This window comes from Melozone crissalis, unplaced genomic scaffold (genome assembly GCF_028551555.1).
Source record: "Melozone crissalis strain CALT ecotype California unplaced genomic scaffold, PUWL_Pcris_2 ptg000079l_1, whole genome shotgun sequence".
Taxonomy (NCBI): domain Eukaryota; kingdom Metazoa; phylum Chordata; class Aves; order Passeriformes; family Passerellidae; genus Melozone; species Melozone crissalis.
In genome coordinates, this window is record NW_026535856.1 from 4382824 (window position 1) to 4524767 (window position 141944).

Sequence of the window (141944 nt, forward strand, 5' to 3'; positions counted from 1 at the left end):
CCATCCCAAAATTCCCAAAATCGAACCCAGACCCTCGGCAGAGGAGGCGCAGGGCCCCCCCGGGGGGCTGGAGTTCCCCCCCACACTCCAGCAGGGTCACGGCTGCCGGGAGCCCTGCGGGACAAAAGGGAGATGGGGATGGGAAACCTGATTGGTTGAGGACCTCAAAGTGGATTTTGCCAGTTGGAAAAGAGTCGGGACCCACTTTGGAGAAGGTTGAGAAGATCCACGGATCAGAATTTGGGGCCAATAATCAGAATTTTGGTCAAGGATTGAGCTTTGTCCATCCCATCTCCCCTTTGTCCCGCAGAGCTCCGGGCGGCCGTGACCCTGCTGGAGTGCAGGGGTAACCTCCAGCCCCCCGGGGGGTCCCTGCGCCTCCTCTGCCGAGGGTCCAGGTTCAGTTTTGGACAATTTGGGGTGGGCTGGATCCACCAGAGACCGGGGAAGGGTTTGGAGTTTGTGGCGAGTGTCACCGGTGATGGCGCCCCTCCCAGATACGCGCCGTCAGTTCAGGGCCGGGTCATGATCTCCAGGGACAACGGGCAGAGCTCGGTGACGCTGATCATGAACAACCTCAAGGACGAGGATTCTGGACCCTATTTCTGCGGGAAACCTGCTTATAACAATTGGGGTACTGGTGCTGGTGTGGATGGTTTTGGTCCGGACCCTGTGGCCGTGTCCCGACCGGTCCACAAATACCAGACCCTTCCCTGAAACCCAAACACTTTTGCCCATTCCTGACTCTGTCCCAACCCTAGAGCGGTTCTTCCCCTAATTCCCCATACCTTGCAAGAAAGTTGACCCAAGTCTTAACCTTGGCCTTAAATCTCCACTTTTAATTCAAAGTTTGGGGCACAAAGATGAGATTTGGGCTCAGGAGTTGTGGTTTGGGGTCAGCGGTTGAGAATTTGGGCGGAGGCAGAGCAAGGTTGGGATCAATGGTCAAGGGCTGGGTGTGGGCTGGGGTTTTGGGGGAAGGGTCTGAGCAACGGGGACGGGGGGGGACACGGGGATGGGGGGCACAGTCAAATCTATAAACAACACCAGCAGGATCATACCAAACATTAACAGATTTGGCACAGAAATAGGATCCGGAATCCTCGTCCTTGAGGTTGTTCATGGTCAGCGTCACCGAGTTCTGCCCATTGTCCCTGGAGATCGTGAACGGGCCCTTGACTGAGGGTGCGTAGCCGGTGCTGGAACCATCGCTCTTAATCCCCCCGAGCCACTCCGTCACCTGCCTGGCTGTCTGGTGGACCCACTGCATCCCAAAATTCCCAAAACTGAACCCGGACCCTCGGCAGAGGAGGCGCAGGGACCCCCCGGGGGGCTGGAGGTCCCCCCCGCACTCCAGCAGGGTCACGGCATCTGACTCCATAAGTCAGAATGCTGAACAATTGCTCTATTAAATCTCTACTATCTTACATTAATAATATATTTTATTACATTAATACAATATTATACCTCATTATTACTATATTACATCTCATTAATAATATATTATATCTCATTAATATTATATTTTATCTGATTAGTTCTATATTATAACTCATTAATACTATATTATATCTCGTTAATACTGTATTACATCTCTTTAATACTATATTACATCTCGTTAATGGTATATTACATCTCATTAATACTATATTATATCTCATTAATTCTATATTATATCCCATTAATACTATATTACATCTCATTAATGCTATATTATATCTCATTATTCTATATAACATCTCATCAATACTATATCTCATTAATACTATATTATATCTCATTAATGCTATATTACATCTATACTAAAGAGATACTAAAGAATTCCGTACAAAAGACACGAAAAAATCCTAAAGAATCCCCGTGAGAGTCTGACAGATCCAGGTCATGGCTTCGAGCCCATTGGCCAAGGAAACAAAACAATCTCCAGCAGAACCCAAATGACGAATCCCTGGAGGGGAACAATCCCCCGACACTTTCCACACGCGCAGAAACAGCAGGAGCAGAGAGGAGAGATGGGAATTGTTTCATCTTCATCTTCTCTCTGTGCTGCTCCAGGAAAAATCCTGTGACAGAAAGAGAGAGACAGAGAGAGAGAGGGAGAGAGAGAGAGACAGAGAGAAAGAGGGAATGGTGTCTGACTCTGTGCTGGGAATGAGAATGGCACAGCTGGTCCTGGTGCCCATCTCCCCTTTGTCCCGCAGGGCTCCGGGCGGCCGTGACCCTGCTGGAGTGCGGGGGGGACCTCCAGCCCCCCATGGGGTCCCTGCGCCTCCTCTGCCGAGGGTCCGGGTTCAGTTTTGGGAATTTTGGGATGCAGTGGGTCCACCAGAGACCCGGGCAGGGGCTGGAGTGGCTCGGGGGGATAAAGAAAGATGGTTCCAGCACCGGCTACGCACCCTCAGTCAAGGGCCGGTTCAGGATCTCCAGGGACAATGGGCAGAGCTCAATGACGCTGACCATGAACAACCTCAAGGACGAGGATTCTGCCACCTATTTCTGTGCCAAATCTGTTAATGTTTGGTATGATCCTGCTGGTGTTGTTTATAGATTTGACTGTGCCCCCCATCCCCGTGTTCTCCCCTGTCCCCATTACCCAGACCCTTCCCCCAAACCCCCAGCCCACACCCAGCCCTTGACCATTGATCTCCACCTTGCTCTGCCTCAGGCCAATTCTCACCCGCTGACCCCAAACCACAACTCCTGACCCCAAATCTCCTCTTTGTGCCCCAAAACGTTGAATTAAAAGTGGAGATTTAAGGCCAAGGTTAAGACTTGGGTCAACTTTCATGCCAGGTACGGAGAATTTGGGGAAGAACCGCTCTAGGGTTGGGACAGAGTCAGGAATGGGCAAAAGTGTTTGGGTTTTAGGGAAGGGTCTTGGATTTGGGAGCGAGTCGGGACATGGCCACGGGGTCCGGACCAAAACCATCCACACCAGCACCAGTACCCCAATTGTTATAAGCCGATTTCCCACAGAAATAGGATCTGGAATCCTCGTCCTTGAGGTTGGTCATGGTCAGCGTCACCGAGCTCTGCCCGTTGTCCCGGGACATCATGACCCGGCCCTTGACCGATGGCGAGTCCCAGGCGCTGCCACCAGTGTTGATCCCTGCGAGCTACTCCAGCCCCTGCCCGGGTCTCTGGCGCATGCAGTACATGTTGTAGCTCCTGAAACTGAACCCGGACCCTCGGCAGAGGAGGCACAGGGATCCCCTGGGGGGCTGCAGGTACCCCCTGCACTCCAGCAGGGTCACGGCCACCCGGAACTCTGCGGGACAAAGGGGAGATGGGGATGAGGCCAAAGCTAAACCCTTGAAGAAAATCCTGACTCTTGGCCCCAAATTCTGACCCCTGGACCTTCTCATCCTTCTACAAAGTGGGTCCCGACTCTTTTCAAACTGGCCACACCAACTCCATGTCCACAGCCAATCATGTTTCTCATCCCCATCTCCCCTTTGTCCCGCAGGACTCCGGGTGGCCGGTGACCCTGCTAGAGTGCGGGGGGCACCTCCAGCCCCCAGGGGGGTCCCTGCGCCTCCTCTGCCAAGGGTCCGGGTTCGATTTTGGGAGTTTTTCCATGCAATGGGCCCAACAGAGACCCGGGCAGGGGCTGCAGTGGGTCGCGGGGATCAGGAATGATGGTGGGGACACCGCCTACGCGGATTCAGTCAAGGGCCGGTTCACGATCTCCAGGGACAACGGGCAGAGCTCGGTGGTGCTGACCATGAACAACCTCAAGGACAAGGAATCCAGATCCTATTTCTGTGCCAAATCTGCTGCTGCTGGCAATTGGGGCGATGCTGCTGCATATGCTGAAGACACCAGTTGTGGATCCACCCCCGTCCCCATGTCCCCCCCGTCTCGGGTCCCCAGACCCTTCCCCCAAACCTCACCCATTGACCCTTGGTCCCAAATCTCCTCCATTTGCACCAATGGTCAGCACTGACCCCAAACCCTCCCCTGCTCCTGCCCCAAAACTCAACCATGGGCCCCAAATCTTAACCCCTGGCCTCCAGTTCAGGCCTGCTCCAACCAGGTCCAGGGAGCTGGCGGAGAATTGGGTGGAATTGGCAAAACTGGAGGAAAGTTGGAAATTGGGGCAAAGGTGGTGGACACTGGGGGAGAAGGTCAAGAATGGGGTCAAGGGTTGGGATTTTGGACAGGATTTGGGGATTTTGGGAGATTTGGGGAGACAGGGATGGGGGTTTGGGGCCACCACCAGCGTCGTCGCCATGTCCAGAGCTCCCAGAGAGGATTCCAGCCGAGCCCCAAGGAGCAGCCCCAGACACCAAGGCCGCTGAGGGAGAAGTGAAGCCCCAGGTGGGAGCGTTGGGGGGAGGGAGGGACGAGAAGACGCCGCGATTTTGGGGCTCCGCAGCCTCCCCCCACTTCCTCGCTGGCAGCTGCCGGGGCCCGGCCGGGGCAGGAAAGGAAAGAGAAAGTTCCTGGTTTTGGTCTTTGTGAACATCTGTGTTTGGCAGAGGGTAGCTCAGCCTCGGGGCGCTGCGGCAGAGCGCCGGCTGCACAAAAAGCTTTGTGTGCAAAGGGCCCTGGAGCGATTCCCGTTCCGCACTGGGATGGAGGGGAAGGGCCAGACTGGGGAGAAATGGGCAAAATTGGGGGAAAACAGGGAGTTGGGTCTGCAGGGGCAGAGTGTGGGGGAAAATGGTGAAGTTTTTAGGAGAAGGGCGGGGATTTGCAGGAAGGATCTCTGGGATGGGAGACGTTTGATGACCGTCATGGTCACTGCCATGATTGATGCCGAAACCAGCTTCAAAAGCATTGCCAGCATAACCATTGCAAAGTTTAACGCGGAAATAAACTGCGGAATCCTCGTCCTTGAGGTTGCTCATGGTCAGTGTCAGCAAGCTCTGACCGTTGTCCCTGGAGATCCTGAACAGACCCTGCATCGACGGCACGTATCTGGGAGTGGCAGCATCACTGGTGATACTCGCCAAAAACTCCAGCCCCTGCCCGGGTCTCTGCTTCATCCAGCCCATCCCAAAACTCCCGAAACTGAACCCGGACCCTCGGCAGAGGATGCGCAGGGACCCCCTGGGGGGCTGGAGGTGCCCCCTGGACTCCAGCAGGGTCACGGCCGCCCGGAGCCCATCCCCAAACCTTCACCAATTTCTCTCATAACTCCCCTTGTTTGGTCCAAAAACCCTACCAGAGTTTTCCATATCTCAACATGCCTTAAAACTGCAATTAACACCAATCCATTCTTTAATTACTTAGACACCTCATCCTGAGCATTCTGCATTGATTACACAGTTAATACACTGTTAACGACCCCCAATTTGCCCCGGGACCCAAACTCGGGCACATCCTGGCCACACCCACGAGCTACCTCCGGCTCCTGGCCCTGCTGATCCTGCTGCCCCTCCCAGGTGAGCCCCACACCTTTTTTCCAAAAACCACGCCGCTTCTCCCCTGCTTGCTCAATCAGGCTCCTCATCCCCATCTCCCCTTTGTCCTGCAGCGCTCCAGGCAGCCGTGACCATTCTGGAGTGCGGGGGGGAACCTCCAGCCCCCCGGGGGGTCCCTGCGCCTCCTCTGCCGAGGGTCCGGGTTCAGTTTTGGCAGTTTTGGGATGGGCTGGTATCGACAGAGACCCGGGCAGGGGCTGGAATTCATTGCACAGATCAGCCAAGGTGGCAGTACCGACTACGCGGATTCGGTGCAGGGCCGGTTCACGATCTCCAGGGACAACGGGCAGAGCTCGGTGACGCTAGCCATGAACAACCTCAAGGACGAGGATTCCGCTGTTTATTTCTGTGCCAGACGTTTCGATGGTGATGCTGGTAACACTGCTGATGGTTTTGGCAACAGTTCCTGCAGTGGCACCCCCCATGATGGTCACCAAAAGTCTGCATTCCCCAGTGATCCTTCCCCAAAATCCCAGTCCTGTTCCTCAAATCTCAGCCATTTCCCCCCAAAACTCTGCCCCTGCTGCCCCAACTCTGGACTTTCCCCCAATTTTGCCCATTTCACCCAAATCTTTGCCATCTCAACAGGCCCTGATTGGCTGAGCTGGCACAGGCAGGAATGCGAATTCTTGGACAGCAAGGCCTGACCTGGATCCCAGGCTTGAAGGTTTAGGGCCAATGGTTGACATGTGGGGCAGGAGCAGGGGAGGGTTTGGGGTAAGTGCTGACCATTGGGGCAAATGGGGGAGATTTGGGACAAAGGGACAAGGGCTGAGGTTTGGGGGGGAACAGTCTGGGATTGCGAACAGTGGGGCTCAGACAGGGGTGGTGCCACCACCGACACGGTCAATATAAGCAGCAGCAGGGCTACCCGCACCACTCAAACACACCGCATTTGCACAGAAATACGATCCGGAATCCTCGTCCTTGAGGTTGTTCACGGTCAGCGTCACCGAGCTCTGCCCGTTGTCCCTGGATATCCTCAACCGGCCCTTGACTGACGGCGCGTAGTCGGTGTAGGAAACAGCACTGCTGCTGATTCCCGCGTGCATTCCAGCCCCTGCCCGGGTCTCTGGCAGATCCAGTGCATGGCATAACCACCAAAACTTTACCCGGACCCTCGGCAGAGGAGACGCAGGGACCCCCCGGGGGGCTGGAGGTCCTCCCCGCATTCCAGCAGGGTCATGGCTGCCCTGAGCCCTGTGGGACAAAGGGGAGATGGGGATGAGGCCAAAGCTCAACTCCTGACCCAAATCCTGATTCTGGGCCCCAAATTGGGACCCTTGGCGTTCATCATACTCCTCCGAGGTGGGTCCCGTCTCTTTTTCCAGCTGACACTGCAACCCATTCATGCCCACAGCCAATCAGGTTCCTCATCCCCATCTCCCTTCTGTCCCACAGGACTCCGGGCGGCCGTGACCCTGCTGGAGTGCGGGGGGCACCTCCAGACACCCGGGGGGTCCCTGAACTTGCTGTGCCGCGCCTCTGGCTTCAATTTCAAAAAATCTGCAATGTTCTGGATGCGCCAGAGACCCGGGCTGCGGCTGGAGTACGTTGCGGCGATCAACGGTGATGATTCCACCCCCAGATACGTGCCGTCGGTCAAGGGCCGGGTCAGGATCTCCAGGGACAATGGGCAGAGCTCGGTGACGCTGACCATGAACAACCTCAAGGACAAGGATTCCGGATCCTATTGCTGTGCCAAAAACGCCTATGATGGTTGGGGTTGAGAGGCTCATGCTGCTGGTTCTAATTTTGGTCCTGTCTCCATCCCCGTTCACCAGGTCCTTCCCTCCTGCCCTTCACCCCATTGTTGATGCCCACAGACCCAAATCTGGACCATTTTTCCTAAATCTTGACCATTTGCACTGAGGGTTGAGAGCCTTGGTTGAGCCTTGGAGCCAAGAGCTGAGGTGTGGCGCCAATAGCTGAGATTTGGGGTAGAGCCAGCTGAGTTTGGAGCCAATAGTCACAAGTGAACCCCGCTGAAATCTGGGGCACACAGGGTAGGGTTTTGGGGATGAACCTTTGAGAATTATTTCAAATTCATAAAGCCCCATGGAAATGTGTGAGGTGAGACAATGATTGGGGAGATTGGGAAAAACGGTCAAGATTTGTGGCCAACACTAAAGATTTGGAGGTAGAATGTGGGGTTTTGGGGTGTTTGTGGGCACAGTATCGAGGAGGGGCCACCACTGGCATCGTCATCATAACCAGCATCAAAATTAGGACCACAACCACTGCTGTAACATTTGGCGCAAAAATAGGATCCGGAATCCTCTTCCTTGAGGTTGTTCATGGTCAGCGTCACCGAGCTCTGCCCGTTGTCCCTGGAGATCGTGACTCGGCCCTTGACTGAATCCGCGTAGCCAGAGTTGCCACCATCGTTCCTGATCCACGCGAGCCACTCCAGCCCCTGCCCGGGTCTCTGGCGCATCCAGAACATGTCGTAGCTCCCGAAACTGAACCCGGACCCTCAGCAGAGGAGGTGCAGGGACCCCCCGGGGGGCTGGGGGTGGCCCCCCCTGCACTCCAGCAGGGTCATGGCCGCCCAGAGCCCTGCTGGACAAAGGGGAGAGGATGGAAATCAAAAGTCTGATTGGTCAAGGGCCTCCAAGTGGGTGTGGCCAGCTGGACAAAGGGGTAGAATTCACCTGGGAGGAGGATGATGAACTCCAGAGGTCCCAATTTTGGGCCAAGAGTCAGGATTTGGGTCAAGGGTTGAGCTTTCGCCTCATCCCCATCTCTCCTTTGTCCCGCAGGGCTCCGGGCAGCCATGACCTTGCTGGAGTGCGGGTGGACTTCCAGCCCCCCGGGTGGTCCCTGCGCCTCCTCTGCCGAGGGTCTGGGTTCAGTTTTGGCAGTTTTGGGATGGGCTGGGTGCGCCAGAGACCCGGGCAGACACTGGAATACATTGCAGCTATCAGCAACAGTGGCACCACATGGTACGCGCCATCGGTGCAGAGTTGGTTCAGGATCTCCAGGGACAACGGGCAGAGCTCGGTGACGCTGACCATGAACAACCTCAAGGACGAGGATTCCGGATCCTATTTCTGTACCAAATGTTACAGCACTGGCTGTGGTAATGCTGCTTATGCCTATGGTTTTGATGCTGGTTGTGGCCTCTAGCCCTTTCTTCTGTGTTCTCACAAATCACAGTGTTCTCTGATCCTTCCCCAAAGTCCCGGCTCTTTTTCTCACATCTCAGCCATTTTCCCCCAAACTCCACCATCACTTTCCCAATTTCAGATTTCCCCAAATTTTGCCCATTTCTCCCCAGTCTGGCCCTTCCCCTCCGTCCCAGTGTGGCACGGGGATCGCTCCAGGGCCCTTTGCACACAAAGATTTTTATGCAGCCGGCGCTCTGCCGCAGCGCCCCGAGGCTGAGCTGCCCTCTGCCAAACACAGATGTTCACCATGACCAAAACCTAGGAACTTTCTGTTTCCTTTCGTGCCCCGGCCGGGCCCCGGCAGCTGCCGGGGAGGAAGTGGGGGGAGGCTGCGGAGCCCCAAAATCGCGGCGTCTTCTCCTCCCTCCCTCCCTTTGTCCCACCTGGGGCTTCACTTCTCCCTCAGCGGCCTCGGTGTCTGGTGCTGCTCCTTGGGGCTGGGCTGGAATCCTCTCTGGGAGCTATGGAGAAAAAACCCTTTTTTTTTCCCAAATACGCCTGAAATTTTGGAGAGATGAAATTGCTGAAATTGATCTCGAGCCAAGGGCTCCTTGCTGAGAGAAGCAGATGGGTGCAAGGGTGGAGTCACCTGGAACGTTCCATCGGTCAAGGGCCAGGTCAGCACGGCCAAGGACAGCGGGCTGAGCTCGGTGACACTGGCCATGTGTGACCACAGGGGAAAGGTCTGGGGACAGCTGAGGACACGGTGATGGGGGCATGGCCAAAAGCACTGGCAATATCAGCATTGCCACCAGAAATACGCTTGTCACAGAAATTGGATCCGGAATCCTCGTCCTTGAGGCTGGTCATGGTCAGCGTCACCGAGCACTGCCCATTGTCCCTGGAGATCGTGACCCGGCCCTTGACCGACAGCGTGTACAAGGTGTTGACACCATCAGCATTGATCCCAGCAACGAATTCCAGCGCCTGCCTGGGTCTCTGGCGGACCCAGAACATTCCAAAACTCCCAAAATTGAACCCAGAGACGCGGCACAGCAACGTCATGGACCCCCCCGCGGCTGGAGGTCCCTCCCGCACTCCAGCAGGGTCACAGCTGCCCGGAGCCTTGCGGGACAAAGGGGAAATTGGGATGAGGCGATGCAAAACTCAGGCAGAACTGCCCAAATCATTAATGGGTGGATTGGGGCTAATTGCAGTGTTTAAGGCACTTCTCCATACAGGAAACCTCTGTTAGATATTTAAAGCCAGACAAATGGAGTTTGGGGCAAAAGCGGTGAAGGTTTGGGCATGTGGGAATGGCCGTGACCCTGCTGGAGTGCGGGGGGGACCTCCAGCCCCCTGGGGAGTCCCTGCGCCTCTTCTGCCGTGGGTCAGGGTTCAGTTTTGGCAGTTTTGCCATGCACTGGTTCTGCCAGAGACCCGGGCAGGGGCTGGAGTGGGTCGCTGGGATCAGGAACAATGGTTCGAGCACCGTGTACGCGGATTCAGTCCAGGGTCGGTTCAGGATCTCCAGGGACAACGGGCAGAGCTCGGTGACGCTGACCATGAACAACATCAAGGACGAGGATTCCAGGTCCTATTTCTGTGCCAAGCGTGCTTATGCTGATAATTGGGGCCCTCCTGCTATTTGTAAATGCATCATTGGTGGATCGATCGCCATCTCAGTGTCCCCACCTGTCCCCAAAGCCCCTGACCCTTCCCCCACACCCCAGCCCCAGGGCTTGCCCCCTTGTCCCAGATCTGCCCCATTTCCACCCATGGTGACCAAAGACGCCAAACCCCGTCTGGTGTTGTCCCAAAACCATCTGAGTTGGTGACAGAATTTGCCAAATTTCACCCAAAATCTCAGCCTTTTGGGCACTTTTGGGGGCCAGGGTGAGATTTGGGGCCGAGAGTTGAGTTTGGAGCCAGACCCCGCGGGAGGGTTGGGGGCCGATTGGCAATGCTGGGGCAAAGGGGGCGGGGTTGGGACAAAGGGTCAGGGGTGGGTCAGGGGGTTTGGGGAAGGGTCTGGGGACAGCTGGGGACAGGGACGGGGCTGAAACCCCAAACACCAACACTAACACCAATAACAGCACCAAGAGCAGCACCAGCATCAGAAGATTAGGCACAGAAATAGGTGGCGGAATCCTCATCCTTGAGGTTGTTCATGGTCAGCGTCACCGAGCACTGCCCGTTGTCCCTGGAGATTGTGTACCGGCCCTTGACTGATGGCGCGTAGTAGGTGCTGGAAGCAGTTTTCTAGATTCCAGCGAGCCATTCCAGCCCCTGCCCGGGTCTCTGTCGGATCCAGTTCATGGCAAAATTGCTGTAAAAATCGAACCCAGTCACTTGGCAGAGGGGGCGCAGGGACCCCCCGGGGGGCTGGAGGTCCTGCCCGCACTCCAGCATGGTCACAGCCGCCTGGAGCCCTGCGGGACAAAGGGGAGATGGGCATGAGGCCAAAGCTCAACCCTTGACAAAAATTCTGATTATTGGCCCAAAATTCTGACCCCTAGACATTCTCAACCTTCCCCAAAATGGGTGCCGACTCTTTTCCAGCAGGCCACACCCACTTTGAGTCCCTTGACGAATAGGGTTCCTCATCCCCATCTCCCCTTTGTCCCGCAGGGCTCCGGGCGGCCGTGACCCTGCTGGAGTGCAGGGGTAACCTCCAGCCCCCCGGGGGGTCCCTGCGCCTCCTCTGCCGAGGGTCCAGGTTCAATTTTGGCAATTTTGGGATGGCCTGGATCCGCCAGCGACCCGGGCAGGGGCTGCAGTTGCTTGAAACCGTCACCAGCAGTGGTAGCGTTACCAGGAACGCGGATTCCTTCAAGGGCCGGTTCAGGATCTCCAGGGACAACGGGCAGAGCTCGGTGATGCTGACCATGAACAACCTCAAGGATGAGGATTCCGGATCCTATTTCTGCGCCAAGGACACCGATGGTCACGATGCTTATGCTGATGCTGGTTGGGGAAGATGGAACAGCAAAGCCTTATCAATAGGATTGCCTGGCAAAAGATCTTGAGAATATGGAAACCATCAGCGAGATTGAAATGCGAGAAAGCTTTGAGATCCCTCAGTTACTGAACAACTGGAAAACAACGGCGTGGCCGGCTGAATGTGATCCCCTTTTGATGGAAAAGCACCCTCTGCCTGCAGACAGCTCCAAGGGTCAGAGCAGACCCCACAGCTTGGCAGAAGGGGCCAAAGAGTTGTTTTTTGGGTTTAAAGTTACCCCAGAGAGCAGTTTTTAGGGTTCAAGCTTACTCCAAAAATGAATTTTTAGGGTTTCCAAAGAGTAGGTTTTAGTCTTAGCAGAAGGGTCCCAAAGAACAATTTTTAGTGTTTAAAATGTAACACAGTACGGTAATGAAACGATTCTTATAGGCTGTGTGTAAATGCTGTAGGGTTTGTATATTGGACCAGATTGGTCACTGAGAATTAGAATATTCTACAGAGAAGAAGATTTATTTTATTGTGGTGGGAACCTCACTCTCTTACCCTTTTATGCTCTTAGTGTTTTATGTTCTTACCCTTTTACACTCCTACCATTTTATTCACTGACTCTTTCACTCTCTTACCCTTTTTATTCTCTCACCCTTTCACTCATTTACCTTTTTTACTCTCTTACTCTCTCACCCTCTCATCCTCTCTCCCCTCTCTTCTCTCAGCCCTGCTCCAGCTGTGCCTGGCAGCTCCCAGCAGGGCCCTGCAGTTCGTCCTTTGCAATAAACCCCAAATTCCAGACCTGGGTGCAGAGATCTCTCGTGTCCGTCTGTCTGTCTTGACCGTTCTTCGCCCGGATGCTCCTGCAATGCTGGTTGGGGAATGGGGCCAAGCCCGGCACATCAATAGCACCAGCATCAGAACTGCGAGCACCAGTATAAGCACATTTCCCACAGAAATAGGATCCAGAATCCTCGTCCTTGAGGTTGTTCATGGTCATCGTCACCGAGCTCTGCCCGTTGTCCCTGGAGATCCTGACCTGGCCCTTGACCGATGGCGCATACTCGGTGTAGCCACCAGTGTTGCTGATATCTGCAACGTATTCCAGCCCCTGCCCGGGCCTCTGGCAGAACCAGAACACTTTTTAACTCCCGAAATTGAACCCGGACCCTCGGCATAGGAGGCACAGGGAACCACCGGGGGGCTGGAGGTCCCCCCCGCACCCCAGCAGGGTCACGGCCGCCCGGAGCCCTGCGGCACAAAGGGGAGATGGGGATGAGGGGTTGCAAAAGTCAGGCAGAGCTGTCCAATTAATTAATGAGTGGACTGGGGCTCATTGCAGGGCTTAAAGCACTTTACAATACTGGAAATCTCTGTTGGAGATTTGGGGCGAGACAAAGGGAATTTGAGGCAAACCAGTGAAGGTTTGGTGATGAGGGAGCAGCCGTGACCCTGCTGGAGTGCGGGGGGGAACTCCAGCCACCTGGAGGGTCCCTGCGCCTCCTCTGCCGTGGGTCCGGGTTCGATTTTGGACAATTTGGGATGGGCTGGATGCGCCAGAGACCCGGGCAGGGGCTTGAAGACATTGGAGGGATCCAAAGTGATGGCAGCACCTACTACGATCCATCGTTCAGGGGCCGGGTCACGATCTCCAGGGACAATGGGCAGAGCTCGGTGATGCTGACCATGAAAAACCTCAAGGACGAGGATTCCGGATGCTATTTCTGTGCCAGATGCAGTGATAGTGGTTGGAATGGTGCTGCTGTTGCTTATGGTGACAATCCTCAGCATCGCCCCAAGGCCGCAGCCCGAGTTCCCAAAATTTCCCAAATTACTTCTCCCAAATCCCAACCCTTGACCCCTTTCTTGACCTTACTCCCCAGTTTCCACTATTGCTGTCCGAATTCCTGATGTTTTCCCAGATTTGCCCATTTCACCCAAATCACCCCCAGTTCCACAGACCCTGATTGGCTGAGCTGGCACAGGCAGAAATGGGAACTCTTGGAGAGCAAGGCCTGAACTGGAGCCCAGGGGTGAAGGTTTGGGGTCAATGGTTGAGTTTGGGGGCAGGAGCAGGGGAGGGTTTGGGGTCAGTGCTGACCATTGTTGCAAATGGGGGAGATTTGGAACAAAGGGTCAAGGGCTGAGGTGTGGGGGACAATTTGAAGGAAGGGTCTGGGTTTGGGGACAGGTGAGGACACAGAGATGGGGATGGATCCGCCACGGCCACTGTCACTATAAGCAGCAGCACCACCACCATAACCACTATCAGCATGTTTGGCACAGAAACAGGATCCGGAATCCTCTTCCTTGAGGTTGTTCATGGTCAGCGTCACCGAGCTCTGCCCGTTGTCCCTTGAGATCATGACCCGGCCCTTGACCGACGGCGCGTATTTGGTGCTGCCAGCGCTGCTGCTGATACTGGCGATGTATTCCAGCCCCTGCCAGGGTGTCTGGCGGATCCAGAACATTCCATAAGTCCAAAAACTGAACCCAGAGGCACGGCACAGCAAGTTCAGGGACCCCTCGGGGGGCTGGAGGTGCCCGCGCACTCCAGCAGGGTCACAGCCGCCCGGAGCCCTGCGGGACAAAGGGGAGATGGTGAGGAATAAAAAAAACTACCCAAATTTAAATTCTTGCAAGCAGATCCTGATGTTGGCCCCACATTGGGACCCTTGGACCGCCCCATCCTCCTCCTGCAGAACCTGCTGGCCCTCCCAGGTGTATCCCACACACTTTTTCTGGCATGGCGACGCCCACTTTGGGTCCAAAACCAATCCAACTCCCCAACCCCATCTCCCCTTTTTCCCGCAGGGCTCCGGGCAGCCGTGACCCTGCTGGAGTGCAGGGGGGACCTCCAGCCCCCCGGGGGGTCCCTGACGTTGCTGTGCCACACCACTGGCTTCAATTTCACAAAATCTGCAATGTTCTGGATCCGCCAGAGACCCAGGCTGGAGCTGGAATTCGTCGCTGGGATCAACGGTGCTGGTTCCACCCCCAGATATGTGCCATCGTTCAAGGGCTGGGTCAGGATCTCCAGGGACAACGGGCAGAGCTCGTTGATGCTGACCATGAACAACCTCAAGGACGAGGATTCCTGATCCTATTGCTGTGTCAAAAACGCCTATGATGGTTAGGGTTGGGAGGCTCATGCTGCTGGTTCTAATTTTGGTCCTGGCTACATCCCGGTGTCCCCAGCTGTCCCCGTTCCCCAGGTCCTTCCCCCCTACCCTTGACCCCATTGTTGACCCCCACAGACCCAAATCTGGACCATTTTTCCTAAATCTTGACCATTTGCACCCAGGTTTGGGGGACCTTGGTTGAGCCTTGGAGGCAAGAGCTGAGGGTAGGGGCCAAGAGCTGAGATTTGGGGCACAACCAGCAGAGTTTGGAGCCAATAGTAACAAGTGAACCCCGCTGTGATCTGGGGCACACAGGGCAGGGTTTTGGGGATGAACCTTTGAGAATCATTTAAAAATTCTGAAAGCCCCATTGAAATGTGTGAGGTGAGACAATGATTGGGGAGATTGGGGAAAACGGTCAAGATTTGTGGCCAACACTAAAGATTTGGAGGTAGAATGTGGGGTTTTGGGATGTTTGTGGGCACAGTATCGAGGAGGGGCCACCACTGGCATCGTCATCATAACCAGCATCAATATTAGGACCACAACCACTGCTGTAACATTTGGCGCAAAAATAGGACCCGGAATCCTCGTCCTTGAGGTTGTTCATGGTCAGCGTCACCGAGCTCTGCCCGTTGTCCCTGGAGATCGTGAACCAGCCCTTGACTGAATCCGCATAGCCGGAGTTGCCACCATCGTTCCTGATCCACGCGAGCCATTCCAGCCCCTGCCCGGGTCTCTGGCGCACCCAGAACATGTCGTAGCTCCCGAAACTGAACCCGGACCCTCGGCAGAGGAGGCGCAGGGACCGCCTGAGGGGCAGGAGGTCCCCCCCGCACTCCAGCAGGGTCACAGCCGCCTGGAGCCCAGCAGGAAAAAGGGGAGAGGATGGAAATCTAAAGTCTGATAGGTAAAGGGCCTCCAAGGGGGTGTGGCCAGCTGGACAAAGGGGTAGAATCCTCCTGGGGGGAGGGTGATAAACTCCAAGGGTCCCAATTTTGGGCCAAGAGTCAGGATTGGGGTCAAGGGTTGAGCTTTGGCCCAATCCCCATCTCCCCTTTGTCCCGCAGGGCTCCGGGCGGCCGTGACCCTGCTGGAGTGCGGGCGGGACCTCCAGCCCCCCGGGGGATCCTTCCGCCTCCTCTGCCGAGGCTCCGGGTTCGATTTTGGCAGTTTTGGCATGGGCTGGTATCGACAGAGGCCTGGACAAGGCCTGGAGTACGTTGCACGGATCAGTGACAGTGGAGGTTACACCGAGTACGCGCCATCGGTCAAGGGCCGGGTCTCGATCTCCAGGGACAACGGGCAGAGCTCGGTGACGCTGACCATGAACAACATCAAGGACGAGGATTCCGGATCCTATTTCTGTGCCAACGCTTTTTGTGCTGGTTGTTGGGCTCCTGTTAGTCATGGTGATGGTGCCTGTGATGGTGTGAAGCTCCTGGTATTTGCTCTGGTCTCATCATTTTATTCCCAAAGCTCTGATTTTCATCCCAAACCTCACCCATTGACTCAGCTCTTCATCCTTTGTGCCCGTTTACACCAATGGTCAGCACTGACCCCAAACCCTGCCCTGCTCCTGCCCCAAATCTGAAGCATTGGCCCCTAACCTTCACCCCTGGCCTCCAATTCAGGCCTCCTCCAATCAGGGCCCGGGAGCCTGAGGAGATTTGAAGACATCGGGGAGATTTGGGGTGAATTTTGCTGCCAACTTTCTTGGTTTGGGGCAGAACCTGTCGGGGCTTTTTGGCTCCATGGTTGGCGTTGCTGGAAATGGGGGAGGTCCCTGGGAAAGGCTCAGGAATGGGGTTAAGAGTTGTGATTTGGGGAAGGGTCTGGGGACTGGGGACAGGAAGGGCTCACAAATGGTGGTGTGACCACCGGCAGGGTCAATATTAGCAGCAGCATCAGCACCACCACCATAAGCAGATTTGGCACAGAAATAGGTGGCGGAATCCTCGTCCTTGAGGTTGTTCATGGTCAGCGTCACCCAGCTCTGCCCGTTGTATATGGAGATCCTGAACCGGCCCTTGACTGAAGGTGCGTAGCCGGTGCTGCCACCACTGCTGCTGATACTGGCGATGTATTCCAGTGTCTGCCGGGGTCTCTGGCAGATCCAGAACATTCCATAACTCCCAAAATCGAACCCGGCCCCTCGGCAGAGGAGGCGCAGGGAACCCCTGGGGGGCTGGAGGTCACCCCCGCACTCCAGCAGGGTCATGGCCGCCCTGGAGCCCATCCCCAAATCTTCACCAATTTCACTCATAACTCTCCTGCTTTGGTCCCAAATCTCCACCAGATTTTTCTGGTATCCTAAGGTTTCTCAAACCCTGCAATTGTATTCAATATTCTCATTAATTAATTGGACACCTGCTCCTCAGTTTTCCACATTGACTTCAAAAGTAATATCTCATAAACGACCCCCAAAACCTTCCAAGACCCCAACCCGGCACATCCAAGCCACGGCCTTGAGCTCCCTCCGGCTCCTGGCCCTGCTGATCCTGCTGCCCTTCCCAGGTGGGTCCTGCCCCGTTTTCCCACTGGCCACGCCCACTTTGAAGCCCGCGACCAATCAGATTACTCATTTTTAATCACCCGTTCTTCCCGCAGGGCTCCAGGCGGCCGTGACCCTTCTGGAGTGCGGGGGGGAACTCCAGCCCCCAGGGGGGTCCCTGCGCCTCCTCTGCCGAGGGTCCGGGTTCAGTTTAGGGAATTTTGACATGTACTGGATCCGCCAGAGACCCGGGCAGGGGCTGGAATATGTCACAGGGATCACCAGCAATGGTGGCAGCACCTGGTACGCGCCGTCGGTCATGGGTCGGTTCAGGATCTCCAGGGACAATGGGCAGAGCTCGGTGACACTGACCATGAACAACCTCAAGGACGAGGTTTGTGCCAAATATGGAGGCACTGGTTGGGCTGTTGCTGCGAATCCTTTTGTCCGCATCGACATTGGTGTTTCCCTACTTGTCCCCATTTTCCAAATTCTTTCCCCAAACCCCAGCCCCTGACCCCATTCCTGTCCCCATGTCCCAGCTCTGCCCTGCTCTGGCCCCAAATCTCAGCTCCTGGACCCAAATCAGGGCCAGTTTCACTCTGAGCTCGGCCTCGTCCCTCCTATCCCAACCACTGGGCCCAGACTTGTCCAATTTTACCCCAAATCTCCCCTGCGGGCACCGAGTCACAGCCACCCACCCAAATCTGCCCGTTGGCCTCACATCAGGAATTTTGGGTCAAATTTGAATTCTTGATCCCTGATCCTAACTTTGGGCCCAAATCCAGGCATTTCAGTGACATTTGGAGATCGAGGGCACTGAGAGTGGCCCAAAGGGGACATTTAGGGCAGAGCCAGAGCAGGGCTGGGACACAGGGTGAGGAATGGGATTTGGGGGAAGGGTCTGGGGTGCGGGGATGCAGACAGGGACCCAGTGATTGGATCAGTTGTATCAAGAGCAGCAGCACCTCTACAACAAATATCACCACTACTTTTTGCACAGAAATAGGAACCGGAATCCTCGTCCATGAGGTTGTTCATGGTCAGCGTCAGCGAGCTCTGCCCGTTGTCACTCGCCATACTGAACCGGCCCTTGACCGAGTCCGCATAGTAGATGCTTCCACTTTTTCTGCTGATCCCCGCCACACATTCCAGCCTATGCCCGGGTCTCTGGCAGATCCACAGCATAGCAAATTTTTCGATATCAAACCCAGAGGTGCGGCAGAGGAGGCGCAGGGACCCCCCGGGGGGCTGGAGGTCCCCTCCGCACTCCAGCAGGGTCACGGCCACCCGGAGGGCTGTGGGGGACAGAGGGGAGATGGGGATGAGAAACCTGATTGGTCCAGGGACTCAGGATGGGTTTGGCCAGTTCGAAACAGTGGCGGGACCCTCCTGGGGAAGGATGATGAAAACCAAAGATCCGATTTTGGGGCCAAGGGTCAGGATTTTGGTCAAGGGTTGAGCTTTGTCCTCATCCCCATCTCCCATTTGTCCCACAGGGCTCAGGGCGGCCGTGACCCTGCTGAAGTGCGGGGGGGGCCTTCAGCCCCCCGGGGCTCCCTGCACCTCCGCTGCCAAGGGTCCGGGTTCTATTTTGGCAGTTTTGGAATGAACTGGGTCCGTGAGGGACCCGGGCAGGGGCTGCAGTGACTCGCAGTGATCAGCTGCAATTGTGCTTACACCGAGTACGCGCCATCGGTCAAGGGCCAGTTCAGAACCTCCAGGGACAACGGGCAGAGACTGGTGACACTGACCATGAACTACCTCAAGGACGAGGATTCCGGATCCTATTTCTGTGCCAAGGGTGCTGGTGCTACTGCTGGTGACAATGATGCCTATGGTAATGGCCCCACCCCATAGCTGTGTCACCACTTGCCCTCACCTGTCCCAGACCCTTCCCCAATCCCCAGGCCCTGACCCCATTCCTGTCCCCGTGCCCCAATCCTGCCCTGACTCTGCCCCACATTCTCAGCTCCTGGCCCCACACCTCAGCTCGGGGCCCACTCAGGGCCATTTTGGCTCCTGAGCTCTCCTTGGCCATTCTGACCCTGCCCTTGACCGATGGAACGTTCCAGGTGACTCCACCCTTGCACCCATCTGCTTCTCTCAGCAAGGAGCCCTTGCCTCAAGATCAATTTCAACAATTTCATCTCCCCTAACTTTCATGTGTTTTTGGGAAAAAAAAAGGGTTTTTTCTCCATAGATCCCTGAGAGGATTCCAGTCCAGCCCCAGGGAGCAGTCTCAGACACCGCGGCTGCTGAGGGAGAAGTGAAGCCCCAGGTGGGAGCGAGGGAGGGAGGGAGGAGAAGACGCCACGATTTTGGGGCTCCGCAGCCTCCCCCCACTTCCTCCCCGGCAACTGCTACGGCACGGCTGGGGTGGGAAAGGAAACAGAGAGTTCCTGGTTTTGGTCATTGTGAACATCTGTGTTTGGCAGAGGGCAGCTCAGTCTCGGGGTGCTGCGGCAGAGCACCGGCTGCACAAAAAGCTTTGTGTGCAAAGGGCCCTGGAGTGATCCCCGTTCCACACTGGGACGGAGGGGAAGGGCCAGACTGGGGAGAAATGGGGAAAATTGGGGGGAAATTGGGAATTGGGGAAGTGATGGTGGAGTGTGGGGGAAAATATCTGAGATGTGAGAAAAAGAGCCGGGATTTTGGGGAAGGATATGAGAATGCTGTGATTTGTGGAAACACAGAAGAAAGGGCTTAAGGCCACAACCACCATCAACACCATAAGCATAAGCAGCATTACCACAACTACTGGTGTAACATTTGGCACAGAAATAGGTGGCGGAATCCTCGTCCTTGAGGTTATTCATGGTCAGCGTCACCGAGCTCTGCCCGTTGTCCCTGGAGATCGTGAACCGGCCCTGCACCGATGGCGCGTGCCAGGTGCTGTCACTGTTGCTGATAGCTGCGATGTATTCCAGTGTCTTCCTGGGTCTCTGGCGCATCCAGCCCATCCCAAAACTGCCAAAATCGAACCCGGACCCTCGGCAGAGAAGGCACAGGGACCCCCTGGGGGCCTGGAGTTCCCCCCCCGCACTCCAGCAGGGTCACGGCCGCCCGGAGCCCTGCGGGACAAAGGGGAGATGGGGATGGGAAACCTGATTGGTCCAGAAGGGGAAAAGGGGAGTCACTTCCAGGAAAAAGAGGCAGGGCCACCTGGGAGGGGCAGCAGGAGCAGCAGGGCCAGGAGCCAGAGGGAGCTTGAGGCCAAGGCCGGGATGTGCCCGGGTTGGGATCCCAGGGGGAATTGGGTGTCGTTCACAGTGTATTAACTGTGCAATCAATGCAGAATGCTCAGGATGAGGTGTCTAAGTAATTAAAGAATGGATTGGGGTAAATTGCAGGTTTTGAGGCATGTTGAGGTATGGAAAACTCTGGTGGGGTTTTGGGACCAAACAAGGGGAGTTATGGGAGAAATTGGTGAAGGTTTGGGGATGGGCTCCGGGCGGCGGTGACCCTGCTGGAGTGCGGGGGGGGCCTCCAGCCCCCCGGGGGTCCCTGCGCCTCCTCTGCCGAGGGTCCGGGTTCGATTTTGGCAGTTTTGGGATGGGCTGGATGCGCCAGAGACCCAGGCAGGGCTGGAATGGATCGCAGCGATCTGGAGCAATGGTGCCACCTACTACGCGCTGTCGGTGCAGGGACGGTTCAGGATCTCCAGGTACAACAGGCAGAGCTCGGTGACGCAGACCATGAACAACCTCAAGGACGAGGATTCTAGATCCTATTTCTGTGCCAAGGATGCTGATGGTTATGGTGCTGCTCCTAATGCTGGTTGGGGATGGGGTGACCTTCACCGTCAGTATAACCAGCACCATAATTATAGTAACCAGGAGCAGATCTGGCGCAGAAATAGGATCCGGTATCCTCGTCCTTGAGGTTGGTCATGGTCAGGGACATGGAGCTCTGCCCATTGTCCCGGGAGATTGTGAACCGGCCTTGCACCGACGGCGCGTAGAAGGTGTAACCCCCACTGCCGTAGTAGATGCTGGCGATGAATTCCAGCCCCTGCCCAGGTCTCTGATGCATCCAGAACAGGTCAAATTTGTCAAAATCGAACTCAGACCCCAGGCAGAGGAGGATCAGGGACCCCCCGGGGGGCTGGAGTTCCCCCCCGAACTCCAGCAGGGTCACGGCCGCCCGGAGCCCTGCGGGAAAGAGTGGAGATGGGGATGGGGCCAAAGCTCAACCCTTGACCCAAATCCTGACAGTTGGCCCTAAACTGGGACCCTTGAATTTCATCATCCTCCTCCCAGGTGGGTCCTGCCCCTTCTTCCAGCTGGCCTAGCCCACTAGGAGGCCTTCGACCAATCAGGTTTCTCATCCCCATCTCCCCTTTGTCCCGCAGGGCTCCGGGCGGCCATGACCCTGCTGGAGTGTGGGGGGGACCTCCAGACCCCCAGGGGGTCCCTGCACCTCCTCTGCCGAGGCTCCGGGTTCGATTTCGGGAGTTTCTCCATGTTCTGGATCCGCCAGAGACCCGGACAGGCTTTGGAATACTTCGCAAGCATCTACTACAATGGTGCCAACACCTACTACGCGCCATCGGTCAAGGGCCGGTTCAGGATCTCCAGGGACAACGGGCAGAGCTCGGTGGCGCTGACCATGAACAACCTCAAGGACGAGGATTCCGCCGCTTATTTCTGCGCCAAACGTAGCAGTAATGGTTATAGTTTTGCTGGTCCTGCTAGTATTGACAATTCCTGCCGTGGCCCCAGCCCCATTGCAGTCCCAAGTGCCCACAAATCCCCAGAGATCCTGCCCCGACTCCCAGCTCTGTTCATCAAATCTTCACCAGTTCCTTCCAAACTCCTCCCCTGCTGCCCCAACTCTCGGCTTTCCCCCAGTTTTGCCCATTTCACCCAAATCTCCCCCAGCTCCCTGGGCCCTGATTGAAGGAGGCCTGAACTGGAGGCCAGGGGTGAAGGTTTGGGGCCAATGGTTGAGTTTTGGGGCAGGAGCAGGGGAGGGTTTGGGGTCAATGCTGACCATTGGTGGAAATGGGGGAGATTTGGGACAAAGGGCCAAGGGCTGAGGTTTGGGGGGAGGGTCTGAGGACTCGGGGCATTTGGGAACCCATCAAGAAAGGCAGGGCTGAAACCAACATCAATACAATAAGCTTCGTAATTTGAACCAGCATAAGGAGACTTTGCACAGAAATAGGATCCGGAATCCTCGTCCTTGAGGTTGTTCATGGTCAGCGTCACTGACCTCTGCCCGTTGTCCCTGGAGATTGTGAACCGGCCCTTTACAGATGGCGCGTATGCGGTGTAGGAACCACTGCTGATCCCTGCGACCCATTCCTGAGCCTGTCCCTGTCTCTGGTGGATCCACATCATTCCAGACTGTCTGAAATCGAACCTGGCCCCTCGGCAGGGGAGGCGCAGCGACCCCCCGGGGGGCTGGAGCTTCGCCCCGCACTCCAGCAGGGTCACGGCCGCCCAGAGCCCTGTTGGACAAAGGGGAGATAGGGATGGGAAACCTGATTGGTCGAGGGGTGCAAACTGGGAGGATCAAGCTTGATAAAGTATCGAGACCCACATGGGGGGAGGATGAGGAACTCCAAGGGTCCAAGTTTGGGGCCAAGAGTCAGGATTTGGGTCAATGTTGAGGTTTGGCCTCATCCCTATCTCCCTGGGGGGTCCCTGCGCCTCCTCTGCCTTGGGGCCGGTTTCCGTTTCAGTCATTCTGATCTGCACTGGATCCGCCAGAGCCCCGGGAAGGGGCTGCAGTTGGTGGCCGCCATCGACAGCCACGGTGGCACTGACTACGCGCCGTCACTGCGGGGCCGGGTCGCGATCTCCAGGGACAACGGGCAGAGCTCCATGTCCCTGACCGTCAACAACCTCAAAGACGAGGATTCCGGATCCTATCCTATTTCTGCGCCAAGGAGTCCAGCACTAACATTGATGCTGGTGCCCCCGAATCCATTGACTTGTGCCTATCCCTGTGTCCCCACCTGTCCCCATTCCCCAGACCATTCCCTCCAGCCCTTGACCCCATCCCTGACCCCCACCGACCCAAATCTGGCCAATTTTCCCCAAAATCTCAACCATTTGCACCGAGATTTGGGGACCTTGGCTGAGGTTTGGGGCCCAGAGTTGATGTTTGGGTCCAGGAGCTGAGATTTGGGGCAGAACCAGCTGAGTTTGGGGCCAATGGTCACAAGTGAACCCCTCTGAGATCTGGGGTGCAAAGGGCACTGTTTTAGGCATGAAGAGGTGAGATTTGGGTCAAATGCCTAAAGCTGCAAGAGAAATGTGAGAGGTGAGGCAATGATGGTGGAGATTGGGGGAAAAATGTCAAGGTTTGTTGAAAAGGGCAAAGATTTGATGTTAAAAGTAGGAATTTTGGGATGTCTGTGAGCCCAGTGTCAGGTGATGGGGCCATCACCGGCATTCTAAATATAATTGGCACCAGCACCACCAGTACCAGGAGATTTGGCACAGAAATAGGTGCGGAATCCTCGTCCTTGAGGTTGTTCATGGTCAGCGTCACCAAGCTCTGCCCGTTGTCCCTGGAGATCGTGACCCGGCCCTCGACCGACGGCGTATAATCAGTGCTGCCACCACCATTACTGATATCTGCAACGTACTCCAGCCCCTGCCCGGGTCTCTGGCGGATCCAGTTCATGGCAACACTGCCAAAACTGAACCTGGCCCCTCGGCAGAGGAGGTGCGGGGACCCCCCGGGGGGCTGGAGGTCCCCCCCGCACTCCAGCAGGGTCACGGCCGCCCCGAGCCCTGCGGGACAAAGGGGAGATGGGGATGGGGCCAAAGCTCAACCCTTGACCCAAATCCTGACCCTTGGCCCCAAACTGGAACCCTTGGAGTTCATCATCCTCCTCCTACAGGGGTCCCACCCCTATTTTAGTCATGCAATGCCAACTTGGGCACTCTTCACCAATCAGGTTTCCCATCCCCATCTCCCCTTTGTCCCGCAGGGCGGGACCGGGCAGCCGTGACCCTGCTGGAGTGCGGGGGGAAACCTCCAGCCCCCCAGGGGGTCCCTGCGCCTCCTCTGCCAAGGGTCCGGGTTCAGTTTTGGCAGTGTCACCATGTACTGGGTGCGCCAGAGACCCAGGCTGGGGCTGGAATGCCTCGCAGGGATCTACAGCAGTGGCAGCGCCTACTATGCGGATTCAGTCAAGGGCCGGTTCACAATCTCCAGGGACAACGGGCAGAGCTCGGTGACGCTGACCTTTAACAACCTCAAGGACGAGGATTCCGGATCCTATTTCTGTGCCAAAAATATTGATAAAAATTTTTGCAGTGCTGGTGCTCCTCTTGATCCATCTGATCCCATCGTCGGGTCCCCATCTGTCCCCATTCCCAAGACTCTTCCTCCATTCCAGTCCCCTGTCCCTGCTCTGAGCTGGTTCTGCCCCAAATCTCAGCTCTTGGCCCCAATCTCAGCTGCTAGCTCCAAGCCTCAACCAAGGTCCCCAAACCTGGGTGCAAATGATTGAGATTTGGGGAAAATGGGCCAGATTGGGTCCGTGGCTATGACACAGTTCCACCACTGAAATTCTGGGGCAGAATGGGTCCAGTTGGGCAAAAATGGTTGGGATTGGTGGGACGAGGGTGAGCTCAGGGTGAAACCGGCCCTGATTTGGGGCCAGGAGCTGAGATTTGGGGTCAGAGCAGGGCAAGGATGGGACAAAGGGTCAAAAGTAGGATTAGGGGTTTGAGGGAAGGGTCTGGGGAATGGGGACAGGTGGGGACACAGACATGGGAACAGGACCAACACCAGCCCTGTCACCATAACCAGCAGCAGGAGTAGCAGTATTAAAAGATTTCACACGGAAATAGGACCCGGAATCCTCGTCCTTGAGGTTGTTCATGGTCAGCATTACCGAGCTCTGCCCGTTGTTCCTGGAAATCGTGAACCGGCCCTTGACCGATGGACTGTAGTAGGTGTAAGCGCCACTGCTCCAGATCCCCGCAATGTATTCCAGCCCCTGCCCGGGTCTCTGGCGGATCCATTGTGTGGGAAAACTGCTGAAACTGAACCCGGACCCTCAGCAGAGGAGGCGCAGGGACTCCCCGGGGGGCTGGAGATCCCCCCGGACCCCAGCAGGGTCACGGCTGCCCGGAGCCCTGCGGGACAAAGGGGAGATGGGGATGAGGCCTAAGCTCAACCCTTGAACACACAATCCTGACCCCTGGCCCCAAATTGGGACCCTTGGTCATCATCATCCTCCTCCCAGGTGGGTCACATCCCTTTTTTCAAGTGTGCTATGCCTAAATGGGCACTCTTGACCTATCAGGTTTCTCATCCCCATCTCCTCTTTGTCCCGCAGGGCTCTGGGGGGCCGTGACCCTGCTGGAGTGCGGGGGGCACCTCAAGCCCCCCGGGGGGTCCCTGACGTTGCTGTGCCGAGAGTCCGGGTTTGATGTCGGTGGCATCACCATGTTCTGGGTCCGCCAGAGACCCGGGCAGGGGCTGGAGTGGGTTGGGAACATCAGGAAGGAGGGCTGGAGCTCCATGTACGCACCGTCAGTGCAGGGCTGGGTCACGATCTCCAGGGACAACGGGCTGAGCTCGGTGATGCTGACCATGAACAACCTCAGAGTCGAGGATTCCGGATCCTATTTCTGTGCCAAAGCTGCTGGTGCTGGTTGGGCTGCTGATGCTACTTACATTGACCATGCCGGTCGTGGCAGCGCCCTTGCCTGAGCCCCTCTTGTCCCCAAATCTCAGAACCTTTACCCAAATCTCAGCCCTTGACCCCATTCTTGACCCATTTGCCCAGATCTGCCCCATTTCCCCCAAAGACCCCAAACCCCCAAACTGGTTCTGCCCAAAACCATCCTGCTTTCGCCCAAAACTCGCCCGATTCTGCCCCAAATCCCGACTCTGGGCTCCCAGCCACAGCTGCTGATCCAAACCTCACCCGCTGCCCCAAATCTCTGCCCTTGGGGCACTTTTGGGGCACAAGGGGGAGATTTGGAGCCGAGAGTTGGCTTTGGGGCCAGACCCAGGGCAGGGTTTGGGGTCAATGGGCAGCGTTGGGGCAAACGGGGCAGGGGTGGGACAAAGGGTCAGGGGTGGGTCAGGGGGGTTTGAGGAAGGGTCTGGGGACAGCTGGGGACAGGAACGGGGCTGAAACCCCAAACACCAACCCAAACACCGGGAATGAAACCAATGGAATGGGCGACATTCCAGCCACCATAGGAATCCTTGGCACAGAAATAGGATCCGGAATCCTCATCCGTGAGGTTGGTCATGGTCAGTGTCACCGAGCTCTGCCCATTATCCCTGGAGATCGTGACCCGGCCCTGGACTGAATCTCCATAGTGGGTGGTGCCAGCAGTGTTGATGTGTGCTATGAACTCCAGCGCCTGCCCGGGTCTCTGGCGGACCCCGCCCATTCCAAAACTGCCGAAATAAAACCCGGACCCTCAGCAGAGGAGGCGCAGGGACCCCCCGGGGGGCTGGAGGTCCCCCCCACACTCCAGAAGGGTCACGGCCACCCGGAGACCCGCAAGACAAAGGGGATGGAAAAGCTCAACCGTTGATCCAAATCCTGACTCTTGGCCCCACATTGGGTCCCTTGGAGTTCATCATCCTCCTCCCAAGTGGGTCCTGCCCCTTTTTCAAGCTGGCCATACCTGCTTTGAGGCCCTCGGCCAATCAGGTTTCCCATCCCCATCTCCCCTTTTTCCTAGAGGGCTCCGGGCGGCCGTGACCCTGCTGGAGTGCGGGGAGGAGTTCCAGCTCCCCGGGGGGTCCCTGCGCCTCCCTTGCCAAGGGTCCGGGTTCAGTTTCAGGAGTGTTGCCCTGCAATGGTTCCGACAGAGACCCGGGCAGGGGCTGGACAGGGTCGGAAGCATCAGGAGCAATGGCTCCGGCACCAACCTCGCGCCATCGTTCAAGGATCGCGTCAGGATCTCCAGGGACAACGGGCAGAGCTCGGTGACGCTGACCATGAACAACCTCAAGGACGAGGATTCTGCCGTTTATTTCTGTGCCAAAGAACCACGCACTGGTGGTTCGAATGCTGCTGCTGGTTGTCCTTTCAGCCTCGTCCCTGTCCCCATTCCCCAGACCCTTCCCTCCAACCCCTGACAATATTCCTGACCCTTTGTGCCAACCCTGCCCTTCTGTGGCCCCAAATCTCAGCTCTGGCCCCAAATCAAGGCCGTTTTCACGCTGAGCTCACCCTCGTCCCAGAAATCCCAACCATTTTTGCCAACTGGACCCGTTCTGCCCCAAAATCTCAGCGGTGGAACTGAGTCGCAGGCACAGACCCAAATCTGGCCCATTTTCCCCAAATCTTGATCATTTGCACCCAGGTTTGTGGACCTTGGTTGAGACTCGGTGCCCAGAGCTGAGGTTTGGGGACAAGAGCTGAGATTGGGGCACAACCAGCTCAGAGCTGGGACAGGGGGACAGGAATGGAGGAAGTGTCGGGGAAATGGGGACAGGGGGACCCAATGATGGGATCAGATTGACCAAGAGGAGCACCTGCACCGCAACAACTATTATCAATATATTTGGCACAGAAATAGGATCCGGAATCCTCGTCCTTGAGGTTGTTCATGGTCAGCGTCACCGAGCTCTGCCCATTGTCCCTGGAGATAGTGAACCGGCCCTTGACTGAAGCTGCATAGTAGGCTCTGCCACTGCTGTAGATCCCTGTGAGACATTCCAGCCGCTGCCTGGGCCTCTGGCGCACCCAGCACATGGTGACACTGCCGAAACTGAACCTGGACCCTCGGCAGAGGAGGCGCAGGGACCCCCCGGGGGGCTGGAGGTGCCCCCCGCACTCCAGCAGGGTCACGGCCGCCCGGAGCCCTGCGGGACAAAGGGGAGATGGGGATGAGACCAAAGCTCAACCCTTGACCCAAATCCTGACTCGTGGCCCTAAATTAGGACCCTTGGAGTTCATCATCCGCATCCCAGGTGAGTCACATCCCATTTTCCAGCAGACCACACCCGCTTTGAACCCACAGCCAATGACGTTTCTCATCCCCTTTGTCCCGCAGGGCTCCGGGCAGCCGTGACCCTGCTGGAGTCTGGGGGGAACATCCAGCCCCCCGGGGGCCCCTGACTTTGCTGTGCCGAGGGTCCGGGTTCAGTTTTGGGGATTATGGAATTTACTGGATCCGCCAGAGACCCGGGCAGGCTTTGGAATATGTTGCAGGGATCTACAGCAGTGGTGGCACCATCTACTATGCACCATCGGTCAAGGGCCGGTTCAGGATCTCCAGGGACAACGGGCAGAGCTCGGTGACGCTGACCATGAACAACCTCAAGGATGAGGATTCCGGATCCTATTTCTGTGGGAAAGCTTCATGCTCTGTTTGTGTTCCTAGTGCTGGTTATGTTGATGTTGCACGTTATGGCGTCCAGCTCCTGGTTCTGGCACCGCTCCCATCATTGAGTCCCAAGAGTTGTGATTTTAGTCCCAAATGTCACCCATTGAGCCAGCCCTTGACTCTTTGTCCCCATTTGCACCAATGGTCAGCACTGACCACAAACCCTGCCCTGCTCCTGCCCAAAAACTCAACCATTGGCCCCAAACCTTCACCCCTGAGCTCCAGGTCTGATCTTGCTCTCCAAGAGTTCCCATTTTTGCCTGTTCCAGCTCAGCCAATCAGGGCTCGAGGAGCAGGGGGCAATTTGAGGACAACGTGGACAATTGGGGCGAATTTTGGTGCCAACTTACTTTGGTTTGGGGCAGAACAATTAAGGGCTTTGTGGCTTCGTGGTTGGCGTTGCTGGAAATGGGGGAGATCTGGGGGAAAGGGTCAGGAATGGGGTCAAGGGCTGAGATTTGGGAAAGGGTCTGGGGAGTGGGGACAGGAAGGGCTCAGAAATGGTGGTTCCACCACCGGCAGGGTCAATATCAGCAGCAGCATAAGCACCACCACCATAAGCAGATTTGGCACAGAAATAGGATCCGGAATCCTCGTCCTTGAGGTTGTTCATGGTCAGCGTCACCGAGCTCTGCCTGTTGTCCCTGGAGATCGTTACCTGGCCCTTGACCGATGGCGCGTACCAGGTGCTGCCACTTTTGCTGATATTGGCGACTGGCTCCAGCCCCTGCCCGGGTCTCCGCCGATGCCAGCCCATCCCAAAACTGCCAAAATCGAATCCGGACCCTCGGCAGAGGAGGCGCAGGGATCCCCGTGGGGGCTGGAGGTCCCCCCCGCACTGCAGCAGGGTCACGGCCGTTTCACCATCCCGAAACCTTCACCAGTTTGCCCCAAATTCCCTTTATCTGACCCCAATTCTCCAACAGAGGACTCCAGTATTGTAAAGTGCCTTCAACACAGAAATTAACCCAGATCCACCCATTAATTAATTTGACAGCTCCACCCGACTTTTGCATCGCCACGTGCCCATTTCCCCTTTGTCCCGCAGCGCTCCGGGCGGCCGTGACCCTTCTGGTGCCCGGGGGGGAACTCCAGCCCCCCGGGGGGTCCCTGCGCCTTCTCTGCCAAGGGTCCGGGTTCGATTTTGGCAGTTTTGGGATGGGCTGGCATCGCCAGAGACCTGGGCAGGGGCTGGAGCCAGTCGCCACTATCAGCAGCAGTGGCAGCACCTACTATGCAAATTCGGTCACGGGCCGGTTTACGATCTCCAGGGAAAACGGGCAGAGCTCGGTGACGCTGACCTTTAACAACCTCAAGGACGAGGATTCCGGATCCTATTTCTGTGCCAAATCTTACAGCACTGGTAGCGCTGCTGCTACTTATACTGACTGTGCCGGTGGTGGCATCGCCATTTCTGAGCCCCTCCTGTTCCCAAATCTCAGACCCTTCCTCCAAATCTCAGCCATTGACCCCATTCCTGACCCTTTGTGCCAGATCTCCCCCATTTCCAACACCACCAACCAAGGAGCCGAAACCCACGAACCGCTTCTGCCCCAAACAAAACTAATTTGGCACCAGAAATCGCCCAAATCTGCCCCAAATCCCCACTTGGGCTCCCTGAAGGAGGCGCCGCTGACCGAATTCTCAACCTTTGCCTCCAAATCGGGACCCTGGGCCTCAAACCCTGACCTTCAGAGCAAAGTTTGGGGCACAAAGTGGAGATTTGGGGTCAGGAGTTGTGGTTTGGGGTCAGCGGGTAAGAATTGGGGCCGAGGTAGAGCAAGGTTGGGATCAATGGTCAAGGGCTGGGTGTGGGCTGGGGGTTTGGGGGAAGGGTCTGGGGAACGGGCACAGGGGGGGGATAAGGTGATGGGGATGGGGACACCATGGACATCGTCAATACGAGCAGCATGTTCAGGGTAATTATTAGCAGCACACTTGGCGCAGAACAAAACAGTGGAATCCTTGTCCTTGAGGTTGTTCATGGTCAGCGTCACCGAGCTCTGCCCGTTGTCCCTGGAGATCCTGAACTGGCCCTTGACCGACGGCGCGTAGAAGGTGTTGGCACTATTTAAGTAGATTCCTGCGATGTATTCCAAAGCCTGCCCGGGTCTCTGGCGGATCCAGTACATTCCATAATCCCCAAAACTGAACCCGGACCCTCGGCAGAGAAGGCGCAGGGACCCCCCGGGGGGCTGGAGGTCCCCTCCGCACTCCAGCAGGGTCACGGCCACCTGGAGACCTGCGGGACAAAGGGGAGATGGGGATGGGAAACCTGAGTGGTCAAGAGTGCCCAAGTTGGCATGGCACGCTTGAAAAAGTGGTGGGACACATGTGAGAGGAGGGTGATGAACTCCAAGGGTTAGAATTTGGGGCCAATAGGCAGGATATGGTTTGAGCTTTGGTCACATCCCCATCTTCCCTTTGTCCCGCAGAGCTCCAGGTGGCCATGACCCTGCTGGAGTGCAGGGGGGACCTCCAGCCCCCCGGGGGGTCCCTGCGCCTCCTCTGCTGAGGGTCCGGGTTTTATTTCGGCAACTCTGACATGCTCTGGATCCGCCAGAGACTCAGGCATGGGCTGGAATGGGTTGGAAGTATCAGCAGTAGTGGTGGCAGCACCTACTACGCGCCGTCCGTCAAGGGCCGGTTCACGATCTCCAGGGACAACGGGCAGAGCTCGGTGACGCTGACCATGAACAACCTCAAGGACGAGGGTTCCGGATCCTATTTCTGTGCCAAAGCTGCCTATAATAACTGGGGTGCTGCTGCTGGTGTGGATGGTGTTCACCTCATCCCCATCCCTGTGTCCCCACCTGTCCCCATTCCCCAGCCCCTTCCCCACACCCTAGCCCACGACCCCATTCCTGTCCCCGTGACCCAGCTCTGAACTGACTCTGTCCCACATTCTCAGGTCTTGGCCCCAAACCTCAGCTCTGGGCTCCAATCTCAGCCTAGGTCTCCAAACCAGGGTGCAAATGGTCAAGATTTGGGGAAAATGGGCCATATTTGGTGTGTGTCTGTGACTCAGGTCCACCACTGAAATTCTGGGCCAGAACAGAGATGGGGATGAGGACAAAGCTCAACCCTTGACCCAAACCCCGACTTTTGGCCCCAAATTTTGACACTTCTGCCGCCATATCCTCCTCCTAGCTGCCCTCTCAAGTGGGTCCTGCCCCTTTTTTCTGCAAGCCATGCCCCTTTTCCCCTTCTGGACCAATCAGATTCCTTGTTTCCATCATCTCCCCTTTGTCCCGCAGGGCTCCGGGCAGCTGTGACCCTGCTGGAGTGCAGGGGGGACCTCTAGCCCCCCGGGGGGTCCCTGCGCCTCCTCTGCCGAGGGTCCGGGTTCAATTTTGGAATTTTTGCCATGAACTGGGTCTGCCAGAGACCCGGGCAGGGGCTAGAATGAGTGGCATGGATCACCAGCAGAGGTGGCACCAGCTACGCGCTGTCGGTCAAGGGCCGGTTCACGATCTCCCAGGTCAACGGGCAGAGCTCGGTGACGCTGACCATGAACAACCTCAAGGTCGTGGATTCCGGATCCTATTTCTGTGCCAGAGAGGCTGGTTCCAGTTCTGGTGCTGGTTCTGATGGTTTTGACCCTGTCCCATCACCGCATCCCCACCTCTCCCCATTCCCCAGGTCCTTCTCTCCCGCCCTTGACCCCATTGTTGAGCCCCACGGACCAAAATATTGCCCATTTTCCCCAAATCTCAACCATGTGCACCCAGGTTTGGGGACCTTGGTTGAGCCTCAGAGCCAAGAGCTGAGATCTGGGACAGAACCAGCTCAGAGCTGGGACACCGGGGACAGGAATGGGGTCAGGGGCTGGGGATTGGTGGAAGGGTCTGGGGAATGGGGACAGGTGGGGACACAGGCATGGGAAAGGGGTCAAAACCATAAACAGCTGCTTGATCATATTTTCCTTCTGGAGCTTTCCCACAGAAATAGGCGGCGGAATCCTCATCCTTGAGGTTGTTCATGGTCAGCGTCACCGAGCTCTGCCCGTTGTCCCTGGAGATCCTGAACCGACCCTTAAACGTATCCCAGTAGTAGGTGTCTCCATCGTAGTCAATGCGCGCAACCCCTTCTAGCCCCGTGCCCAGGCTGTTGGCGAACCCAAATAAAACAGGTTTGTCCAAAACTGAATCCGGACCCTCGGCAGAGGAGGCGCAGGGATCCCTCGGGGGGCTGGAGTTCGCCCCCACACTCCAGCAGGGTCACGGCCGCCCGGAGCCCTGTGGGACAAAGGGGAGATGGGGGTGAGTAGATGCAAAAGTCAGGCAGAGCTGTCAGAAAAATTAATGGGAGGATTGGGGCTAATTGCAGGGGTGAAGGCACTTTACCATTCAGGATACCTCTGTTGGATGTCTGGGGACAAGCAAAGGGAATTGGTGGCGAAACCACCGAAGGTTTGGGGATGGGGGAGCGGCCGTGACCCAGCTTGAGTGCGGGGGGAAACTCCACTCCCCCTCTGCCGAGGGTCCGGGTTCAGTTTTGGCAGTTCCACCATGTGCTGGATCCATCAGAGACCACGACAGGCGCTGGAGTTGCTGGCGGGGATCACCAGTGGTGGCACCACCGCCTACGCGCCGTCTGTCAAGGGCCGGATCACGATCTCCAGGGGCAACGGGCAGAGCTCGCTGACGCTGACCATGAACAACGTCAAGGACGAGGATTCCGGATCCTATTTCTGCGCCAAATCAGTTAAGGATGGCACTGGCTGGGAGACTGTTGCCTATCGTGTTGACCTCATGTCCTTTAGCAGAGTCCACAGAGATTGCGAGAGCTCCATGCAGGATTGAGACGTAACAGCTGAACTGCTTAGCCATGATGGGACAGTAAAATGATCTCCTGTCTTCTACCTCTCACACCAGAGCTTATCTCTGTAACCCTATTGGTGACTTCTCCCTGACCCTCACTGTTGCACACGTTTGGATCCCCCTGTACCCTATAAAAAGGGGCTGGTTTAGCCCATCTGACCAGAGAAGAGCTGTCGCTGGAACCCCTCACAGATCCCTCAATGAACCATGGCTGTGGAACCACCAGGACCTCTCCTGCTCCTCTCTGTCCGTCTGTTTCTGACCCAGCCAAAGGCGCCCCAGCGAGTGAGCAAAGAGGCTGAATCCTGAGAGCTGAGAATCACGAAAGAGCTGAAATCCTGAGAGAGTTGATAATCACGAAAGAGCTGAAATCACTAAATAGCTGAAATCCTGAGGGAGCTGAGAATCCCTAAAGAGCTGAAATCACTGAGCTTGCTGAGATGGTGGCATCTCTTAGCTGATTGGGTGTTGGGGCACTCTGTCTCCAAGAATTATCCAGATTGGCCTGCATGGCTCGGGGATCAGCCCAAATCAGATATCTGGGTCTTATCAGGGTTGGGACACGGGGACAAGAACGGAGTCAGGGCTTGGGATTTGGGGGAAGGGCCAGGGGAATGGGGACAGGAGGGGAGCAAGGGCACAGGGACGGGGACAAAATGATAAGCATCAGCTTAAGCCCAATTATCACCATAAGCACGTTTGGCACAGAAATAAACGGCGGAATCCTCATCCTTGAGGTTGTTCATGGTCAGCGTCACCGAGCTCTGCCCGTTGTCCCTGGAGATCCTGAACCGGCCCTTGAATGATGGCGCATAGTAGGTGTAAGCACCGTCGTACCTGATCCCCACGACCCATTCCAGCCCCTGCCTTGGCCTCTGTCATTCCCATTCCATTTCAAAACTCCCGAAACTGAACCCGGACCCTGGGCAGAGGAGGCGCAGGGAATCCCCAGGGGGCTGGAGGTCCCCCCCGCACTCCAGCAGGGTCACGGCCGCCCGGAGCCCTGCGGGAAAATGGGGAGATGATGGAAATGAGAAACCTGATTGGTCAAGGGCCCCTAAGTTGGTGTGGCCAGCTGGACAAAGGGGTGGAATCCACCTGGGAGGAGGATGATGAACTCTAAAGATCCCAGTTTGGGGCCAAGGGTCAGGATTTGTGTCAAAGGTTGAGCTTTGGTCTCATCCCCATCTCCCCTTTGTCCCGCAGGGCTCTGGGCGGCCGTGACCCTGCTGGAGTGCGGGGGGGACCTCCAGCCCCCGGGGTGGTCCCTGCGCCTCCTCTGCCGAGGGTCCGGGTTCAGTTTCGGGAGTGTTGCCATGCAATGGGCGCGCCAGAGACCTGGGCAGGGGCTGGAGTGGCTCGCACTGATCCACAGCGGTGGCAACACCGAGTACACGCCATCAGTCCAAGGCCGGTTGTGGATCTCCAGGGACACCGGGCTGAGCTCGGTGACGCTGACCATGAAAAACCTCAAGGTCGAGGATTCCGGATCCTATTTCTGCGCCAAATCTGCTGATGATAATTGCAATCCTGGTGCTAATTATGAAGATGCCTGAGGTGGATCCACCCCCATCTCAGTGACCCCTCCTGTCCTAAAGCCCCAAGTCCTTCTCCCAAATCGCCACCCTTGACCGTTTGTCCAACGTCTGCCCCATTTCCACCCATGGTGCCCAAAGACCCCAAACTCCGACTGGTTCTGCATCAAACCCAACTGAGTTGGTGCCAAAATTTGCCCCCTTTCACCCATATCTCGACCCTTTGGGCACTTTTAGGGGATGAGGGGGAGATTTCGGGCTAAGAGTTAAGTTTGGGGCCAGACACAGGGGAGGGTTTGGGGCCAATGGGCAGCGTTGGGGCAAAGGGGACAGGGTTGGGACAAAGGGTCAGGGTGAAGGTTTGGGGCCAATGGTTGAGTCTTGGGGCAGAAACAGGCGAGGGTTTGGGGTCAGTGGTGACCATTGATGCAAATACGGACCAAGGGTCAAGATCTGAGACAAGAGGTGAGGTTTGGGATGAAAATCGAAAATTTGGAGATACAATGATGGGAAAGGAGCAAAATCTAGAAGTTTGACGCTATCAACAGCATTGTCACCATGATTAGCAACAGCCCAACAACCAGCACAAAAAGCCCTGGCACAGAAATAGGATCCGGAATCCTCGTCCCTTCGGTTGTTCATGGTCAGCGTCACCGAGCTCTGCCCGTTGTCCCTGGAGATTGTGAACCGGCCCTTGACCAATGGCGCGTAGCCGATATTTCCACCCGTGTTGGTGATCCCCGTGACCCACTGCAGCCCCTGCCCGGGTCTCTGTCGATACCAGCCCATCCCAAAACTGCCAAAACTGAACCCAGACCCTCGGCAGAGGAGGCGCAGGGACCCCCCGGGGGGCTGGAGGTCTCCCCCACACTCCAGCAGGGTCACGGCTGCCCGGAGTCCTTCCCCAAATCTTCACCAATTTCACTCAGAACTCCTCTGCTTCGGTCCCAAATCTCCACCAGATTTTTTGGCTATCCTTAAGTTCCTCAAAACCTGGAATTAAACTCAATATTCTCATTAATTAATTGGACACCTTCTCTTCAGGGTTCCACATTGATTTCAAAAGTAATACCACATTAACAATGCCCAAAACCCCTGGGACCCCAACCCCGGCACATCCCGGCCTTGGCCTTGAGCTCCCTCCGGATCCAGGCCCTGCTGCCCCTGCTGCCCCTCTCAGGCGGGCTCCGTCGCTTTTTTCTGGAACACACGCACCTTTTCCCCTTCTGGATCAATCATATTTCTCATTTTTAATCATCTCCCCTTTGTCCCGCAGGGCTCCGGGCGGCCGTGACCCTGCTGGAATGCAGAGGGCACCTCCAGCCCCTCGGGGAGGTCCCTGCGCCTCCTCTGCCGAGGGTCCGGGTTCAGTTTCAGGAATGTGAACATGTACTGGGTCCGCCAGAGACCGGGACAGGGGCTGGAGTTCGTGGCAGAGATCAGCTACGATCTTTCCAGAACCTACTATGCCCCATTGGTCAAGGGCCGGTTCACGATCTCCAGGGACAATGGCCAGAGCTCGGTGACGCTGACCGTGAAAAACCTCAAGGACGACGATTCCGGATCCTATTTCTGTGCCAAATGCGCTGGTGGTTTTGCTGACTGGGCACGTGCTGCTGGTGGTTTTGTTGACCATCCCGGGTTTGGCCCCTCTCTCTCCTCTCCTGGTCCCCAGGTGTCCCCAAACCCCAGCCCCTTCCCCCAGATCTCATACCTAGACCCCCATCTTGACCTCTGACCCCTGTGTCCATCCCTGGGCCAACATTGAGCTGTAGGACAAAGATTTTAGGAGCAAAGTTTAGATCAAGAGACGAAGGTTGAGATTTTGGGGTTAAACAGCTGAAAGGTTTGGGGAAACGGTTGAGAGAGGGCTGAGGTTCGGGCGAGGGGTCTGGGGGTCTCAGAGCACTTGGGGCAGGGGATGGAGCCAACAGCAGCAGCACCAGGAGCATAACCATTGTCACGTCTGGCACAGAAATAGGATCCGGAATTGGGGAAATGATGGTGGAGTCTGGGGGAAAATGGTCAAGATTTGAGAAATAGGGGTGAGGATTTTTGTGATGGATTAGAGAATTCTGAGTTATTTGGAAACAGAGAGGAGAGGGCTTGGGACCACAACCACCATCAACACCATAACCAGCACTAGCATCAGCACAACCACTGCTGTAACATTTGACACAGAAATAGGATCCGGAATCCTCGTCCTTGAGGTTGTTCATGGTCAGCGTCACCGAGCTCTGCCCGTTGTCCTTGGAGATCCTGAACCGACCCTGCAGAGATGGCCATAGATGGTGCTGGAACCATCGCTCCTGATCCACGCGACGAATTCCAGCCCCTACCCGGGTCTCTGGCGGATCCAGAACATGGAGAAACTCCCGAAACTGAACCCGGACCCTCGGCAGAGGAGGCGCAGGGTCCCCCCGGGGGGCTGGAGGTCCCCCCCGCACTCCAGCAGGGTCACGGCCGCCCGGAGCCCTGCGGGACAAAGGGGAGAAGGGCATGAGGCCAAAGCTCAACCCTTGACCCCAAAATCCCAACTATTGGCCCCACGTTGTGACGATTGGTTCTTCTCCTCCTGCTCCTGGTCACCCTCCCAGCTGGGTCTCATCCCTTTTTCAAGCTGGCAACACCCACCTTGGGTCCACAGCCAATCAGGTTTCTCGTCCCCATCTCCCCTTTCTCCCGCAGGGCTCCGGGCGGCCGTGATCCTGTTGGAGTGCGGGCGGGATCTCCAGCCCCCCGGTAGGGCTCTGCTCCTCCTGTGCCGAGCCTCTGGATTCGACTTTGGCAATTCTGGAATGGTTTGGATCCGCCAGAAACCCGGGCAGGGGCTGCAATGTGTAGCGGGAATCAACAAGGACGGTTCCAGCGCTGGCTACGCGCCATCAGTCAATGGCCAGTTCAGGACCTCCAGGGACAACGGGCAGAGCTTCATAACCCTGACCATGACCAACCTCCAGGACGAGGATTCCGGATCCTATTTCTGCAAAAACTGTCAGTGCTGGTTGGGGTGCTGCTGTTTGACCCCATCCCCATCACTGCATCCCCACCTGTCCCCGTTCCCCAGCCCTTTACCCACCTCCCAGGCCCAGAGACGGCCCGTGACTATTTCTCCATTTCCCTTTCCTCTCTCCGGCCCCAAACCCCAACCCTTGGCCGTTGATTTTCCCTAAAACTCTGCCCCAAAGGTCAGCGCTGGGCCCGGGGCTGGGGACACGAATTCAGTCACCGAGAGCGGGGACGAGCCCTGGGATTTGGCGGAGGGTCTGAGGTATGGGGACAATTAGGGACGCAACAAAGAGGACGGGGCTAAATGCTCCATAACCAGCACCAGCAGCGTCACTACGATCAGCAACAACAGCATTATAACTCTCAGGAGTTTTGGCACAGAAATAGGACCCGGAATCCTCCTCCTTGAGGTTGTTCATATTCAGCGTCACTGAGCTCTGCCCGTTGTCCCTGGAGATGCTGACTCGGCCACTGAACGATGATGGGTATCTGGTGTCACCATCATAGTCAATCCCTACAATGTATTCCAGGCCGTGCCCAGGCCGCTGGCGGATCCACATCAGACTGGTTCATCCAAAACTTAACCTGGACCCTCGGCAGAGCAGGTGCAGGGAACCCCTAGGGGCCTGGAGGTCCCCCCCACACTCCAGCAGGGTCACGGCTGCCCGGAGCCCTGCGGGACAAAGGGGAGATGATGGAGATCAAAACTCTGATTGGTCAAGTGCCCCCAAATGGGTGTGGCCTGCTCGACAATGGGGTAGAATCCTCCTGGGAGGATGATGAACTCTAAAGATCCCAATTTGGCGCCAATAGTCACAATTTGGGTCAAGGGTTGAGCTCTGGCCTCATCCCCATCCCCCCTTTGTCCCACAGGGCTGCGGGCGGCCGTGACCCTGCTGGAGTGGGGGGGGGAACTCCAGCCCCCCGGGGGGTCCCTGACGTTTCTGTGCCGAGGGTCCGGGTTTGATTTTGGGGATTTCGGACTGCTCTGGATGCGCCAGAGACCTGGGCAGGGGCTGGAATGGGTCTCCGGTATCAGGAACGATGGTGCTTACACCGCCAATGCGCCGTCGGTGCAGGGTCGGTTCAGGATCTCCAGGGACAACGGGCAGAGCTCGGTGACGCTGACCATGAACAACCTCAAGGACGAGGATTCCGGATCCTATTTCTGTGCCAAATCCGCTGCTGCTTGGAATTGGGGCGATGCTGCTGCTTATTGTGACGACGCCAGTTGTGGATCCAGCCCCGTCCCCGAGTTTCCCCCAGTCCCCAACCCCAGACCCTTCCCCCAAACCTCAGCCATTGACCCAGCACTTGACCCTTTGTCCCCATTTGCACCAATGGTCAGCACTGGCCCCAAACCCTCACCTGCTCCTGCCCCAAAACTCAACCATTGGCCCCAAACCTTCGCCCCTGGCCTCCAGTTCAGGTCTCACTCTCCAAGAGTTCCCATTTCTGCCCGTGCCAACTCAGCCAATGAGGACCCAGGGAGATGGGGGAGATTTGGCTGAAATGCCCAAAACTGGGGGAAAGTCGACAGTTGGTGCAGCTGGTGCAGACTTTGGGGGAAAATGGTGAAGATTTGAGGAGAAGATCTGTGATTTGGGGAAGGATCTGTGGGGATTGCAGACATTTGGTGACCACCATGGGGGGTGGGACCACTGCCAGAATTGTCACTAAAGGCAGCAACACCACCACCAAAACTACTAGTAGCTCATTTGGCACAGAAATCGGATCCAGAATCGTCGTCCTTGAGGTTGTTCACGGTCAGCTATTACAGCGACCTGATGAAGGTCTTCAGGGTGAGAGAAGTGGACGAGAATCTTGGTTCACGATAGGATGGCTGGATTTATTGATATATGATATATAATACATTATAACTATACTAAAAGGAATAAAGAGAGAAGTTGCAGAAGCAGGTAAGCTAAGAATAGCATAGGAAAAAAGAAAATAACAAAATCCTGTGTCCAGCAGAAAGCAAGGACAAACTCTCCCGTGAGTGGTCAGCAAATCGAAACACTCACAGAAGACCAATCACAGATGATCCTATTACATTCCACACCACCAGATAATTATTGTTTACATTTTTCTTCTGGGGACCCAGCTTCACAGACAGGACAAATCCTAAAAGAAAGGATTTTATGAAAAAATCTCTGTGACAGGTCAGAAATGGGGTGAGGGGTTGGGATTTGGGGGAAGGCTCTGGGAGATGGGGACGGGGGGGACAGGGGGCAGCTAATGCCATCTAAACATTCAACAGAAGCAGGACCATCAATCCAACCACCATAAGCACATTTGGCACAGAAATATGATCCGGAATCCTCATCCTTGAGGTTGTTCATGGTCAGCGCCACCGAGCTCTGCCTGTTGTCCCTGGCGATCATGACCCGGCCTTTGAATGCGGGTGGGTACCAGTTGTATCCATCACTGTCTATCGCTGTGACCCACTCCAGCCCCTGCCCGGGTCTCTGGCGAACCCAGCCAAGCCCGAATTTCCCAAAGTCGAACCCGGACCCTCGGCAGGGAAGGCGCAGGGTACCCCCGGGGGGCTGGAGGTCCCCCCCGCACTCCAGCAGGGTCACGGCCGCCCGGAGCCCTGCGGGACAAAGGGGAGATGGGGATGAGAAACCTCATTGGTTGAAGGCCCCAAACTGGGTGTGGACTGCTGGTAAAATGGGCAGGACCTGCCGGGGAGGAGGATGAAGAACTCCAAGGGTCCCAGTTTGGGGCCAAGGGTCAGGATTTGAGTCAAGGGTTGAGCTTCAGCCTCATCCCCATCTCCCCTTTGTCCCGCAGGGCTCCGGGTGACCGTGACCCTGCTGGAGTGCGGGGGGGACCTCCGGCCCCTCGGGGGCTCCCTGCGCCTCCTCTGCCGAGGGTCCGGGTTTGATTTTGGCAGTTTTGGGATGGGCTGGGTTCGACAGATTCCTGAGAAGAGGCTGGAATCAGTGGCAAGGATCAGCAAAGGTGGCAGCGCCTACTACGCGGATTCGGTCAAGGGTCGGTTTACGATCTCCAGGAACAACGGGCAGAGCTCGGTGACGCTGACCATGAACATCCTCAAGGACGAGGATTCCGGATCCTATTTCTGTGTGAAATCTTTTAGTACTGTTACTCCTGCTGCTGGTTACGGTGACAGGGCTGGTGTTGGTGCTGTTCCCATGTCTGTGCCCCCACCTGTCCCCGTTCGCCAGACCCTTCCCTCCAACCCTTGTTCCCACTCCTGACCCTTTGTCTGAAGCCTGCCCTGTTCTGGCCCCAGATCTCAGCTCTGTCCCCAAATCAGGGCCAGTTTCACCCTGACCTCGGCCTTGTCCATGAAATCCCAATCATCGCCACCAGACTGGACCCATTGTGAGCCAAAATCCCAGTGGTGGAACTGAGTCCTAGCCACGGACCAAATCTTGCCCATTTTCCCCAAATCTCGACCATTTGCACCCAGATTTGGGGACCTTGGTTGAGCCTTGGAGTGCAGAGCTGAGGTGTGGGGCCAGGAGCTGAGTTTGGGGCAGAGCCAGCTCAGAGCTGGGACAGGGGGACAGGAATGGGGTCAGGGGCTGGGGATTGGGGGAAGGGTCTGGGGAACAGGGACGGGAGGGGGCAGAGCCATGGGGATGGGGTCAACATTATAAGCATTATTCCCCGAATAATTATCAGCAGATTTGGCGCAGAAATACGATCCGGAATCCTCGTCCTTGAGGTTGTTCATGGTCAGTGTCACCGAGCTCTGCCCGTTGTCCCTGGAGATCCTCACTCGCTCCTTGAATGAGGCCCCGTAGTGGGCACTGGAACCGTCCCTGCTGATCCCCGCGAGCCACTCCAGCCCCTGCCTGGGTCTCTGATGCATCCAGAACATTCCATTGCTCCCGAAATTGAACCCGGCCCCTCGGCAGAGGAGGCGCAGAGACCCCCCGGGGGGCTGGAGGCGCCCCCCGCACTCCAGCAGGGTCACGGCTGCTCCCCATCCCCAAACCTTTATTGGAGTTTTGCCCCAAATTCCCTTTGTCGGGCCCCAAATCTCCAAGAGAGATGCCCAGTAATATACAGTGCCTTCAACCCTCCAACTGACCCCAAATCACCCATTGATTAATTGGACACCTCTGCCAGAGTTTTGCATCGCCCCATCCCCATCTCCCCTTGGTCCCGCAGGGCTCCGGGCAGCCGTGACCCTGCTGGAGTGCAGGGGGGACCTCCAGCCCCCCGGGTGATCGCTGCGCCTCCTCTGCTGAGGGTCCGGGTTCAGTTTCAGGAATTTTGGGCTGGGATGGATGCGCCAGAGACCCAGGCAGGGGCTGGAATGGCTCGCAGGGATTCATAACGATGGAGACACTTACTACACGCCATCGGTCAAGGGCCGGTTCAGGATCTCCAGGGACAGCGGGCAGAGCTCGGTGACGCTGACCATGAACAACCTCAAGGACGAGGATTCCGGGTCCTATTTCTGTGCCAAGGGTGCTGATGCTTATAGCTGGAATGCTGCTGCTTATGGTGAAGACCCCAGTGGTGGATCCACGCCCCCATATCAGTGTCCCCACCTGTCCCCAAACCCCCAACAATTCCCCCAATCCTCAGCCCTAGGCCCATCCCCTCCTGGGGGTCTCTGTCCCAGTCCCCACTGGGACGGGATTCTGGGGACCCCTCTGGAGCCGTTTGGTTTCCCACCGTCGCTCTCCTCACTGGGCCGTGGCCATGGGGAGGTGCCGGCGGGGTCACGGCCCCGGCAGCACACACAGAACTCGATGGTGCAGCTCAGTGCGAGAGGTTTGTGGCCAATCGCAGAAAGCAAGGGCAGATTGACACGGTGGGGCCAGATCGGGACATCCCCGTCAGTTTTGGGGAATTTGGTTGGGACGTGGATCCCAGAGCTGAGGTTTGGGGCCAAGAGCTGAGACTAGGCCAGAACCAGTTCAGAGTTGGGACACGGGGACAGGAATGGGGTCAGGGGCAGGGGATTGGGGGAAGGGTCTGGGGAACGGGGAAATGGGGGAAACAGCCATGGGGATGAGGTCAAAACGACAGGCAACATTCTCCCAACCAACACGATCATCAACACACTTGGCACAGAAATAGGATCCGGAATCCTCGTCCTTGAGGTTGTTCATGGTCAGCGTCACCGAGCTCTGGCCATTGTCCCTGGAGATCGTGAACCGGCCCTGCACCGATGGCACGTACCCGGTCAAACCAACATTGTAGCTGATACTCGCGAGCCACTACAGCGCCTGCCTGGGTCCCTGGCACACCCAGTTCATGTCGTAGCTTCCGAAACTGAACCTGGACCCTCGGCAGAGGAGGCGAAGGGACCCCGCAAGGGGCTGGAGGTCCCCCCCGCACTCCAGCAGGGTCACGGCCGCCCAGAGCCCTGCGGGACAAAGGGGAGATGATGGAAATCAAAACTCTGATTTGTCAAGGGCCTCCAAGTGGGTGTGGCCAGCTGGACAAAGGGGCAGCACCCACCTGGGAGGAGGATGATGAACTCCAATGGTCCCAATTTGAGGCCAATAGTCAGGATTTGGGTCAAGGGTTGAGCTTTGGCCTAATCCCCATCTCCCCTTTGTCCCGCATGGCTCCGGGCAGCCGTGACCCGGCTGGAGTGCGGGGGGGACCTCCAGCCCCCCGGGGAGTCCCTGCGCCTCCTCTGCCGTGGATCCGGGTTCGATTTCGGGAGTTACCCCATGATCTGGATCTGCTAGACACCCGGGCAGGGGCTGGAATATTTTGCGGGGATCTGGAGCAGTGGTGCTTACACCTACTACAGTCCATCGGTCAAAGGCCGGTTCACGATCTCCAGGGACAACGGGCAGAGCTCGGTGATGCTGACCATGAACAACCTCAAGGACGAGGATTCTGCCATCTATTTCTGTGCCAGGGGTGCTGAAGATAATGGTGCTGTTAATGATGCCTATGGAATTGATGCCTCGCCATGGCTGTGTCCACCCCTGTCCCCGTTCCCCAGACCCTTCCCCAGCTCCCAGCCCCTGACCCAGCCCGTGACAATTTCTCCATTTCCCTTTCCCCTCTCCGGCCCCAAACCCCAACCCTTGGCCATTGATCTTCCCCCAAACTCTGCCCCAAAGGTCAGCACTGGACCCGGGGCTGGGGACACGAATTCAGTCACCGAGAGCGGGGACGAGCACTGGGATTTGGGGGCAGGGTCTGGGGAGCCGGGACTGGGGGGGACACAGCCATGGGGCGGCAGGTTCAAAACCATAAGCAACATCAGCAGCATCGGACCAAACATTACCAGATTTGGCACAGAAATAGGTGGCAGAATCCTTGTCCTTGAGGTTGTTCATGGTCAGAGTCACCGAGCTCTGCCCGTTGTCCCTGGACATCCTGAACCGGCCCTTGACTGAGGGCGCGTAGCCGGTGCTGGAACCATCACTCTTAATCCCCCCGAGCCACTCCGTCACCTGCCCGGCTCTCTGGCGGACCCACTGCATCCCTAAATTCCCAAAACTGAATCTGGACCCTCGGCAGAGGAGGCGCAGGGACCCCCCGGGGGGCTGGAGGTGCCCCTCAGACTGCAGCAGGGTCATGGAATCTGACTCCATGAGTCAGAATGCTGAACAATTGCTCTATTAAATCTCTACTATATTACATTAATATTATATTTTATTACAATAATACAATATTATATCTCATTATTACTATTCTACGTCTCATTAATAATATATTATGTCTCATTAATACTATATTATATCTCATTAATTCTATATTATAACTCATTAATACTTTATCTCATTAATACTATATTACATCTTTTAATTACTATATTACATCTCGTTAATGGTATATTGTATCTCATTAATGCTATATTATATCTCAGAAATACTGTATCTCATTAATTCTATATTTTATCCCATTAATACTATATTACATCTCTTTAATGCTATATAATATCTCATTAATTCTACATAATACCTCAATAATGCTATATCCCATTAATACTATATTATATCTCATTAATGCTATATTACCTCTATACTAAAGAGATACTAAAATAATTCCGTACAAAAGACACGAAAAAATCTTAAAGAATCCCCGTGAGAGTCTGACAGAGCCAGGTCACGGCGTGGAGCCCATTGGCCAAGGAAACAAAACAATCTGCAGCAGAACCCAAATGATGAATCCCTGCAGGGGAACAATCCCCCAGACACATTCCAACACGCGCAGAAACAGCAGGAGCAGAGAGGAGAGATGGGAATTGTTTCCTCTTCTTCTTCTCCCTGTGCTGCTCAAGGAAAAATCCTGTGACAGAAAGAGAGAGACAGAGAGAGAGAGGGAGAGAGAGAGAGAGACAGAGAGAGAGAGGGAATGGTGTCTGACTCTGAGCTGGGAATGAGAATGCAACAGCTGGGCCTGGTGCCCATCTCCCCTTTGTCCCGCAGGGCTCCGGGCGGCCGTGACCCTGCTGGAGTGCGGGGGGGACCTCCAGGCGCCCAGGGGGTCCCTCCGCCTCCTCTGCCGAGAGTCCGGGTTCAATTTTGGGGGGTTCTCCATGTTCTGGGTGCGCCAGAGACCCTGGCAGGGGCTGGAATTTTTGGCAGGGATCAAGGACAACGGTGGCAGCACCGCCTATGTGCCATCGGTCAAGGGCCGGTTCAGGATCTCCAAGGACAATGGGCAGAGCTCGGTGACGCTCTCCATGAACATCCTCAAGGACGAGGATTCCGGATCCTATTTCTGTGCCAAATGCGTTGATGGTGGTTGTGCCAATAGTGATGGTACTGTTGGTGTGGCATTTATTGCTGGTTCTGATCTTGGTCCCAAATCCCTCCACTTTGTTCCCAAATATCCCATAGCCCTCTGATCTCTCCACCAAATCTCAGCCCTTTTCATCAAATCTCAGCCATTTTACCCCAAACTCTGCCCCTGCTGCCCCAACTCCCGAATTTCTCCCAGTTTTTCCCCATTCCTCCCAAATCTCCCCCAGCTCCCTGGGCCCTGATTGGAGCAGGCCTGAACTGGAGCCCAGGGGTGAAGGTTTGGGGCCAATGGTTGAGTGTTGGGGCAGGAGCAGGGGAGGGTTTGGGGTCAGTGCTGATCATTGGGGAAAATGGGAACAAAGGGTCAAGGGCTGGGTCAATGGGTGAGGTTTGGGATGAAAAGTAGAACTCTGGAGACTCAATGATGGGAGTGGGATGAAAGGCAGGAGCTTGAGACCATCAGGGGCATCGTCACCATTAGCAGCAGCACCATAACCATCAGAAGCCCTTGCACAGAAATAGGATCCAGAATCCCCAACCTTGAGGTTGTTCATGGTCAGCGTCACCGAGCTCTGCCCGTTGTCCTGGGAGATCGTGAACCGGCCCTTGACCTACTGCGCATACGGGGTGTAAGCACCACTGCTCCAGATCCCTGCAACGTATTCCAGCCCCTGCCCCGGTCTCTGGCGGATCCAGTACATGGTAAAACTGCCAAAACTGAGCCCGGACTCTCAGCAGAGGAGGCGCAGGGACCCCCCGGGGGGCTGGAGGTCCCCCCCGCACTCCAGCAGGGTCACGGCCGCCCAGAGCCCTGCGGGACAAAGGCGAGATGGGGATGAAAAACCTGATTGGCGAAGGGACTTAAAGCTGGTGTGGCTAGCCGGAAAAAGGGGCAGGACACACCTGGGGGGATGATGATGAACTCCCAGGGTCCCAATTTGGGGCCAAGAGTAAGGATTTCAGTCAAGGGTTCAGCTTTGGCCTCATCCCCATCTCCCCTTTGTCCCGCGGGGCTCCGGCCGGCTGTGACCCTATTGGAGAGGGGGTGGGGACCTCCAGCTCCCCGGGGGGTCCCTGACGTTGCTGTGCCGAGGGTCCGGGTTCGATGTTAGCGCCATCACCATGTTCTGGGTCCACCAGAAACCCGGGCAGGGGCTGGAGTGGGTCAGGAGCATCAGGAAGGAGGGCTGAAGCTCCATGTACGCGCCTTCGGTGCAGGGCCGGGTCAGGATCTCCAGGGACAAGGGCAGAGCTCGGTGACGCTGACCATGAAGAACCTCAAGGACAAGGATTCCGCCACCTATTTCTGTGCCAGGGCTGCTGATGTTTATGGTGCAGGTGCTCATGGTGACAATGCCCCTGATGGTCTCAAGCTCCTGCCGTTCATCCGACTCCCAACATTGAGTCCCCAGAGCTGTGATTTTCATACCAAACCTCACCCATTGACCCAGCCCTTGACCCTTTGTCCCCATTTGCCCCAATGGTCAGCACTGACCCCAAACCCTCCCCTGCTCCTGCCCCAAAACTCAACCATTGGCCCCAAACCTTCACCCCTGGCCTCCAGTTCAGGCCTCCTCCAATCAGGGCCCGGGAGCTGGGGGAGATTTGAGTGAAATGGGCAAAATTGTGGAAACATCAGGAATTCGGACAGCAATAGTGGAGACTGGGGAGGAAGTTCAAAAATGGGGTCAAGGGTTGGGATTTGGGAGAAGGATTTTGGGAAATTTTGGGAACTTGGGCTGCGGGCTTGGGGCAATGCTGAGGATTGTCACCATAAGAAACAGCAGCTCCATTCCAACCACCATCACTGCATCTGGCACAGAAATAGGAGCCGGAATCCTCGTCCTTGAGGTTGTTCATGGTCAGCGTCACCGAGCTCTGCCCGTTGTCCCTGGAGATCGTGACCTGGCCCCTGAATGATGGCGTGTAGTAGGTGCTGCCATCGCTTTGGATCCCTCCGATGTGTTCCACTCCCTGCCCGGGTCTCTGGCGAACCCAGCCCATCCCAAATTGTCCACAATCGAACCCGGACCCTCGGCAGAGGAGGCGCAGGGAACCCCCGGGGGGCTGGAGGTGCCCCCTGCACTCCAGCAGGGTCACGGCCGCCCGGAGCCCTGCGGGACAAAGGGGAGATGGGCATGAGAAACCTGATTGGTTGAATGTCTCATACTGCATGTGGCCAGCTGGGAAAAGGGGCAGGACCCACCTGGAGGGAGGATGATGAACTCCAAAGGTCCCAATTTGGGGCCCAGAGTCAGGATTTGGGTCAAGGGTTGAGCTTTGGCCCCATCCCCATCTCCCCTTTGTCCCGCAGGGTTCCGGGCGGCCGTGACCCTGCTGGAGTGCGGGGGGGACCTCCAGCCCCCCGGGGAGTCCCTGCGCCTCCTCTGCCGAGGGTCCGGGTTCAGTTTCGGCAGTTTTGGGATGGCCTGGGTCCGTCAGAGACCAGGCCAGACGCTGGAAATCATTGCAGATATCAGCAACAATGGTGGCAGTTCCTGGTACGCGGATTCAGTCATGGGCCGGTTCACGATCTCCAGGGACAACGGGCAGAGCTCAGTGAAGCTGACCATGAACAACCTCAAGGACGAGGATTCCGGATCCTATTTCTGTGCCAAATCATATAACACTGGTGCTAGTCCTGCTCGTATTGATTACCGTGCCATCTGCATCTCCTCATCCCCTCCTGTGCCCGCGCCCCAGACCCTTCTCCCAAACCCCCAGCGCACACCCAGCCCTTGACCATTGATCCCAACCTTGCTCTGCCTCGGCCCCAATTCTCACCCGCTGACCCCAAACCACAACTCCTGACCCCAAATCTCCTCTTTGTGCCCCAAACTTTACTCTGAAGCTCAGGGTTTTGGGCCCAGGGCCCCGATTTGGGGACAAAGGTTGAGGATTCGTGTCAGCACCTGTGGCTGGGAGCGCTAAGTGGGGTTTTGGGGCAGAATCGGGCGATTTTGGTGCAAACTTAGTTGGATGTGGGGCAGAACCCGCTTGGGGGTTTTGGCTCCATGGTTGTCTTGTGGAACTGCGGGAGATCTGGGACAAAGGGGCAAGAATGCGGCGAAGGGCTGGGAGTTAGGGGCAACGTCTGGGGATTGGGGACAGGAGAGGACACTGTGATGGGGTCTTGGATCCACCATGGGTGTCATCTAAATTAGCACCAGGACCCACATAACCAGCACGAACACCCTTGGCACAGAAATAGGATCCGGAATCGTCGTCCTTGAGGTTGTTCATGGTCAGCGTCACCGAGCTCTGCCCGTGTTCCCTGGAGATCCTGAACTGGCCCTTGACCGATGGCGCGTAGTAGGCGCTGCCACCAGTGTTGGTGATCCCCATGAGCCGATCCAGTCCCTGACCAGGGCTCTGGGGGATCCAGTACATGTCGTAGCTCCCGAAATCAAACCCGGACCCTCCGCAGGGGAGGCGCAGGGTACCCCCGGGGGGCTGGAGGTCCCCCCCGCACTCCAGCAGGGTCACGGCCACCCGGAGCCCTGCGGGACCAAGGGGAGATGGGGATGAGGGAAAAAATCCATCCAAATGTTAATTCTTGCATGCAGATCCTGGTGTTGGCCCCAAATTGTGGCACTTTCTCCTCCTCCCGATCCTGCCGGCCCTCCCAGGGGGCTCAAGGACCCGTTTTGGATCTGGTAACCCCCAGCCGGACCCACACCTGGATCCGGGGCCTCATCCCCATCCCCCGTCTGTCCCGCAGGGCTCTGGGTGGCCGTGACCCTGCTGGAGTGCGGGGGGAACCTCCAGCCCCCCGGGGGGTCCCTGACGTTGCTGTGCCAAACATCTGGGTTCAAATTCACAAAATCTGCAATGTTCTGGATGCACCAGAGACCCGGGCTGGGGCTGGAATACGTCGCGGGGATCAACGGTGATGGTTCCACCCCCAGATACGCGCCATCAGTCAAGGGCCGGTTCAGCATCTCCAGGGACGACGGGCAGAGCTTGGTGACGCTGACCATGAACAAGCTCAAGGACGAGGATTCCGGATCCTATTTCTGTGCCAAAAACGCCTATGATGGATGGGGTTGGGAGGCTCATGCTGCTGGTTCTAATTTTGGTCCCGTCCCCATCCCCGTTCCCCAGGTCCTTCCCTCCTACCCGTGATCCCATTGTTGAACCCCACAGACCCAAATCTGGCCCGTTTTCCCCAAATCTCGACCATTTGCACCCAGGTTTGGGGACCTTGGTTGAGCCTTGGAGCCAAGAACTGAGGTTTGGGGCCAGGAGCTGAGATTTGGGGCAAAAGGTTGAGATTTTGGGCCAAGAATGAAGATTTGGGTCCAGGAGCTGAGATTTGGGACCAAGAGCTGAGATTTGGGGCCAAGAATGAGGATTTGGGGCCAGAAATGAAGATTTGGGGCCGAGATTGTAGATTTGGTGCCAAGAGGCAAGATTTGGGGCCCAGAACGAAGATTTGGGGCCCAGAACGATGATTTGGGGAGCAGAACGAAGATTTGGGGCCAGGAGTGGAGATTTGGGGTCAGAAGTGGAGATTTGGGGCCCAGAACAAAAATCTGGGACCAAGAACGAAGATTTGGGGCTAAGAACAAAGATTTGGGGCCAGGAATGAAGATTTGGGGCCAATGGCTGGGATTTGGGGCTACGAGTGCAGATTTGGGGCCAAGAATGGAGATTTGGGGCCAGGAGTGGGGATTTGGGGCCAAGAACGAATATTTGGGGCGGGAGTTGAGATTTGGGGTGTAAGGTTGAGATTTGGGGTGAAGAAGCAAGATTTGGGGCAAAAAGCTGAGATTTGGGGCCAAGAATGAGGATTTGGGGTGAAGAATTTTAATTTTATTTTATTTTATTTTATTTTATTTTATTTTATTATTTATTTTATTATTTTATTTTATTTTATTTTATTTCGTTTTATTATTTTATTTTGTTTTATTTTATTATAATTTCTCTTCTTTTCTTTTATTTTAATATATTATTTTATATCATTTTCATTTATTATTTGATTTTATTTTCCTTTATTTTATTTTGATTAATTTTATTTTATTTTATTTTACTTTATTATGTTTTATTTTATTTTATTATTTTAATTTATTTTATTTATTTTATTTGAATTTAATATTTTTTACTTTATTTTATTTTATTTTTTAATTTTTTTATTTTCCTTTATTATTTTATTTTATTTTATTTTTATTTATTTTGTTTATTATTTTATTTTATTTTATTTGAATTTTTTATTTTATTTTATTTTATTTTATTTTATTTTATTTTATCACTTCATTTTACTTTATTTTACTTTATTTTTTTACTTTATTGTATTTTTTATTTTAATTTATTTTTTATTTTACTTTTTATATTTTATTTTATTTTATTTTACTTTATTATTTTATTTTAATATTTTATTTCATTTTAATTCATTATTTTATTTTATTTTTCTTTTTTTATTCCTATTTTAGTTTCATTTAATTTTATTTTTCTTTTATTTGTTCTTTCTTTTATTTTCTTTTTCTTTTTTTATTCTCATTTAAGTTTGATTTCATTTTATTTTTATTTTATTTCTATTTTCTAACATAATTTTATAGTGATTTTATTTTTAAATCTAGTTTAAACTTTAATTTCAATATAATTTTGTTTCTTTTTGTAATTTTTATTTTGTATTTTCATTTTAAACTCATTTGAACTTATTTAAATTTTAATTACAATTGCAAGTATAATTTCATTTTTTAATTTCATATTAAATTTATTTTTCTTTTAATTTTCCTTTTCTTTTCCAATTAAATTTCAATTTAATTTAAATTTCAATAAAATAAAATAAAATAATAATTTTATTTTAATGATTATTTTATTTGGAATTTTATTTTTTACTATAATTCACTTTGAATTTTTTTCATATTTTTAATATCAATTTTAATTTTATTTTTTTCTCTTCATTTTAATTTCTTATTGCATTTTCCATTAAAATTTTATTTCTAAATTTATTTGAAGTTAATTTCCTTTTTCCTATTCACATCATTTTAATTTTATTTTTTTATTGTGTTTTCAATTTTATCTTAATTTCTAAATGGAATTTCAGCCTCAATTTTACCTTTAAGTTCCTTTTTAATTTATATATTTATTTTATCTTGTTTAATTTTATTTTACTTTAATTTTATTTTTATTTCTTTTTTATTTTTAATTGATTTTCGATTTTGATTTATTTCACTTTAATTTAAAATATGTTTATTGATAACTTTAATTTTATTTAAAAATTTATATTTTTATTTCCATTTTTAATTAAATCATATAGTAAATTTTGTCGGTAAGTTTATTTTTATTTAATTTCATTTAAAGTTTCATTTTAATTTTAATTTTCCTTTGTAATTTTTATTTTTATTGAATTTTAATTCTTGCCAATTTTGGAACTTTTAATTCCGATTTTTGTGATTTTCTGTTATTATTGGTTTCCAGGTGAATTTTTTAATTTAATTACGATTTTATTTAATTTAACTTAATTTAATTAATTTTAGTTTAATTTAGATTATTTCTATTTTATTTTATTTTAATTGAGTTTATTTTCGTTTAATTTAATTGATTTGAAGTTTTATTTTGTTGTATTTCCTTTTTATTTAATGAAGTTGAAGCATATTAAATTATTTTAAATTTAAATGAATTTCAATTTAAAGGAAATTTATTTTATTTTATTTTATTTTATTTTATTTTATTTTATTTTATTTTTATTGAGTTTATTTTAGTTTAATTTAATTGATTTGAGGTCTTATTTTGTTTTATTTCCTTTTTATTTACCAAAGTTTCAGTAAATTGAATTATTTTTAATTGAAATGAATTTGAATTTAAAGTCAATTTATTTTTTTTATTCAATTTTAATTAATTACTTCCATCATTAATTTGTTAACTTTGTTTATTTAAGGTTTATTAATGACAATATTTTTAATTTATATTTTTATTTTTATAATAATAACAGTAATAATAATAAAAACAACAACAATAATAATTTTAATAATAATAGTAATAATAGTAATAATAAAAAATAATAATTATATTAATAATAATATAATACTAAAACAATAAAATATTTATTTTATTTTATTTTATTTTTATTTTCTTAAATTCTATTTTTAATTAATTACTTCCATCATTAATTTGTTAACTTTGTTTATATGAGGTTTATGAATGGCAATATTTTTAATTTATATTTTTATTTTGGTAATAATAATAATAATAATAATAATAATAATTTAATAAAATATAATAATAATAGTAGTAACAATAATAATAAAATACAACAACAACAACAACAACAACAACAATAATAATAATAATAATAATAAAATTATAATAATAAATATAGTAATAAATATAATAATAGTAAATATAATAATAATAATAATAACACAGTAAATTTTTTCTTTTTAATTGGTTTTATTTCTATTATTTTTATTTCTTATTCTAATATTTGGCCAGGTTCCTTCCTCGCTAACATTTATTAACATCGATTAAAGTCAATGACCGTTTATTAATGGCTATTACTTAATATTATTTCAATCAAAAATTAAAGAATTCCATTTTCTTCTGGGTTTTCTTCGTTCTTTTCGTTTTTTCCCTTTGGGGATCAATGAAAGAAAATGGAATTAAAGGGAATAAAAGAATTGTAATCAAATCAATGGAAAATTGAAAAAAAATCAAAATTAAATAGAAAATTCAGTGAAATAAAATAAAATAATTCAATGTAATTGATGTTGTTTTTATTTTATTTTCCTTTATTTTATTACAAGCTATTCGTTTATCATTATTCGCATTTTGATTTAATTGAATTTATTAAGATTTATTTTTATTATTTTCATTATTCACAAAAAATTTATTTTATTTATATTTGTTTTTATTCATTACAGCGTATTCTTTATACGCGTTTATGCGAATGGATTTTTAAAATATTGAAATTAAAATGAATTTGAATTAAAATTAAAATGAAATCATTAATTTAAATTTTAAAAATTTTGAATTTTAAATGAACCAAAATTGAATCTAGAATTAAATTTAAATGAAATTAAAATAAATAAAAAAAATAGAATAGGATAGAATAGAATAAAATAAAATAATGTAAAATAAAATAAAATAATGAAATAAAAAAATATAATATAATAAATTATAAAAAAAATAAAATAGAATAAAGTAAAATAAAATAAAATAATAAATTAAATTAAAATAAAATAAAATAAATAAAATAAAATAAAATAAAATAAAATAGAATAAATTAAAATAAAATAAAATAATAAATTAAAATAAAATAAAATAAAATAAAATAAAGTAAAATAAGATAAAATAAAGTAAAATAAAATAAAATTATACATTAAAATAAAATAAAATATTAATAAAATAAAATAAAATAAAATAGAGTAAAGTAAAATAAAATAAAATAATATCTTAAAATAAAATAAAATAAAATAAAATTAAATACGATTAAAAATAAATGGGAGAAAACAAAGTAATCAGAAAAAAACAATGAAATAAAAATGAAAAAAAGAAATCTAATAGGAAATAAACAGAATAAGTGGAATTAATAATTTGTATTTTTAAAATAAAAAATTGTATTCAATCCGAAAGAAAGGGCGAGATTAGGAATTGAAAAAAAGGGAATGAAAATAAATTTATAAAAATAGAAAATGGCAAAAACAGAGGCAGGAAATTGATGCAAATTAGGGAGGAAATGGGGGGAAAAGAGAAATAAAAATCAATTAAAGCAGAGGAATTAAAAACAAATAAAGGAGATTAATTGAAATCAATTTGATAAAATAAAATTTATTCAAGGAAGGGATGAAAATCCAGGAATTAAATCCCAAAATTCGATAAAATACAAGAATAGGAATTTAATTTAATTTAATTTAATTTAATTTAATTTAATTTAATTCGATTTTATTTTTTAAATAAATTTTAATCTTATCAGTGATTTATTATTATAAAAAATTCAAAATAAATTTATAGGAAATTGAACTATTAGAAAATTGATATTGAGACAAATTAATTTATAACAATGTTTAGATTTTTAATAAATAAAAATACAAACTTGTATTGGTAGAATTTATTAATTTATGATAATCGGAATAAATAGAATAAATTGGTATATCTTTATTAATTTCAAATTTTATAGTTTTTATTTAAAAAATGGATCAACTTATATTAATGGAAATTAATGCAATAAATTAATTGGCTTTAGTAATTGAAGTAAATGTTTAATTCAAACATTTATAAATTTATATTAATTTGAAACAATAAAATAAATTTATAGGTTTTTATTGATTGAGAAAATTTCTAAGAATTTATTCATAAAATTAATAAATTTTTATTTTTTTAAACGAATAAAACATATTAATAGGCTTTCATTAATTGAAATAATATTTTATTGGAAAAATTATAAATTGATATTAATTGAAATAAATAGTTAGAAAAATTAAAATTTGTCTTAATTAAAAATAAGTTTATATTACTTGAAATTAATTTAATTACACTAAACAAACCCCAATCAAACGAAATAAAACTGCAGTTGATTCCAATTAAACTAAACAAACCAAACGCCAAAAAAAGTAATCAAAATAGCGATAAAATCCCAAATCAATTAATTATAATTTAAAAATTAATTAAAATAAACCCAAATCCGCAGTTTCCCGCCTCCTCCTCACCAGCGGCAGCTGATTGGTCGAGAGAAAAGGGCGGAGACCAATCAGCGCCGTGCGCGGGAAGAGCGCCCTTGGGGGGGAAAATCTGCCCAGCGACGGCTTCTGATTGGTCCGGAGGCGGCCCGGGGAACCAATCAGAGGCAGGGATCCCCGAGACATGGCCGCGAATTCACTGAGGGCGCCCCCAAACCCCCCGAAAATCGCCCCAAAATCCCTTTTAGGACCCTTAAAATCCCCTCAGAACTCACAAAATCGCCCCAAAATCTCTTCCAGGAGCCCAAAAATGCCCTCAGAGTCCCAAATTCCCCTTAAAATCTCTTCAGAAACCCCAAAATTCACCCAAAATGCTCTCAGAGCTCCAAAATCCCCTCAGAAATCCAAAATCCCCTAAAATCCCTTCAGAGCCCCCAAATCGCCCCAAAATCCCCTCAGGGACCACCCAAAAAAAATCCCCGAATCACTTCCTGGACTCCAAAATCCCCCCAGAAACCTCAAATGACAAAAAAATTCCTTTCAAGACCCCAAAATCCACTCAGAACACCCAAATTTGCCCCAAAATCCCCTCAGAGACCCCAAATCGCCCCAAAATGCCCCCAAAAATTCCCTCAGAGACCCCAAAACCGCCCCAAAATCCCTTCCATGACCCCAAAATCCCAAAATCCCTTTCAGGACCCCCCAAAATCTCACTCAGAACCCACAAAATCCACCCAAAATCCTCCTGGGACCCCCTCAAAATCCCCAAATCTCCCCAAAATCTTCTGGGCCCCCCCCAAAACAATCCCCCAAAATCACCCAAAAACTGCTCGGGACCCCAAATCTGCCCAAAATCCCCCGAAATTCCCCCTCAAGACACCCAAAACCCCTCCTGGGACCCCCTAAAAATCTCCAAATCTCCCCCATAAATCCCAAAACGCTCCAAAAAAACCCCAAACGCCCCCCAAAACCCCCTCCCAAATGCCCCCAAAATTCAAAACCCCCCCAATATCCCAAATTTCCCCCCAAATTCCCCCCCCCAAAAAAATTGGGAAAAATCCCAAATCCCCCCCAAAATTCGCTAAAATGCCCCCCAAAATCACCAAATTCCCCCAAATTTCCCCCCAAAATCCCCCTCAAAAAATCCCAAATCCCCCCCCCAAAATTCGCTAAAATCCCCCCCAAAATCACCAAATTCCCCCAAATTTCCCCAAAATCCCCCCAAAATCCCCCCGAAAAATCCCAATTCCCCCAAAATTCGCTAAAATCCCCCCCAAAATCACCAAATTCCCCCAAATTTCCCCCCAAAATCTCCCTCAAAAAATCCCAAATCCCCCCCCAAATTCGCTAAAATCCCCCCAAAATCACCAAATTCCCCCAAATTTCCCCAAAATCCCCCCAAAATTCCCCCCGAAAAATCCCAATTCCCCCCCCAAAATTCCCTGAAATCCCCCCCAAAATCACCAAATTCCCCCAAATTTCCCCAAAACCCCCCCAAAATCCCCCCCGAAAAATCCCAATTCCCCCCTCAAAAGTCGCTAAAATCCCCCCCAAAATCACCAAATTCCCCCAAATTTCCCCAAAATCCCCCCCAAAATTCCCCTCAAAAAATCCCAAATCCCCCGCCAAAATTCGCTAAAATCCCCCCCAAAATCCCCAAATTCCCCCAAAACCCGCGAATTTCCCCCCAAAGTGCCCGGAATCCCCCTCAAATCCCCCTTACACATTTCCCTCTATCTCATGTCTGTGTCCTTTGATGTACAGACAACGGCAGCAACACCCAAGGAACGGTGACATTTGCAAATCATTCTCACCCCACAATCAGATCTCCCTGAACAACAACACCGTGTCCTTCCATCTTTTTGCATTACCCACCACGTGCAACCGGTTTGCGGAGCAAAAACAACCCCACCAATGGGTTTGTCTGTATTTGAGGCAGGATTAATCCAAACTGTCTTCCCTAACAAACCTCTGACATGAACCACCGGTGTGGGATCTCAGCGCCTCAGGACTGAGGTGCAGAGTGACCGAGACAACCCTTGAGGGGGCTCGGGGGTCCTGGAATGTCGCCAGAAGCGTCTGGTGGCTGGACTTTGATCCTGCACGGGAGACGACGCCTGTGTGAGGACGGGAGGATTTCACCGGGGTAAATGGTGAAGGGATGAGTTAATTAGAGTGTAAAACACAGGGTTTAGGATTTCTGTACAGGGGGGTCTGGAGAAGTAAGATGGAGGAATTGGGGCGTGTCCTGTCCTTCTTCTTCTTCTTCTTCTTGGGTTCCATCTTCTGTGGTGGTGGTGGCACTTTGGGATTGGTTATTACTAAAAGTGCACCGGTCAATAGGGGTGAAAGATATTGGAAAGAATAGGTAAATATTGTATATTTAATTTTGAGTATAAAGATAAGTGACCGCCCCGGGGGCTCGCAGTGTGCACGTGGCTGGCTTGCTGTGCGGACCTCTGTCGGGCCGAGAGGAAATCTTTTAGATAAACAACCAATAAACACCGAAGTCCGAGAAAGACTTGAGGCCTCTTTTCATCCTTTGAAGCCCGGGCTGCCCAAGGCCATCCCCGAGCCTTTCCAAGCCATAAAACAGCCGAGAAAAGGGACACACCACGTCCAACCTGGTCCCTGAGCAAAGACAACCCCACGAATGGGTTTGTCCGTACTCGAGGCAGAATCGATCCACGCAGTCTTCCCTAACAAATCTCTGACATGAACCACCGGTGTGGGATCTCAGCGCCTCAGGACTGAGGTGCAGAGTGACCGAGACCACCCTTGGGGGGGCTCGGGGGTCCTGGAATGTCGCCAGAAGCGTCTGGTGGCTGGACTTTGATCCTGCACGGGAGACGACACCTGTATGAGGACGGGAGGATTTCACCGGGGTAAATGGTGAAGGGATGAGTTAATTAGAGTGTAAAACACAGGGTTTAGGATTTCTGTACAGGGGGGTCTAGAGAAGTAAGATGGAGGAATTGGGGCGTGTCCTGTCCTTCTTCTTCTTCTTCTTCTTCTTGGCCTCCATCTTCTGTGGTGGCGGTGGCACATTGGGATTGGTTATTACTAAAAGTGCACCGGTCAATAAGGGTGAAAGGTATTGGAAAGAATAGGTAAATATTGTATACGTAATTTTGAGTATAAAGATAAGTGACCGCCCCGGGGGCTCGCGGTGTGCACCTGTATGAGGAGGGGAGGATTTCACGGGGATAAATGGTGAAGGGATAAGTTAATTAGAGTAGTGTGCACCTGTATGAGGATGGGAGGATTTCACGGGGATAAATGGTGAAGGGATAAGTTAATTAGAGTAGTGTGCACCTGTATGAGAATGGGAGGATTTGAGTAATTTTGAGTATAAAGATAAGTGACCGCCCCGGGGGCTCGCGGTGTGCACGTGGCCGGCTTGCTGTGCGGACCTCTGTCGGGCAGAGAGAAAAATCTTTTAGATAAACAACCAATAAACACTGAAGTCCGAGAAAGACCTGAAGCCTCTTCTCGTCCTTTGGAGCGCGGGCTGCCCAAGGCCATCCCCGAGCCTTTCCAGGCCATAAAACAGCCGAGGAAGGGACAACTGGGACTTTGTCTCCTTCTATTCCATCCAGGGACTCAGACTGGGCAGGACCTGCTCGGTTGGTGGAACCTCGGGTGTTGACTAACCAGGCGGCCTTTGCCAAATGCTGCTCCCAATTCTTGAAAGATCCCCCACCCAAAGCTTTTAGTAATCCATTGTACCTCTCCACTTTCCCTGCAGCTGGTGCGTGGTAGGGGATATGGTACACCCACTCAATGCCATGTTCCCTAGCCCAGGTGTTGGTAAGGCTGTTCTTGAAATGAGTCCCGTTGTCCGACTCGATCCTCTCAGGGGCGCCATGTCTCCACGGAACTCGCTTTTCCAGGCCCGGGATGGTGTTCCGGGCTGTGGCATTGTTGGAAAAGAAAATGAAATTTAGCAAAATGCGTAGTTATAGTTTAGTTATGAGTTGTGTGTGAATCGGTTCGTTAAAAGCAGTTTTGTAGCCGTTGATAGTGTGTGTGTGTTGGGTTTTGTGTGTGACCTAGCAGGTAGTCTTAGGAATTTAATAAATATTTGAACTAGTGCAGGAACTCTTAGGAATTTAATAAATATTTTAACTAGTGCAGGAACTCTTAGGAATTTAATAAATGATTAAACTAGTGCAGGAAATCTTAGGAATTTAATAAATATTTAAACTAGTGCAGGAAATCTTAGGAATTTAATAAATATTTGAACTAGTGCAGGAACTCTTAGGGATTTAATAAATATTTAAACTAGTGCAGGTAGTCTTAGGAATTTAATAAATATTTAAACTAGTGCAGGAAATCTTAGGGATTTAATAAATATTTAAACTGGTGCAGGAAAGTAAGAATGCTAACCTGTCTGGGGGCAGCGTACAATGCTCTTAGAATGAGATAAGCAGAAGATTTATGATTTTGTTTGTGAACTAAGGAATGTATCGCAAGGGGACTGTGGCTACGCAAGGGGAAGGGGAACTGTTTCTTGGAGACCCTGCTGTGAATCGCATGTATAAAAGGGAAGCACCCATATGTGAAATCGGGGGCTCGGGTTTTTGGGACGTGAGTCCCCCAGTTCCCCGAGCCCTTAATAAAGCACCCACAAAACTTGTCCGAGTTTTGTGTCATTTACCAATCGGGCTGCAGCATGAGACACAGGGTGGGTTTCCAACCATCCGGTGGCGGCTTCCACCATGGTCAGCACGTAGCGCTTGCCCTGGTGTTGCGGTGTGCTGTAATGTCCCATTTTAGACTTCCAAGTCACCTCCCAGGTGTGCCTGTACCTCTCTCCCTTCCCCCTCGCCCCCTTGCTGAGTGAGTCCTGTCAATCAGGCTTAACATTCCAGCAAGGCGTCGTGTGGTTGGTCAAGTTCAAAGGATGCCCCTCAGGCCTGGGGGTCATTGGCCTGTCTAGGTGTCATCCCCCCCCTGAGACCCCGCCCCTCTCACCTGGTTGGGTGGCTCACCTGTTCCCTCCCCTTCCCCTGTCCCTGAGCTTACAAAGGTAATCAGTCCATGCAGTCGTGATTCTGTTGGAGCAGTTGCCCCCGTTCAGACCTCTGTAACCATGGAATAAACCTCTGGACATCAAACCCTCCAGCAGAATCCATCTCCTTTTTCTCTTCACCATCGCCTGAAGCTCTTCCTCCTGAGGTAAACGGAGTTCCTGACAAGCCTGGACTTTTTCAGTGCCCAGCTGCAACCTCCAGCAGCCAAGGTATCTCTGGGGTGATAGACACCACGGCTGCTGCCTTTGGCCCAGCAGCAAGGGACAGACTGGCCCAGGCACTAACTGGTAATATTGGGATTCGTATTCCAATACCCTGGCGTGTCTGGGGCAGTGTGATGGAGTCAATCTGCCAGGCCTCCCCATACTTGTACTTGGACCACCGCCCACCGTAGCGCAGGGGCTTCACTCGCTCGGCCTGCTTGATGGCAGCACACGTCTCACAGTCATGGATAACCTGAGCAATGCTGTCCATGGTTAGACCCACCCCTCGGTCTTGTGCCCACTTATAGGTGGCATCTCTGCCCTGGTGGCCTGAGGCATCATGGGCCCATGGAGCTAGGAATAACTCTCCCTTATGTTCCCAATCTAGGTCTATGTTGGACACCCCTATCTTTGCAGCTTGGTCTACCTGCTCATTGTTCTGGTGCCCCTCATTGGCCCTGCTCTTGGGGATATGAGCATCGACATGGCGGACTTTCACAGGTAGCCTCCCTACCCTGGTAGCAATGTCTTTCCACTCATCAGCAGCCCAAATTGGTTTCCCTCTACGTTGCCAGTTGGCCTCTTTCCACCTCTCCAGCCATCCCCACAGAGCATTGGCTACCATCCAGGAATCAGTGTAGAGGCAGAGCTTTGGCCACTTCTCTCTCTCAGCAATGTCCAGTTGTGTCGGAGAGTGACTTAAAGAAAAGGCCATGAGACATACAATTGAGAGAAAAGTATAAGGGAAAAGTAAAGCAGTTCTCAGCCTTCTGATTTCTATAAACAACTCGACTCTCTTTATAAACAATAAAGTTCTTGGACTGTCTTCCCATAATAAGCAGAACACCGTCTCTGGGAAAAGCTGGCACCCTGGGAACAGATGCAGAAGTTTGGGAACACTGGTTCTGTTTTTGATAAACAATTGTAGGTATTCTAAAACAAAAGTAGTGGTTAGAGTTTTCTCTCTTAGCCTATCATGAACTTGGATTGCAGAATATGCATGAAGTTCGTTAACTTTGTTATTTAAGGTGACTGATTGATCAATAAACCTGAGTTCGATGCATTAAAGGATGGTCGTTCTCCCTTCATTCTCCAACACCTACCCTGGTAGCGATGTCTTTCCGCTCTTGAGCAGCCCAAATTGGTTTCCCTCTACATTGCCAGTTTGCCTCTTTCCACCTCTCCAGCCATCCCCACAGAGCATTGGCTACCATCCAGGAATCAGTGTAGAGGCAGAGCTTTGGCCACTTCTCTCTCTCAGCAATGTCCAGGGCCAGCTGAACAGCTTTGAGTTCAGCCAGTTGGCTCCATCCACCTTCTCCTTCGGCAGCTTGCGCAACCTGTCCTGCGGGGCTCCATACGGCTGCTTTCCACTTCCGGTTCATCCCTACGATGCGACAGGAGCCGTTGTCGAGGGATGGGCAGTTATAAGTCCAATTGTGTCAGGAACTCACGTCTTAAAAAGGAACTCGCTAGGCCGCGGCGAAATATTTAGTATGGATAACATTGCAACTGGACCAGCGAAGAGATTTTTGCTCTTATTTCCAGCACGTCAGTCTCAGAACGCAAAAAGGAGACATGAACAGCTCACTGATCCGCCCCAAAATGTCTCCTCTAAGAGGGCTCATACAGCAACACATGAAATCATCTCAGTCTGCGTTTTCAGCCAATCACACAGAGAAAACACATATTGACGAGCATTCTATCTAATCTTATAAAACACACGTAATGGTAGCTAAAACAAAGACTGGTTCATAAGAGACGAAGAACAGAGTTCTATTCATGCTAACCTTCTGAAGATATATATGAAATAACTTTGCTGCCATCTTAAAGCCAATTCTACAGAGGCCTGTTGTTGTTTGTCACGTCTACTGCTTGGGAAACTGTTTTGCTTGCATGACAAACTTTTCTGCAGTGCTAACAAAACTCCAATCTAAAACCCACATACCTTTCTTTAACCACTTCTTAAAAATCCTCTAACCTTATAAATTCCAACGACCGTCAGTGAAAAGAGCGCAGCGCGTTTCCTCCGGGAAAGCTTGGTTATACGGAGGAGCTTCTTCGGTCCGTGTCGCCGGTCTCGTTCTCCATCTGTGACGCCAAAATTTTCACCTTCGGGCCAATTTGTGATGACCTCCAAAACCCCAGGGCTGTTCAGTTTACCTGTCTCTGTTACAGTGTCTCTGTCCCTCTGGGAGCCTCTCAGGCACCCCCAGCCAGTCCCGAGTTGGCAACCCCGACGCGGCCGACGGCGGGGAGACGCTGTCCCAAGCCCCAAGGGTATGGTGGTCACCTTTGCAGCAGGAGAGACGCCAGAGACATGGTGTCCTGGTTTAGGGCAGATTTGTTAAAGGATCTTGAAAGGAGGGGGCCCCTCCAGAAAGCAAAACCCACACGGCCCCTCCGCCCAACCGGTTCGGGAAAAAATTCCTTGGAGAGAGGTGAAAAGAACCTGTTTATTTCAGGCGCAGCACCCCCCCGCAAGCAAAATGAACAATACCCGATGACACCGCTCTGAGAAAGATGGCAAAATCAGAAAGTCTCTTTCGGGGGTGGTCGCTCTGTTCTCAGTCCCTCCGGCGCTGGGCCAGCTGCTGCAGCCGAACCTTCGGTGTTCCCAGGTCCCAGTGCGGAGCAGGTTCGAGATGGTCACAGGAACAGGAGAGGAGAAACAGTCCGGGAAGGGATTTGGACTGTTTAGCTGAACCAGCTAATGAGCAGAAGCAGAAGCGAGAGCAGAAAAGGGGGCGAGCAAAGCAGCAAGCTGAAAGCAAGAAGTGAAAACAGCCGCAAGTACTGCTCGTCTCTGTGTCCCTGATAAGAGAAACCCAAACAAAACTTCCACTCTTCAGAGCCGCTCTTGAAGGCACAGAACAGATGGATGGGGATACGAGCATCGTGACGTCACCCCAGGACAATCTGAAAATGAGGGCCCCCCTCCAGAAAGCAAAACCCACACGGCCCCACCGCCCAACCGGTGCGGGAAAAAATTCCTCGGAGAGAGGTGGAAAGAACCTGTTTATTTCAGGCACAGCACCCCCCAGCACACAAAATGAACAATACCCGATGACACTGTGTCGCAGACGCTTTTCCACAGAAATCCTTTCTTTCAGATTTCTGCATTTTCTGGGAAGCTGAGGGCCCCCAGAAAGAGAATGTAAACAATTGTTATCAGCTGCTGTGAAATGCAATGGGATGCACCTGTGATTGGCTCATGTTCCCGTGTTTATAATTAATGGCCAATCACAGGAGCAAGCTGGGGACAGAGTCCCTGGACACAACTTTGTTATGTTTTCTTTCTTGCTATTCTTAGCTTAGCAAGCATCTGCAAACCTCCCTTTTTATTCTTTTTAGTACAGTCATAATGTATTATGTATCACATATCAATAAATCCAGCCTTCCGATCAAGAAACAAGATTCTCGTCTTTCTCTCGCCGTGGAGACCTTCAACAGGTTCGCTGTAATAACGCCGCTCTGAGAAAGATGACAAAATTGGAAAGTCTCTTCTGGGGGTAGTCGCTCTGTTCTCAGTCCCTCCGGCGCTGGGGCAGCTGCTGCAGCCGAACCTTCGGTGTTCCCGGGTCCCAGTGCGGAGCAGGTTCGATGTGGAGAGTTTAGTTCAAGAATCGCTTAAAGAAAAAGGCCATGAGAGATACGATTGAGAGAAAAGTAAAAGGGAAAAGTAAAGCAGTTCCTAACGCAGTTCTCAGCCTTCTGATTTCTATAAACAATTCGACTCTCTTTATAAACAATAAAGTTCTCAGGCGGTCTTCCCATAACAAGCAGAAGACCTGCTCTGGGAAAAGCTGGCACCCTGGGAACCGATGTGGAAGTTTTGGGAACCCTTCATATCACAGTGGGAACGTTGGTTCTGTTTTTAATAAACAATTGTAGGTATTCTAAAACAAAAGGAGTGGTTAGAGTTTTCTCTGTCAGCCTATCATGAACTTGGATTACAGAATACGCATGAAATTCGTTAACACTGTTATTTAAGGGGATTGATTGATCAATAAATCGGAGTTCGATGCATCAATCGGATGGTCCTTCTCCCTTCACTTCAATAGTTCGAGATGGTCACAGGAACAGGAGAGGAGAAACAGTCCAGGAAGGAATTTGGACTGTTTAGCTGAACTAGCTAATAAGCAGAAGCAAAAGCGAGAGCAGAAAAGGGAGCATGCAAAGCAGCAAGCTGAAAGCAAGAAGTGAAAAACAGCCCCAAGTACTGCTCGTCTCTGTGTCCCTGATAAGAGAAACCCAAACAAAACTTCCACTCTTCAGAGCCGCTCTTAAAGGCACAGAACAGATGAATGGGGATATGAGCATCATCACGTCACCCCAGGACACCTGCGAAAGTCCGCCATGCAGATGCCCATGCCCCCAAGAGCAGGGCCAATGAGGAGCAGCAGAACCATGAGCAGGTGGACCAAGCCGCAAAGATAGGGGTGTCCAACATGGACTGAAGAAGCTCCTCCATATAACCAAGTTTTCCCAGAGGAATTGTGCTACGCTCTTTTCACCGACGGTTCCTGTCGCATCGTAGGGATGAACCAGAAGTGGAAAGCAGCCATATGGAGCCCCGCAGGACAGGTTGCACAAGCTGCCGAAGGAGAAGGTGGATCGAGCCAACTTGCTGAACTCAAAGCTGTTCAACTGGCCCTGGACATTGCTGAGAGAGAGAAGTGGCCAAAGCTCTGCCTCTACACTGATTCCTGGATGGTAGCCAATGCTCTGTGGGGATGGCTGGAGAGGTGGAAAGAGGCCAACTGGCAACGTAGAGCGAAAACCAATTTGGGCTGCTGATGAGTGGAAAGACATTGCTACCAGGGTAGGGAGGCTACCTGTGAAAGTCTGCCATGTAGATGCCCATGTACCCAAGAATAGGGCCAATGAGGAGCACCAGAACAATGAGCAGGTAGACCAAGCTGCAAAGATAGGGGTGTCCAACATAGACCTAGAGTGGGAACATAAGGGACAGTTATTCCTAGCTAGATGGGCCCATGATGCCTCAGGCCACCAGGGCAGAGATGCCACCTATAAATGGGCACGAGACCGAGCGGTGGATCTAACCATGGACAGTATTTCTCAGGTTATCCATGACTGTGAGACGTGTGCTGCCATCAAGCAGGCCGAGCGAGTGAAGCCTCTGTGGTACGGTGGGTGGTGGTCCAAGTACAAGTATGGGGAGGCCTGGCAGATTGACTCCAACACACTGCCCCAGACACGCCAGGGCAAGCGCTACGTGCTGACCATGGTGGAAACCACCACTGGATGGTTGGAAACCTACCCTGTGTCTCATGCCACAGCCCGGAACACCATCCTGGGCCTGGAAAAGCAAGTCCTGTGGAGACATGGCACCCCTGAGAGGATCGAGTCAGACAACGGGACTCATTTCAAGAACAGCCTTATCAACACCTGAGCTAGGGAACATGGCATTGAGTGGGTGTACCATATCCCCTACCATGCACCAGCTGCAGGGAAAGTGGAGAGGTACAATGGACTACTAAAAACCCAGTTGAAAGCCTTGGGTGGGGGATCTTTCAAGAATTGGGAGCAGCATTTATCAAAGGCCACCTGGTTAGTCAACACCCGAGGTTCCACCAGCCGAGCAGGTCCTGCCCAGTCTGAGTCCCTGAATGTAATAGAAGGAGACAAAGTCCCAGTGGTACATATCAGAGGTTTGTTAGGGAAGACTGTGTGGATCAACTCTGCCTCGAGTAGAGACAAACCCATTCGTGGGGTTGTCTTTGCTCAGGGACCAGGTTGCACGTGGTGGATAATGCAAAGAGATGGAACAACACGATGTGTACCTCAGGGAGATCTGATTGTGGGGTAAGAATGATGTGCAATATCACTGTTCATTGGATGTTACTGCCATTGTCTGTACATTAAACCATACAGACATGAGATAGAAGGAAATGTGTAAGAGTTGAAGGTCTGGGCAAGTGGAAGATGGAGAAGGAAATGTGTAAGTGTCGAAGGTCTGAGCAAGTGATAGATGGAGCTTAAAGTTACTAAAGTGAAAAGGGGGAATCCTGCAGCTCTGTAATATAGGGCCTGGATTCAGTGGTCCAGTGTGGGGATGTGATGAAGGCATGATGGGTATTGCTTGTAATTTTGGGGAAACAGATGGAAATTTTGTATGAATAATGCATGATGTGTTGTAGTATGTTGATGATATGGGGATAACGGGTGGAATGTCCTGGGGTGACGTTATGATGCTTGTATCCCCATTCATCTGTTCTGTGCCTTTAAGACTGGCTCTGAAAAGTGGAAGTTTGTTTGGGTTTCCCTTATCAGGGACACGGAGACAAGGCAGTACATAGGGCTGCTTTTCCCCTTCTAGTTGGCAGCTTGTTGCTTTTGCTTGCTTGCTTTTCTGCTCTTGCTTCTGCTCTCACTTTTGCTTCTGCTTATTAGCTAGTTTAGCTAAACAGTCCAAATTCCTTCCCGGACTGTTTCTTCTCTCCTGTTCCTGTGACCATCTCGAACCTGCTCCGGACTGGGACCCGGGAACACCAAAGGTTTGGCTGCAGCAGCTGGCCCAGCGCCGGAGGGACTGAGAACAGAGCAACCACCCCCGAAAGAGACTTTCTGATTTTGTCATCTTTCTCAGAGCGGTGTCAGCTGGTATTGTTCATTTTGTGTGCGGGGGGTGCTGTGCCAGTCAAATAAACAGGTTCTTACCACTTCTGTCCGAGGAATTTTTTCCCGAACCGGTTGGGCGGAGGAGCCGTGTGGGTTTTGCTTCCTGGAGGGGCCCTCCTTTGCAGATTCTTTAACAAATTTGCCCTAAACCAGTACAGAGGCTCATCCGGCTGGTTCTAATTTTGGTCCCATCCCCATCCCTGTTGCCCAGGTCCTTCCCTCCTACCCTTGACACCATTGTTGACGCCCACACACCCAAATCTGGACCATTTTTCCCAAATCTTGACCATTTGAACCCAGGGTTGAGAGCCTTGATTGAGCCTTGGAGCCAAGAGCTGAGGTGTGGCGCCAAGAGCCGAGATTTGGGGCAGAACCAGCTGAGTTTGGAGCCAATGGTCACAAGTAGACCCCGCTGAGATCTGGGGCACAAAGGGCAGGGTTTTGGGGATGAACCTTTGAGAATTATTTAAAATTATGAAAGCACCATGGAAATGAGTGGGGTGAGACAATGATGGGGAGATTGGGGAAAATGGTCAAGATTTGTGGCCAAAGCTAAAGATTTGGGGGTAGAATGTGGGGTTTTGGGGTGTTTGTGGGCACAGTATCGAGGAGGGGCCACCACTGGCATCGTCATCATAACCAGCATCAATATTAGGACCACAACCACTGCTGTAACATTTGGCGCAGAAATAGGATTCGGAATCCTCGTCCTTGAGGTTGTTCATGGTCAGCGTCACCAAGCTCTGCCCGTTGTCCCTGGAGATCGTGACCGGCCCTTGACTGAATCCGCGTAGGTGGAGTTTCCACCATCGTTGCTGATCCACGCGACCCTCTCAAGCCCCTGCCCAGGTCTCTGGCGCACCCAGTTCATGTCGTAGCTCCTGAAACTGAACCTGGACCCTCAGCAGAGAAGGCGCAGGGATCCCCCGGGGGGCTGGAGGTCCCCCCCCGCACTCCAGAAGGGTCCCGGCCACCCGGAGCCCTGTGGGAAAAAGGGGAGAGGATGGAAATTAAAAGTCTGATTGGTCAAGGGCCTCCAAGTGGGTTTGGACAGCTGAAAAAAGGGGCAGGACCCACCAGGGAAGAGGATGATGAACTCCAAGGGTCCCAATTTGGGGCCAAGAGTCAGGATTTGTGTCAAGGGTTGAGCTTTGGCCTCATCCCCATCTCCCCTTTGTCCCGCAGTGCTCTGGGTGGCCGTGACCCTGCTGGAGTGCGGGGGGACCTCCAGCCCCCCGGGGGGTCCCTGCGCCTCCTCTGCCGAGGGTCCGAGTTCAGTTTTGGAAATGTCGACATGAGCTGGGTCCACCAGAGACCCGGGCAGGGGCTGGAAGGGGTTGGAGTGGTCAACAAGGGTGGTTCCAGCACCTTCTACGCACCATCGTTCAAGGGCCGGGTCGCGATCTCCAGGGACCACGGGCAGAGCTCGGTGACGCTGACCATGACCAACCTCAAGGACGAGGATTACGGATCCTATTTCTGTGTGAAACATGCTGCTGGGAGTTCGGGTACTCTTACTGGGTTTGGTGTTGTTGATACTGACCCTGATCTCATCTCTGTGTCCCCACCCATTCCCAAAACCCCAATCCCTGACCCCGTGTCCCAACCCTGGAGTGGCTCTGCCCAAAATTCTCACACTGATTTTGGCTACAAGGTTCAAACAAACCTTAAACCTTGGCCTGAAATATCCGCATTCAGTATAAAGTTTTTGGGCACACAGAGGAGATTCGAAGTCTGGAGGTATGGTTGGGGGTCAGTAGATGAGAACTGGGATCAAGGCAGAGCAAGTTTGGGATCACTGGTCAGGGGCTGGGGACGGGTGGGGACTTCAACAAGGGAGTAGGGCTGCTCTGTTGTCATTGTCACCATGGCCAGCACTGTTACCTCAACTGCCATCAGCAGATCTGGTGCAGAAATAGGATCCGGAATCCTCGTCCCTGCGGTTGTTCATGGTCAGCGTCACTGAGCTCTGCTTGTTGTCCCTGGAGATCGTGATCCGGCCCTTGACCGATGGCGCATAGAATGTGCTGCCACCAGTGCTGATCCCCGCGAGCCCCTCCAGCCCCTGCCCAGGTCTCTGATGGACCCAGCTTATGGACTGACTCCCAAAATCAAACCCAGAGGCGCAGCACAGCAAAGTCAGGGACCCCCCGGGGGGCTGGAGGTGCCCCCCGCACTCCAGCAGGGTCACGGCCACCCGGAGCCCTGCGGGAAAAAGGGGAGATGGGCATGAGGCCAAAGCTCAACCCTTGACCCAAATCCTGACTCTTGGCCCCGAACTGGGACCCTTTGTCATTCTCTTCCTGATCCTGGTCACCCTCCAGAATGGATCCTTTACAATTTTTCAACTGGACAGGATGACTTGGGGACTCTCAACCAATCAGGTTTCTCATCCCCATCTCCCCTTTGTCCCGCAGGGCTCCGGGCGGCCGTGACCCTGCTGGAGTGCGGGGGGGACATCCAGCCCCCCGGGGGGTCCCTGTGCCTCCTCTGCCGAGGGTCCGGGTTTGATTTCGTGAGTTTCTCCATGTTCTGGATGCGCCAGAGACGCGGGCAGGCTTTGGAATACGTCGCAAGCATCTACTACAATGGTGCCAACACATACTACGCGCCATCGGTGCAGGGCCGGTTCAGGATCTCCAGGGACAACGGGCAGAGTTCGATGATGCTGACCATGAACAACCTCAAGGACAAGGATTCTGCCGTTTATTTCTGCGCCAAACGTAGCAGTAATGCTTATGGTTCTGCTGGTCCTGCTAGTATTGACAATTCCTGCAGTAGCCCCAGGCCCATTGCAGTCCCACATACCCACAATCGCCAGAGATCTTTCCCTGACTCCCGGCTCTGTTACTCAAATCTTCACCTGTTCCTTCCACACCCTGCCTCTGCTGCCCCAACTCTCGGCTTTCCCCCAGTTTTGCCCATTTCACCCAAATCTCCCCCAGCTCCCCGGGCCCTGATTGGAGGAGGCCTGAACTGGAGCCCAGGGGTGAAGGTTTGGGGCCAATGATTGAGTTTTGAGGCAGTAGCAGGGGAGGGTTTGGGTTCAGTGCTGACCATTGGTGCAAATGGGGGAGATTTGGGACAAAGGGTCAAGGGCTGAGGTTTGGGGGACAATTTGAAGGAATGGTCTGGGTTTGGGGACAGGTGAAGACACTGAGATGGGGATGGATCCACCACGGCCATCGTCACTATAAGCAGCAGCACCAGCACCATAACCACTTGTAGCACGTTTGCACAGAAATAGGATCCGGAATCGTCGTCCTTGAGGTTGTTCATGGTCAGCGTCACCGAGCTCTGCCCGTTGTCCCTGGAGATCGTGACCCGGCCCTTGAAGGATGGATTGTAGTAGGTGTTCCCACTCCTGGCGATCCCCGCGAGCCACTCCAGAGTCTGTCCAGGTCTCTGGCGCATCCACATCCTCCCAAAACTGCCCAAACTGAACCCGGACCCTCGGCAGAGGAGGCGCAGGTACCCCCCGGCGAGCTGGAGGCCCCGCCCACACTCCAGCAGGGTCACGACCACCTGGAGCTCTGCGGGACAAGCTCCCCGGCGGATCCCTGCGCCTCCTCTGCCGAGGGTCTGGGTTCAATTTCGGACAAACCAGTTTTACTTGGGTTCGCCAGAGGCCTGGACAGGGGCTGGAATGGATTGCGAGCATTGACTACGATGGAGACACCTTCTATGGGGATTCGGTGCAGGGCCGGTTCACGATCCCCAGGGGCAACGGGCAGAGCTCGGTGACGCTGACCATGAACAACCTCAAGGATGAGGATTCCGCCACCTATTTCTGTGGAAAAGCTCCAGAAGGAAAATATGCTCAAGCTGCTGTTTATGGTTTTGACCCCTTTCACATGCCTGTGTCCCCCCATGTCCCCGTTCCCCAGACCCTTCACCAATCCCCAGCCCCTGGCTCCATTCCTGTCCCCGTGTCCCAGCTCTGAACTGGCTCTGCCCCAAATCTCAGCTCCTGGCCCCAAACCTCAGCTCTTGGCCCCACGTCCCGACCACATTCCCCAAAACTGACGGGGATGTCCCAGATCCGGCCCCACCGTGTCAATCTGCCTTTGCTTTGTTTGATTGGCCACAAACCTCTTGCGGTGAGCGGCGCCATTGAGTTCTGTGTGTGCTGCCGGGGCCGTGAGCCGCCGGCACCTCCCCATTGCAACAGCCCGGTGAGGAGAGCGATAGTGGGAAACCAAACGGCTCCAGAGGGGTCCCCACAACCCCGTCCCGGTGGGGATTGGGACAGAGACCCCCGGGCGGGGATAAATCCCTCTGGGGAACCCCCAAATTCGCACGCCTGGCTTTAAACCTGTCCTGGGGGCACCGAATCCTGAGGGTTTGGCACAAAAATTGGCACCAAGGGTGAAGGGGTGGGGCCGTGAGTTGGGAATCTGTGGGGAAAATGGGGGAGATTTGGGGCAGAGCCAGTTCAGGGCTGGGACACGGGGACAGGAATGGGGTCAGGGGCTGGGGACTGGGGGAAGGGTCTGGGGAATGGGGGTAAGGGGGAAAAAGTGATTGGGATGAGGTCAAAACTACAGGCAACATTCTCACAACCAGCACGATCATCAACACAGTTGGCGCAGAAATAGGATCCGGAATCCTCGTCCTTGAGGTTTTTCATGGTCAGCGTCACCGAGCTCTGCCCGTTGTCCCTGGAGATCCTGAACCGGCCCTTGACCGATGGCGCGTAGTAGATGCTGGAACCATCTAAACTGATCCCCGCCAGCCACTCCAGCCCCTGCCCGGGTCTCTGGCGGATCCAGTACTTGGAGGAACCCCCGAAACTGAACCCAGACCCTCGGCAGTGGAGGCGCAGGGACCCTCCGGGGGCCTGGAGGCCTCCCCCCCACTCCAGCAGGGTCACGGCCGCCCGGAGCCCTGCGGGACAAAGGGGAGATGGGGATGAGGGGATGCAAAAGTCAGGTGGAGCTGTCGAATTAATTTATGGATGGATTGCAGCTAATTGTAGGGTTTAGGGAACTTTTCCATACAGGAAATTTCTGTTGGATATTTGAGGCCAGGCAAAGGGAATTTGGGGTAAAACCAGTGAAGGTTTACGAATGTGGGAGCGGCCGTGACCCTGCTGGTGTGCGGGGGGGACCTCCAGCCCCCCGGGGGGTCCCTGCGCCTCCTCTGCCGAGGGTCCAGGTTCGATGTCGGGAGTTACCCCATGTTCTGAATGCGCCAGAAACCCGGGCAGGGGCTGGAATGTGTGGCAGCGATCTGGAGTGATGGTGGCACCATATACGCCTCATCGGTGCAGGGCCGGTTCACAATCTCCAGGGACAACGGGCAGAGCTCGGTGACGCTGACCACGAACAACCTCAAGGACGAGGATTCCGCCGTTTATTTCTGTGCCAAATTTTATTCCAGTGGTTGTGGTGGTGGTGCTGCTGCTCATGGTGTTGATGGTGGTTGTGGTCCCAAGCCCTCTCCTCTCTCTTCCCACATATCTCAGAATTCTCTCATCCTTCCCCAACATCCTGGCTCTTTTTCTCACATCTCAGATATTTTCCCCCAAACTCCACCGTCACTTCCCCAATTCCAAGTTTCCCCCCAATTATGCCCATTTCTCCCCAGTCTGGCCCTTCCCCTCAGTCCCAGTGCGGAACGGGGATCGCTCCAGCGCCCTTTGCACACAAAGCTTTTTGTGCAGCCGGCGCTCTGCCGCAGCGCCCCGAGGCTGAGCTGCCCTCTGCCAAACACAGATGTTCACAATGACCAAAACCAGGAACTTTCTGTTTCCTTTCCTGCCCCGGCCGGGCCACGACAGCTGCCGGGGAGGAAGTGGGGGGAGGCTGGGGACCCCAAAATCACGGCGTCTTCTCCTCCCTCCCTCCCTCGCTCCCACCTGGGGCTTCACTTCTCCCTCAGCGGCCTCGGTGTCTGGTGCTGCTCCTTGGGGCTGGGCTGGAATCCTCTCAGCGAGCTCTGGAGAAAAAACCCTTTTTTTTTTACCCAAAAACACCTGAAAGTTAGGGGAGATGAAACTGTTGAAATTGATCTCAAGCCAAGGGCTCCAAGCTGAGAGAAGCAGATGGGTCCAAGGGTGGATTCACCTGGAACGTTCCATCGGTCAAGGGCAGGGTCACCACGGCCAGGGACAGCGGGCTGAGCTCGCTGACGCTAGCCAGGTGTGATCACAGGGTAAAAAGGTCTGGGGACAGCTGAGGACACGGGGATGGGGACAGGCCCAAAAGCACCGGCAGTGTCAGCATTTCCACTAGAAATATGCTTGGCACAGAAATGGGATCCAGAATCCTCGTCCTGGAGGCTGTTCATGGTCAGCGTCACCGAGCTCTGCCCTTTGTCCCTGGAGATTGTGAACCGGCCCTTGACTGACAGCGCGTAGAAGGTGTTGACACCATCAGCGTTGATCCCAGCAATGAATTCAGGCGCCTGCCCGGGTCTCTGGCGGATCCAGTACATTCCATAATCCCCAAAAGTGAACCCGGACCCTCTGCAGAGGAGGCGCAGGGAACCCCCGGGGGGCTGGAGTTCCCCCCCGCTCTCCAGCAGGGTCACGGCCGCCTGGAGCCCTGCGGGACAAAGGGGAGATGGGCAGAAGAAGCTGGATTGGCTGCGTACCCAAAGTGGGCACCGCCATGCCAGAAGAAGTGTGCGGGATCCACCTGGGAGGATTGGCAGGTGCTGCAGGATGAGGATGGTGAGGCCAAGTGTCCAAATTTAGGGCCAGTATCAGGATCTGCATGCAAGAATCAATATCTGGGTTGATTTTTTTCCCCATCTCCATCTCCCCTTTGTCCCGCAGGGCTCCGGGCGGCCGTGGCCCTGTTGGAGTGCGGGGAGGACCTCCAGCCCCCCGGGGGGTCCCTGACGTTGCTGTGCTGAGTGTCCAGGTTCAGTTTTGGTAGTTTTGCCCTACAATGGGTCCGACAGAGACCCAGGCAGGGGCTGGAATTCATCGCTTACATCAGCAACACTCGTGGAACCATCTAATACGTGCCGTCAGTCCAGGGTCAGTTCAGGATCTCCAGGGACAACGGGCAGAGCTCGGTGCCGCTGACCATGTACAACATCAAGGATGAGGATTCCGGATCCTACTTCTGTGCCAAAGCTGCTGCTGATGGTTGGGCTGCTCCTGATCATTTTGACCCCACCCTTATCGCTGTGTCCCCCCTGTCCCCGTTCCGCAGCCCCTTCCCCCAATCCCCAGCCCCTGACCCCATTCCTGTCCCCGTGCCCCAACCCTGCTCTGGCCCTGCCCCACATTCTCAGCTCCTGGCCCCACACCTCAGCTCGGGACCCACTCGGGGCCATTTTGGCTTCGGGGCTAGCCCTGGCCCCTCTGCCAGGATCCCTGGGCTGAACTCGCCCAACTCCACCCAAATCTGCGCTGCTGCCCCAGAGCAGCCACCACTGACACAAATCCCCAATTCTCACCCAAATCGAGGCTCCGGGCCTCAAACCCCGACCGTCAGAGCAAAGTTTTGGGTCACAAAGAGGAGATTTGGGGTCAGGAGTTGTGGTTTGGGGTCAGCGGGTGAGAACTGGGGCCGAGGCAGAGCAAGGTTGGGATCAATGGTCAAGGGCTGGGTGTGGGCTGGGGGATTGGGGGAAGGGTCTGGGCAACAGGGGCGGGGAGGGGACACGGGGATGGGGACACAACCATCATCATCACCTCAATTAGCAGCAGCACTACCAACACCTATACCAGAAGATTTCCCGCAAAAATGAATGGCGGAATCCTCGTCCTTGAGGTTGTTCATGGTCAGCGTCACCGAGCTCTTCCCGTTGTCCCTGGAGATCGTGAACCGACCATTGATTGATGGTGCGTGGTGGGTGGTGCCAACACCATTGATACTTGCAGGGTATTCCAGTGTCTTCCCAGATTTCTGGCGAATCGAGAACATTCCATAATTTCCGAAATCGAACCCGGACCCTCGGCAGAGGAGGCGTAGGGACCCCCTGGGGGGCTGGAGGTCCCCCCCGCACTCCAGAAGGGTCACGGCTGCCCGGAGCCCGGCGGGACAAAGGGTAGATGGGGATGAGGCCAAAGCTCAACATTGACCCAAATCCTGACTCTTGACCCCAAACTGGGACCTTTGGACCACACCATTCTTGTTGTCCTGCTCCTGCTGCCCCTCTCAGGTCCGTCCCGCCCCATTTTCCAGTTTGACACACCCACTTTGAGGCCCACAGCCAATCAGGTTTCTAATCCCCATCTCCCGTTTGTCCCGCAGGGCTCTGGGCGGCCATGACCCTGCTGGAGTGCGAGGGGGACCTCCAGCCCCCCGGGGGGTCCCTGATGTTGCTCTGCCGAGGGTCCGGGTTCGATTTTGGGAATTATGGAATGTACTGGATCAGCCAGAGACCCGGGCAGGCACCCGAATTCATTGCTGGGATCATCGCTGATGGTGCCAACACATTCTACGCGCCGTCGGTCAAGGGCCGGTTCACGATCTCCAGGTACAACGGGCAGAGCTCGGTGACGCTGAGCATGAACAGCCTCCAGGACGAGGATTCTGGATCCTATTTCTGTGCCAAGTGTATTTCTGGTTGCAATGCTGATATTGCCAGTGCTTTTGGCCGGGTCCCTATCCCCGTGTCCTCAGCGGTCCCCAGACCTTTCCCCTGTGATCACACATGGCCAGCGTCACCGAGCTCATCCCGCTGTCTGTGGCCCTGCTGACCCGGCCCTCGACCGATGGAACGTTCCAGGTGACTGCACCCTTGCACCCATCTGCTTCTCTTAGCATGGAGCCCTTGGCTCGAGATCAATTTAAACAGTTTCATCTCCCCTAACTTTCAGGTGTTTTTGGGTAAAAAAAAGGGTTTTCTCTCCAGAGCTCCCAGAGAGGATTCCAGCCCAGCCCCAAGGAGCAGCACCAGACACCGAGGCCGCTGAGGGAGAAGTGAAGCCCCAGGTGGGAGCGAGGGAGGGAGGGAGGAGGAGAAGACGCCGCGATTTTGGGGCTCCGCAGCCTCCCCCAACTTCCTCCCCGGCAGGTGCCGGGGCCCGGCTGGGGCGGGAAAGGAAACAGAAAGTTCCTGGTTTTGGTCATTGTGAACATCTGTGTTTGGCAGAGGGCAGCTCAGCCTCGGGGCGCTGCGGCAGAGCACCGGCTGCACAAAAAGCTTTGTGTGCAAAGGGCGCTGGAGCGATCCCCGTTCCGCACTGGGACGGAGGGGAAGGGCCAGACTGGGGAGAGATGGGCAAAATTTGGGGGAAACTTGGAATTGGGGAAGTGATGGTGGAGTTTGCGGGAAAATATCTGAGATGTGAGAAAAAGAGCCGGGATTTTTTGGAAGGATCAGAGAATTCTGTGATTTGTGGGAACATAGAAGAAAGGGCTTGAGGCCACAACCACCATCAACACCATGCGCATAAGCAGCATTACCACAGCCAGTGCTGTAACATTTGGCACAGAAATAGGATCCGGAATCCTCGTCCTTGAGGTTGTTCATGGTCAGCGTCATCGAGCTCTGCCCGTTGTCCCTGGAGATCCTGAACCGGCCCTGCACCGATGGCGCGTACCAGGTGCTGCCACTGCTGCTGATAGCTGCGATGTATTCCAGTGTCTGCCCGGGTCTCTGGCACACCCAGCTCATCCCAACACTGCCAAAACTGAACCCAGATCCTCGGCAGAGGAGGCGCAGGGACTCCCCGGGGGGCTGGAGGTCCCCCCCCCCGCACTCCAGCAGGGTCACGGCCGCCCGGAGCCCTGCGGGACAAAGGGGAGATGGGGATGAGAAACCTGATTGGCTGAGGGCCTGCAGTGGGTGTGGCCAGCTGGAAAAAGGGATGAGATCCACCTGGGAGGGTGACCAGGAGCAGGAGGAGAATGAACAAATTGTCACAACCAGGGGCCAATAATTGGGATTTTGGCGTGAAGGGTTGAGCTTTGGCCTCATCCCCATCTCCCCTTTATCCCGCAGGACTCCGTGGTGCCGTGACCCTGCTGGAGTCCGGGGGGGACCTCCAGGCCCCCGGGGGTCCCTGCGCCTCATCTGCCAAGGGTCCGGTTTCAGTTTCAGGAGCTACGACATGTTCTGTGTGCGCCAGAGACCCGGGCAGGGGCTGGAGTTGCTCGCGATGATCAGGAACGATGGTGGAAACTCCACCTACGCACATTCAGTCAAGGGCCGGGTCACGATCTCCCGGGACAACGGGCAGAGCTTGGTGACGCTGACCATGAACAACCTCAAGGACGAGGATTCCGGATCCTATTTCTTCGCCAAATGTTACAGCAGTGGTTGTGGTCCTAATTTTGATGCTGGTTATGATGACGATGCCAGTGGTGGCCCCTCCTCGTTGCTGTGCCCACAAACATCCCAAAACCCCACATTTTACACCCAAATCTTTAGTGTTGGCCAAAAATCTTGACCATTTTCCCCAGTCTCCCCAATCATTGTCTCAGCTCACACATTTCCATGGGGCTTTCAGAATTTGAAATAATTCTCAAAGGTTCATCCCCAAAACCCTGCCCTTTGTGCCATCTCAGCAGGGTTCACTTGTGACCATTGGCTCCAAACTCAGCTGGTTCTGCCCCAAATCTCAGCTCTGGGCCCCAGACCTCAGCTCTTGGCTCCAAGGCTCAACCAAGGCTCTCAATCCTTGGTGCAAATGGTCAAGATTTGGGAAAAATGGTCCAGATTTGGGTCTGTGGGCGTCAACAATTGGGTCAAGTGTAGGAGGGAAGGACCTGGGGAACAGGGGTGGGGATGGGACCAAAATTAGAACCAGCAGGATGAGCCTCCCAACCCCAACCATCATAGGCGTTTTTGGCACAGAAATAGGATCCGGAATCCTCCTCCTTGAGGTTGTTCATGGTCAGCGTCCCCGAGCTCTGCCTGTTGTCCCTGCAGATCCGGAACCGGCCCTTGACCGATGGCGCATATCTGCAGGTGGAACCATCACCCTTGATGCCCGCGACGTATTCCAGCCCCTGCCCGGGTCTCTGGTGCATCCAGAACATTGCAGATTTTGTGAAATTGAAGCCAGATGTTTGGCACAGCAACGTCAGGGGCCTCCCCGGGGGGCTGGAGGTCCCCCCCGCACTCCAGCAGGGTCACGGCGCCCCGGAGCCCTGCAGGACAAAGGGGAGATGGGGATGAGGGCATGGATTTGTTTTGGACCCAAAGTGGGCACCGCCATGCCAGAAAAAGGGTGTGGGATCCACCTGGGAGGGCCAGCAGGTGCTGCATGAGGAGGATGGGGAGGTCCAAGGGTCCCAATTTGAGGCCAACATCAGGATCTGCTTGCAAGAATTAAAATTCAGTTAGTTTTTTTCATTCCTCACCATCTCCCCTTTGTCCCGAAGGGCTCCGGGCGACCGTGACCGTGCTGGAGTGCGGGGGGGACCTCCAGCCCCCCGAGGGGTCCCTGACGTTTCTGGGCCGTGCCTCTGGGTTCAGTTTTGGGAGTTATGGAATGTTCTGGATGTGCCTGAGACCCGGGCAGACTCTGGAATTCATCGCCAGTATCAGCAGCAGTGCTGGCAGCACCGGCTACGCGCCATCGGTCATGGGCCGGGTCACGATCTCCAGGGACAATGGGCAGAGCTCGGTGACGCTGACCATGAACAACCTCAAGGACGGGGATTCCAACTTTTTTTTCTGTGCCAAACGTTCTACTAGCGGTCATGGTGGTGCTGCTGCTTGTAGTGACGATGGCCGTGGTGAATTCACCCCATCTCTGTGTCATCACCTGTCCCCAAACCCAGACCCTTCCTTCAAATTATCCCCCACACCTCAGCCCTTGACCCTTTGTCCCAAATCTCCCCTATCTGCACCAATGATCAGCACTGACCCCAAACCCTCCACTGCTCCTGCCCCAAAACTAAACCATTGGCCCCAAACCTTCACCCCTGGCCTCCAGTTAGGGCCTCCTCCAATCAGGGCCTGGGAGCTGGGGGAGATTTGGGTGAAATGGGCAAAACTGGGGAAACATCAGGAATTCAGACTGCAATAGTGGAAACTGGGGAGTAAGGTCAAGAATGGGATCAAGGGTTGGGATTTGGGAGAAGTAATTTGGGAAATTTTGGGAACTTGGGCTGCAGCCTTGGAGCGATGCTGAGGATTGCCACCTTAAGAAACAGCAGCTCCATTCCAACCACCATCACTGCATCTGGCACAGAAATAGGATCCGGAATCCTCGTCCTCTAGGTTGTTCATGGTCAGCGTCACCGAGCTCTGCCCGTTGTCCCTGGAGATCGTGACCCGGCCCCTGAACGATGGCGCATAGTAGGTGCTGCCATCACTTTGGATCCCTACGATGTGTTCCAGCCCCTGTCCGAGACTCTGGCGCATCCAGCCAATCCCAAATTTTCCAAAATCAAACCCAGACCCTCAGCAGAAGAGGCGCAGGGACCCCCCGGGGGGCTGGAGGTCCCCTCCGCACTCCAGCAGGGTCAAGGCCGCTCCCCCATCCCCAAACCTTCACTGTGTTTCTGCCCCTAACTCCCTTTGTCTGGCCTCAAAACTCCAACAGAGATTTCCAGTATCGTAAAGTGCCTTCAAATCTGCAATTAGCCCCAGTCCACCCATTTTTTAATTGGGAAGCTGTGCCTGACTTTTGCATCTCCTCATCCCCATCTCCCCTTTGTCCCGCGGGGCTCCGGGCGGCCGTGGCCCTGCTGGAGTGCGGGGGGACCTCCAGCCCCCCGGGGGCTCCCTGCGCCTCCTCTGCCGAGGATCCGGGTTCATTTTCAGCGGTTTTGACATGCTCTGGATCCGCCAGAGACCCAGGCAGGGCCTGGAGTGGCTCGCGGTGATCTACAGCAGTGGTTCCAGCACCAGATACGCACCCTCGGTTCAGGGCCGGTTCAGGATCTCCAGGGACAACGGGCAGAGCTCGGTGATGCTGAACATGAACAACCTCAAGGACGAGGATTCTGCCACCTATTTCTGTGCGAAAACTTCTGGTAGTGGTTACTATAATCACGCTGCTGCATATCGTGTAGCCCTGCCCATGCCCCCAGGTTCCCCCCCGTCCCCGTTCCCCAGACCCTTCCCCCAAACCCCAGCCCCTGACTCCTTTCCTGTCCCTGTGCCGCAACCCTGCCCTGGCTCTGCCCCACATTCTCAGCTCCTGGCCCCAAACCTCAGCTCGGGGCCCACTCGGGGCCATTTTGGCTCCTGAGCTCTCCTTAGCCATTCTGACCCTGCCCTTCACCGATGGAATGTTTCAGGTGACTCCACCCTTGCACCCCTCTACTTGTCTCAGCATGGAGCCCTTGGCTCGATATCAATTTGAAAAATTCAATTTCCCCAAAATGTCATGTGTTTTTGTGTAAAAAAAAGGGTTTTTTCTCCATAGCTCCCAGAGAGGATTCCAGCCCAGCCCCAAGGAGCAGCACCAGACACCGCGGCCGCTGAGGGAGAAGTGAAGCCCCAGGTGGGAGCGAGGGAGGGAGGGAGGGAGGAGAAGACGTCACGATTTTGGGGCTCCGCAGCCTCCCCCCACTTCCTCCCCAGCAGCTGCCGGGGCCCAGCCGGGGCAGGAAAGGAAACAGAAAGTTCCTGGTTTTGGTCGTTATGAACATCTGTGTTTGGCAGAGGGCAGCTCAGCCTCGGGGCGCTGCGGCAGAGCGCCGGCTGCACAAAAAGCTTTGTGTGCAAAGGGCCCTGGAGCGATCCCCGTGCCACACTGGGACGGAGGGTATCTGGGGGAGATTGGGGAGAAATGGGGGAAATTGGGGGGAAACCAAAAGCTGTGGCAGCAGGGGTGGAGTTTAGGGGGAAATGGTCAAGATTTGAGAAACAGGGGTGGGGATTTTGGGGAAGGATCGGAGAATTCTGAGATATTTGGGAACAGAGAGGAGAGGGCTTGGGACCACAACCACCATCAACACCATATGTAGCACCACCACTAACACAACCACTAGTGTAACATTTGCCACAGAAATAAAGGGCGGAATCGTCGTCCTTGAGGTTGTTCATGGTCAGCGTCACCGAGCTCTGCCTGTTGTCCCTGGAGATCGTGAACTGGCCCTTGACAGAATCCGCGTAGCCGGTCCAACCAGCATTGCTGTTGATCCTCGCGAGCCATTCCAGCCCCTGCCCGGGTCTCTGGTGGATCCATTGCATGGCGTGACCCCCGAAACTGATCCCGGACCCTCGGCACAGCACCGTCAGGGACCCCCCGGGGGGCTGGAGTAACCCCCCACACTCCAGCAGGGTCACGGCCGCCCGGAGCTCTGCGGGAAAAAGGGGAGATGGGGATCAGGGAAAGAATCCACTCAAATGTTGATTCTTGTAGGCAGATCCTGATGTTGGCCCCAAATTGTGGCACTTTCTCGTCATCCCGATCCTGCTGGCCCTCCCAGGTGGGTCGAGGTCCCTTTTTGGATCTGGTCACCCCCAGCCCAGCCCACGCCCGGATCCGGGGCCCCATCCCCATCCCCATCTGCCCTTTGTCCCGCAGGGCTCCGGGCGGCCGTGACCCTGCTGGAGTGTGGGGGGGACCTCCAGCCCCACGGGGGGTCCCTGCGCCTCCTCTGCCGAGGGTCCGGGTTAAGTTTCGGCAGTTTTGGGATGGGCTGGATGTGCCAGAGACCTGGGCAGGGGCTGGAGTTTTTGGCAAGTGTCAACAGTGATGGCGCTAGTCCCAGTACGCGCCGTTCCAAGGGTCAGTTCACAACCTCCAGGGACAACGGGCAGAGCTCAGTGACGCTGACCATGAACAACCTCAAGGACGAGGATTCCGCCATTTATTTCTGTGTCAAACTTTGCAATGTTTACGCTGGCAATGCTATTGACGCCGGTTTTGGCATCAATCCTGGCAGTGACCATGATGGTCAACAAATGTCTCAAATCCCAGAGATCCTTCCCCAAAATCCTGGCTCTTTTTCTCACATCTCAGATATTTTCCCCCAAACTCCACCATCACTTCCCCATCTCTCCGTTTCCCCCCAATTTTCCCCATTCCTCCCCAGTCTGGCCCTTCCCCTCCATCCCAGTGCGGAACGGGGATCGCTCCAGGGCCCTTTGCACACAAAGCTTTTTGTGCAGCAGCCGCTCTGTCGCAGCGCCCAGAGGCTGAGCTGCCCTCTGCCAAACACAGATGTTCACCATGAACAAAACCAGGAACTTTCTGTTTCCTTTCCTGCCCCGGCCGGGCCCCGGCAGCTGCCGGGGAGGAAGTGGGGGGAGGCTGCGGAGCCCCAAAATCACGGCATCTTCTCCTCCCTCCCTCCCTCGCTCCCACCTGGGGCTTCACTGCTCCCTCAGCGGCCTCGGTGTCTGGTGCTGTTCCTTGGGGCTGGGCTGGAATCCTCTCTGAGAGCTATGGACATGGTGACGATGCTGGTGGTAGCCCCAAAACCCCCATCCCTGGCTCCCTAAATGTCCCAAAATCCCCAAATCCTGCCCCAAATCCCAACCCTTGACCCCATTCTTGACCTTCTACCCGAATGTCCACCATCTTTGCTCCAACTCTGGACTGTAACCCATTTTTGCCCATTTCACCCAAATCTCCCCCAGCTCCTGGGCCCTGATTGGAGGAGGCCTGAACTGGAGGCCAGGGGTGAAGGTTTGGGGCCAATGGTTGAGATTTGGGGCAGGAGCAGTGGAGGGTTTCGGGTCAGTGCTGACCATTGGTGCAAATGGGGGAGATTTGGGACAAAGGGTCAAGGGCTGAGGCTTGGGGGATAATTTGAAGGAGGAGTCTCAGTTTGGGGAGACGTGAGGACCCAGAGATGGGGATGGATGCACTACGGCCATCGTCACTCTAAGCAGCAGCACCACCATAACCACTAGTACCACGTTTGGCACAGAAATAAACAGCCGAATCCTCGTCCTTGAGGTTGTTCACGGTCAGCATCACCGAGCTCTGCCCGTTGTCCCTGGAGATCGTGGCCCGGCCCTTGGCCGACAGCGCGTAGTCGGTGCTACCACCACTGCTGCTGATACTGGCAATGTATTCCAGCCCCTGCCCGGGTCTCTGGTGCACCCATTGCATGCCAAAACTCCCGAAATCAAACTCGGACCCTCGGCAGATGAGGCGCAGGGAACCCCCGGGGGGCTGGAGGTCCCCCCCGCACTCCAGCAGGGTCACGGCTGCCCGGAGCCCTGCGGGACAAAGGGGAGATGGGCACGGGGCCTGGCTGTGCCATTCCCGTTCCCTGCACAAAGTCAGACACCATTGTCTCTCTCCCTCTCTCTCCCTCTCTCCCTCTCTCCCTCTCTCCCTCTCTCTCTCTCTCTCTCCCTCTCTCTCTGTCTCTCTCTCTCATTATTTTTCCTGGAGCAGCACAGGGAGAAGAAGAAGATGAAACAATTCCCATCTCTCATCGCTGCTCCTGCTGTTTCTGCACATGTGGAACGTGTCGGGGGGATTGTTCCCCTCCAGGCATTTACCAGTTGTGTTCTGCTGATTGATTCTTATTCTTTTTCAATTTAATTGCTCACAGGTTTTCTATAGGATATTTTAGTGTCTTTTGTACTGAATTCTTTTAGTATCTCTTTAGTGGAGTGGTAATATAGCAGAAATGAAATAGAATATGTTATTAATGAGATATAATAAAGTATTAAGTAGATATAGAATTAATGTAATATAGTACAGATTGAATGCCGCAATTGTGCAGCATTCTGAGTCATGGGGTCAGATGCCAATCAATTCTAGTTTCCAAAATAAACTGGGCGTAGCCAGATCTGGAGGTGGGCGGAACCCACCTGGGAACGCCAGCAGGAGGAGGAGCTGGAGGATGGGGAGGTCCAAGGGTCCCAATTTGGGGCCAAGAGTCAGGATTTGGCTCAAGGGCTGGGGTTTTCCCTCACCCCCTTCTCCCCTTTTTCCCGCAGGTCTCCGGGCGGCCGTGACTCTGTGGGAGTGCGGGGGGGACCGCCAGCCCCCCGGGAGGTCCCTGTGCCTCCTCTGACGAGGGGCCGGGTTCGATTTTGGACAATTTGGGATGGGCTGGATGCGCCAGAGGCCCGGGCAGGGGCTGGAACACGTTGCGAGTGTCAACAACAATGGAGGTTACACCGAGTACACGCCATCAGTCCAGGGCCGGTTCAGGATCTCCAGGGAGAACAGACAGAGCTCGGTGACGCTGACCATGAACAACCTCAAGGACGAGGATTCCGGATCCTAATTCTGTGGGAAATCTGCTAATGCTGGTTGGCCTGCTGCTCCTACTCATATTGACCATGCCAGTTTTGGCATCACCCCTGTCTGAGCCCCCCGTCCCCAAACCCAGACCCTTCCCCCCAAACCTCAGCCCTTGACCCCTTGTCCCAAATCTCCCCCATTTGCGTCAATGGTCAGCACTGACCCCAAACCCTCCCCTGCTCCTGCCCCAAAACTCAACCATTGGCCCCAAACCTTCACCCCTGGGCTCCAGTTCAGGCCTCCTCCAATCAGGGCCCGGGACTTGGAAGAGATTAGGGAGAAATGGGCAAAAATGGAGGAAAGCACAGAGTTGGGGCACAATGGCAGGGTTTGGGGGAAAATGGTTGAGGTTTTAGAAAGGCCGAAACTTGGTGGAAGCATCACTGGGATTGGAGAAATTTCACGACCATCGTGGTCACCACCAGAAGTGAAGGCAAAAAGAGCAGCAGCATCACCACCAGCATAACCATTGTCACATTTGGCACAGAAATAGGATCCGGAATCCTCGTCCTTGAGGTTGTTCATGGTCAGCATCACCAAGCTCTGCCCATTGTCCCTGGAGATCCTGAACAGGCCCTTAACTGACGGCGTGTAGTACGTGCTTGAACCATTTCCGCTGATCCCTGCAAGCCACTCCAGGCCCTGCCCAGGTCTCTGTCGGACCCATTGCATGGAAAAACTCCAAAAATCAAACCCGGACCCTCGGCAGAGGAGGCGCAGGGACCCCCCGGGGGGCTGGAGGTCCCCCCTGCACGCCAGAAGGGTCATGGCCGCCCGGAGCGCTGCGGGACAAAGGGGAGATGAGGATGAGGCCAAAGATCGACCCTTGACCCAAATCCTGACTCTTGGCCCCAAATTGGGATCTTTAGAGTTCATCATCCTCCCGCCAGGAGCATTCTACTCCTTTGTCCAGCTGGCCACAACCACTTGGAGGCCCTTGACAAATCAGAGTTTTGATTTCCCTCATCTCCCCTTTGTCCTGCAGGGCTACGGGCGGCCGTGACCCTGCTGGAGTGTGGGGGGCATCTCCAGCCCACCGGGGGGTCCCTGACATTGCTGTGCCGAGGGTCCAGGTTCAGTTTCGGGGGTCACTCCAAGCAATGGATCTGCCAGAGCCCCGGGCAGGGGCTGGAATGGCTCGCGGGGATCCACAGCTCTGAGGGTTACACCCACAACGCCCCGTCGGTCACGGGACAGGTCAGGATCTCCAGGGACAACGTGCAGAGCGACACTGCCCTGACCATGATCGACCTGCAGGACGAGGATTCCGGATCCAATTTCTGTGCCAAAGCCGCTGGGGCGGATGGCGATGACCATGATGCCAATGCTATTGACTCCACCCACATCGTCGTGTCCCCAAATGACCCCATTCCCCAGACCCTCCCCCAAATCCCAGCCCTCGTCCCCACTCTCGGTGACTGAATTCGTGTCCCCAGCCCCAGGCCCAGCGCTGACCTTTGGGGCAGAGTTAGGGGGAAGATCAACGGCCAAGGGTTGGGGTTTGGGGCCGGAGAGGGAAAAGGGAAATGGAGAAATGGTCACGGGCGGGGTCAGGGGCTGGGAGCTGGGGAAGGGTCTGGGGAATGGGGACAGGTGGGGGTGCTGTGTTTGGTGTGGGGCAATCACTGGGAAGGTCCCCATGAGCAACAGCAACAGGAGCACCAGTATTGACAGATTTCCCACAGAAATAGATGGCGGAATCCTCGTCCTTGAGGTTGTTCATGGTCAGCGTCACTGAGCTCTGCCCGTTGTCCCTGGAGATCGTGAACCGGCCCTTGACGGATGGCGCATACCAGGTGCTGCCACCATTACTGATATCTGCAATGTCCTCCAGCCCCTGCCCGGGTCTCTGGCGATACCAGCCCATCCCAAAACTGCCAGAATCGAACCCGGACCCTCGGCAGAGGAGGCGCAGGGATCCCCCGGGGGGCTGGAGGTCCCCCCTGCACTCCAGCAGGGTCACGGCCGCCCGGAGCCCTGCGGGACAAAGGGGAGATGGGGATGGGAAACCTGATTGGTGAAGAGTGCCCAACTTCGCATAGCATGCTTCAAAAATGGGGCAGGACCCACCTGTGAGCAGGGTGATGAACTCCAATGGTCCCAATTTGAGGCCAATAGTCAGGATTTAGGTCAAGGGTTGAGCTTTTCCCTCATCCCCATCTCCCCTTTGTCCCGCAGGGCTCCGGGCAGCCGTGACCCTGCTGGAGTGCGGGGGGCCACCTCCAGCCCCCCGGGGGGTCCCTGCGCCTCCTCTGCTGAAGGTCCGGGTTCAATTTTGGACAATTTGGGATGGGCTGGTGTCGTCAGAGGTCCGGGCAGGCCCTGGAATGCGTCGTGAGTGTGAACAACAATGGTGGTTACCCCAAATACGCGCTGTCGGTCAAGGACTGGTTCACGATCTCCAGGGACAACGGGCAGAGCTCGATCACGCTGACCATGAACAACCTCAAGGACGAGGATTCTGGATCCTATTTCTTTGTGAAATCTGTCAATACTGGTAACCCTGTTGCTGCCTATATTGACCATTCCGGTGGTTGCACCACCCCATCAGAGCCCCCCTTGTCCCCAAACCCAGACTCTTCCTCCCCAAACCTCAGCCCTTGACCCTTTGTCCCAAATCTCCCCCATTTGCCCCAACGGTAAGCACTGACCCCAAACCCTCCCCTGCTCTTGCCTAAAAACTCAACCATTCGCCCCAAAACTTCACCCCTGGGCTCCAGTTCAGGCCTCCTACAAACAGGACCTTGGACTGGGTTGAGGTTATGGAGAAATGGGCAAAATTGGAGAAACGTACAGAGTTGGGGACACAATGGTAGAGTTTTGGAGAAAATGGTTGAGGTTTTAGAAGGGCTGAAACTTGGGGGACGCATCGCTGGGATTGGAGAAATTTCATGACCCTCATGGTCATTAGCATAAGTGAAGGAAAAAGAGCATCAGCATTACCACCAGCATAACCATTGTCACGTTTGGCACAGAAATGGGATCCAAAATCCTCGTCCTTGAGGTTGTTCATGGTCAGCGTCACCGAGCTCTTCCCGTTGTCCCTGGAGATCCTGAACAGGCCCTTGGCCGATGGCACATAGTTGGTGGTGCCACCATTTTCACTGATCCCTGCGAGCCACTCCAAGCCCTGCCCGGGTTTCTGGCGGATCCACTGCATGCCGAAACTGCCAAAACTGAACCCGGACCCTCGGCAGAGGAGGCGCAGGGAACCCCCGGGAGGCTGGAGGTACCCCCCCCGCACTCCAGCAGGGTCACGGCTGCCCGGAGCCCTGCGGGACAAAGGGGAGATGGGGATGAGAAACCTGATTGGTCCAGAGCCTCCTAGTGGGCAAGGCCAGCTGTAAAAAGAGGCGGGACCCACCTGGGAGGAGGAGGATGAACTTCAAGGGTCCAAGTTTGGGGACAATAATCAGGACTTGGGTCAAGGGTTGAGCTTTGGGCTCATCCCCATCTCCGCTTTGTCCCACAGGGCTCCGGGCGGCCGTGACCCTGCTGGAGTGTGGGGGGCACCTCCAGCCCCCCGGGGGATCCCTGCGCCTTTTCTGCCGAGGGTCCGGGTTCAGTTTTGGGAGTTATGAAATGTTCTGGATCCGCCAGAGGCCCGGGCAGGGTTTGGAATACGTCGCAGGGATCTACAATCCTGATGGCACCACCTACTACAATCCATCGGTCACGGCCCGGTTCAGGATCTCCAGGGACAACGGGCAGATCTCGGTGACGCTGCCCATGAACAACCTCAAGGATGAGGATTCCGGATCCTATTTCTGTGCCGAGAGTGCTGGTGCTGGTTGGGCTGAAAGTGCTCATCTTATTGACGATGGCCTTGCTGTCCCCATCCCCATCTCCGTGTCCCCGCCCTGTCCCCGTTGCCCAGACCCTTCCCCCACAGCCCCAGCCCACACCCAGCCCTTGACCATTGATCCCAACCTTTCTCTGCCTCAGCCCCACTTCTCACCTGCTGACCCCAAACCACAACTCCTGACCCCAAATCACCTCTTTGTGACCCAAACCTTTGCTCTGAAGGTCAGGGATTGAGGCCCAGGGTCCTGATTTGGGGCCAAAAGTTTAGGATTCGTGTCAGCGGCTGTGGCTGAGAGCGCAAAGTGGGATTTTGGGGCAGAATCGGGCGTTTTTGGTGCAAACTTAGTTGGATTTGGGGCAGAACCAGTTTGGGGGTTTGGCTCCATGGTTGGTGTCGTGCAACTGGGGGAGATCTGGGACAAAGGGTCAAGAATGCGGTGAAGGGCTGAGACCCAGGGGAAGGGTCTGGGGATTGGGGACAGGAAAGGACACTGAGATGGGGGCTTGGATCCACCATGGATGTCACCTAAATTAGCACCAGGACCCACATAACCAGCATAAGCACTTTTGGCACAGAAATAAGATCCGGAATCCTCGTCCTTGAGGTTGTTCATGGTCAGCGTCAACGAGCTCTGCCCGTTGTCCCTGGAGATCCTGGACTGGCCCTTGACTGATGGCGCGTAGAAGGTGCCGGAACCATCCCAGCTGATCCCTGCAAGCCACTCCAGGCCCTGCCCGGGTCTCTGGCGGATCCAGTTCATGTCGTAGCTCCCGAAACTGAACCCGGACCCTGGGCAGAGGAGGCGCAGGGACCCCCCGGGGGTCTGGAGGTCCCCCCCGCACTCCAGCAGGGTCACGGCTGCCCGGAGCCCTGCGGGACAAAGGGGAGATGGGGATGGGGCCAAAGCTCAACCCTTGAACAAAATTCTGATTATTGGCCCCAAATTCTGACCCCTGGGCCTTCTCATCTTCCTCCAAAGTGGGTCCCGACTCTTTTCCAGCTGGCCAAACCCACTTTGAAGCCCTGGACCAATCAGGTTTCTCATCCCCATCTCCCCTTTGTCCCGCAGGGCTCCTGGCGGCCGTGACCCTGCTGGAGTGCGGGGGGGACCTCCAGCCCCCCGGGGGGTCCCTGCGCCTCATCTGCCGAGGGTTCTGGTTCTTCTTTGGGGGTTTTGGCATGCACTGGGTGCGCCACAGACCCGGGCTGGGGCTGGAATGCCTTGCAGGGATCAGCAGTGGTGCTTACACCGACTACGCGCCATTGGCGCAGGGCCGGTTCAGGATCTCCTGGGACAACGGGCAGAGCTCGGTGACGCTGACCATGAAAAACCTCAAGGACGAGGATTCCGGATCCTATTTCTGTGCCAAGGTTGCTGGTGCTACTGCTCCATATAATGATGCCTATGCTATTGGGCCCGCACCCATCGCTGTGTCACCACTTGCCCTCACCTGTCCCAGACCCTTCCCCAAACCCCAGCCCCTGACCCCATTCCTTTCCCCATGCCCCAACCTCAAGGACGAGGATTCTGGATCCTATTTCTGCGCCAGGGTTGCTGATGGTTATTGTGCTGGTTGGGGTGCTGCAAATATTGTTTATGTGTTTTTCCCTCTCTCTGTGCCCCAAGCCTTCCCTCCACTCCTGACCCTTTGTCCCAACCCTGCCCTGCTCTGGCCCCAAATCTCAGCTCCTGGCCCTAAATCAGTGCCGGTTTCACCCTGAGCTTGGCCTCAGCCGTAAAATCCCAACCATTGCCCCCAGACTGGACCCATTCTGGCCCAGAAATTCAGTGGTGGATCTGAGTCAAAGACACAGACCAAATCTGGCCCATTTTCCCCAAATCTTGACCATTTGCACCCAGTTTTGGAGACCTAGGCTGAGACTTGGAGCCCAGAGCTGAGGTTTCGGGCCAAGAATTGAGAATGTGGGGCAGAGCCAGCCCAGAGCTGGGACACGGGGACAGGAGTGGGGTCAGGGGCTGGGGATTGGGGAAGGGGATGGGGAATGGGGACAGGTGGGGACACAGCGATAGGGATGAGGTGAACACCATCCATACCAGCAGCAGCACCCCAATTATTATAGGCAGCTTTGGCACAGAAATAGGATCCACAATCCTCGTCCTTGAGGTTGTTCATGGTCAGCGTCACCGAACTCTGCCCGGTGTCCCTGGAGATCCTGAACGGACCCTGGGCGGATGGCGCGTAGTTGGTGCTGCCACCACCACTGCTGATACTTCCAACCCCTTCCAGCCCCTGCCAGGGTCTCTGGCGGATCCAGCACATTTCAAAACTTCCAAAATCAAACCCGGAACCTCGGCAGAGGAGGCATAGGGACCCCCCGGGGGGCTGGAGGTCCCCCCCGCACTCCAGCAGGGTCACGGCCGCCCGGAGCCCTGCGGGACAAAGGGGAGATGGGGATGAGGGCAAAGCTCAACCCTTGACCCAAATCCTGACCCGTGGCCCAAACTGGGACCCTTGGAGTTCATCATCCTCCTGCCAGGTGGGTCCTGTCTGATTTTTGAAGCATGCCATGCAAAGTTGGGCACTCTTTACCAATCAGGTTTCTCAATCCCATCTCCCCTTTGTCCCGCAGGGCTCCGGGCGGCCGTGACCCTGCTGGAGTGCGAGGGGCACCTCCAGCCCCCCGAGGGGTCCCTGCGCCTCCTCTGCCGAGGGTCCGGGTTCGATTTTGGCCAATTTGGGGTGGGCTGGATCCGCCAGAGACCCGGGCAGGCGCTGGAGTGGCTCGCGGAGATCACCAACACTGGTGGAAACATCGGCTACGCGCCATCGGTCAAGGGTCGGTTCACGATTTCCAGGGACAACGGGCAGAGCTCGGTGACGCTGACCATGAACAACCTCAAGGACGAGGATTCCGGATCCTATTTCTGTGCCAGGGCTTTTTGTGCTGGTTGTTGGGCTGTTGCTAATCATGGTGACAATGCTGTTGATAGCGTCTAACTTCTAGTTTTTGCTCCTGTCCTACCATTGCATCTCCAAATTTTCGATTTTCCTCCCAAACCTCACCTCTTGTCTCAGATCTTGACCCTTTGTCCCTATTTGCATCAATGATCAGCACTGACCCCAAATCCTCTCCTGTTTCGGCCCCAAAACTCAGCCATTGGCCCTAAACCGTCACCCTGACCCTTTGTCCAAGCATCGCCCTCTTTGCCCCAACGCTGCCCAATTGGCCCCAAACCCTGCCCTGGGTCTGGCCCCAAACTCAACTCTTGGCCCCAAATCTCATCCTCGACCCCCGAAAGATCCCAAAGGGCCAAGATTTGGGGTGAAATTGGGCAAATTTTTGCACCAACTCAGTTGGGTTTGGGGCAGAACCAGTCAGGGTTTGGGGTCTTTGGTCACCATGGGTGGAAATGGGGGAGATATTGGACAAACGGTCAAGAGCGAAGATTATGGAGAAGGACCTGGGGGTTGAGGACAGGAGGGGACACTGAGATGGGGGTGGATCCAACTCAGGTCTCTTCATAATTAGCACCAGGACTGCAATCATCACCAGCAGATTTGGCGCAGAAATAGGATCCGGAATCCTCGTCCTTGAGGTTGTTCATGGTCAGCGTCACCGAGCTCTGCCCGGTGTCCCTGGAGATCCTGAACCGGCCATGGACTGATGGCACGTACTCGGTGTTGCCACGGCTGTGCCACTCGCTGCGAGCCACTCCAGCCCCTGCCAGGGTCTCTGGCGCGCCCATTGCATGGCATCACTGCCGAAACTGAACCCGGACCCTCGGCAGAGGAGGTGCAGGGACCCCCCGGGGGCTGGAGGTCCCCCCCGCACTCCAGCAGGGTCACGGCCGCCCGGAGCCCTGTGGGACAAAGGGGAGATGGGAATGAGGTCAAAGCTGAACCCTTGACCCAAATCCTGACCCTTGGCCCCAAACTGGGATCTTTAGAGTTCATCATCCTCCTCAGAGGTGGATTCCACCACTTTTTCCAGCTGGCCACACAAACTTAGGGGCCCTTGACCAATCAGGTTTCTCATTTCCATCATCTCCCCATTTTCCCGCGGGGCTCCGGGCGGCCGTGACCCTGCAGGAGTGCGGGGGGGACCTCTCGCCCCCCGGGGGCTCCCTGCGCCTCCTCTGCCGAGGGTCCAGGTTCAGTTTCAGCAGTTTTGAAATGGAATGGGCTCGCCAGAGGCCCGGGCAGGGGCTGGAGTGGGTCACGGTGATCAGGAACGATGGTGCTGACACCTACTACGCGCCATCATTCAAGGGCCGGTTCACGATCTCCAGGGACAACGGGCAGAGCTCGGTGATGCTGACCATGAACAACCTCAAGGACAAGTATTCCGTCGTTTATTTCTGTGCCAAACGTGCTTATGGTGATTATTGGGCTTATGCTGATGCTTATCAGTTTTTCCCCATCCCCGTGCCCTTGCTCCCCTCCTGTCCCCATTCCCCAGGCCCCTCCCCCAAACCCCAAGCCCTGACCCCGTTCCTGTCTCCTTGTCCCAACCCTGATAAGACCCAGATATCTGATTTGGGCTGATCCCTGAGCCATGCAGGCCAATCTGGATAAATCTTGGAGACAGAGAGCCCCAACACCCAATCAGCTCAGAGATGCCACCATCTCAGCAAGCTCAGTGATTTCAGCTCTTTAGTGATTCTCAGCTCCTTGAGGATTTCAGCTATTTAGTGATTTCAGCTCTTTCGTGATTATCAACTCTCTCAGGATTTCAGCTCTTTCGTGATTCTCAGCTCTCAGGATTCCAGCTCTTTGCTCATCCGCTGGGGCGCCTTTGGCTGGGGCAGAATCAGACAGACAGAGAGGAGCAGGAGAGGTCCTGGTGGTTCCACAGCCATGGTTCATTGAGGGATCTGTGAGGGGTTGCAGTGACAGCTCTTCTCCTGTCAGATGGGCTAAACCAGCCCCTTTTCTAGGGTACAGGGGGATCCAAACGTGTCCAACAGTGAGGGTCAGGGAGAAGTCACAAATGGGGTTACAGAGAGAAGCTCTGGTGTGAGAGGCAGAAGACAGGAGATTATTTTGCTGTTCCATCATGACTGACCAGTTCCAGCTGTTACATCTCAATCCTGCATGGAGCTCTCGCAATCTCTGTGGACTCTGCTAAAGGACATGGGGTCAACACGATAGGCAACAGTCTCCCAGCCAGTACCAACGTCAACAGATTTGGCGCAGAAATAGGATCCGGAATCCTCGTCCTTGAGGTTGTTCATGGTCAGCGGAACCGAGCTCTGCCCGTTGTCCCTGGACATCCTGAACCGGCCCTTGACAGACGGCGCGTAGGCGGTGGTGCCACCACTGGTGATCCCCACGAGCCATTCCAGGGCCTGTCGGGGTCTCTGGCGGATCCAGAGCATGGTTGAACTGCCAAAACTTTACCCGGACCATCGGCAGAGGAGGTGCGGGGACCCCCCGGGGGGCTGGAGGTCCCCCCCGCACTCCAGCAGAGTCACGGCCACCCGGAGCCCTGCGGGACAAAGGAGAGATGGGGACGGGAAACCTGATTGGTCAAGAGTGCCCAACTTCACATGGCATGCTTCAAAAATGGAGCAGGACTCACATGGGTGGAGGATGATGAACTCCATGGTTCCCAGTTTGGGGCCCAGAGTCAGGATTTGGGTCAAGGGTTGAGCTTTGGCCCCATCCCCATCTCCCCTTTGTCCCGCAGGGCTCCGGGCGGCCGTGACCCTGCTGGAGTGCGGGGGGACCTGCAGCCCCCCAGGGGGTCCCTGACGTTTCTGTGCCGCGCATCTGAGTTTTATTTTGGCAGTTTTGGGATGGGCTGGATGCGCCAGAGACCCGGGCAGACGCTGGAATACATCGCCAGTATCAGCAACACTGGTGGTTGCACCTACTACACGCCATCGGTCAAGGGCCGGTTCAGAATCTCCAGGGACAATGGGCAGAGCTCGGTGACGCTGACCATGAACAACCTCAAGGACGAGGATTCCACCATTTATTTCTGCACCAAATGCGCTAGTAGTAGTTATGGTGGTGGTGTTGCTGCTTTTAGTGACAATTCCGGCAGTGGCCCCAGCCCTAGGATGGTCACCCGATGTCTCCACTCCCAGTGATCCTTCCTCCAGAGCCCAGCTTTTCTCCTCAAGTGTTAAAGAGTTTCCCCCAAACTCCGCCCCTGCTGCCTCAACCCTACACTTTCCCCCAGTTTTGCCCATTTCACCCAAATCTCCCCGAGCTCCCTGGGCCCTGATTGGAGGAGGCCTGAACTGGAGGCCAGGGGTGAATGTTTGGGGCCAATGGTTGACATTTGGGGCAGGAGCAGGGGAGGGTTTGGGGTCAGTGCTGACCATTGGTGCAAATGAGGACAAAGGGTGAAGATCTGAGTCAATGGGTGAGGTTTGGGAGAATGGTCAGAGGGTTGGGGACATCGGGGGACCCAACAACAAAGGCCGGCCTGAAACCGGCACCAATACCATAAGCTTCATAATTACAACCAGCAAAATAACACTTCGCGCAGAAATAGATGGCAGAATCCTCGTCCTTGAGGTTGTTCATGGTGAGCATCACTGAGCTCTGCCCGTTGTCCATGGAGATCGTGACCCGGCCCTGCACTCACGGCGCATAGTAGGGGTAAGCAGCAGTGCTGATCACCGCGAGCAACTCCAGCCCCTGCCTGGGTCTCTGTCAGACTCAGAGCAGGTCAGAACTGCTGAAACTGAACCCGGACCCTCGGCACAGCAATGTCAGGGACCCCCTGGGGGGCTGGAGGTCTCCCCCGCACTCAAGCAGGTTCACGGCCCCCCGGAGCCCTGCAGGACAAAGGGGAGATGGGGATGAGGCCAAAGATCAACCCTTGACCCTAATGTCCCAACTATCGGCCTCAGGATGTGACAATTTGTTTTTCTCCTCCTGCTCCTGGTCACCCTCCCAGGTGGGTCCCGTCCCTTTCTCCAGCTGGCCACACCCACTTTGGGTCCTCAGCCAATCAGGTTTCTCATCCCCATCTCCCCTTTGTCCCGCAGGGCTCTGGGCGGCCGTGACCCTGCTAGAGTGTGGGGGGGACCTCCAGCCACCCGGGGGGGTCCCTGCGCCTCCTCTGCCGAGGGTCCGGGTTCGATTTTGGGAGTTTTGGGATGGGCTGGTATCGACAGACACCAAAGAATGCACTGGAATGGCTCGCAAGTATCACCAGCAATGGTGGCAGCACCTGGTACGCGCCATCGGTGCAGGGCCGGTTCAGGATCTCCAGGGACAACGGGCAGAGCTCAGTGACACTGACCATGAATAACCTCAAGGACGAGGATTCCGCCGTCTATTTCTGCGGGAAATCTTACAATACTGGTGGTCCTGGTGCTGCTGCTCATGGGGACCTGCGAAGTCCTGGTCTCACCCTCATCACTGCATCCCCCCCTGTCCCCATTCCCCAGACCCTTGCCCAGCTCCCAGCCCATGACCCAGCCCATGACAATTTCTCCATTTCCCTTTCCCCTCTCCAGCCCCAAACCCCAACCCTTGGCCGTTGATCTTCCCCCAAACTCTGCCCCAAAGGTCAGCGTTGGGCCGGGGCTGGGGACACGAATTCAGTCACCGAGAACGGGGACGAGGGCTGGTATCATGGGGGAGGGACTGGGGTTTCAGGACAATTAGGGATGCAACAAAGGGGGCGGGGCTAAATGCTCCATAACCAGCACCAACAGAGTCAGTACGATCAGCAACAACAGCATTATAACCCTCAGGAGTTTTGGCACAGAAATAGGATCCGGAATCCTCATCCTTGTGGTTGTTCATGGTCAGCGTCACCGAGCTCTGCCCGTTGTCCCTGGAGATGCTGACTCGGCCGCTGAACGATGACGGGTATCTGGTGTCTCCATCATAGTCAATCCCTGCAATGTATTCCAGGCCCTGCCCAGGTCTCTGGCGGATCCACATCAGACTGGTTCGTCCAAAACTGAACCCGGACCGTTGGCAGAGGAGGCGCAGGGACCCCCCGGGGGGCTGGAGGTCTGCCCCGCACTCCACCAGGGTCTCAGCCGGCCGGAGCCCGGTGGGACAAAAGGGAGATGATGGAAATCGAAAGTCTGATTGGTGTAGGGCTTTTAAGTGGGCGTGGCCAGCTGGACAAAGGGGTAGAACACTCCTGGGAGGAGGATGATGAACTCCAAGAATCCCAATATGGGGCCCAGAGTCAGGACTTGGGTCAATGCTGAGCTATGCTCTCATCCCCATCTCCCCTCTGTCCCGCAGGGCTCCGGGCGGCCGTGACCCTGCTGGAGGGCAGGGGGGACCACCAGCCCCCCGGGGGGTCCCTGACGTTGCTGTGCTGAGGGTCCGGGTTAAATTTTGGGAGTTATGGAATGTACTGGATCTGCCAGAGACCCAGGCAGGGTTTGGAATATGTTGCAGGCATCTACAACACTGGTGGCACCACATTCTACAATCCATCGGTCAAGGGCCAGTTCAGGATCTCCAGGGACAACGGGCAGAGCTCGGTGACGCTGACCATGAACAACCTCAAGGACGAGGATTCCGCCACCTATGTCTGTACCAAGAGTGCTGGTGCTGCTTGGGCTGAAAGTGCTCATCCTATTGACGATGGCCTTGCTGTCCCCATCCCCCTCTCTGTGTCCCCCCTGTCTCCGTTGCCCAGACCCTTCCCCCAAACCCCCAGCCCACATCCAGCCCTTGGCCATTGATCCCAACCTTGCTCTGCCTCGGCCCCAGTTCTCACCCGCTGACCCCAAACCACAACTCCTGACCCAAATCTCCACTTTGTGCCCCAAAACATTGTTATAAAAGTGGATACTTCAAGCCAAGGGTTAAGGTTTGAGTCAACTTTGTGGTAAGGTGCGGAGAGCGGATTTCAGGCCGAACCACTCCAAGATTAGGACATGGGGACAGCAATGGGGTCCAGGCTTGGGGTTTTGGGGAAGGGTCCAGGGAATGGAGATAGGTGGGGACCAGGGAACAGGAACACAGCCAAATGCAACCGAAACATGAAAGTGACCAATACCTGCAGCAGCGTTCCAACCAGCACTACCAACAACACTTCTGCCACAGAAATAGTATCCGGAATCCTCATCCTTGAGGTTGTTCATGGTCAGCGTCACCGAGCTCTGCCCGTTGTCCCTGGAGATTGTGAACAGGCCCTTGACTGAATCCGCGTACCTGGTGCTGCCACCATCGTTGCTGACACTTGCGACTGCTTCCAGCCCCTGCCCGGGTCTCTTCCGATACCAGCTCATGTGAAAACCACCGAAACTGAACCCGGACCCTCGGCAGAGGAGGCGCAGGGACCCCCGGGGGGGCTGGAGGTCCCCCCCGCACTCCAGCAGGGTCACGGCCGCCCAGAGCCCTGTGGGACAAAGGGGAGAAGTGTGGAGAGCTTTGTGGACAGCTGGTTGGCTGTTAAAGGTCACGTCGACATAATGCCGCTGGTTAAGCTTGAAAGGGACAAGTACAGGAGCCAGCAGCCAGTGTCCAATGACAGGCAAGGACATTGTGCCCTTGGTGCCACAGCAGGATAGGGGACAGCATCTTTGGAAGGAATACGAAGAGAAGTTTAAATAAAATATCCACAAGAATGCAGAAGGAGGCGCAGTTGGCTGATGAGTAACCGACCAATGGTGAGCTTGCCTTTGCAATATGCATGAGCCTCATTAACACCAATATAAAGATGCGTGCCTACCAATAAAGATTTGAGACTTGCTGATCACTCATATCGCGTGCCGCATTTCTCCAACCCATCCAGACAGAGATGGGGATGGCCAAAGCTCAACCCTTGGCCCCAAAGTCCCAGTTGTTGGGCCCAGGTTGTGACAATTTGTTCTTCTCCTCCTGCTCCTGGTCACCCTCCCAGGTGGGTGTCATCCCTTTTTCCAGCTGGCCACACCCACTGCAGGCCCACAGCCAATCAGGTTTCTCATCCCGATCTCCCCTTTGTCCCGCAGGGCTCCGGGTGGCCGTGACCCTGCTGGAGTGCGGGGGGCACCTCCAGCCCCCCGGGGGTTCCCTGCGCCTCCTCTGCCGAGGCTCCGGGTTCAGTTTTGGGAGTTACCCCATGTACTGGGTGCGCCAGAGACCGGGCCAGGGGCTGGAATGGTTCACGCGCATCTACAGCAATGGTGGCTACACCTATGACGCGCCATCGGTCAAAGGCCAGGTCACAATCTCCAGGGACAACGGGCAGAGCTCGGTGACGCTGACCAAGAACAACCTCAAGGACGAGGATTCCAGATCCTATTTCTGTGCCAAGGGTGCTGATGCTTATACCTGGAATGCTGCTGCTTATGGTGAAGACCCCAGTGGTGGATCCACTCACCCATCTCAGTGTCCCCACCTCTCCCCAAACCCCCAACAATTCACCTAAACCTCAGCTGTGGGCCCATCCCCGCCCGGGGGTCGCTGTCCCAATCCCCACCGGGACGGGGCTGTGGGGACCCCTCTGGAGCCGTTTGGTTTCCCACCATCGCTCTCCTAACCGGGCTGTGGCCATGGGGTGGTGCCGGCGGCTCACGGCCCCGGCAGCACACACAGAATTCAATGGCGCAGCTCACCGCGAGAGGTTTGTGGCCAATCACACAAAGCAAAGGCAGATTGACACGGTGGGCCCGGATCTGGGACATCCTCGTCAGTTTTGGGGAATTTGGTTGGGACGTGGAGCCCAGAGCTGAGGTTTGGGGCCAAGAGCTGAGATTGGGGCAAAACCAGTTCAGAGCTGGGACACGGGGAAAGGAATGGGGTCAGGGGCTGGGGACTGGGGGAAGGGTCTGGGGAATGGGGACATGAGGGAAACAGCCATGGGGATGGGGACAAAACGACAGGCAACATTCTCCCAACCAGCACGATCATCAACACACTTGGCACAGAAATAAACGGCGGAATCCTCGTCCTTGAGGTTGTTCATGGTCAGCGTCACCGAGCTCTGCCCGTTGTCCCTGGAGATCCTGAACCGGCCCTGCACCGATGGCACGTACCCGGTCAAACCAACATTGTAGCTGATACTCGCGAGCCACTACAGCGCCTGCCTGGGTCTCTGGCACACCCAGTTCATGTCGTAGCTTCCGAAATTGAACCTGGACCCTCGGCAGAGGAGGCGAAGGGACCCCGCAGGGGGCTGGAGTTCCCCCCAGCACTCCAGCAGGGTCACGGCCGCCCGGAGCCCTGCGGGACAAAGGAAAGATGGGGATTGGGAACCTGATTAGTCGAGGGCCTCAAAGTGGGCAAGGCCAGCTAGAAAAAGGGGCAGGACCCATCTGGGAGGAGGATGATGAACTCCAAAGGTCCCAATTTGGGGCCCAGAGTCAGGATTTGGGTCAAGGGTTGAGCTTTGGCCTCATCCCCATCTGCCCTTCGTCCCGCAGGGCTCCTGGCGGCCGTGACCCTGCTGGAGTGCTGGGGGGACCTCCAGCCCCCCGGGGGGTCCCTGCACCTCCTCTGCCGAGGGTTTAGGATGAGTTTTGGGGATTATGGAATGTTTTGGATCCCCCAGAGACCCGGGCAGGATCTGGAGCGGCTCGCGAGTGTCCACAGCAGTGGCAGTACTTTCTATGCATCATCATTCAAGGGCCGGTTCACGATCTGCAGGCACATCGGGCAGAGCTCGGTGACGCTGACCATGAACAACCTCAAGGACGAGGATTCCAGATCCTATTGCTGCGCCAAGGGTTTTGCTACTTATGCTGGTGATAACGATGCCTGCTGTATTGACCCCTTCCCCATCACTGTGTCCCTACCTGTCCCCGTTCCCCAGACCCTTCCCCAGCTCCCAGCCCCTGACCCAGCCCGTGACCATTTCTCCATTTCCCTTTCCCCTCTCCGGCCCCAAACCCCAACCCTTGGCCATTGATCTTCCCCGAAACTCTGCCCCAAAGGTCAGCACTGGACCCGGGGCTGGGGACACGAATTCAGTCACCGAGAGCGGGGACGAGCGCTGGGATTTGGGGGCAGGGTCTGGGGATCCGGGACTGGGGGGGACACAGCCATGGGGCGGCAGGTTCAAAACCATAAGCAACATCAGCAGCATCGTACCAAACATTAGCAGATTTGGCACAGAAATAGGTGGCAGAATCCTCGTCCTTGAGGTTGTTCATGGTCAGCGTCACCGAGCTCTGCCCGTTGTCCCTGGAGATCCTGAACTGGCCCTTGACTGAGGGTGCGTAGCCGGTGCTGGAACCATCGCTCTTAATCCCCCCCAGCCATTTCGTCACCTGCCCGGCTCTCTGGCGGACCCACTGCATCCCAAAATTCCCAAAACTGAGCCCGGACCCTCGGCAGAGGCGGCGCACGGAACCCCCGGGGGGCTGGAGGTGCCCCCCGCACTCCAGCAGGGTCACGGCATCTGACTCCAGGAGTCAGAATGCTGAACGATTGCTCTATTAAATCTCTACTATATTACATTATTATTCTATTTTATTACATTAATACAATATTATATCTCATTATTACTATATTACATCTCATTAGTAATATATTATATCTCATTAATACTATATTACATCTCTTTAATACTATATTACATCTCCTTAATGGTATATTACATCTCATTAATGCTATATTATATCTCATTAATATTATATTATATCTCATTTATTCTATATTATATCCCATTATTACTATATTACATCTCATTAATGCTATATTATATCTCATTATTCTATATAACATCTCATTAATGCAATATTATATCTCATAAATACTATATTATATCTCATTAATGCTATATTACATCCATACTAAAGAGATACTAAAAGAATTCCGTACAAAAGACATGAAAAATCTTAAAGAATTCCCGCGAGAGTTTGACAGAGCCAGGTCATGGCTTGGAGCCCATTGGCCAAGGAAACAAAACAATCTGCAGCAGAACCATAATGATGAATCCCTGCAGGGGAACAATCCCCCCGACACATTCCAACATGCGCAGAAACAACAGGAGCAGCGAGGAGAGATGGGAATTGTTTCCTCTTCATCTTCTCCCTGTGCTGCTCCAGGAAAAATCCTGTGACAGAAAGAGAGAAACAGAGAGAGAGAGGGAGAGAGAGAGACACAGAGAGAGAGAGGGAATGGTGTCTGACTCTGTGCTGGGAATGAGAATGGCACAGCTGGGCCTGGTGCCCATCTCCCCTTTGTCCCGCAGGGCTCCGGGCGGCCGTGACCCTGCTGGAGTGTGGGGGGGACCTCCAGCCCCCCGGGGGGTCCCTGCTCCTCCTCTGCCGAGGGTCCGGGTTAAATTTCGGGAGTTTCTCCATGTTCTGGGTGCGCCAGAGACCTGGGCAGAGGCTGGAATTCGTGGCAGGGATCAAGGACAATGGTGGCAGCATTGCCTATACACCATCGTTCAAGGGCCGGTTCAGGATCTCCAGGGACAACGGGCAGAGCTCGGTGACGCTGACCATGAACAACCTCAAGGACGAGGATTCCGGATCCTATTTCTGTGCCAAATGCGTTGATGGTGGTTGTGCCTATAGTGATGGTACTCTTGGTGTGGCATTTATTGCTGGTTCTGGTCTTGGTCCCAAATACCTCCACTTTGTTCCCAAATATCCCATATTCCTCTGATCTCTATACCAAATCTCAGCCCTTTTCATCAAATCTCGGCCATTTTACCCCAAACTCTGCCCCTGCTGCCCCAACCCCCGAATTTCTCCCAGTTTTTCCCATTCCACCCAAATCTCCCCCAGCTCCCAAGACCTGGTTGGAGCAGGCCTGAACTGGAGCCCAGGGGTGAAGGTTTGGGGCCAATGGTTGAGTTTTGGGGCAGGAGCAGGGGAGGGTTTCGGGTCAGTGCTGACCATTGTGGCAAATGGAGACAAAGGGTCAAGGGCTGGGTCAATGGGTGAGGTTTGGGATGAAAAGCAGAACTCTGGGGACTCAATGATGGGAGTGGGATAAAAGGCAAGAACTTGAGACCATCCTGGGCAGCGTCACTATTAGCAGCAGCACCATAACCATCAGCAGCCCTGGCACAGAAAAAGGATCCGGAGTCGTTGACCTTGAGGTTGTTCATGGTCAGCGTCACCGAGCTCTGCCCGTTGTCCTGGTAGATCGTGAACCGGCCCTTGACCGATGGCGCGTAGTAAGTGGCTCCACCAATGTTTATGTACGTCACGAATTCCAGCCCCTGCCCGTGGCTCTGGCGCACCCAGTTCATGGCAAAATTGCTGAAACTGAACCCGGACCCTCGGCAGAAGAGGTGCAGGGACCCCCCGCGAGGCTGGAGTTCCCCCCCGCACTCCAGCAGGGTCACGGCCGCCCGGAGCCCTGCGGGACAAAGGGGAGATGGGGATGAGGGGATGGATTGGCTGTACGGTCAAAGTTGGCGCTGCCATTCCAGAAAAAGGGTGTGGGATCCACCCGGGATGACTGGCCGGAGTTGCAGGAGGAAGATGGTGAGGTCCAAGGGTCCCAATTTTTGGGCAACATCAGGATCTGCATGCAAGAATTTGGGTGATGTTTTCCTTCATCCCCATCTCCCCTTTGTCCTGCAGGGCTCTGGGCGGCCATGACCCTGCTGGAGTGCGGGTGGGACCTCCAGCCCCCCGGGGGGTCCCTGCACCTCCTCTGCCGAGCGTCCGGGTTTGATTTCGGGAGTGTTGACATGTTCTGGATCCGCCAGAGACCCGGGCAGGGGTTGCAATACATCGCAAGGATCTACTACACTGGAGGTTACACCGACTACGCGCCCTCGGTCAAGGTCCGGTTGAGGATCTCCAGGGACAACGGGCAGAGCTCGGTGACGCTGACCATGAACAACCTCAAGGACAAGGATTCCGCCACCTATTTCTGTGCCAAATGTTACAGTAGTAGTTGTGGTGGTGGTGGTGCTGCTTATGGTATTGATGGCGGTTGTGGTCCCGAGTCCTTTCTTCTGTGTTCCCAGGTATCACAGAATTCTCTGACCCTTCCCCCTGGTTCCTGCCCTTTTTATCAAATCTTGACCATTTCCTCCAAACTCCTCCCCTGTTGCCGCAATTTTTGGTTTCCCCCCAATTTTCCCCATTTCTCCCCAGTCTGGCCCTTCCCCTCCGTCCCAGTGTGGCACAGGGATCGCTCCAGGGCCCTTTGCACACAAAGCTTTTTGTGCAGCCGGCGCTCTGCCGCAGCGCCCCGAGGCTGAGCTGCCCTCTGCCAAACACAGATGTTCACAATGACCAAAACCAGGAACCTTCTGTTTCCTTTCCTGCCCCGGCCGGGCCCTGGTAGCTGCCGGGGAGGAAGTGGAGGGAGGGTGCGAAGCCCCAAAATCGCGGCGTCTGCTTCTCCCTCCCTCCCTCGCTCCCACCTGGGGCTTCACTTCTCCCTCAGCGGCCGCGGTGTCTGGGGCTGCTCATTGGGGCTGGGCTGGAATCCTCTCTGGGAGCTCTGGACGTGGTGACGATGCTGGTGGTGGCCCCAAACCCCCATCCCTGGCTCCCCAAATGTCCCAAAATCCCCAAATCCTGCCCCAAATCCCAACCCTTGACCCCATTCTTGACCTTCTCCCCCAGTGTCCACCACCTTTGCCCACACTTTCGACTTTCCCGCAGTTTTGCCCATTTCACCCAAATCTCCCCCAGCTCCCCGGGCCCTGATTGGAGGAGGCCTGAACTGGAGGCTTGGGGTGAAGGTTTGGGGCCAATAGTTTAGTTCTGGGGCAGGAGCAGGGCAGGGTTTGGGGTCAGTGTTGACCGTTGGTGCAAATGGGGGAGATTTGGAACAAAGGGTCAAAGGCAGAGGTTTGGGGAGGGAGAGTCTGGGCTTGGGGACAGAGCGGGACATGGGGACGGGACTCGATCCACAACTGTCATCTTCACTAAAAGCACCAAGACTGCAACAACCACTATCAGCATATTTGGCACAGAAATAGGATGCGGAATCCTCGTCCTTGAGGTTGTTCATGGTCAGAGTCACCGAGCTCTGCCCGTTGTCCCTGGAGATCCTGAACCGGCCCTTGAACAATGGCGCGTAGCTGGTGCAACCACTAGGGTTTATGCTGGACATGTATTCCACTCCCTGCCCGAGTGTCTGGCGCACCCAGTGAATGGTGTAACTCCTGAAACTGAACCCAGACCCTCAGCAGAGGAGGCGCAGGGACCCCCCGGGGGGCTGGAGGTCCCCCCGCACTCCAGCAGGGTCATGGCCGCCCGGAGCCCTGCGGGACAACAGGGAGATGGGGATGGGAAACCTGGTTGGCTGTGGCTCAAGGTTCACATGTTGAGATCCAGACGTGGGTGGGACCCACCTGGGAGGTCCAGCAGGAGAAGAAGGAGGAGGATGATGAACTCCAAGGGTCCCAGTTGGGGGCCAAGAGTCAGGATTTGGGTCAAGGGTTGAGTTTTGGCCTCATCCCCATCTCCCCTCTGTCCCACAGGGCTCCAAGCGGCCATGACCCTGCTGGAGTGCGGGGGGGACCTCCAGCCCCTCGGGGGGTCTCTGCGCCTTCTCTGCCCAGGGTTCGTGTTCAGTTTCCGCAGTTTTGGGATTATCTGGGTCCGCCAGAGACCTGGGCAATGTTTGGAATGGGTCACGGGCATCTACAGCGATGGTTCCTACATCTACTACGCGCCATCAGTGAAGGGCCGGTTCACGATCTCCAGGGACAATGGGCAGAGCTCGGTGACTCTGACCATGAAAAATCTCAAGGACGAGGATTCTGGATCCTATTTCTGTGCCAATGGTGCTTATCGGGGTTGGTTGGATGGTTCTGGTGTTGAACATTTTGACCCCACCCCCATCTCCTCATCCCCCCTGTCCCAGTTGCCCAGACCCTTCCCCCAAACCCCCAGCTCACACCCAGCCCTTGACCATTGATCCCAACCTTGCTCTGCCTCGGCCCCAATTCGCACCTGCTGACCCCAAACCACAACTCCTGACCCCAAATCTCCTCTCTGTGCCCCAAACTTTGCTCTGAAGGTCGGGGTTTGAGGCCCAGGGCCCCAATTTGGGTTGGAATTGGGGATTTGTTTCAGTGGTGGCAGCTCAGGGCCAGCAGCGCAGATTTGGGCAGAGTCGGGCGAGTTCAGCCCAGCGGTCCTGGCAGAGGGTCCGGGGCCAGCCCAGGAGCCAAAATGGCCCTGAGTGGCCCCCGAGCTGAGGTTTGGGGCGCAGAGCTGAGAATGTGGGGCAGGTCCAGGGCAGGGTTGTGGCCCGGGGACCGGAATGGGGTGAGATGCTGGGGATTGGGCAAAGGGGATGGGGCAGATGGGGACAAGTGGGGACACAATTGTGCGTGTGGGGCCAAAACCATGGGTGTCATTATCACTAGCAGTGCCACCAGCGCCCATGGCACAGAAATAGCATCCGGAACCCTCGTCCTTGAGGTTGTTCATGGTCAGCGTCACTGAGTTCTGCCCATTGTCCCTGGACGCTGTGAAGCGTCCCCTGACTGATGGCGCGTAGAAGGCGCCGCCACCACTCCAAATCCCCACAAGCCCTTCCAGTCCTTGCCCTGGTCTCTGGCGGATCCAGTACATGGCAACATTCCTGAAATCAAACCCGGAACCGCGGCACAGCAACGTCAGGGACCCCCCGGGGGGCTGGAGGTTCCCCCCCGCACTCCAGCAGGGTCACGGCCACCCGGAGCCCTGCGGGACAAAGGGGAGATCATCAAAAATGAGAAATATGATTGCTCCAGAAGGGGGAAAGGGGTGTGGCTTTTGGAAAAATGGGCGGGGCCCACCTGGGCGGGGCAGCAGGAGCAGCAGGGCCAGGAGCCGGAGGGAATTCAAGGAATTGGCCGTGTTGTGCTGGGGTGGGGTCCCGGGGGATTTTGGCAGTCATTAATGAGTTTCTAATTGCACCATCAGTGGAGAAGAATCAGGAGGAGGTTTCCAATTACTAACAAGTGGATACGGGAGAATTGCACGATTTGAGGCAACTTATTATATAGGAGATCTCTGGTAGAAATTTGGGAGCAAACCAGGGCAGTTTGGTAATAACTGGGAAGGATTGGGGATGGGCTCCGGGCTGCCGTGACCCTGCTGGAGTGCGGGGGGTACCTCCAGCCACCCACAGGGTCCCTGTGCCTCCTCTGCCGAGGGGCCGGGTTCAGTTTCGGGGCTCACTCCATCACCTGGACCCGCCAGAGGCCCGAGCAGGGGCTGGAATGGCTGGCGCTGATCGACGTTAGCGGTGCCCACGCCTGGTACGCGCCGTTGGTGCAGGGCCGGTTCAGCATCTCCAGGGACAGCGGGCAGAGCTTGGTGACGCTGACCATGAACAACCTCAAGGACAAGGATTCTGGATTTTATTTCTGTGCCAGGGGTGCTGATGACGACGCCGATGATATTGATGCCTGTGGGATTGGCACCACCACCATGGCTGTGTCCTCAAATGTCCCCATTCCCCAGACCCTCCCCACATTCCCAGCCCTCGTCCCCGCACTCGGTGACTGAATTCGTGTCCCCAGCCCCGGGCCCAGTGCTGACCTTTGGGGCAGAGTTAGGGGGAAGATCAAGGGCCAAGGGTTGAGGTTTGGGGTTCAAAGAGGGGAAAGGGAAATGGAGAAATGGTCACGGGCAGGGTCCGGGGCTGGGAGCTGGGGAAGGGTCTGTGGAACAGGGACAGGTGGGGATGCAGTGACGGGGAAGGGGCCAATACAGCAGGCATCATTATCAGCAGCATAACCAGCAAAACCCTTGGCACAGAAATAGGATCCGGAATCCTCGTCCTTGAAGTTGTTCATGGTCAGTGTCACCGAGCTCTGCCCATTGTCCTGGGAGATCGTGAACCAGCCCTTGACCGATGGCGTGTAGGCAGTGCTGGAACCACTGCTGTAGATCCCTGCGACGTATTCCAGCACCTGCCTGGGTCTGTGGCGGATCCAGAGCATGTCAGAGGTGCCAAAACTGAACCCGGACCCTCGGCAGAGGAGGCGCAGGGACCCCCTGGGGGGCTGGAGGTTCCCCCCACACTCCAGAAGGGTCACGGCCGCCTGGAGCCCTGCGGGACAAAGGGGAGATGGGGATGGGTCCAAAGCTCAACCCTACACCCAAATCCTGACTCTTGGCCCCAAACTGGGACCCTTGGAGTTCATCATCCTCCTCCCAGGTTGGTCCCGCCACTTTTTGAAGCATGCCAGGCCAACTAGGGCTCTCTTCACCAATCAGGTTTCTCATCACCATATCCCCTTTATCCCACAGGGCTCCGGGCGGCCGTGACCCTGCTGGAGTGCGGGGGGGACCTACAGTCCCCCGGGGGGTCCCTGCGCCTCCTCTGCCGAGGGTCTGGGTTAAACTTTGGGAGTTTTGAAATGGAATGGGCTTAACAGCGTCCCGGGCAGGGGCTGGAGTGGGTCGTGGGGATCAGGTACGATGGTGCTGACACCTACTATGCGCCATCATTCAAGGGCCGGTTCACGATCTCCAGGGACATCGGGCAGAGCTCAATGACGCTGACCATGGACAACCTCAAGGACGAGGATTCCGCCGTTTATTTCTGTGACAAACGTGCTTATGGTGATAATTGGGCATATGCTGATGCTTATCAGTTTGTCCCCGTCCCCGTGCCCTTGCTCCCCTCCTGTCCCCATTCCCCAGGCCCCTCCCCCAAACCCCAAGCCCTGACCCCGTTCCTGTCCCTTTGTCCCAACCCTGATAAGACCCAGATATCTGATTTAGGCTGATCCCCAAGCCATGCTGGCCGATCTGGATAACTCTGGGCGACAGAGTGCCCGAACAGCCAATCAGCTCAGAGATGCCACCATATCAGCAAGCTCAGTGACTTCAGCTCTTTAGTGATTCTCAGCTCTCAGGATTCCAGCTCTTTTATTGATTATCAACTCTCTCAGGATTCCAGCTCTTTTATGGATTATCAGCTCTCAGGATTTCAGCTCGTTAGGGATTCTCAGCTCTCAGGATTCCAGCTCTTTGCTCACTCTCTGGGGCACTTTTGGCTGGGGCAGAACCAGATGGACAGAGAGGACAAGGAGAGGTCCTGGCGGTTCCACAGCCATGGTTCATTGAGAGATCTGTGAGGGGTTCCAGCAACAGCTCTTCTCCTGTCAGATGGGCTAAACCAGCCCCTTTTTATAGGGTACAGGGGGATCAAAACGTGTCCAACAGTGAGGGTCAGGGAGAAGTCACAAATGGGGTTACAGAGAGAAGATGTGGGGCGCTGGGCAAAAGACAGGAGATTATTTTGCTGTTCCATCATGACTGAGCAGTTCCTGCTGTTACGTCTCAATCCTGCATGGAGCTCTCGCAATCTCTGTGTACTCTGCTAAAGGACATGGGGTCAACACGATAGGCAACAGTCTCCCAGCCAGTACCATCATCAACAGATTTGGCACAAAAATCGCATCCGGAATCCTCGTCCCTGAGGTTGTTCACGGTCAGCGTCACCGAGCTCTGCCCGTTGTCCCTGGACATCATGACCCGGCCCTTGACAGACGACGTGTAGGCGGTGGTGCCACCACTGGTGATCCCCGCCAGCCACTCCAGCCCCTGTCGTGGTCTCTGGAGGATCCAGTACATGGTGGAACTGCCAAAACTGAACCCGGACCCTCGGCAGAGGAGGCGCAGGGACCCCCCGGGGGTGTGGAGTTTCCCCCCGCACTCCAGCAGGTTCACGGCCCCTCCCCATCCCCAAACCTTCAGTGGTTTCGCCGTTTTGCCACCAATTCCCTTTGTTTGTCCCCAGACATCCAACAAAGGTATCCTGAATGGTAAAGTGCCTTCACCCCTGCAATTAGCCCCAATTCATCCATTAATTATTCTGACAGCTCTTCTGACTTTTGCATCTACTCAGCCCCATCTCCCCTTTGTCCCGCAGGGCTCCGGGCGGCCGTGACCCTCCTGGAGTGCGGGGGGGGACCTCCAGCCTCGCAGGGGGTCCCTGCGCCTCCTCTGCCAAGGGTCCGGGTTCAGTTTCGGGGCTCACTCCATCACCTGGACTAGCCAGAGGCCCGGGCAGGGGCTGGAATGGCTGGCGCTGATCGACGCTAGAGGTGCTCACGCCTGGTACGCGCCGTCGGTGCAGGGCCGGTTCAGGATCTCCAGCGACAACGGGCAGAGCTCGGTGACACTGACCATGAACAACCTCAAGGACAAGGATTCCGAATCCTCTTGCTGTGCCAGGGGTGCTGATGATGACGCCAATGATATTGACGCCTGTGGGATTGGCACCACCACCATGGCTGTGTCCGCAAATATCCCCATTCCCCAGACCCTCCACCAAATCGCGGCCCTCGTCTCCGCTCTCGGTGACTGAATTCATGTCCCCAGCCCCGGGCCCAGCGCTGACATTTGGGGGAAGATCAACGGCCAAGGGTTGGGGTTTGGGGCCGGAGAGGGTAAAGGGAAATGGAGAAATGGTCACGGGCCGGGTCATGGGCTGGGAGCTGGGCAAGGGGCTGGAGAACGGGGACAGGTGGGGGTGCTGTGTTTGGTGTGGGGCAATCACTGGGAAGGTCCCCATGAGCAACAGCAACAGGAGCACCAGTACTGACAGATTTCCCACAGAAATAGATGGCGGAATCCTCGACCTTGAGGTTGTTCACGGTCAGCGTCACCGAGCTCTGCCCGTTGTCCCTGGAGATCGTGAACCGGCCCTTGACCGATGGCGCGTATAAGGTGCTGCGACCATTTCTGATATCTGCAAAGTCCTCCAGCCCCTGCCCGGGTCTCTGGCGATACCAGCCCATCCCAAAACTGCCAAAATCGAACCCAGACCCTTGGCAGAGGAGGCACAGGGAACCCCCGGGGGGCTGGAGATCCCCCCCGCACTCCAGCAGGGTCCCGGCCGCCCAGAGCCCTGCGGGACAAAGGGGAGATGGGGAGAGAAACCTGATTGGTCAAGAGTGCCCAAGTTGGACTAGCACGCTTGAAAAAGGGGTTGGACCCACCTGGGAGGAGGATGATGAACTCCAATGGTCCCAACTTGGGGTCAATAGTCAGGATTTGGGTCAAGGGTTGAGCTTTGGCCTCATCCCCATCTCCCATTTGTCCCGCAGGGCTCCGGGTGGCCGTGACCCTGCTGGAGTGCGGGGGGGACCCCCAGCCCTCCGGTGGGTCCCTTCGCCTCCTGTGCCGAGGGTCCGGGTTCGATTTCGGGAGTTACCCCATGATCTGTATCCGTCAGAGACCCGGGCAGGCGCTGGAATACGTTGCGGGGATCTGGAGCAGTGGTGCTTACACCTACTACAGTCCATCGTTCAATGGCCGGTTCAGGATCTCCAGGTACAATGGGCAGAGCTCGGTGATGCTGACCATGAACAACCTCAAGGATGAGGATTCCGCCATCTATTTCTGTGCCAGGGGTGCTGATGATAATGGTGCTGTTTATGATGCCTATGGAATTGATGCATCGCCATGGCCGTGTCCGCCCCTGTTCCCCTTCCCCAGACCCTTCCCCAGCTCCCAGCCCCTGACCCGGCCCGTGACCATTTCTCCGTTTCCCTTTCCCCTCTCCGGCCCCAAACCCCAACCCTTGGCCATTGATCTTCCCCGAAACTCTGCCCCAAAGTTCAGCGCTGGGCCAGGGCTGGGGACACGAATTCAGTCACCGAGAGTGGGGACGAGGGCTGGGATTTGGGGGGAAGGTCTGGGGAGCTGGGACTGGGGGGGACCCAGCCATGGGGCGGCACATTCAAAACCATAAACAACACCAGCAGCATCATACCAAACATTAGCAGATTTGGCACAGAAATAGGTGGCGGAATCCTCATCCTTGAGGTTGTTCATGGTCAGCGTCACCGAGCTCTGCCCATTGTCCCTGGAGATCCTGAACCGGCCCTTGACTGAGGGTGCGTAGCCGGTGCTGGAACCATCGCTCTTAATCCCCCCGAGCCACTCTGTCACCTGCCCGGCTCTCTGGCGGACCCACTGCATCCAAAAATTCCCGAAACTGAACCCGGACTCTCGGCAGAGGAGGCGCAGGGACCCTCCGGGGGGCTGGAGGTGCCCCCCGCACTCCAGCAGGGTCACAGCATCTGACTCCATTATGCAGAATGCTGAACAATTGCTCTATTAAATCTCTACTATATTACATTAATATTATATTTTATTACATTAATACAATATTATATCTGATTATTACTATATTACATCTCATTAATAATATATTATATCTCATTAATACTATATCTCATTAATTCTATATTATAACTCATTAATACTATATTATATCTATAATACTGTATTATATCTCATTAATGCTATATTACATCTATACTAAAGAGATACTAAAAGAATTCCGTACAAAAGACATGAAAAAACCCGAAAGAATCCCCGTGAGAGTCTGAAAGAGCCAGGTCATGGCTTGGAGCCCATTGACCAAGGAAACAAAACAATCTGCAGCAGAACCCAAATGATGAATCCCTGGAGGGGAACAATCCCCCGGACACATTCCACACGTGCAGAAACAGCAGGAGCAGTGAGGAGAGATGGGAATTGTTTCATCTTCATCTTCTCTCTGTGCTACTCCAGGAAAAATCCTGTGACAGAAAGAGAGAGACAGAGAGAGAGAGGGAGAGAGAGAGAGGGAGAGAGAGAGAGGGAATGGTGTCTGACTCTGTGCTGGGAATGAGAACGGCACAGCTGGGCTGGGTGCCCATCTCCCCTTTGTCCTGCAGGGCTCCGGGCGGCCGTGACCCTGCTGGAGTGCAGGGGGGGACCTCCAGCCCCCCGGGGGGTCCCTGCGCCTCCTCTGCCAAGGGTCCGGGTTCAGTTTCGGGAGCTACGACATGTTCTGTGTGCGCCAGAGACCCGGGCAGGGTCTGGAGTGGCTCACGTGGATCAGGAACGATGGTGGCAACTCCGCCTACGCGGATTCAGTCAAGGGCCGGGTCACGATCTCCAGGGACAACGGGCAGAGCTCGGTGACGCTGACCATGAACAACCTCAAGGACGACGATTCCGGATCCTATTTCTGCGCCAAATGTTACAGCAGTGGTTGTGGTCCTAACATTGCTGCTGGTTATGATGACGATGCCAGTGGTGGCCCCTCCTCGATACTGTGCCCACAAACATCCCAAAACCCCACATTTTACCCCCAAATCTTTAGTGTTGGCCAAAAATCTTGACCATTTTCCCCAGTCTCCCCAATCATTGTCTCAGCTCACACATTTCCATGGGACTTTCAGAATTTGAAATAATTCTCAAAGGTTCATCCCCAAAACCCTGCCCTTTGTGCCATCTCAGCGGGGTTCACTTGTGACCATTGGCTCCAAACTCAGCTGGTTCTGCCCCAAATCTCAGCTTTTGGCCCCAGACCTCAGCTCTTGGCTCCAAGGCTCAACCAAGGCTCTCAATCCTTGGTGCAAATGGTCAAGATTTGGGAAAAATGGTCCAGATTTGGGTCTGTGGGCGTCAACAATTGGGTCAAGTGTAGGAGGGAAGGACCTGGGGAACAGGGGTGGGGATGGGACCAAAATTAGAATCAGCAGGATGAGCCTCCCAACCCCAACCATCATAGGCATTTTTGGCACAGCAATAGGATCCGGAATCCTCCTCCTTGAGGTTGTACATGGTCAGCGTCACCGAGCTCTGCCTGTTGTCCCTGGAGATCCTGAACCGGCTCTTGACCGATGGCGCGTATCTGCGGGTGGAACCATCACCGTTGATCCCCACGACGTATTCCAGCCCCTGTCCGCGTCTCTGGTACATCCAGAACATTGCAGATTTTGTGAAATTGAAGCCAGATGTTTTGCACAGCAACGTCAGGGACCTCCCAGGGGGCTGGAAGTCCCCCCCGCACTCCAGCAGGGTCACGGCCGCCCAGAGCCCTGCGGGACAAAGGGGAGATTGGGATGAGAGCATGGATTTGTTTTGGACCCAAAGTGGGCACCGCCATGCCAGAAAAAGGGTGTGGGATCCACCTGGGAGGGCCAGCAGGTGCTGCAGGAGGAGGATGGTGAGGTCCAAGGGTCCTAATTTGAGGCCAACATAAGGATCTCCTTGCAAGAATTAAAATTCGGTTAGTTTTTTCCATTCCTCACCACCTCCCCTTTGACCCGCAGGGCTCCAGGCGGCCGTGACCCTGCTGGAGTGCAGGGGGGACCTCCAGCCCCCCGAGGGGTCCCTGACGTTTCTGTGCAGCGCATCTTGGTTCAGTTTTGGGAGTTATGGAATGTTCTGGATGCGCCAGAGACCCGGGCAGACGCTGGAATTCATCGCCAGTATAAGCAGCAGTGCTGGCAACACCGGCTACGCGCCATCGGTCATGGGCCGGGTCACGATCTCCAGGGACAATGGGCAGAGCTCGGTGACGCTGACCATGAACAACCTCAAGGACGGGGATTCCGACTTTTTTTTCTGTGCCAAACGTGGTACTAGCGGTTATGGTAGTGCTGCTGCTTGTAGTGACGATGGCCGTGGTGAATTCACCCCATCTCTGTGTCATCATCTGTCCCCAAACCCAGACCCTTCCTTCAAATTGTCCCCCACACCTCAGCCCTTGACCCTTTGTCCCAAATCTCCCCCATCTGCACCAATGGTCAGCACTGACCTCAAACCCTCCCCTGTTCCTCGCCCAAAACTCAACCTTTGGCCCCAAACCTTCACCCCTGGCCTCCAGTTAGGGCCTCCTCCAATCCGGGCCTGGGAGCTGGGGGAGATTTGGGTGAAATGGGCAAAACTGGGGAAACATCAGGAATTCAGACAGCAATCGAGGAAACTGGGGAGTAAGGTCAAGAATGGGGTCAAGGGTTGGGAATTGGCAGAAGTAATTTGGGAAATTTTGGGAACTCGGGCTGCAGCCTTGGAGCGATGCTGAGGATTGTCACCATAAGAAACAGCAGCTCCATTCCAACCACCATCACTGCATCTGGCACAGAAATAGGAGCCGGAATCCTCGTCCTTGAGGTTGTTCATGGTCAGCGTCACCGTGCTCTGCCCGTTGTCCCTGGAGATCGTGACCCGGCCCCTGAACGATGGCGCATAGTAGGTGCTGAGATCACTTTGTATCCCTCCGATGTGTTCCAGCCCCTGTCCGAGCCTCTGGCGCATCCAGCCAATCCCAAATTTTCCAAAATCAAGCCCAGATCCTCAGCAGAGGAGGGGCAGGGACCCCCAGGGGGGCTGGAGGTCCCCTCCGCACTCCAGCAGGGTCACGGCCGCTCCCCATCCCCAAACCTTCACTGTGTTTCTGCCCCTAACTCCCTTTGTCTGGCCTCAAAACTCCAACAGAGATTTCCAGTATCGTAAAGTGCCTTCAAATCTGCAATTAGTCCCAATCCACCCATTTTTTAATTGGGAAGCTGTGCCTGACTTTTGCATCTCTTCATCCCCATCTCCCCTCTGTCCCTCAGGACTCCGGGCGGCCGTGACCCTTCTGGAGTGTGGGGGGGACCTCCAGCCCCCCGGGTGGTCCCTGTGCCTCCTCTGCTGAGGGTCCGGGTTCATTTTCAGCGGTTTTGACATTCTCTGGATCCGCCAGAGACCCGGGCAGGGCCTGGAGTGGCTCGCGGTGATCTACAGCAGTGGTTCCAGCACCAGATGCGCGCCCTCGGTTCAGGGCCGGTTCAGGATCTCCAGGGACAACGGGCAGAGCTCGGTGATGCTGACCATGAACAACCTCAAGGACGAGGATTCTGCCACCTATTTCTGTGCCAAGGCTTCTGGTAGTGGTTACTATAATCACATTGCTGCATATCGTGTAGCCCTGCCCATGCCCCCAGGTTCCCCCCCTGTCTCCGTTCCCCAGACCCTTCCCCCAAACGCCAGCCCCTGACTCCTTTCCTGTCCCCGTGCCACAACCCTGCCCTGGCTCTGCCCCACATTCTCAGCTCCTGGCCCCACACCTCAGCTCGGGGCCCACTCGGGGCCATTTTGGCTCCTGAGCTCTCCTTGCCCATTCTGACCCTGCCCTTCACCAATGGAACGTTTCAGGTGACTCCACCCTTGCACCCCTCTGCTTCTCTCAGCACGGATCCCTTGGCTTGATATCAATTTGAAAAATTCAATTTCCCCAAAATGTCATGTGTTTTTGTGTAAAAAAAAGGATTTTTTCTCCATAGCTCCCAGAGAGGATTCCAGCCCAGCCCCAAGGACCAGCCCCAGACACCGCGGCCGCTGAGGGAGAAGTGAAGCCCCAGGTGGGAGCGAGGGAGGGAGGGAGGGAGGGAGGAGAAGACGCAGCGATTTTGGGGCTCCGCAGCCTCCCCCCACTTCCTCCCCGGCAGCTGCCGGGGCCCAGCCGGGGCAGGAAAGGAAACAGAAAGTTCCTGGTTTTGGTCGTCATGAACATCTGTGTTTGGCAGAGGGCAGCTCAGCCTCGGGGCGCTGCGGCAGAGCGCCGGCTGCACAAAAAGCTTTGTGTGCAAAAGGGCCTGGAGCGATCCCCGTGCCACACTGGGACGGAGGGTATCTGGGGGAGATTGGGGAGAAATGGGCAAAATTGGGGGAAACCAAAAGCTGTGGCAGCAGGGGTGGAGTTTAGGGGGAAATGGTCAAGATTTGAGAAACAGGGGTGGGGATTTTGGGGAAGGATCAGAGAATTCTGAGATATTTGGGAAGAGAGAGGACAGGGCTTGGGACCACAACCACCATCAACACCATATGTAGCACCACCACTATCACAACCACTAGTGTAACATTTGCCACAGAAATAAAGGGCGGAATCGTCGTCCTTGAGGTTGTTCATGGTCAGCGTCACCGAGCTCTGCCTGTTGTCCCGGGAGATCGTGAACCGGCCCTTGACAGAATCCACGTAGCCGGTCCAACCAGCATTTTCCCAGACCACCGCGATGAATTACAGCCCCTTCCCGTGTCTCTGGCACATGCAGCCCATGGCAAAATTCCTGAAATTTAACCCGGACCCTTGGCAGAGGAGGCGCAGGGACCCCCCGGGGGGCTGGAGTTGCCCCCCTCACTCCAGCAGGGTCACGGCCCCCCGGAGCTCTGCGGGACAAATGGGAGATGGGCACGTGGCCCGGCTGTGCCATTCTCGTACCCTGCACAGAGTCAGACACCATCCTCTCTCCCTCTCTCTCTCTCTCTCTGTGTCTCTCTCTCTCATTGTTTTTCCTGGAGCAGCACAGGAAGAAGAAGAAGATGAAACGATTCCCATCTCTCCTTGCTGCTCCTGCTGTTTCTGCACGTCTGGAATGTGTCGGGGGGATTGTTCCACTCCAGGGATTCACCCGCTGTGTGCTGCTGAGGATTGTTTTGCTTCCTTGCCCAAAGGGCTCCAGGCCGTGACCTGGCTCTGTCAGACACTCGCGGGGTTTCTTCAGGATATTTTAGGGTCATTTGTACAGAATTCTTTAATATCTCCTTAGTATAGGTGTAATATCGCATAAATGAGATATAATAGAGAATTAAAGAGATATGATTTAGAATTAATGAGATGTAATCCAGTATTAATGAGACATAGTATAGTAATACTGAGATATAATATAGAATTATTGTGATATAATACAGTATTAAAGAGATATATTATTAACGAGATGTAATATAGAAATATTGAGATATAATGCAGTATTAATGTAATAAAATATAATATTAGTGTAATATAGTAGAGATTTATTTGCAATTGTTCAGCATTCTGAATCATGGAGTCAGACGCCGTGACCCTGCTGGAGTGCGGGGGGATCTCCACCCCCCCGGGGGGTCCCTGCGCCTCCTCTGCCGAGGGTCCGGGTTCAGTTTTGGCAATTTTGGGATGGGCTGGATGTGCCAGAGACCCAGGCAGGGGCAGGAGCGGGTCGCATCGATCTGGAGCAATGGTGCCACCTACTACGCGCCGTCTCTGCAGGGTCTGTTCAGGATCTCCAGGGATAACAGGAAGAGCTCGGTGACGCTGACCATGACCAACCTCAAGGATGAGGATTCTGCCATCTATTTCTGTGCCAAAGAGATTGGTGCTGGTGATAATGCTGCTGCTGCTTATATTGACTATGCCGGTGGAGGCACCACCCCTGTCTGAACCCCCCTGTCCCCAGTCCCAGACCCTCCCCCCAAACCTCAGCCCTTGACCCTTTGTCCCAAATCTCCCCCATTTGCACCAATCTCCCCCATTTGCACTGAGCCCAAACCCTCCCCTGCTCCTGCCCCAAAACTCAACCATTGGCCCCAAACCTTTCCCCCTGGCCTCCAGTTCAGGCCTCCTCCAATCAGGGCCCGGCAACAGGGGGAGATTTGGGTGAAATGGGCAAAACTGGGTGAAAGTCCAGAGTTGGGGCAAAGATGGTGGACATTCGGGGAGAAGGTCAAGAATGGGGTCAAGGGTTGGGATTTGGGGATTTTGGGACATTTGGGGAGCGAGGGGTTTGGGGCCACCACCAGCATCGTCGCCATGTCCAGAGCTCTCAGAGAGGATTCCAGCCCAGCCCCAAGGAGCAGCACCAGATACCGCGGCCGCTGAGGGAGCAGTGAAGCCCCAGGTGGGACAAAGGGAGGGAGAGAGGAGAAGACGCTGCGATTTTGGGGCTCCACAGCCTCGCCCCACTTCCTCCCCGGCAGCTGCCGGGGCCCGGCCGGGGCAGGAAAGGAAACAGAAAGTTCCTGGTTTTGGTCGTTATGAACATCTGTGTTTGGCAGAGGGCAGCTCAGCCTCGGGGCGCTGCGGCAGAGCGCCGGCTGCACAAAAAGCTTTGTGTGCAAAGGACCCTGGAGCGATCCCCGTTCCGCACTGGGACGGAGGGGAACTGGGGAAGATTGGTGAGAAATGGGGAAAATTGGGTGAAAACCAAAATTTGGGGCAACAGGGGAGGAGTTTGGAGAAAATGGTCAAGATTTGATAAAAAGGGCTGGAACCAGGGGGAAGGATCAGAGAATTCTGTGATACCTGGGAACACAGAAGAAGGGGCTTGGGACCACAACCAACATCAAAACCATAACCAGCAGTAGCATTACCACAACCACTGCTGTAACATTTGGCACAGAAATAGGTGGGGGAATCCTCGTCCTTGAGGTTGTTCATGGTCAGCGTCACCGAGCTCTGCCCGTTGTCCCTGGAGATCGTGAACCGGCCCTTAACCGACGGCGCGTAGTAGGTGCTGCCACCAGTGTAGTAGATCCTTGCCACGTATTCCAGCACCTGCCTGGGCCTCTGGCGGATCCAGAGCATGTCAACACTCCCGACATTGAACCCAGACCCTCGGCAGAGGAGGCGCTCGGAACCCTCGGGGGGCTGGAGGTCGCCCCCGCACTCCAGCAGGGTCATGGCGGCCCGGAGCCCTGCGGGACAAAGGGGAGATGGGGATGATGGGATGGATTGTCTGTAGACACAAAGTGGGCACTGCCATGCCTGAAAAAGGGTGTGGGATCAACCTGGGAGGGCCAGCAGGTGCTGCAGGAGGAGGTAATGGAGGCCCAATGGTCCCAATTCGGGGCCAACATCAGGATCTGCAGGCAAGAATCAACATTTGGGTGGATTCGTTCCCACATCCCCATCTCCCCTTTGTCCCGCAGGGCTTTGGTTGGCTGTAACCCTGCTGGAGTGCGGGGGACACCTCCAGCCCCCCGGGGGGTCCCTGCGCCTCCTCTGCCGAGGGTCCAGGTTCAGTTTCGGCAGTTTTGGGATGGGCTGGATCCGCCAGAGACCTGGGCAGGGGCTGGAGATTTTGCCAAGTGACAACGGTTATGGCGCTACTCCCAGATACGCGCCGTCATTCAAGGGCCAGTTCACAACCTCCAGGGATAACGGGCAGAGCTCGGTGACGCTGACCATGAACAACCTCAAGGACGAGGATTCCGCCGTTTATTTCTGTGTCAAACTTTTCAATGTTTATGCTGGCAATGCTATTGACGCTGGTTTTGGCATCAATCCTGGCAGTGACCATGATGGTCAACAAATGTCTCAAATCCCAGAGATCCTTCCCCAAAATCCTGGCTCTTTTTCTCACATCTCAGATATTTTCCCCCAAACTCCACCGTCACTTCCCCAATTCCAAGTTTTGCCCCAATTTTGGCCATTTCTCCCCAGTCTGGCCCTTCCCCTCAGTCCCAGTGCGGAACGGGGATCGCTCCAGCGCCCTTTGCACACAAAGCTTTTTGTGCAGCCGGCGCTCTGCCGCAGCGCCCCGAGGCTGAGCTGCCCTCTGCCAAACACAGATGTTCACAATGAACAAAACCAGGAACCTTCTGTTTCCTTTCCTGCCCTGTCCGGGCCCCGGCAGCTGCTGGGGAGGAAGTGAGGGGAGGCTGCGGAGCCCCAAAATCACGGCATCTTCTCCTCCCTCCCTCCCTCGCTCCCACCTGGAGCTTCACTTCTCCCTCAGCGGCCGCGGTATCTGGTGCTGCTCCTTGGCGCTGGGCTGGAATCCTCTCTGAGAGCTCTGGACATGGTGACGATGCTGGTGGTGGCCCCAAAACCCCCATCCCTGGCTCCCTAAATGTCCCAAAATCCCGAAATCCTGCCCCAAATCCCAACCCTTGACCCCATTCTTGACCTTCTACCCGAATGTCCACCATCTTTGCTCCAACTCTGGACTGTAACCCATTTTTGCCCATTTCGCCCAAATCTCCCCCAGCTCCTGGGCCCTGATTGGAGGAGGCCTGAACTGGAGGCCAGGGCTGAGGGTTTGGGGCCAATGGTGGAGATTTGGGGCAGGAGCAGAGAGGGTTTGGGGTCAGTGCTGACAATTGGTGCAAATGGGGGAATTTGGGACAAAGGGTCAAGGGCTGAGGTTTGGGGGATAATTTGAAGGAGGAGTCTCAGTTTGGGGACAGGTGAGGACCCAGAGATGGGGATGGATGCACCACGGCCATCGTCACTCTAAGCAGCAGCACCACCATAACCACTAGTACCACGTTTGGCACAGAAATAAATGGCGGAATCGTCATCCTTGAGGTTGTTCATTGTCAGCGTCACCAAACTCTGCCCGTTTTCCCTGGAGATTGTGACCTGGCCCTTGGCCGACGGCGCATAGTCGCTGCTGCCAGCGCTGCTGCTGATACTGGCAATGTATTCCAGCCCCTGCCCGGGTCTCTGGCGCACCCATTGCATGCCAAAACTCCCGAAATCAAACTCGGACCCTCGGCAGATGAGGCGCAGGGAACCCCCGGGGGGCTGGAGGTCCCCCCCGCACTCCAGCAGGGTCACGGCTGCCCGGAGCCCTGCGGGACAAAGGGGAGATGGGCACGGGGCCTGGCTGTGCCATTCCCGTTCCCTGCACAAAGTCAGACACCATTGTCTCTCTCCCTCTCTCTCCCTCTCTCCCTCTCTCCCTCTCTCCCTCTCTCTCTCTCTCTCTCCCTCTCTCTCTGTCTCTCTCTCTCACTATTTTTCCTGGAGCAGCACAGGGAGAAGAAGAAGATGAAACAATTCCCATCTCTCATCGCTGCTCCTGCTGTTTCTGCACATGTGGAACGTGTCGGGGGGATTTTTCCCCTCCAGGCATTTACCAGTTGTGTTCTGCTGATTGATTCTTATTCTTTTTCAATTTAATTGCTCACAGGTTTTCTATAGGATATTTTAGTGTCTTTTGTACTGAATTCTTTTAGTATCTCTTTAGTGGAGTGGTAATATAGCAGAAATGAAATAGAATATGTTATTAATGAGATATAATAAAGTATTAAGTAGATATAGAATTAATGTAATATAGTACAGATTGAATGCCGCAATTGTGCAGCATTCTGAGTCATGGGGTCAGATGCCAATCAATTCTAGTTTCCAAAATAAACTGGGCGTAGCCAGATCTGGAGGTGGGCGGAACCCACCTGGGAACGCCAGCAGGAGGAGGAGCTGGAGGATGGGGAGGTCCAAGGGTCCCAATTTGGGGCCAAGAGTCAGGATTTGGCTCAAGGGCTGGGGTTTTCCCTCACCCCCTTCTCCCCTTTTTCCCGCAGGTCTCCGGGCGGCCGTGACTCTGTGGGAGTGCGGGGGGGACCGCCAGCCCCCCGGGAGGTCCCTGCGCCTCCTCTGCCGAGGGGCCGGGTTCGATTTTGGACAATTTGGGATGGGCTGGATGCGCCAGAGACCCGGGCAGGGGCTGGAATACGTCGCGAGTGTCAACAACAATGGAGGTTACACCGAGTACGCGCCATCAGTCCAGGGCCGGTTCAGGATCTCCAGCGACAACGGGCAGAGCTCGGTGACGCTGACCATGAACAACCTCAAGGACGAGGATTCCAGATCCTATTTCTGTGCCAAATCTGCTAATGCTGGTTGGCCTGCTGCTGCTACTCATATTGACCATGCCAGTTTTGGCTTCACCCTGTCTGAGCCCCCAGTCCCCAAACCCAGACCCTTCCCCCCAAACCTCAGCCCTTGACCCCTTCTCCCAAATCTCCCCCATTTGTGCCAATGGTCAGCACTGACCCCAAACCCTGCCCTGCTCCTGCCCCAGAACTCAACCATTGGCCCCAAACCTTCACCCCTGGGCTCCAGGTCAGGCCTCCTCCAATCAGGGCCTGGGAATTGGTAGAGATTAGGGAGAAATGGGCAAAATTGGAGGAAAGCGCAGGGTTGGGGCAACAATGGCAGAGTTTGGGGGAAAATGGTTGAGGTTTTAGAAGGGCTGAAACTTGGTGGAAGCATCACTGGGATTGGAGAAATTTCACGACCATCATGGTCACCACCAGAAGTGAAGGCAAAAACAGCAGCAGCATCACCACCAGCATAACCATTGTCACGTTTGGCTCAGAAATAGGATGCGGAATCCTCGTCCTTGAGGTTGTTCATGGTCAGCGTCACCGAGCTCTGCCCGTTGTCCCTGGAGATCCTGAACCGGCCCTTGACCGACGGTGTGTAGAAGGTGCTGGAACCACTGCCGCTGATCCCTGTGAGACACTCCAGCCCCTGCCCAGGTCTCTGACGGACCCATTGCATGGCAAAACTCCCAAAATAGAACCCGGACCCTCGGCAGAGGATACGCAGGGAACCCCCGGGGGGCTGGAGGCCCCCCCCGCACTCCAGCAGGGTTACGGCCGCCCGGAGCCCTGCGGGACTAAGGGGACATGAGGATGAGGGGATGGATTAGCTGTGCGGTCAAACTGGGCGCTGTCATTCCAGAAAAAGGGTGTGGGATCCACCTGGGATGACTGGCAGGAGTTGCAGGAGGAAGATGGTGAGGTTCAAGGGTCCCAAATTTTTTGCAACATCAGGGTCTGTATGCAAGAATCAACACTTGGGTGGATTTGTTCCCTCATCCCCATCTCCCCTTTGTCCCACAGGGCTCCGGGCGGCCGTGACTCTGCTGGAGGGGGGGGGGGGGACCTCCAGCCCCCTGGGGGGTCCCTGCGCCTCCTCTGCCGAGGGTCTGGGTTCAGTTTCGGCAGTTTTTCCATGCAATGGATCCGCCAGAGACCCGGGCAGGGTCTGGAGTGGGTGGCGGGTATCAGGAAAGATGGTGCTTACACCAGCTCCACGCCATCCTTCAAGGGCCGGTTCAGTATCTCCAGGGACAACGGGCAGAGCTCGGTGATGCTGACCATGAACAACCTCAAGGACGAGGATTCGGGATCCTATTTCTGTTCCAAATCTGCTGCTGCTGGCAATTGGGGCGATGCTGCTGCCTATGTTGAAGACACCAGTTGTGGATCCACCCCCGTCTCCATGTCCCCCCTGTCCCCAATCCCAGACCCTTGCCCCTCAAACCTCACTCATGGACCCTTTGTCCCAAATCTCCCCCATTGGCATGAATGGTCAGCACTGACCCCAAATCCTCCCCTGCTCCTGCCCAAAAACTCAACCATTGCCCCAAAACCTTCAGCCCTGGCCTCCAGTTCAGGCCTCCTCCAATCAGGGCCCAGGGAGCTGGGGGAGATTTGGTTAGAATGGGAAAAACTGGGAGAAAGTCGGAAATTGGGGCAGTCATGCCAGAGTTTGGGGGTAAGTGGTGAACATCTGAGGAGAAGGTCTGGGATATTGGGAAAGGATCTGCGGGGATCGGAGACATTTGGTGACCATCATGGCAGGTGGGACCATTGCCAGAACTGTCACTAAGAGCAGCACTATCATAACCGTAACTACTACCAGTAGCACGTTTGGCACAGAAATAGGATCCGGAATCCTCGTCCTTGAGGTTGTTCATGGTCAGGGACATGGAGCTCTGCCCGTTGTCCCTGGAGATCGTGACCCGGCCCTTGACCGACGGCGCTTAGTCGCTGTAAGCACCACTGCTGATACTCGTAATGTATTCCAGCGTCTTCCCAGATTTCTGTCGGATCCAGATCATTCCAAAATCCCCAAAATCGAACCCGGACCCTCGGCAGAGGAGGCGCAGGGACCCCCCGGGGGGCTGGAGGTCCCCCCCGCACTCCAGCAGGGTCACGGCTGCCTGGAGCCCTGCGGGACAAAGGGGAGATGGGGATGAGGCCCCGGATCCGGCCGTGGGCTGGGTGTGACCAGATCCAAAAAGGGACCTCGACCAACCTGGGAGGGGCAGCAGGATCAGGAGGCGGAGAAAGTTCCACAATTTGGGGTCAACATCAGGATCTGCATGCAGGAATCAACATTTGGGTGGATTTTTTCCCTCATCCCCATCTCCCCTTTGTCCTGCAGGGGTCCGGGCGGCCGTGACCCTGCTGGAGTTCGGGGGGGGACCTCCAGCCCCCCGGGGGGTCCTTGCGCCTCCTCTGCCAAGGGTCCAGGTTCAGTTTCGGACAATTTGGGAGGGGCTGGTTGGGCTGGAGACCCAGGCAGGGGCTGGAATACATTGCCAGTATCAGCAGCTGTGGCAGCACCTATTACCCGCCGTCGTTCAAGGGCCGGGTCACGATCTCCAGGGACAACGGGCAGAGCTCGGTGACGCTGACCATGAACAACCTCAAGGACGAGGATTCCGGATCCTATTTCTGCATGAAATCTTCTTGTACCGGTTGTTGGCCTACTGGTGCTTATAGTGACAGTGCTGGCCATGGCCTGGAGCTCTGGTATTTGATCCGCACTCATCATTGTGTCCCCAAACTCTCGAGTTTTGCCCCAAAGCTTGGCCTTTGGTCCAGTTGTTGACTCCTTGTTGTCCTAGGGTTTCATTAGGTTGCTTGCATCCCGAGTAATTTTTCTTCTTATGCTGGATATTATGGTCTGTGACTTCAAGAATTGCTCTAAGAGAGAATATTTTGTTTTGATTTGTTTTGGTTTTGTTTTCTTTTATTTTATTATCAACTTTTCACTCCCCCAGCAGTCGGTGGCACACAGAGACGGGGCAGTATGCAGGGCTTATTTTGCTCTTGATTTTTGCTCCTGCTCTTTAGTTAGTTCAACCTGGCAATCAGAATTTTCCCTGGACTGTTTCTCCTTTCCCTTTTTTGGACCTGCTCTGTACTAGGACCTGGGAAACACCGAGAGTTTGCACCTTGTACCTGCAGCAGCTGCCCCAGCACTGGAGGGACTGATAACAGAGCGACCACCCCTGAGGGAGACTTTCTGAATTTGTCATCTTTTTCAGAGCAATGAAGGAGTGGCGTCATCTGTGTTGTTTATTTTCTCTGCTGGGGGTTGCTGTGCCTGTGAAATAAAGAGGTGCTTACAACTCATTTCTGAAGAATCCCTCCCGAACCGGTTGGGAGGAGCAGGTGTGTGCTCCTGCCCCTGCTGGCCCTCCGAGGTGGGTCCCACACCATTTTCTATATGGCCACGCCTGGTTTGAGGTCCTCGACCAATCAGGTTCCTCATCCCCATCTCCCCTTTGTCCCGCAGGGCTCCGGGCGGCCGTGACCCTGCTGGAGTGTGGGGGGGACATCCAGCCCCCCGGGGGGTCCCTGAGCCTCATCTGCCGAGGGTCCGGGTTCAGTTTCGGGAGTGTTGCCATGCAATGGGTCCGCCAGAGACCCAGGAAGGGGCTGGAATGGGTCAGGAGCATCAGGAGAGATGGTTCCGGCACCAACCTCGCGCCATCGTTCAACGATCACGTCAGGATCTCCAGGGACAACGGGCAGAGCTCGGTGATGCTGACCATGAACAACCTCACGGACGAGGATTCTGCCGCCTATTTCTGTGCTAAAGGACCTGGCACTGGTGCTTGGAATGCTGCTGCTGGTTGTCCTTTCAGCTCCGTCCCTGTCCCCATTCCCCAGACCCTTCCCTCCAACCCTTGACCCCATTCCTGACCCTTTGTCTGAAGCCTGCCCTGCTCTGGCCCCAGATCTCAGCTCTGTCCCCAAATCAGGGCTGGTTTCACCCTTACCTCGGCCTCGTCCATGAAATCCCAATCATCGTTCCCAGACTGGACCCATTGTGTGCCAAAATCCCAGTGGTGGAACTGAGTCACAGCCAAGGACCTAATCTTGCCCATTTTCCCCAAATCTCGACCATTTGCACCCAGATTTGGGTACCTTGGTTGAGCCTTGGAGCCCAGAGCTGAGGTGTGGGGCTGGGAGCTGAGATTGGGGCAGAGCCAGCTCAGAGCTGGGACACGGGGACAGGAATGGATTCAGGGGCTGGGGATTGGGGGAAGGGTCTGGGGAACAGGGACGGGACGGGGACACAGCCATGGGAATGGGGTCAACATTATAAGCATTATTCCCCGAATAATTATCAGCAGATTTGGCGCAGAAATAGGATCCGGAATCCTCGTCCTTGAGGTTGTTCATGGTCAGCGTCACCGAGCTCTGCCCGTTGTCCCTGGAGATCGTCACGCGCTCCTTGAATGACGCCCCGTACTGGGCGCTGGAACCGTCCCTCCTGATCCCCACGAGCCACTCCAGCCACTGCCCGAGTCTCTGACACATCCAGAACATTCCATTGCTCCTGAAATCAGACCCGGACCAGCGGCAGAGGAGGCGCAGGGACCCCCCAGAGGGCTGGAGGTCCCCCCCCGCACTCCAGCAGGGTCACGGCCGCCCGGAGCCCTGCGGGACAAAGGGGAGATGGGGATGAGGAACCTGATTGTTTCAGGGCCAAAAACTGGGAGGGGAAAGCTTGATAAAGGATTGCGACACACCAGGGAGGAGGATGATGAACTCCAAGGGTCCCAGTTTGGGGCCAAGAGTTAGGATTTGGGTCAATGTTGAGCTTTGGCCTTATGCCCATCTCCCCTTTGTCCCGCAGGGCTCTGGGCGGCCGTGACCCTGCTGGAGTGCGGGGGTGACCTCCAGCCCCCCGGGGGGTCTCTGCACCTCCTCTGCTGAGGGTCCGGGTTCAGTTTTGGGAATTTTGTAATGGGCTGGGTCCGCCAGAGACCCGGGCAGGGGCTGGAATTCATCGCCAGCATCAACAGCGACGGTTCCAGCACCAGGTACACAGATTTGGTCCAGGGCCGGTTCATGATCTCCAGGGACAACGGGCAGAGCTCTGTGACGCTGACCATGAACAACCTCAAGGACGAGGATTCCGGATCCTATTTCTGTGCCAAATGTTACAGCAGTGCTTGTGGTGCTAATATTGATGCTGGTTATGATGACGATGCCAGTTGTGGCCCCCTCCTCGATACTGTGCCCACAAACACCCCAAAACCCCACATTCTACCCCCAAATCTTTAGTGTTGGCCAAAAATCTTGACCATTTTCCCCAATTTCCCTAATCATTGTCTCACCTCACACATTTTCAAGGGGCTTTCAGAATTTGAAATAATTCTCAAAGGTTCATCCCCTCAACTCTGCCCTGTGTGCTCCGGATCTAAGCGGGGTTCACTTGTGACCATTGGCCCCAAACTGAGCTGGTTCTGCCCCAAATCTCGGCTCTTGTCATCAATCCTCAGCTCTTGGCTCCAAGTCTCAACCAAGGTCCCCAAACATGGGTGCAAGTGGTCGAGATTGGGGAAAAACAGGCCAGATTTGGGTCTGTGGGGGGCAACAATGGGGTCAAGGGTTGGAGGGAAGGACCTGGGGAAAGGGGACAGGTGGGGATGTGGTGATGGTGACGGGACCAAAATTAGAACCAGCAGCATGAGCCTCCCAACCCCAACCATCATAGGCGTTTTTGTCACAGAAATAGGATCCGGAATCCTCGTCCTTGAAGTTGTTCATGGTCAGCGTCACAGAGCTCTGCCCGTTGTCCCTGGAGATCGTGACACGGCCCTGCACCAATGGCGCGTAGTAGGCGCTGCCACCATTGCTGATACTTGCGACTGCTTCCAGCCACTGTCCTGGCCTCTGGCGATGCCAGCCCATCCCAAAACTGCCAAAATTGAACCCGGACCCTCGGCAGAGGAGGCGCAGGGAGGCCCCGGGGGGCTGGAGGTCCACCCCGCACTCCAGCAGGGTCAGGGCTGCCCGGAGCCCTGCGGGACAAAGGGGAGATGGGGATGAGGAACCTGATTGGTCCATGGCCTCAAAGTGGGCGTGCCCCGCTTTAAAAAGGGGCGGGACCCTCCTGGGAGGAGGATGATGAACTCCAAGGGTCCCAATTTGGGGTCAAGAGTCAGGATTACGGTCAATGTTGAGCTTTGGCCTCATCCCCATCTCCCCTTTGTTCCGCAGGGCTCTGGGCAGCCGTGACCCTGCTGGAGTGCGGGGGGGACCTCCAGGCCCCCAGGGGGTCCCTGCGCCTCCTCTGCCAAAGGGTCTGGGTTTAATTTCGGACAGTTTGGGTTGTACTGGTTTCGCCAGAGACCGGGGCAGGGCTTGGAATACATAGCCAGTATCAACAGCAATGGTGGCTCCACCAACTACGCGCCATCGGTCAAGTGCTGGTTCACGATCTCCAGGGACAACGGGCAGAGCTCTGTGACGCTGACCATGAACAACCTTAAGGACGAGGATTCCGCATCCTATTTCTGTGCCAAACGTGACAATGGTTTTACTGGTGGTGATGCCGCTGCTGTTTTTGCCTTGACTTCCGGCACTGACCATGCGGGTCGTGAAATTTGTCCAGTCCCAGCGATGCTTCGCCCAAGTTTTAGCCCTTCTAAAGCCTCGACCATTTTCCCCCAAACTCTGCCATTGTTGCCCCAACTCTGTGCTTTCCTCCAATTTTGCCCATTTCTCCCTAATCTCTACCCATTCCCCAGCCCTGATTGGAGGAGGCCTGATCTGGAGCCCAGGGGTGCAGGTTTGGGGCCAATGGTTAAGATTTGGGGCAGGAGCAGGGGAGGGTTTGGGGTCAGTGCTGACCATTGGCACAAATGGGGGAGATTTGGGACAAGGGGTCAAGTGCTGAGATTTGGGGGGAGGGTGTGGTATAGGGGACAGGGGGCTCAGACAGGGTGAAGCCAAAACTGGCATGGTCAATATGAGTAGCAGCAGCAGGCCAACCAGCATTAGCAGATTTCCCACAGAAATAGGATCCGGAATCATTGTCCTTGAGGTTGTTCATGGTCAGCATCACCGAGCTCTGCCCGTTGTCCCCGGAGATCGTGACCCGGCCGTTGACTGACGGCACGTATCTGGGAGTGGCGCCATCACTGGTGACACTTGCCACAAACTCCAACCCCTGCCCGGGTCTCTGGCGCATCCAGCCCATCCCAAAATTGCCGAAATGGAACACGGACCATTGGCAGAGGAGGCGCTGGGACCCTCCAGGGGGCTGGAGGTCCCCCCCGCACTCCAGCAGAGTCATGGCCACCCGGAGCCCTGCGGGACAAAGGGGAGATGGGTATGGGAAACCTGATTGGTAGAGGGACTTAAAGCTGGTGTGGCCATGTGGAAAATGGGGCAGGACCCACCTGGGAGGAGGATGATGAACTCCAAGGGTCCCAAGTTGGGACCAAGGGTCAGGATTTGGGTCAAGGGTTGAGCTTTGGGCTCATCCCCATCTCCCCTTTGTACCGCAGGGCTCTGGGCAGCCGTGACCCTGCTGGAGTGCGGGGTGGACCTCCAGCCCACCGGGGGGTCCCTGCGCCTCCTCTGCCGAGGGTCCGGGTTCAGCTTTGTCAGTTTTGGGCTTGGCTGGCACCGACAGAGACCCGGGTAGAGGCTGGAAATCATCGCCAGCATCAACAGCGATGGTTCCAGGACCAGGTACGCGGATTCAGTCCAGGGCCGGTTCAGGATCTCCAGGGACAATGGGCAGAGCTCGGTCACGCTGAACATGAACAGCCTCAAGGACAAGGACTCTGGATCCTATTTCTGTGCCAAATATGCGGTTTGGGCTGTTGCTGCAGGTCCTTTTGTCCCCATCCGCATTGCTCTTTCCCCACTTTTCCTCATTTTCCAGATTATTTCCCCAAACCCCAACTCCTGACCCCATTCCTGTCCCTGTGTCCCAGCTCTGAAATGGTTCTGCCCCAAATCTCAGCTCCTGGCCCCTATTCTCAGCTCCTGGCCCCAAATCTCAGCTCCTGGCCCCTAATCTCAGCTTCTGGCTCCAAATCTCAGCTCCGGCCCCAAATCAGGGCCGGTTTCACCCTGAGCTCAGCCTCGTCCCTCCAATCCCAACCATTGCCACCAGACTTGTCCAGTTTCACCCCAAATCTCCCCTTCAAGCAGTGAGTCACAGACCCAAGTCTGCGCCGTTGGCCTCACATCAGGAATTTTGGGCTAAAATTTGAATTCTTGATTCCTGATCTTAACTTTGGGCCGAAATCCAGGCATTTCGGGGACATTTGGAGAACGAAGGAACTGAGTGTGGCCCAGAGGGGACATTTAAGGCAGAGCCAGAGCAGGGCTGGGACAGAGAGTGAGGAAATGGGGTCAGGGGCTGGGGATTGGGGAAGGGTCTGGGGAACGGGGACAGCGGGGGATGCAGAGATGGGCACGGGGCCAATAGCATAACCAGGATTAACATTTCCAGAAGCAGTGGTTTTGGCACAGAAATAGGATCCGGAATCCTCCTCCTTGAGGTTTTTCATGGTCAGCGCCACCGAGCTCTGCCCGTTGTCCCTGGACATCCTGAACCGGCCCTTGAACGGTGGTGCGTAACAGGTGCCACCTCTGCTGATGATACTTCTGACCCACTCCAGCCCCTTTCCAGGTCTCTGTCGAACCCATTCCTGTTCAAAACTCCCGAAATCAAACCCGGACCCTTGGCACAGCAACGTCAGGGACCGCCCGGGGGACTGGAGGCCCCCCCCACACTCCAGCAGGGTCACGGCCGCCCGGAGCCTTGCGGGACAAAGCGGGGATGGGGATGAGGCGATGCAAAAGTCAGGCAGAGGTGTCCAATTGATCAGTGGGTGGATTGGGACTAATTGCAGGGTTTAAGGCACTTTACCATTCAGGATACCTCTGTTGGAGGTTTGAGGCCAGACAAAGGGAATTTGGGGCAAAACTCCTGTGAAGGTTTGGGGATGGGGGAGCGGCGTGACCCTGCTGGAGTGCGAGGGGGACCTCCAGCCCCCCGGGAGGTCCCTGCGCCTCCTCTGCCGAGGGTCCGGGTTCGATTTTTTGAATTTTGGGATGCAGTGGGTGCGCCAGAAACCCGGGCAGGTGACGGAGTGGCTCAGGGGGATAAAGAACGATGGTTCCAGCACCGGCTATGCACCCTCAGTCAAGGGCCGGTTCAGGATCTCCAGGGACAACGGGCAGAGCTTGGTGACGCTGATCATGAAGAACCTCAATGACGAGGATTCTGCCACCTATTTCTGTGCCAAATCTGTTAATGTTTGGTATGATCCTTCTGGTGCTGTGTATGGTTTTGACCGTGCCCCCCATCCCCATGTCCGCCCCCTGTCCCCGTTGCCCAGACCCTTCCCCAAACCCCCAGCCCACACCCAGCCCTTGACCACTGATCCCAACCTTGCTCTGCCTCGGCCCCAATTCACACCCGCTGACACCAAACCACAACTCCTGACCCCAAATCTCCACTTTGTGCCCCAAAACTTGATTCTGAAAGTGGATACTTCTGGTCAAGGGTAAAGATTTCGGTCAATTTTGTGGTCGAGAGTGGAGAATTTGGGGCAGAGCCAAGGCAGGGTAGGGAGATGGGGTCAGGAATGGGGTCAGGGCCAGAGTTTGGGAGAAGGGTCTGGGGAACTGGGACAGGTGGGGACACAGCCACGGGGATGGGGTTAATACAATCAGAAGCAGCACCCCAAGTATTATAGGCAAATTTCCCGCAGAAATAGGATCCAGAATCCTCGTCCTTGAGGTTATTCATGGTCAGCATCACCGTGCTCTGCCCGTTGTGTCTGGAGATCGTGAACCGACCCTTGACCGATGGCGCCAAGTAAATGTTGGAAACATCACTCCTGATGTAGGCGACGAATTCCAGCCCCTATCCGAGTCTCTGGCGGACCCAGTTCATGGCAAAACTGCCAAAACTGAACCCGGACCCTCGGCAGAGGAGACGCAGGGACGCCCTGGGGGGCTGGAGGTCTCCCCAACACTCCAGCAGGGTCACGGCCGCCCGGAGCCCTGCGGGACAAAGGGGAGATGGGGATGAGGCCAAAGCTCAACCCTTGACACAAATTCTGACTCTAGGCCCCAAACTGGGATCTTTAGAGTTCTTTTGAATGCTCTTCCCAGGAGGATTCTACTCCTTTGTCCAGCTGGCCACCCCTACTTGGAGGCCCTTGACATATCAGAGTTTTGATTTCTATCATCTCCCCTTTGTCCCGCAGGGCTCCGGTCAGCCGTGACCCTGCTGGAGTGCGGGGGGGACCTCCAGCCCCCTGGGGGGTCCCTGCGCCTCCTCTGCCGAGGAGCCGGGTTCAGTTTTGGCAGTTTTGGGATGGGCTGGTATCGACAGAGACCTGGGCAGGGTTTGGAGTTCGTAGCACAGATCAACACTGGTGGCTCCACACACTATGGAGATTCAGTCAAGGGCCGGTTAACGATCTCCAGGGACAATGGGCAGAGCTCGGTGACGCTGACCATGAACAACCTCAAGGACGAGGATTCCGGATCCTATTTCTGTGCCAAGGATTCCTTTGGTGGCTGGAATGCTGCCCATGCCATTGGTTTCACTCCCGGTGGTTGGGTTGGTGTTTGGGGTCCTGTCCCCGTCCCTGTCCCCAGCTGTCCCCAGACCCTTCTCCAAACCCCCTGTCCCACCCCTGACCCTTTGCCCCAACCCTGCCGCCTTTGCCCCAACACTGCCCATTGGCCCCAAACCCTGCCCTGGGTCTGGCCCCAAATTAAACTGTCAGCCCCAAATCTCCCCCTGGACCCCCAAAATTTCCCCAAGGGTTGAGATTTGGGGACAGTGGGTGAGGTTTGGGTCAGCGGCTGCTGGGAGCCCATAGTGGGGATTTGGGGCAGAATCGGGTGAGTTTTGGGGTCAAAGCAGGAGGTCTTTGGGCAGAACCAATTTGGGGGTTTTGGCTCAGTGCTTGGTGTTGGACTAGGGCATGGTTCTGGGCAAACTGTCTGAGGGTGAGGAGGAGAAGGCTGAGATTGGGGAAAAATGGTAAAAACTGGGGGGGAAGTGCAGAGCTGGGGCAGCAATGGCAGATTTTAGGTGAAAATGACGGAGATTTGGGGAAAAGGGCTGGGATTTTGGGAGGGGTCAGAGAATTCTGTGATACTTGGGCACAGAGAGGAGAGGGCTTGGGACCACGGCCACCAACACCATGATCACCAAAACCAGCAGCATCATAATCACAACTACTGCCGGAACATTTGGGGAAGAAATAGGATCCGGAATCCTTGTCCTTGAGGTTGCTCATGGTCAGCCTCACAGAGCTCTGCCCGTTTTCCCTGGAGATTGTAACCCGGCCCTGCACCAATGGCGCGTACCAGGTGCCGGAACCATCACTCCTGATGTAGGTGACGAATTCCAGCCCAGGCTGGGGTCTCTATCGGACCCATTGCATGGCAAAACTCCCAAAACTGAACCCGGACCCCCGGCAGAGGAGGCGCAGGGAACCCCAGGGGGGCTGGAGGTCCCCCCCGCACTCCAGCAGGGTCACGGCCGCCCGGAGCCCTGCGGGACAAAGGGGAGATGGGGATAAGGCCAAAGCTAAACATTGACCCAAATCCTGACTCTGGGCCCTAAATTGGGACCCTTGGAGTTCATCATCCTCCTCCCAGGTGGGTCCCGTTCCTTTTTCCAGCTGACCACGCTCATTATTAACCTTCTGCTCCAATCAGGTTCCTCATCCCCATCTCCCCTTTGTCCCGCAGGCCTCCAGGCGGCCGTGACCCTGCTGGAGTGTGGGGGGGACCTCCAGCCCCCCGGGGGGTCCCTGCGCCTCCTCTGCCGAGGGTCCGGGTCCAGTTTTTGGGGTTTTGAGATGGATTGGGTTTGACAGAGACCCGGGCAGGGACGGGAGTGGGTTGGAAGCATCAACAGTGGTGGCCGCACCTGGTACGCGCCATCGGTGCAGGGCCGGGTCACGATCTCCAGGGACAACGGGCAGAGCTCAGTGACGCTGACCATGACCAACCTCAAGGACGAGGTTTCTCCACCTATTTCTGTGCCAAAATCACTGTTACTGGAAATGTTGCTCGTGCTGATGCTTTTGACCCCGTCCCCTTAACCGATTCCCGCCCTGTCCCCGTTCCACAGACCCTTCCCCAAATCCCAGCCCCTGACCCCATTCCTGTCCCTGTGCCCCAACCCTGCCATGGCTCTGCCCCACATTCTCAGCTCCTGGCCCCACACCTCAGCTCGGGGCCCACTCGGGGCCATTTTGGCTCCTGAGCTCTCCTTGGCCATTCTGACCCGGCCCTTCACCGATGGAACGTTCCAGGTGACTCCACCCTTGGACCCATCTGCTTCTCTCAGCATGGAGCCCTTGGCTCGAGATCAATTTGAAAAATTCAATTTCCCCAAAATTTCATGAGATTTTGGGTAAAAAACACGGTTTTTTCGCCATACCTCCCAGAGAGGATTCCAGCCCAACCCCAAGGAGCAGCCCCAGACACCGAGGCCGCTGAGGGAGAAGTGAAGCCCCAGGAGGGACAAAGGGAGGGAGGTAAGAGAAGACGCAATGATTTTGGGGCTCCGCAGCCTACCTCCACTTCCTCCCCGGCAGCTGCCGGGGCCTGGCCGGGGCAGGAAAGGAAACAGAAAGTTGCTGGTTTTGTTCATGGTGAACATCTGTGTTTCGCAGAGGGCAGCTCAGCCTCTGGGCGCTGCGGCAGTGCGCCGGCTGCACAAAAAGCTTTGTGTGCAAAGGGGCCTGGAGCGATCCCCGTTCCACACTGGGACGGAGGGGAAGTGCCAGATTGGGGAGAAATGGGGAAAACTGGGGGAAATTTTGAATTGGGGAAGTGACGGTTGAGTTTGGGGGAAATGGTAAAGATTTGATAAAAAGAGCCAGGATTTTGGGGAAGGATCTCTGGGATTGGGGGCATTTGGTGACCATCATGGTCACTACCAGAAGCGACATCATTACCAGCATCAATAGCATTACCAGCGTAATCATTGCAAAGTTTGACACAGAAATAAACGGCGGAATCCTCGTCCTTTATGTTGTTTATTGTCAGCGTCACCGAGCTCTGCCCGTTGTCCCTGGAGATCGTGAACCGGCCCTTGAATGATGGCGAGTATCTGGGAGTGGCGCCATCACTGGTGACACTCCCCACAAATTCCAGCCCCTGCCCGAGTCTCTGTCGTGTCCAGCCCATCCCAAATTTCCCAAAATCAAACCCGGACCCTCGGCAGACGAGGCGCAGGGACCCCCCGGAAGGCTGGAGGTGCCCCCCGCACTCCAGCAGGGTCACGGCCGCCCGGAGCCCTGCGGGACAGAGGGGAGATGGGGATGAGGAACCTGATTGGCTGTGGGCATAAAGTGGGTGTGGCCAACTGGAGAAAGGGACCTTGACCCACTTGGGAGGGCCAACAGGGCCAGGAGCCGGAGGGAGCTCGAGGCCGTGGCCAGGATGTGCCGGGGAGCGGGTCCCGGAGGGTTTTGGGGGTGGTTACGAAGATGTTAATTTGGCAATTAATGCAGAGGTTTCAGGACGAGCTGTCCAAGTAATAATGAGCGGACAGGGGTTAATTGTAGGGTTTGAGGCACCCTCGATTATGGAAAACTCTGGTGTAGATTTGGGAGCAAACCAGGGGAGTCTGGTGAAAACCGGTGAAGGTTTGGAGATGGGGGAACGGCGTGACCCTGCTGGAATGCGGGGGGGACCTCCAGCCCCCTGGGAGGTCCCTGCGCCTCCTCTGCCGAGGGTCTGGGTTCGATTTTGGGAAATTTGCAATGCTCTGGATCCGCCAGAGACCCGGAAAGGGACTGGAGTCGCTTGCGGGGATCAGTGACAATGGTGGCAGCACCAACTACGCGCCATCGGTCAAGGGCCGGATCACGATCTCCAGGGACAACGGGCAGAGTTCGGTGACGCTGACCATGAACAACCTCAAGGACGAGGATTCCGGATCCTATTTCTGTGCCAAACGCCCTGGTGCTGGTGTTGCTCCTTATGCTGCTGATGTTTGATGTTTCGGCCCAATCTCCGTGTCCCACCTGCCCCCAGTGCCAGACTCTTCTCCCAAACCCAACCCCTGACCCCTCTCCTGTCCCCATGTCCCAACCTTGCCCTGCTCTGGCCCAGAATCTCAGCTCTTGGCCCCAAACCTCAGCTCCTGGCCCCAAATCAGTGCTGGTTTCACCCTGAGCTCGGCCTCGGCCCTCCAATCCCAACCACTTCCCCCAGACTTGTCCAGTTTTTCCCCAAATCTCCCCTGCGGGCACTGTGTCACAGGCACTGACCCAAATCTGGCACTTTTGGACTCACATTGGGAATTTTGGGTGAAAATTTGAATTCTTGACCCCACAGCTCAGCCTTGGGCCCAAATCAAGACATTTTGGTGACATTTGGGGAACGAGGGCACTGAGTATGGCCCAGAGGGGACATTTGGGGCAGAGCCAGAGCAGGGCTGGGGCAGAGGGTCAGTATTGCAGTGACTTGATGAAGGTTCCTCAGGGTGAGAGAGATGGACGAGAATCTTGGTTCATGATCAGAAGGCTGGATTGAATAATATATGATATACAATACATTATGATTATAAAAAAAGGAGTAGAGGGACAAGTTGCAGAAGCTGCTAAGGTAAGAATAGCATAGGAAAGAACAAAATAACAAAGTTCAGTGTCCAGCAGAAAGCAAGGACAAACTCTGCCGTGAGTGGTCAGCAAATCCAAACACTCACAGAGGACCAATCACAGATGCACCTGTTACATTCCACACCAGCAGATAATTATTGTTAACATTTTATTCTGAGGCCCCAGATTCCTAAAAAAGACAAATCCTAAAAGAAAGGATTTTAAGAAAAAAGTCTGTGACAGGTCAGGAGTGGGGTCAGGGGCTGGAGTTTGGGGGAAGGCTCTGGGGAATTGGAACAGGTGGGGACAGGGGGCAGGCAATGCCATCTAAACATTCAACAGCAGCAGGAGCATCAATCCAACCACCATAAGCACATTTGGCACAGAAATAGGATCCAGAATCCTGGTCCTTGAAGTTGTTCATGGTCAGCGTCATCGAGCTCTGCCCGTTGTCCCTGGAGATCGTGGCCTGGCCTTTGAACGCGGGTGGGTACCAGTTGTATCCATCACTGTCTATCGCTGTGACCCACTCCAGCCCCTGCCCGGGTCTCTGGCAAACCCAGCTGAGCCCGAATTTCCCAAAATCGAACCCGGACCCTCGGCAGAGGAGGCGCAGGGAACCCCCGGGGGGCTGGAGGTACCCCCCGCACTCCAGCAGGGTCACGGCCGCCCGGAGCCCTGCGGGACAAAGGGGAGAAGGGGATGAGGCCAAAGCTCAACCCTTGACCCAAATCCTGACTCTTGGCCCCAAATTGGGACCCTTGGAGTTCATCATACTCTTCCCAGGTGGGTCCCGTCCCTTTTTCAAGCTGACACTGCCACCCATTCATGCCCTCAGCCAATCAGGTTTCCCTATCCCCATCTCCCCTTTGTCCCGCAGGGCTCTGGGTGGCCGTGACCCTGCTGGAGTGCGGGGGGGGACCTCCAGCCCCCCGGGGATTCCCTGCGCATCCTCTGCTGAGGGTCCGGGTTCAGTTTTGGCAGTTTTGGATTCAGTTGCTTTTTCCAGAGACCTGGGCAAACTGTGGAGTTGCTCGCAGCGATGAAAAGCAATGGCCGCACCTACTATACACCGTCGGCGCAGGGCCAGTTCAGGATCTCCAGGGACAACGGGCAGAGCTCGGTGACACTGACCATGAACAACCTCAAGCACGAGGATTCCGCCGTTTATTTCTGCGGGAAATCTGCTGATACTTGTGCTGGTGGCACTGCTGCTGGTTATGTTGACAATGTCGGTGTTGTCCCCACACCCATCCCCGTGTCCCCACCTGCCCTCATGTTTCAGACCCGTCCCCCAAACCCCAACCCCTGATGCCATTCCTGTCCCTATGTCCCAGCCCTGAGCTGATCCTTCCCCAAATTCTCATTTCCTGGCCATCTGGGTGACCCAAATCTTGACACTTGGCCTGAAATTGTCCTTTTTAATACGAAGTTTTGGGGCATAAAGAGGAGATTTGGCATCAGGATTGTGGTTTGGGGTCAGCGGGTGAGAGCTGGGTCCGAGGCAGAGCAAGGTTGGGATCAATGGTCAAGGGCTGGGTGTGGGCTGGGGGTCTGGGGGAAGGGTCTGGGCAACGGGGATGGGGGGGGGAAACGGGGATTAGGATGGGGTCAAAATGTTCAGCACCAGCAGCACCATCATAGCAACCAGCATCCACACATTTGGCACAGAAATAGGATCCAGAATCCTCGTCCTTGAGGTTGTTCATGGTCAGCGTCACTGAGCTCTGCCCGTTGTCCCTGGAGATCGTGACCCGGCCCTGGACTGATGAGGCGTACATGGTGCCACCATCGCTCCAGATTGCTACCACCAACTTCAGCCCCTGCCCGGGTCTCTGGCGCCCCCAGAACATGGTGAAACTCCCGAAATCGAACCTGGCCCCTCGGCAGAGGAGGCGCAGGGATCCCCCGGGGGGCTGGAGGTCCCCCCCGCACTCTAGCAGGGACGCGGCCGCCCAGAGCCTTGCGGGACAAAGGGGAGATGGGGATGAGGAACCTGATTGGTCCAGGGCCTCATAGTGGGCGTGGCCAGCTGTAAAAATGGGCGGGACCTTCCTGGGAGGAGGATGATGAACTCCAACGGTCCCAATTTGGGGCCAAGGGTCAGGATTTGGATCAATGTTGAGCTTTCGCCTCATCCCCATCTCCCCTTGGTCCTGCAGGGCTCCGGGCGGCTGTGACCCTGCTGGAGTGCGGGGGGGATCTCCATTCCCCCGGAGGGTCCCTGTGCCTCCCCTGCCGAGGGGCCGGGTTAAGTTTTGGGAGTTTTGGGATGAGTTGGATGCGCCAGAGACCCGGGCAGGGGCTGGAACACATTGGAGGGATCCAAAGCGATGGAAGCACCTACTACGCGCCATTTTTCAGGGGCTGGGTCACGATCTCCAGGGACAATAGGCAGAGCTTTGTGACGCTGACCATGAACAACCTCAAGGACGAGGATTCCAGGTCCTATTTCTATTCCAGATGCAGTGATGGTGGTTGGAATTGGGCCGCTCTTGCTTATGGTGACAATCCTCAGCATGACCCCAAGGCCGCAGCCCGAGTTCCCAAATTTTCCCAAAATCCTTCTCCCAATTCCCAACCCTTGACCCCATTCTTGACCTTACTCCCCAGTCTCCACTATTGCTGTCCGAATTCCTGATGTTTCCCCAGTTTTGCCCATTTCCCCCAAATCTCCCCCAGCTCCTGGGCCCTGATTGGAGGAGGCCTGAACTGGAGCCCAGTCGTGGAGGTTTGGGGCCAATGGTTGAGTGTTGGGGCAAGAGAAGGGGAGGGTTTGGGGTCAGTGCTGACCATTGGGGCAAATGGGGGAGATCTGGGACAAAGGGTCAAGGGCTGAGGTTTGGGGGGAGGATCTGGGACTGGGGACAGGGGGGGCTCAGACAGGGGTGGTGCCACCACCGACACGGTCAATATAAGCAGCAGCAGCAGCAACAGCACCACTGTCTTTGGCAGAGAAATAGGTGGCAGAATCCTCGTCCTTGAGGTTGTTCATGGTCAGCGTCACCGAGCTCTGCCCGTTGTCCCTGGAGATCCTGAACCGGCCCCGCACCGATGGCGCGTAGAAGGTGCTGGAACCATCCCAGCTGATCCCTGCGACCCACTCCAGGCCCTGCCCGGGTCTCTGGCGCACCCAGTTCATGTCGTAGCTCCCGAAACTGAACCCAGACCCTCTGCACAGCAATATCAGGGGACCCCCGGGGGGCTGGAGGTCCCCCCCGCACTCTAGCAGGGTCACGGCCGCCCGGAGCCCATCCCCAAACCTTCACCAATCTCACTCATAACTTCACTGGTTTGGTCCCAAATCTTCACCAGATTGTTCGGGTATCCTGAGGTTTCTCAATCCCTGCAAGTTAACTCAATATTCTCATTAATAATTGGACACCATTTCCTGAGTGTTCCACATTGATTTCAAAAAAAATAGCTTATTAACAACCCCCAAACCCCCTGGGACCCTAACCCCCAAAGCCCCTGGGCACATCCCGGCAACGGCCTGGTGCTCCCTCCGGCTCCTGGCCCTGCTGCTCCTGCTGGCCCTCCCAGGTGGGCTCCACCCCTTTTCCCCCAAACCATGCCCCTTGCCCTCTTCTGGACCAATCATATTTCTCATTTTTAATCATCTCGCCTTGGTCCCGCAGGGCTCCGGGCGGCCGTGACCCTGCTGGACTGCGAGGGGGACCTCCAGCCCCCCGGGGGCTCCCTGCGCCTCCTCTGTCGAGGGTCCGGTTTCGATTTCGGGAATTTCGCAATGCAGTGGGCCCACCAGAGACCCGGGCAGGGGCTGGAGTGGCTCACAGGGATCACCAGTTCTGGTGGCAGCCCCAGATATGCCCCATCGGTGCAGGGCCGGTTCACGATCTCCAGGGACAAGGGACAAACTTCGGTGACGCTGACCATGAACAACCTCAAGGACGAGGATTCCGCCACCTATTTCTGCGCGACATGTTATTTTGCTGGTTGTAATTACGAAGCTTATGGTATTGGTGCTGGTTTCAGGCCAGCCTTTGTTGTTGCGTCCCCAGATGTCCCCAACCCTCAGACCACTCTCCCAAACCTCACCCATTGACCCAGCCCTTGAACCTTTGTCCCCATTTGCCCCAATGGTCAGCACTGACTCCAAACCCTCCCCTGCTCCAGCCCCAAAACTCAACCATTGGCCCCAAACCTTCACCCCTGGCCTCCAGTTCAGGCCTGCTCCTATCAGGGCCCGGGGAGCTGGGGGAGATTTGGGTGAAATGGGCAAAATTGTGAGAAAGCCAAGAGTTGGGGCATCAGGGGCCAAGTCTGGGGGAAAATCTTTAACATTTGAGGAGAAAAGCTGGGCTCTGGAGGAAGGATCACTGGGAGTGGAGACATCTGGTGACCAGCGTGGAGGACGGGACCACTGCCGGAATCGCCAATAAAAGCAGCAGCCCCATAACTTTAACCACTGTAAGCATATTTAGCACAGAAATAGGATCCGGAATCGTCGTCCTTGAGGTTGTTCATGGTCAGCGTCACCGAGCTCTGCCCGTTGTCCCTGGAGATCCTGAACAGGCCCTAAACTGACGGCGCGTAGTACGTGCTGGAACCACTTCCGCTGATCCCTGCGAGCCACTCCAGCCCATGCTGGGGTCTCTGTCGGGCCCATTGCATGGCAAAACTCCCAAAATCGAACCCGGACCCTCGGCAGAGGAGGCGCAGGGACCCCCTGGGGGGCTGGAGGTCCCCCCCGCACTCCAATAGGGTCACGGTCACCCGGACCCTTGCGGGACAAAGGGGAGATGGGGATGAGGCCAAAGCTCAGCATTGATCCTAATTCTGCCTCTTGGCCCCAATTTGGGATCTTTAGAGTTCATCATCCTCCCACCAGGAGGATTCTACTCCTTTGTCCAGCTGGCCACACCCACTTGGAGTCCCTTGACAAATCAGAGTTTTGATTCCCATTATCTGCCCTTTGTGCCGCAGGGCTCCGGGCGGCCATGACCCTGCTGGAGTGTGGGGGGCATCTCCAGCCCCCCGGGGGGTCCCTGACGTTGCTGTGCCGAGGGTCCGGGTTCAGTTTCGGGGGTCACTCCATGCAATGGATCCGCCAGAGCCCCGGGCAGGGGCTGCAATGGCTCGCGGGGATCCACAGCTCTGGGGGTTTCACCTACTACGCCCCGTTTGTGCATGGCCGGGTCAGGATCTCCAGGGACAACGGGCAGAGCTTCACAGCCCTGACCATGATTGATCTGCAGGACGAGGATTCCGGATCCTATTTCTGTGCCAAAGCTGCTGGGGCGGATGGGGATGACCATGATGCCAAATTCTGCCTCTGGGCCCGAAACTGGGACCCTTGGAGTTCATCATCCTGCTCCCAGGAGTGTTCTGCCCCTTTGTCCCGCTGGTCACGCCCACTTAAAAGCCCTAGACCAATCAGACTTTCGATTCCCATCATCTCTCCTTTGTCCCGCAGGGCTCTGGGCAGCCGTGATCCTGCTGGAATGCGGGGGGACCTCCAGCCCCCTAGGGGGTCTCTGCACCACCTCTGCCGAAGGTCCGGGTTCAGTTTCGGACGAACCAGTCTGATGTGGATCCGGAAGCGGCCTGGGCAGGGCCTGGAATACATTGCAGGGATTGACTGTAATGGAGAAACCAGATACCCGTCATCGTTCCACGGCCGAGTCAGCATCTCCAGGGACAACGGGCAGAGCTCAGTGACGCTGACCATGAACAACCTCAAGGACGAGGATTCCGGATCCTATTTCTGTGCCAAAATTCCTGAGAGTTATAATGCTGTTCTTGCTGATCGTAGTGACGCTGCTGGTGTTGGTTATGGAGCATTTAGCCCCGTCCCCTTTGTTGCGTCCCTAATTGTCCCCATACCTCAGACCCTCCCTCCAAATCCCAGCCCTCGTCCCTGCTCTCGGTGACTGAATTCGTGTCCCCAGCCCCGGGCCCAGCGCTGACCTTTGGGGCAGAGTTTGGGGGAAGATCAACGGCCAAGGGTTGGGGTTTGGGGCCGGAGAGGGGAAAGGGAAACGGAGAAATGGTCACGGGCTGGGTCAGGGGCTGGGAGGTGGGGAAGGGTCTGGGGAACGGGGAAAGGTGGGGACGCAGTGATGAGGATGAGACCAGGACTTCGCAGGTCACCACGAGCAGCAGCACCAGCACCACCAGTATTGTAAGATTTCCCGCAGAAATAGACGGCGGAATCCTCGTCCTTGAGGTTGTTCGTGGTCAGCATCACCGAGCTTCACCCGTTGTCCCTGGAGATCGTGAACCAGGCCTTGACTGAAGGCGCGTACCAGGTGCTGCCAACATTGCTGGTGATACTTGCGAGCCATTCCAGTGCATTCTTTGGTGTCTGTCGATACCAGCCCATCCCAAAACTCCCAAAATCGAACCCGGACCCTCGGCAGAGGAGGCGCAGGGACCCCCCGAGGGGCTGGAGGTCCCCCCCGCACTCCAGCAGGGTCACGGCTGCCCGGAGCCCTGCGGGACAAAGGGGAGATGGGGATGAG

The 141944-nt window shown here is 54.7% G+C and overlaps 1 pseudogene and 9 gene segments (V, D, J or C); 5 read left to right on the top strand and 5 right to left on the bottom strand.

Moving 5' to 3' along the window:
• Nucleotides 1-15185: 15185 nt before the first annotated feature.
• On the bottom strand, nt 15186-15476 carry LOC128946270 (immunoglobulin heavy variable 3-30-like; the record flags this gene model as incomplete). The annotated part of the segment is given in 1 exon segment: nt 15186-15476. A coding segment is annotated over 1 exon segment (291 nt), but the record flags the coding sequence as incomplete, so codon positions are not given.
• Nucleotides 15477-15695: 219 nt separating this feature from the next.
• On the top strand, nt 15696-21399 carry LOC128946271 (Ig heavy chain V region 6.96-like; the record flags this gene model as incomplete). The annotated part of the segment is given in 3 exon segments: nt 15696-16055; nt 18261-18321; nt 21368-21399. Coding segments are annotated over 3 exon segments (453 nt in total), but the record flags the coding sequence as incomplete, so codon positions are not given.
• A 6711-nt stretch (nt 21400-28110) lies between these two features.
• LOC128946272 (Ig heavy chain V region 914-like) lies at nt 28111-28743 on the top strand (annotated as a pseudogene).
• Nucleotides 28744-28805: 62 nt separating this feature from the next.
• On the bottom strand, nt 28806-32501 carry LOC128946273 (Ig heavy chain V region 6.96-like). The segment is given in 3 exon segments: nt 28806-28837; nt 30339-30669; nt 32469-32501. Coding segments are annotated over 3 exon segments (396 nt in total).
• Nucleotides 32502-32946: 445 nt separating this feature from the next.
• Nucleotides 32947-69778, top strand: LOC128946275 (immunoglobulin heavy variable 3-23-like). The segment is given in 6 exon segments: nt 32947-33061; nt 37482-37535; nt 62574-62647; nt 68325-68441; nt 69558-69629; nt 69773-69778. Coding segments are annotated over 6 exon segments (438 nt in total).
• A 749-nt stretch (nt 69779-70527) lies between these two features.
• LOC128946276 (Ig heavy chain V region 6.96-like) lies at nt 70528-71894 on the bottom strand (the record flags this gene model as incomplete). The annotated part of the segment is given in 2 exon segments: nt 70528-70694; nt 71576-71894. Coding segments are annotated over 2 exon segments (486 nt in total), but the record flags the coding sequence as incomplete, so codon positions are not given.
• Nucleotides 71895-73147: 1253 nt separating this feature from the next.
• Nucleotides 73148-73555, bottom strand: LOC128946277 (Ig heavy chain V region 6.96-like; the record flags this gene model as incomplete). The annotated part of the segment is given in 1 exon segment: nt 73148-73555. A coding segment is annotated over 1 exon segment (408 nt), but the record flags the coding sequence as incomplete, so codon positions are not given.
• A 9160-nt stretch (nt 73556-82715) lies between these two features.
• Nucleotides 82716-85415, bottom strand: LOC128946278 (immunoglobulin heavy variable 3-23-like). The segment is given in 2 exon segments: nt 82716-83048; nt 85272-85415. Coding segments are annotated over 2 exon segments (477 nt in total).
• Nucleotides 85416-91937: 6522 nt separating this feature from the next.
• Nucleotides 91938-92411, top strand: LOC128946279 (immunoglobulin heavy variable 3-23-like; the record flags this gene model as incomplete). The annotated part of the segment is given in 1 exon segment: nt 91938-92411. A coding segment is annotated over 1 exon segment (474 nt), but the record flags the coding sequence as incomplete, so codon positions are not given.
• A 5392-nt stretch (nt 92412-97803) lies between these two features.
• LOC128946280 (Ig heavy chain V region 6.96-like) lies at nt 97804-98214 on the top strand (the record flags this gene model as incomplete). The annotated part of the segment is given in 1 exon segment: nt 97804-98214. A coding segment is annotated over 1 exon segment (411 nt), but the record flags the coding sequence as incomplete, so codon positions are not given.
• Nucleotides 98215-141944: the final 43730 nt, after the last annotated feature.